Genomic DNA, 144,179 nt, shown 5'->3' on the forward strand with positions numbered 1-144,179 from the left:
TTCTACCTCTTCCCTCCTTCTACACCCAATGCACTCTTCTTTCTCATTCCTTGATTTTTTATCCTATTCCCTCATATTCACTTAATATCCACTCCCTCTGTCTAAGTATATTCCTTGTAGTTAAAATATTATTGTTGCAATTTTGAAGAATTACAAGTATTATCTTCCTATGTAGGTATGTAAAGAGTTTTGCTTTATTGAATTCCATATGTTTTCTTTTTCATTTTTATCTCTTTAGGCTTCTTTTGGATCTTGATAGAGGAGATCAATTTTTTTTTAAGTTCAATTCTGGTTATAAAAGCTTCTATTTCATTGGAAGACCATTTTCCCTTTGATGTATTATACTTAATTTTGCCAGGAAAGTTATTCTTAGATGTAGTCCTAGTTCCTTTGTCTCTGTGCCCTAATGTTATAATTGCTAAGTCCTGTGTAATCCTGATTGTGGCTCCCTGACATTTGAATTATTTCTTTCTGACCACCTATAGTATTTCTTTCTTTTTATCTGATAGGTCTGTGATTTGACTATGATATTCCTTGGAGTTTTTTTGGGGGGATGACTTTCTTGAAATGATCAATGGATTATTACAATGACTATTTTGTCCTCTGGTTCTGTAACATCAGGACAGTTTTCTTGATAATTTCTTTAAAGATGATGTTCAGTTCTTCTTTTTCATTTCGGCTTTAAGGTACTCCGATGATTCTGACATTGTCTCTCTTGCATCTGTTTTCCAGGTCAGTTGTTTGTCCAAAAGGCATTTTACAGTTTCTCCTAATTTTTTCTTCTTTTAAATTTGTTTTATTGATTCTTGGTATCTCATAAATGCCATTTGCTTCCACTTTCCTAATTTTAACTTTCAAAGAACTGTTTTTCCCAGTTTGTTTTTGTACTTACTTTTCTATTTGACCAATTATATATCTTAGGGTTGTTTTCTTCAGTAGATTTTTATATCTCCTTTTCTATTTGACCAATTCTACTTTTTAAGTAGTTTCCTTTTCCCAAACTTTTATTTTTCCCTTATAATTCTTTTGCATTACTCTCATTTTCCTCCAATTTTCTTCTACTTTTATTATATGATTTTTAAGATTGTTTTTTTTTTAAGTTTTCATGAATTCTTTTTGTGCTTGAGAGCACTTCCCAATTTTCTTTGAGTTTTTCATATAAGTAGTTTGACATTGTTTCATTGTTTTCCTCTTTTGCGTTTATATCTTGATCATCTTCCCTGCTACCATAACTTTCTGTGGTGAGACTCGTCTGTTGTTTTATCATCTTTTTTGACCTTTTCTCTTTTCTTTCTTTCTTTCTTTCTTTCTTTCTTTCTTTCTTTCTTTCTTTCTTTCTTTCTTTCTTTCTTTCTTTCTTTCTTTCTTTCTTTCTTTCTTTCTTTTTTTTTTGGTGAGGCAATTGAGATTAAGTGATTTGCCTAGAGTCACACAGGTGGTAAGTAGTAAATGTTTGAGGCCAGTTTTGAACTCAGATCTTCCTGACTTCAGGGCTGGTGCTCTATCCATTGCACCATTTAGCTGCCTCTCTTTCTTTTAAATTTGTGTTCTGCTCATGGGGTAGAAGGAACATTGTCTCAGACCTCTTGTGCTAGGCTTTGCAGGTCCTGAATATTTACTGGGTGGCACGCTGAAATTGCCCTTACGTCTATGGGGGGTCTCTGGTGTTTGTTGCTGAACAGAGAAGATGAGCTAGAAGGTGACTGAGGCTTCTGGAGACTCTTAAGTGTCTAGAAGTTTACCTGATGCTGAGCTTTGGTCTTAGTGATAGTGGCTGCAATGTGCCAAGGTCAATGTGACACATAGAGTGTGTGTGTGTGTGTGTGTGGGCTGGTGTTGTCATTTGTCCACTGCACTGAAGCTCAGGATTTACTACTGGCTTGCTGAGGTGCAGCTTGCTAGCTTGTTGGGATGTTTCCTTTCCTAGACTGATCCTTATTTATCCAAGTGAAACAGACCTTTCTTGCTGATCTTCCAAGTTTCTTGGGCACAAATAATATTTTTACCCCATAATTTTCCTTGTTCTGCTGTTCCAGGATTTCTTTTTAGGGTGCTATTTTATGATCATTTGGCGTGTTTGAATATAGGAGAAATTTTTGACATTTTGGCTCCCAGAATTTACCAAATAAATTTTTAAAAAAATCTAAAGTATCCCAAGTCCCAGAGCAGTTTCATTATTTTTGGGGCAAGTAGCTATTGTCTAAAGATGTACGTTTCTAGACATTAACATTTGTGAAATGTCCCGAATAATCAATATAAATTAGGGTGCAGATCATCACTAAGCTAACTCTATATTGGGAATCTCTCTCTCTGTCTCTCTCTGTCTCTCTCTGTTTCTCTCTCTGTTTCTCTCTGTCTCTCTGTCTCTCTGTCTCTCTCTCTCTCTCTCTCTCTCTCTCTCTTTCTCTCTCTCTCTCTCTCTCTCTCTCTCTCACACACACACACACACACACACACACACACACACACACAAACATTATCTGTCTCTCTCCATATATATATATATATATATATATATATATATATATTTATTTATATCTCGATATATCTATAGTTATATATAGATAGTTGTAGATATGGGTATATAGAGAGGGGGAAGGGAAGGAGAGAGAAAAAGATAGAAAAAAAGAACTAGGCCATTTGATATTGAGACCAAATTCCTTTTGGCTCTTTCAAGCTTTTTATTCCAGCTCTCACAAGCAATAGCAGTTTAAATCCTCTGAAAGAGGCTGACTGCTCACTTTAAGGCTTTCTAATTAGGTATCTCTATGTTCCTCCTGGAGTTAAAACTTCTGAAGGATGAGATTTTTAGTTCACTTTTTGTTACCATAAAACTTTACTTAGTTTGGATATTGAAATTAAATGAGATACTTATATTTCATTTAATAGTTAGCAAAAGTAGATTTACTTACTAATTAATTAATGACTAATTAATATACTTACTAATTAATTTGCAGATATAGAAAGGAAGATCAACAAGACCACAGTAATGCTTACCTTCAGTAGATACAGTTTCCCTCTACTTGTTATAAAAGTATTTCTTATTAGTAAGGCAGGTAATGATTGATTCAAGGAGTGCTTAGAAACTCCATTAAATATGCAGTGCATTGATTTCTATGTGGGTGAATCTTTGTGTGTGTGTGTGTGTGTGTGTGTGTGTGTGTGTGTGTTCTTAGATGTCTAGGAAGTCATATCAATCAGGGCAGGTCACCCAAGAGATTCATCAAGGGATTCACAACTTTAATTTTAGCCATTTGGGCAGACCATATTTCGGGACTCCTTTGTTGATTTTCAGAGGCAGAAGAAGGGATCTAATCTAAATAATATGACAGAGGGAACTGTGATAACCATCCTTTCACATTATTCTGAATGATTTTTATGGTATTACTTTTGTTACTTTTCATTTCTTTTTTTCCCTACTATCCTTAGTCTTAGAATTATTATTTTGTCAGAGAAGCATGGTTGGATAGAAATATCATTGCATGGTAGAAATTATTCTGTATTGCAAATCATGCTATTTAATCCTACTGCAAGCTCTCCCAATGATCATGATTTTTCCAGTGGTTATGCTATTCTCACAACTACACACATGCTCCTTCTACTCTTTGGGATGCTATATACCCTCAAAGAACTCACACATCATTCCTGTTGGGGAGTGATGATGTCCATGGTGACATAACATTTTCTAAGAGAAGACAGTCTACCAATGTACCAGCTTATTATAATATAATTGAAAGACTGAGGCTAAGTAAATGAAAGGATTAGTATCTGAACTTAAAAACTATCTAGAGGGGTGGAGGAGTAGACTATTATTTTCTTTTATACAGCATTAAATAATTTAAAATCATACTTTGTCAACCACTTTTTCCTGTTTATAAATATTCAGGAACTAAATGGCAACCCTTGGGTAGACTAGGAAAATCTTCCTGTTGCATTTAATTTACTCTCTAAATGTCTGAACACAGTAGTTTTTTTTTTTTTGTTCTTTTGTATGGCTTGTTCAACTTATTATTATTGTTATTTTTTGATATTGAGATAAGTATTTCCATTTTGAGTTGTATTAATTTGAAAAATTTAATACTTTTGTAGACAAAGATTGATTTCATTTAAATTCTCAGTTTTGCTGACATGTTATTTTATACAATAATTTTTGATATTTCTATTGATGATTTCTCCATTTGCTCAGAATTTGTCTTGCTCGTTAATTGGCTGATTTGATTTTGTTCTCTTTGTTGTTCACATTAGATAAATTTTGTTGAATGCTTTATTAAAAATCGATCTTTTCCTTTTATTGATTATTTCTATATTATTTATTATTTTTTCAATTAAAGTTATTTTCTTCACTTGTATATCTTAAAACATTTGTCCTAGAAGGGAAGTAAGATTATTCCCCATTGAGGATGGCAAGGAATGGAATAAGCATAAATATGTAGGGCCTGCCATGTGCCAAGAGCTTTAAAAAATATTAACTATTTCCTCCCAGGTACCCTGAAAGGTAAGTGCTGCTATTACTCTATTTTATACTTAAGAGAATTGAGGCAGCTATTAAATGACTTGCCCAACAAATTAATGTCTTAGGCTGGATTGAAATCAGAGCTTCCAGACTCAGGCACAGTTTTCTATCCACTTATACTGATGCTTTTTGCCTAATGCCATTGATATTTTTTGAATCTTCTTTCTCATCATTCAATAAACATCCGTTTCATCTGACTGTATCTAAATTTATCATTAAATCAAAATCCTGAAGGCTATTAGCTACCAGCTCACAAAACATTTTACTTTCTAAGTGGTATTAATGCATGTCTTATCCTTATAAAATTCTAATCTTTCCAACTTTTTAATATATTCAACTGTCATGACTCCTCTACTATACTTCAACTACACAGGTCACATACATACATTGGAGGCCAGATGCCTCAGCAGAATTCCCATTGCTCCCTTTCCTGATTAATTTGGATAGCTGGAATCCTAAAAGACGCATTAATGAATGATAGTCTCAAAATGGCAAATGGGGAATAAGAATAATAAGAATATTGTTACTCTCCCTCCAGAACTAAGGTATTTTGTTTATATGAGAGAGAACTTTGAAAAGAAATAGAAAACATGGAATAAAAATGATATAAAATATTAACTCAAACAAAAAGCTGCTTCTTTGAAACAAAAGACTTATAAAATTGACAAAACTTTAGCTAACTTAATTAAAAAAATGAAATTCAAATTAGCAAATAAAAAGAATAAGATGACTTCAAGACAAATGAAAAGAACAAAAAATAAATATTAGAATTTTCCATGGCAATTATAGTCCCTTAAAGAGAGGGCCAATGGAGACTGCAAGATGTTTTGACATACCTGGATTATGCTCCAAGCATGCTTATGCACACAATCTTGATATTACTATCCATTCACAAGAGTTCCATTTTATATTAAATATTCTGAAATATCTTTATCTGATCATTCTATATTTCCCTAGGACTTACTATTTTTTTTATAACTTTTTATTGACAGAACATATTCCTGGGTAATTTTTTACAACATTATCACTTGCACTCACATCTGTTCTGACTTTTCCCTTCTCCCCCTCACCTCCTGCCCTAGATGGCAAGCAGTCTTATACATGTTAAATATGTTATAGTATATCCTAGATACAATATATGTGTGCAGAACTGAACAGTTCTCTTGTTGCACAGGGAGAATTGGATTCAGAAGGTAAAAATAACCTGAGAAGAAAAACAAAAATACAAACAGTTTACACTCATTTCCCAGTGTTCTTTTTCTGGGTGTAGGTGATTCTGTTCATCATTGATCAATTGGAACTGAATTAAATCTTCTCTTTGTCGAAGATATCTGCTTCCATCAGAATACATCCTCCTACAGTATTGTTGTTGAAGTATATAATGATCTCCTGGTTCTGCTCATTTCACTTAGTATCAGTTCATGTAAGTCTCTCCACGCCTCTCTTATTCATCCTGCTGGTCATTTCTTGCAGAACAATAATATTCCATAACATTCATATACCACAATTTACCCAACCATTCTCCAATTGATGAGCATCGATTCATTTTCCAGTTTCTAGCCACTACAAAAAGAGCTGCCACAAATATTTTAGCACATACAGGTCCCTTTCCCTCCTTTAGTATTTCTTTGGGATATAACCCCAGTAGTAGCACTGCTGGATCAAAGGGTATGCACAGCTTGATAAATTTTGGGGCATAATTCCAGATTTCTCTCCAGAATGTTTGGATTCATTCACAACTCCACCAGGAATACATCAATGTCCCAGTTTTGCCGCATCCCCTCCAACATTCACCATTGTTTTTTCCTGTCATGTTAGCCAATCTGACAGGTGTGTAGTAGTATCTCATTTCTCTGATTAATAATGATTTGGAGCATCTTTTCATATGGCTAGAAATAATTTCAATTTCATTATCTGAAAATTGTCTGTTCATATCCTTTGACCATTTATCAATTGGAGAATGGCTTGATTTCTTATAAATTAGAGTCAATTCTCTATATATTTTGGAAATGAGGCTTTTATTCAGACTTTTAACTGTAAAAATGTTTTCCCATGTGTTGCTTCTCTTCTAATTTGTTTGCTTTAGTTTTGTTTGTACAAAAGCTTTTTAATTTGATATAATCAAAATAATCTATTTTGTGATCAATAATGATCTCTAGGTCTTTTTTGGTCACAAATTCCTTCTTTATCCACAAATCTGAGAGGAAAACTATCCAATGTTCCTCTAATTTATTTATGGTCTTGTTCTTTCTACCTAAATCATGGACCCATTTCAATGTTACCTTAGTATATGGTGTTAAGTGTGGGTATAAGTCTAATTTCTGTCATACTAATTTCCAGTTTTCCCAGCAATTTTTGTCAAATAATGAATTCTTATCCCAAAAGTTAGGATCTCTGGGTTTTTCAAACACTAGATTGCTATAGTTATTGACTATTTTGTCTTGTAAACCTAACCTATTCCATTGATCAACTAATCTATTTCTTAGCCAATGCCAAATGGTTTTGGTAACTGCTGCTTTATAATATAGTTTTAGATCAGGTACAGCTAGGCCACCTTCATTTGATTTTTTTTTTTTTTCATTATTTCCATTGAAATTCTAGACCTTTTCTTCTTCCAGATGAATTTTATTGTTATTTCTTCTAGGTCATTAAAATAGTTTCTTGAGAGTCTGATTGGTATGGCACTAAATAAATAAATTTAGGGAGTGTTGTCATCTTAATTATATTCGCCCGGCCTATCCAATTTCCTCTTCATTAATGGTAAGTTCTCCCTTTTCATTTTTAAAATTAATTTGATTTTTTTCTTTCTTTTTTAAAATCAGATTTACTAAGGGTTTGTCTATTTTGTTGTTTTTTTCATAAAACCAATTCTTCATTTTATTAATTAATTCAATAGTTTTTTTTTTACTTTCAATTTTATTAATCTCTTCTTTTATTTTTAGAATTTCAAGTTTATTGTTTGAGTAGGGGTTTTTAATTTGTTCTTTTTGCAGCATTTTTAGTTGCAAGCCCAATTCATTAATCTTCTCTTTCTCTATTTTATGCAAGTAGGCCTCTAGAGATATGAAATTTCCCCTTATTACTGCTTTGGCTGCATCTCACACATTTTGGCATGACATCTCATTCTTGTCATTTTCTTGGGTGAAGTTATTAATTATGTCTATGATTTGCTGTTTTACCCAATCATTCTTTCGTGTGAGATTATTTAGTTTCCAATTATTTTTTGGTCTATTTTCCCCTGGCTTTTATTGAATTTAATTTTCATTGCATGGTGGTCTGAAAAGGATGCATTTACTATTTCTGCCTTACTGCATTTGATTTTGAAGTTTTTATGTCCTAATATATGGTCAAGTTTTGTATAGGCTTCCTGAACTGCTGAGAAGAAAATGTATTCATTTTTGTCTCCATTTAGTTTTCTCCAAAGATCTAACATATCTAATTTTTCTAGTATTCTATTTACCTCTTCTTTCTTATTTATTTTGTGGTTTGATTTATCTAATTCTGAGAGTGCAAGGCTGAGATCTCCCACTATTATAGTTTTGCTGTCTATTTCTTCTTTCAGTTCTCTTAATTTCTCTTTTAAGAATTTAAATGCTACACCATTTGGTGTATATATGTTTAATATTGATACTGCTTCATTATCTATGCTACCCTTTAGCAAGATGTAGTGCCCTTCCTTATCTCTTTTAATTAGATAAATTTTTGCTTTTGCTTGATCTGAGATCAGGATGGCTATACCTGTTTTTTTTACTTAACCTGAAGCGTAGTAGATTCTGCTCCAACCTTTTACCTTCACTTCCCTGCTTTAGGGTGCTGGCAGAAAAATGCTGGCAGAACATATACTTTATTTTCATTAAAACTGAGTTCCAGAGTGAAATATTTAGAAACTATGACTTTCTCACATTTCTTACTTGATCAGCTCCACTGGCACTGGCATTTCAGGTCCATAGAGTAATGACTATTATTATTCCTAGTATTCTAGGGATCATCCTGTGGGTATCTATCCTCTCAAACACTAGCTTATGAACCATCTCCTCACCAAAGTTCCCTTAACAGTGAGTAGACTGGATTAGATCTCAAGCAAAATGTTGTTATTCATTTAGTTCATATTCCATTCTTTGTGACCTCATTTGAGATTTTTTTAGATAAAGACACCAGAGTGATTTGCCATGTCCTTTTAAAGCTCATTTTATAGATGAGGAATGAAGGGGAAAATGTTAAGTGGTCTGCCTAGGATAGTTAGTATGTATCTAGGCTGAATATGAACTCATGAATAAATAAATATTTTTTTTCTGATTTCAAGACCAGCAACTCATAGCTGCCCCAAAACATTTACTCAAATTGAATAGTATAAACTAATTACGAATCATATCCCTTCTCACTAGGGATATACTTTTCCAGAAATACCCCCAAGAATTCAGAAGAGGGAAGAGTGGGCAGAATACTCTGGACACTGGTAGTTAGTGAGGGGACACACATGTTAGAGCAACCTACAACTCTGGAACTGCAATTAGAGCAACCTACAACTCTGGAACTGCAAGGCCTCAATAGTTAAAGGTCAAGGTTTCAGAGGTCTTCCTTAAGTTTGCTGCAAGTTGCTCCATTATCCAGATGGTCTGGCTTTTAACAAAGAATTCTGTTTCTGATAGACTGATGGTTTATCTTGGCTTGTTCATCTTGTGATATGATATTTTAGTTGGATGGGCCAATTTCCTACTGGACTAGTCATTAAGGGACCATACTGGCTCCTTATCAGGTCTTGCTGCTTCCAGGATGGGTAAGAAGTCTCTTAGACACTGGCTATTGCAAGGGCCCTGGTAGGCCATTAGGCCATTAGGGAGGTCTCTGGACAGCTGCTGACAGACCAGGTCCATCAGATGTCTAACATATTAGAGGTCTCTTTTAAGAGTAAGGCATGTCTAATGAACAGGTTGATTCACTTGTTTCCCTCTCCTCCCTATCGAAAGAAGGCTTCAGTATTTTTTTCCACATTCCTCTAGGATAAGTTCTCTTTATCTGATGTGTTACTATGCTCTATTCAGTTGGAATGCTTTAAGCGCTCTTTTCAGCTAGAGTAATGACACAGTTTGAGATCAGCAGAAACTTCTTCCTTTTGACTTCCTAAAAGAGTTAGTTCTGAAGTTATTTTGTCATTTCCTGGCAGAGGATGGGAGAAGATTTTATTTCTTTGAGCAACTTTCCTTATTAACCTCCTTCTTCCCTCTGTAAACCTAAGGATGATCAATCATTAATTTTTTTTTGATCCCCCTAGTTGCTAACTGGCTAGCTTCCCAAACTGGCTACCTTTCTTTGTATCCCTCTTGCTAAGCACTAGCAGATATTTAAAAATGATGGCTGTGTATGAATTTATGTATGTATGTATGGTATGTGAATATATATGTATTCATGGATAAGTAGATGAACCCATGCAAGTGTGTATGGAAATATGCTATATTCTATCTTTTATTAATTTTTAACTTCCCATACTCTATTGAGTATGTGTGGGAAACAAATGGGAGAGGAAAATTGTGAATACACCCTATGACTGGTGGTAAGTTGTTTGTTGATTTCTTCAGATGTAATTATTTAGACCTCTCACTCTTTTGAAGATGGAGAATGTTGATTTGTATCTAAAGACTTTCCTCTAGACCTTTCATTGTCTTTGGTTTTTATCCATTTCAGACCTTTAACTTTTGTTGAAATCTAAATGGGGCAACTACTCCCCTACCCATTTTGCAAAATTAAATGAGATTTGTTGATATTCCTACAGAGGATTGAATTTTCCTTTCTTTGAGCAAAATACAAAATTATAGGGCATAATGGGTCTATAATCTAAGAAGATGATGACAATCTTTGGACTGCATAGGAAATAGAATATGAAAATGATACATATTGATTTCTTGGAATTTTCTTCTTCTCTGTATATCTGTCATCTAGTAACTAAACTGGGCACATATTTTTCCTGCATATTCTCAATTTCAAAACAAAATCTTCTCTATTTTCTCAATCCAGCTATGTAAACATAAGTATGGATATTTATTCTTTTGAAAATTTCTTCAACTAGTCTACCCATAATTAATTTATTTCTACCTGACTATGAGCCAAATAATTTGAGATATAGAGAGTAATATTGGATAATTTTGGTTAGAAAGGGAAATGAGAATAGAGTTGGTGTTGATGCTTTTCACATAGGTGTGATATTCACTCAATTTGATCAGAATTAGATTTGTGTGTAGGGAGTTGCTATTTTATTTTTCGTATACAATTTCAATGTTCAGGACAGAACCTTTGTGACTTTTAATTCACTGAATATCCAACAGCAGATAGAGGAGGAGGAGGGTCCTATTATCCTGAGGTTCTTGATTCTATCTAATGAATGCATCTATTGCTTCATTTCCAGTTCTCAGGCTACTCTTCTTATTATGCTCTAAATTTGTTTACACTCGTGGTGATTGCTGCCATCTGATTGTCCTAGGATTTCCTACTGATAGCATTTCATATTGCAACATTTATAAAGGGAACAGGAAAGTGAACACAATGTACTCAGTCTGTCGACAATCTGAACTATAATCTTGCGGCTGTCTTTGGAGGCTATAGTAAAATAATAAGATGCACTTTCTAAGTTTGGCAAAGGCTAATGTTTGGATAGTAAAATGCAATCAAATTTAGCTTAGAGCCACCTATCAGATGTTTTAACTTATGTAAAGTGTCTGTACTATAAAGTGGATAAGGGGTTTTATATGGTAAAAAGTTGAAAAAAAAACAAAATAAAGCAAACAAAAAGATTTCAACTTCAATAGATATTTCTCTGTTTAGATGTGATTTATCAGATCCCATCTTTCACTACTATTAACATCATGTATATATTCATATACAATTGTTAAACATATGCATGTGTATGTGTATAACAAATGTGTGTATACATATGCATACACATACACACATTATATGTAACATAAAATCCATTTACTTTTGGTGTTGTGTTAGGATCATTAATGTGTATAATATATCAAGTAAAAGTGTATTCATTATCTACTTCAGTACAATTCACAAAGATCTCTTGATTTGGTTCTTGAAAGAAATAATGGTACACTTCAAATAAAGAAGGGCATTTATTAAGTAATAAAGAAAAACATTTCCTCCACAAACTTTATATTTACTTTAGTTAGTCTGTATTGCTAGGACAAGAATAGTGACTTAATTTATTTGTGATCCACTCTTACTTTCCATTTCCTAGTCTCAAATCAATCTGTCATTGCTAAAAAAAAATAATGAGACATCTGAAATCGATCAACCACAACACTCAGTGAGTGTTAGGAGCACTCCATGAACACATGTTATTACCTGGACACTTCATTTAACTTCATTTTCAATGCCACTTCAAATATGCCTTGTTCACAATGTCAAAGCATATTTATTCAGATTGTGATAAGATATGAATATTCACCAAAGCATCAAAAGTCCTGCAAAGTCTTGATTCAATTAAGAATGTTAGACATCAGGCTTCTGAAAAGAAAAATTGGTTGTCCTGTCTGTGCCACTTCCTTCTGAACTGTTTATGAAGTAAGAATTTCCAAGAAACATCACCTCTTATGATCCTTGAACTGTTTCCGCATCTGGTTCCCATAGATAAACGTTCCATAAAAATTCAGGGATAGTGACTGCATCCCTTTTGCCCACAGTGACCAATCTATCTCCACAGGAACTAGTTTAAAAAGAGCAAATCCTAAACCCAAGATACCCAGGTCAGAAAAAAGTTGACAGTATGTTTTCAATCATTTCCAAATGTATCCCTTTTGGTTAAAATAAGGGAGCAGTAGTTTAGGCATTCAAAGGAGATTCATATCTTCAAGGATATGAGTGTCAGAGATGTGGTTGTGCTTGAAGATGAGGCACATTTCTTTAAGAAAGCAGTTGAACATTAACTCTTTGGCGAGTGAATTTACTTATACTATTTTTGTATCTATTCTGGTAATGGCGAAAGAAAAGATAGTAGCCTAAGCCACTAGACACACTATTTAAACTGCTGGAGGTGTGTCTTCTTTGTTTTAAGAAAATCCTGAAATTTCAGTGGTAGAATGGACCTCTGGAAATCCTTTCCTCTCTTCCAATATCAGCTCATTTTACAGGATATTACTCACTGGAAGTAAGAATTTATTACTGCTTTCAGCATATTTGAGATCAAGTATGCTTTGAACTTTTGATCAACTTGTTTTCCTACTATGTGCTAGAGTCCATAATCGACGTTTTATAAAAGCTGTTTTTTATAGAGTCCAGAGAAAAAGTTGGTGTCCCAAACACAGCTCATATTTTAATCTCCTGGTAGAAGCAATTATTTTACCCTTATTTCCATATTTCCCTTGATTGATTCATCAGAGCTCCCAGAACTCAGGCCATCCCATTCAACAGACATCGCCTTCAAAGAATAAAGATTTAGTTGCTATACAAGTGAAAGTTTTTGGTTATAAATATTTTTCTTAAAATAAATAAAATACACTTGAAATTTTTGTCTCTCCTAAGCACTATCTTAAATAAGAAAGTAACCAAAGAAACAAAGAAAAAATAAATGAAATTTTAGGCTTTCATAAGAGTTTCATATATGTGAAAACTTATGGAAGTCAGAAACAATGTCTGCAGGATTATGCAAGCTTCTAAAGATATTTTCAAGCATTTCATTCACTTGAAGGTAGTTTAAAGACTTCACTGCTTTGTGGTCTTGAAGTATCTGGCAGAAATAGCCCCACAGCTCCTTTTTAAATGCTGCTACTTAGAACCCATCCTAAAGTATCTGTGAGAATATGAACTATCCCTGGGAGTCCACGAACATCTAATTTTTTTATATGGTTAGATTAAAAAGAATAACTAGATTCAGTTCTTATGTCATCTCATTTCCTTATTTTCCACATTTCCTAAACTTTAGCAATCAAAATATCCTGCTTCTGGATCTGTTTATGTTTTGTTTCCATCTTCTTCAATGACTGGGTAGGCATTTTCCCCTTTAAGAGACTTTCACAACATTTTTTCCATGCCCGGGAATTGTTGAATTCTTACTGTGGCAGGCTGCCCACTCTGTGCCATGGCTACTGCTTTACATAGAAAAGGTCTGAGTAGTCTGTCTCACAGAGGTCTGTCATATTATTTTTCCCCTTTTCTTTATTCTAGTAACCTTTTAGCATGCATGGGGGGGAAAGTCAAAGCATAACTTTTCCCCATCTAATTTGCTAATTAACTACTGCTTTTTGGGTATCATAGACAGGTCAAGGTCAAGGAGAAAGTCTGGGGCCAATGTACTAATTGTTATTTTTAGAAGAAGTTGATTTTTTTGGTCAACTAACATGTTGTTCTCCCTCCAAAACATTCTATTTGAGCCAATATTATTAGGATAGTTCCTATCTAGTTGGACTATTACTGAAATATTTGAGCTAACTGTTGAAATAATCATCATTTCTGACTCATTTCAGTAGAGTCAAATCTTCAAAATTGCCAATTCTATCAATTTGATTAAACATAACATCACCTGATTCAATAGTGTAATTTTCAGTGAATTATTTTGTTTTCATATGCATATAGTTTTATTTAATTTTATTCTCTGGCTTACTATGCTACAACCAGGATATTATGTTTTCCCCTCAGACTTCTAATTTTGGGAAACCTCTTCTATAATGTCATTTGATCAAACTCAGCTAGCTATGTTTTCTACCACTGTTTAAATTCCTATGACTAGCACCCCAATTCCATTTAATAATTTATATAAAGTAATTTTTATATAGAGATATTTACTTTGAAGTTATAGCAATAACAAAAGCACAACTATTTTCCCCAATGTGTCAGGTTCACACTCTCCCCTGTCTCACAGTTATCTCTGGGAATGATTTTCATTTTCTAAAGTTTACTTGTTGACCTTGGAAGATAACACCCAAGGTCTGTCTTTTTAGCATTGTTTCTTACTGCTTTCCATAAAAGAAAGAGTTGGATTAAGAAAGAACAGCAAAAGAAAATATGCTGGTGCTGTTACATTTAATTTGCGAGTTCCTAGGGGGACCCTTCTGCAATGTCATCACCAATTTGGCAAAGTTTTCAAAAGGGCTCTGATGTCCAAAACGGACAAGTAAAAATTATAATGTACAAATAAGATGAGATAATCTAATAAACCAATTTGCAGAGTTTAACTAGGCTTTGCACATAAAATTTTCTATTATTGAGTAATTCGTACAAAAAGTATTTAAAATGATCAGAATATTTATAGATTTTTTTAGCTAATAAGTGTAATATTTCACAAAAATGATTTCATAAGATGCTTGTGCTAGAAGAGATCTTATAGGTAATGTAGGCTGCTCTCCCCTCCGCCCTGTTAGTTTTATTTATAAGGGGCTATTTACTTACCCTATACTTAATTATATTTAATTTATTTTGTATTTATTCCATTCATATTTATGTGAAGTACTACAACTTTTGAATTTGAACATTTTGATTTCTGTAAAAGGCAGTAAAAGAGCATTTGTAGAAGGAAGGAACACGGATGAAATCAGATTGAAAAGAAATATAGCTTCTCAGAAAAAAAATAATTGATGAGATACAAGATTGTTTTTAGGACTTGGAAAGAATGTACTGAGAGAATCTGTTTGAAGGATAGAGCATAGATTCATCTGAATATGGATGACACCAGAGGTGCCAGATTTGAAGAAGATATGCATATGAACTCTTCTACAAGTACTCCACAAAGATCCAGAAAACAAAACAGAACAAGGTTTCATTGAGGAATTTAAGGGGAAATCACAGGAAATAATTTTTCCAGTCCAGTTTGGAATACAGAGACTGAGAAGGGTCTGTAAAAACTGGAAAGTAGGTTCATACAATAGATTATTGTGCTGAACTTTCCAATATGGGGACCAATTTAGGGCCTGGGACTAGAGATGGCAGCTCAGAAAACAAGGTGGTCATGATGATTAAGGCTGAGGCAAAGAGAAAGGGGCAGCAGCAAGTTCGTTCTGACCAGAAGAGTAGAGAAGTGTTTTAATTTCAGCTTCAAGTTCAGTTTAATGCCTGCATCAGAGTCACCAAGATAGGAAACTCAGATTAAAGGTCTGATACTATATATGATATATTCAATCAGCTCCTGGTGTTTAAGTTCTAGAAAAGGCCACCAGAACTCTTAGCAAAGTCAAACAAACAATTGGGTTTCATAAACACAAACAAGGGTCAGAAACTTCGCCCTAGTTCTGAGTGCTTTGGGGCCTAAAGACAGTTTGCATGTCCCAAACTTGAACCAGCTCTGAGATCTCTGAAGTATATAGCACTTAACAGCCCAGAGAAAGCAGGAACAAGACCCAAGAAATTGGGAAATAAGATAAATCAAAGCCTAAATATTTTCTCCAAAAATATGCACAGCCTGTTCCTACTGTAAAATCCAGATCCATGAAACAATGAAAGTTTGGAAGAAGAGTAGAAAAACAAAAACAATTTGACTATTATGAACTTTTTTTTTTTAGTGAGAATGATGGTTAAGGCTCAAATCCCAAATAGAAACTAAGAAGAATAGAATGATTCCAAAACACGTTCAAAGAAATCATTAAACAAAAACACAATTTGACTACAAGGTCAAGTATAGTTTTTAGAATAAAAGAATTGAAAAAAAAAGTCAAAATAATTTTATAAATGAAATGAGAATTTCTGGATCATCTGACAAACAAAAAGAACTGTCTTTCTCTGATCCTTATGACCTCTCATAACTCTTAAGGATTATGTTCAACAAATTATTATGTGCAAGAAAAAAAAATAATTGCAGCTATCTCCATTGTTTACTAGAACATAAAGAAACAAAACAAGAGAAAAACCTAATGAACTTAGAAGAATTTCTAAGCCCAAAATAATCGCAGTACTCCTTCTTTCACCCCTCACCATGCTGTGGAAAGCAGACCTGCATAAACTGACTTTTGGGTTTGTGGCAGAATTTTACTTCTCCATCTCATAAAATATTGCAGGAGGAAATTTTCTCATACTATGGCAAATCTGCTTATCTATCTATCTGTCTGTCTCTCTTTCTCCCTGTCTCTGTCTCTCTCCCCTCAGTCCTTCTTCCTCTCCACTCCCTTTAGAGAGACTATCTACGGTAGATTAAACTATTTCTATTCTTATAATTACTTCTGCTGCTCAAACCCTAAATTCTTTTATACTTTTTACTTTTTTCTTGAACAATTCAGGAATATCCTACTGTGGTTCCATGCTTGCTCCTCAGTCTTGACAAATGTTATTTTATTTTTCCTTGCTTGGAAATATTTATTATCATATTATGTTCAAAATAGTTTTTGACATTCTAAAGTCCTTCTATATTTTTTAAATTTCTTGCCTGTGGGTCTATCTTCTTATGCTTAGGTTTTTATTTTTTATATTTTATTATAGATTTTTATTTACAACATATATGCATGGGGAATTTTTCAGCATTGACAATTGCAAAACCTTTTGTTCCAACTTTTCCCCTCTTTCCTCTCACCCCTTCCTCCAGATGGCAGGTTAACCAATACATGTTAAATATGTTAAAGTATAAGTTAAATACAATATATATACCTATCCAAACACTTATTTTGCTGCACAAAAATAATTGGACTTTGAAATAGGGTACAATGCCTGTGAAGGAAATTAAAAAAGCAGGTGGACAAAATAGAGGGATTGGGGATTCTATGTAGTGGTTCATAGTCATCTCCCAGAGTTCTTTCGCTGGGTGTAGCTGGTTCAGTTCATTACTGCTGTATTGGAACTGATTTGGTTCATTTCATTGTTGGAGAGGGCCTTGTCAGAAAGAATTGATCATCATATAGTATTGTTGTTAAAGTATATAATGATCTCCTGGTCCTGCACATTTCACTCAGCATCAGTTCATGTAAATCTCTCCAGGTCTTTTTGAAATCATCCTGTTGATCATTTCTTACAGAACAGTAATATTCCACAATATTCATATACCACAATTTATTCAGACATTTTCCAATTGATGGGCATTTACTCAGTTTCCAGCTTCTGGCCACTACAAAGAGGGCTGCCAAAAAAATTCTTACACATATAGGTCCCTTTCCCTTCTTTAGTATTTAGTAGTTACACTGCTGGGTCAAAGAGTATGCACAGTTTCATAACTTTTTGAGCATAATTCCAAATTGCTCTCCAGAATGGCTGGATGAACTCACAATTCCACCAACAAAGTATCAGTGTCCCTGTTTTCCCACATCCCCTCCAACATTGTACATTATCTTTCCCTGTCATTTTAGCCAATCTGACAAGTGTGTAGTGGTATCTCAGAGTTGTCTTAATTTGAATTTCTCTGATTAATAATGACTTGTATCATCTTTTCATATGCTTTTAAATCATTTCAATTTCTTCATTTGAGAATTGTGTGTTCGAGGGGGGCGGAGCCAAGATGGCAGAGAAGATGCACACGATTTTGTGAGCTCCCTTCTTCCCTCATTACCAATTAGTTAAATCAGCCTCAAAAATAACGCTGGACTGATAGAAACCACAAGGTCTGGAAGCACGACTTACCAGCTGAAGAGAATCTGGCGTTTCAACAGAAAAGGTTGGTTCCCAAGGGAGAAAGAAGAAAGGCCAGCACAGATAGGGTGAGGTGCTAGCACACTGCACTGATTGGGCTGGGGAGAACTCTGGGATCAGAGAAGCCACTGAGATAGAAGAATCGGGCACAGGCTGTTAGCTCTTCTCTACTTATAAAACAGCAGATCACAAGAGAAATCAAGCCACTTTAAAATATAAAGCCAGATACTAGAACCACCACAATCTGGAAGTGACCTAACAGATATCAGCATGGCAGTGCACCGGCTTCTGATGCCTGGGGCTTCACCTGGGGGTAGTTAAGAGCTTGAAAAGCGGGGACACAGCCCAAGGCAACATCTAATTCGCATAGCTCCTGGCTTGGCTGGGGGCTGTGGAACTCAGCCACAGAAGTCCCAGAGAAGTGGAACCTTTGAAATAGGGACCGTGGTTTCTGGGCAGACACTTCCAGTTTGAGCACAGAGGCTTTTCACATCAGCTGCTGATATCCACGCCCCACAGGATGCATTGGCTAGGCTTTGTGTTGCCTTTACTCTTCAGTCTTAAACCTCAGGGAAGTCTCTAGGACACATAGCGCCCTCAAAGCACAGCTGTACTAATCACTCCTGAGGCACTTCCAGGGAGGGGGAGGGGAACTCTCTCACAGAGCTCTCTCTTAGCTCAGGCACAGGAGACTCTGCATCCATTTGGTCTGGGAGGAAGCTGGTAAAGAAATAAATAAACTTCTTACCCCAGGGACAGACCCCAAAAGATTTTTTAACCATGAGTAAAAAGCCAAAAAGAACTATTGATTCCTTTTACACAGAGAAAGAGCGGGTATCCAACCCCGAGGAAGTTAATATCAGAGACTCAGCAGATAACAACCTAAAGGGGAACAATACCTGCTTCCCATCACATAACTCTCTCCTAGAAGAGACTATTAAAAAATTAAGAGAGTTTGAAGAAAAATGGGGAAAGGAAAGAGAAGTTATGATAGAGAATAACAACGTTCTGAAATTTGAGTTGGAAAAAATAAAGAATTCACAGGAGATGCAGGGAAACAAAATTAGTGAATTAGAAAAAGTTAAAAAATCACAAGAAAGTAGGATTTCTGAATTGGAAAAAATAAAAAAAATCACAAGAAAATAGGATTTCTGAATTGGAAAAAGAAAATAATTCTGTAAAAAAAATTAGGGAAAAGGAAAAAAATTCAATAGAGCAAAATAATTCATTTAAAAATTCACTTGGGCATATACAAAAAGAACTAAAAAATGTGAATGAAGAAAATAATTCATTAAAAATAAGGATGGAACAAATAGAAATGAATGATTCATTGAGAACCCAAAAATCAGTCAAACAAAACAAAACAAAACAAAAAAAAAGCTGGAGAATAACATCAAATACTTACTGGGAAAATCTATAGATCTAAAAAATAGATCTAGGAGAGATAATCTGCGAATCATTGGACTTCCTGAAAACTATGACCAAAAAAGGAGCCTAGATTCTATTTTACAGGAAATTATCAAAGAGAATCGTCCAGAGATAACAGAAACAGAAGGGAAAGTAGATGTCGAAAGAATTCATCGAACGCCTTCTGAAATAGACCCTAAAAAAAGAATACCATGGAACATTGTGGCTAAGCTGCAGAATTACCACACAAAGGAGAAAATCCTGCAAGCAGCTAGAAAAAAAAAAAAAAAAAAAACAATTTAAATACCAAGGTGCCATAATAAGGGTCACACAAGCTCTGGCTGCCTCCACATTAAAAGATCGAAGGGCCTGGAACCTGATATTCCAAAAGGCAAAAGATCAAGGATTGCAACCAAGAATAAACTACCCAGCTAAGTTTAGCATTTTCTTCCATGGAAGAAGATGTTCATTCAATGAAACAGAGGAATTCCATTTGTTTCTAAGAAAAAAAACCAGACGTAAACAAAAAAATTGATCTACATCCACAAGACTGAAGAGAAACAGAAAAAGGTAAACAGAACTCTTGAGAACTGTATCTTGTTGTGGATATATAGAAAGTCTACATGGATAATTTGATTTTACTGATATAAAAAGGGGGGGTGTAGTAAAGGGAAGGGGGTAGTATCAAAAAAAGGGGAAGGAGTGATAAAAAGAGGGAAACTGCATCCCAGGAAGAGGCATAGAAAATATACGATATCTGAGGGAATTTAGAGAGGGGGAGAAACATTGTGTGAATCTTACTCTCATCAGAAGAGGCTCAAAGAATAAATAATTGGCATACTTGTTTTTCAGAGAATTCTCTCTCACCTCATTAAAAAGGGGGAGAGGAAAAGGGAAAAGGAAAAGGGGAATAAGGGAAGGGACATGGAAGGAGGGGGGAGGAATACTGAAAAAGGGAGGGCTGCGCATCACAAGTGGGGTCTATAAATTAAATATTGGGGAAGGGATTCAGGGGGGTCAAGGGAAAAAGCATAATCTGGGGATAATATGATGGCAGGAAATACAGAATTAGTAATTTTAACTGTAAATGTGAATGGGATGAAGTCTCCCATGAAACGGAGACGGATAGCAGACTGGATCAAAAGTCAGAACCCTACAATATGTTGCTTACAGGAAACACACTTAAAGCAGGGAGATACATACAGAGTAAAGGTAAAAGGTTGGAGCAGAATCTATTATACTTCAGGTAAAGCCAAAAAAGCAGGGGCTGCCATCCTTATCTCAAATCAAGCAAAAGCAGAAGTTGATCTAATTAAAAGAGATAAGGAAGGAAACTATATCCTGCTAAAAGGTAGCTTAAACAATGAAGCCATACCAATATTTAACATATATGCACCAAGTGGTATAGCATCTGACTTTCTAAAGGAAAAGTTAAGAGAGCTGCAAGAAGAAATAGATAATAAAACTATAATAGTGGGAGATCTCAACCTTGCACTCTCAGATGTAGACAAATCAAACCACAAAACAAATAAGAAAGAAATTTAAAAAGTAAATAGAACATTAGAAAAACTAGGTATGATAGACCTTTGGAGAAAACTGAATGGCGATAGAAAGGAATATACTTTCTTCTCAGCAGTTCATGGATCCTATACAAAAATAGACCATATATTAGGACATAAAGATCTCAAAATTAAATGTAGGAAGGCAGAAATAATAAATGCCTTCTTCTCAGACCACAATGCAATAAAAGCTACATTCAGTAAAAAGTTAGGGGTAAATAGGCCAAAAAGTAATTGGAAATTGAATAATCTCATCTTAAATAATGACTCGGTGAAACAGCAAATTAAAGAAACAATTTCACACAAGATGATGACAATGATGAGACATCATACGAAAATCTGTGGGATGCAGCTAAAGCAGTAATAAGGGGAAATTTTATATCTTTAGAGGCTTATTTGAAGAAAATAGAGAAAGAGAAGATTAATGAATTGGGCCTGCAACTTAAAAAGCTAGAAAAAATCAAATTAAAAACCCCCAACCAAAAATCAAACTTGAAATACAAAAATTAAAAGGAGAAATCAATAATATTGAAAGTAAACAAACTATTGAATTAATAAATAAAACCAAGAGTTAGTTTTATGAAAAAGCCAATAAAATAGATAAACCTTTGGTAAATTTGATCAGCAAAAGGAAAGAGGAAAATCAAATTGCTAGTCTTACAAATGAAAAGGGGGATCTTTCCACCAATGAAGAGGAAATTAGAGAAATAATGAGTTACTTTGCCCAACTTTATGCCAATAAATTTGATAACTTAAGTGAAATGGATGACTTCCTCCAAAAATATAGGCTTCCTAGATTTACAGAGGAGGAGATAAATTGCATAAATAGTCCCATTTCAGAAAAAGAAATAGAACAAGCTATTAATCAACTCCCCAGGAAAAAATCCCCAGGAGCAGATGGATTTACATGTGAATTCTACCAAACATTTAAAGAACAATTAGCCCCAATGTTATATAAACTATTTGAAAAAATAGGGGATGAAGGAGTCCTACCAAACTCTTTTTATGACACAGACATGGTACTGACACCTAAACCAGGTAGATTGAAAATTGAGAAAGAAAATTATAGACCAATTTCCTTAATGAATATTGATGCTAAAATCTTAAATAAGATAATAGCAAAAAGACTTCAGAAAATCATCCCCAGAATAATACACTATGATCAAGTAGGATTTATACCAGGAATGCAGGGCTGGTTTAATATTAGGAAAACTATTAGTATGATTGACCATATTAATAATCAAATTAATAAAAACCATATGATCATCTCAATAGATGCAGAAAAAGCATTTGATAAAATCCAACATCCATTCCTACTAAAAACTATGGAGAGTATAGGAATAAATGGATTATTCCTTAGAATAATCAGGAGCATATATTTAAAACCGTCAGTAAGCATAATATGCAATAGAAATAAACTGGAAAATGAATGGATGTCCATCAATTGGAGAACGGTTAGGTAAATTATGGTATATGAAGGTTATGGAATATCATTGTTCTGTAAGAAATGACCAGCAGGAGGAATACAGAGAGGCTTGGAGAGACTTACATCAACTGATGTTGTGTGAAATGAATAGAACCAGAAGATCGCTGTACACTTCAATGTTGTATAAAGATGTATTCTGATGGAAGTGGATATCTTCAACATAAAGAAGATCCAACTCACTTCCAGCTGATCAATGATGGACAGAAACAACTACACCCAGAGAAGGAACACTGGGAAGTGAACATAAATTGTTAGCACTACTGTCTATCTACCCAGGTTACTTATACCTTCAGAATCTAATACTTAATGTGCAACAAGAAAATGGTATTCACACACATATATTGTATCTAGGTTATATTGTAAACATGTAAAATATATGGGATTGCCTGTCATCAAGGGGAGGGAGTAGAGGGAGGGAAGGGATAATTTGGAAAAATGAACACAAGGGATGATGTTATAAAGAAAATTACTCATGCATGTATAATGTCAAAAATTTATAAACAAAATTTAAAAAAAGAGAATTATATGTTCATATCCTTTGCTCATTTATAAATTGGAGAATGGCTTGATTTCTTATAAATTGGAGTCAATTCTCTATATATTTTGGAAATTTTTTTCCAGTTTATTGTTTCCCTTCTCATCTTATCTGCATTAGTTTTGTTTGTACAAAAACTTTTCAGTTTGATATAATCAAAGTTTTCTATTTTGTGATCAATAATAATGGACATAATTTATTTGAGGAATTTTATTTTAACAAATTCTGTCCAAAATTCTACGTTAGCAAAAATCTGTTTTTTGTTTTTTATTAATTTTTATAATTATAACATTTTCTTTGACAGTACATATGCATAGATATATATTTTTTTACAACATTATCCCTGGTACTCCCTTCTGTCCGGAGTTTTTCCCCTCCTTCCCTCCACCCCCTCCCCTAGATGGCAGGCATTCCCATACATATTAAATATCTTATAGTATATCCTAGGTACAATATATATATGTGCAGAACCGAATTTTGTTGTTGTTGTTGTTGCAAAGGAAGGATTGTATTCGCAAGGTAAAAATAATCTGGGAAGAGACACAAAACAAAACAAAACAAAAAACAAAAACAATGCTCACAGTTTACACTCATTTCCCAGCGTTCCTTTTCTGGATGTAGCTGATTCTGTCCATCACTGATCAATTGGAATTGGATTAGCTCTTCTCTATGTTGAAGATATCCACTTTCCTCATAATACATCCTTATACAGTATCATTGTTGAAGTGTATAATAATCCCCTAGTTCTGCTCGTTTCACTCAGCAGCAAAAATCTGTTAAATAATTATTTTGGCATCCAGTCTTTTAATATGTCTCCTGGTTTTGTGTTATATGCAGAATTGATATATATTTCATTTATGATTTGAGGATTATCATTGAATTTTTATTATTCGGTGAAGAATTTTTATACTTCAGTACTTTAATAGAGAATTTTCACTGGAGCTATTTTCTTACTAATTTAGGGAGATATTGCACACATCCACATCATCCTATTTTATTGATTGATTAAAATGCATATATTATTTGCAAAGCAATGTCACAACTTACTTTAATACATTTTGCAGATATGTATTTATCTGTCTGTGTGTCTATTTATATATATGTGTGTGTGTGTGTGTGTGTGTGTGTATTGCTTTGCAACTGGAATCGAAAATCATTTGAAAGACTGTGTTGTGTTGATAAACTTAAAGTATTTAGAGAATATGAGGAAAGCCCTTGTCTATGTGGTGGACTTTTGTGAAAAACTTAAGGGAAATGCTAAAAGAATCTTAAGTATTTATATTCTATACCACTGAGGGTAGGACTATACTTATTGATGAAATAGATCCTTTAGAATAGTGGAATACCACTAAGAATATTTTCCGTCTTATTTTTGTTTATGTACATGTTCTTTATCCTTTGTGAGTTCTGAAGCATTTGGCTTGAGACAAGTTGACACTTCAAATCAGATACTAAAATACTTTACAGGAAAGATGAACATCAGAGTCCCACTCCTAGAAGCAATTATATATTTTGCTGCAGTTAGAAACACTGATAGGAGATTCTGGAAGTAACTGGAGCAATGCATGTCCCAACACCTGAGAAGGATTAAAGAGTCCAAGACTAACAGATAGGATGAACTAATTGGCTTTCTTATCCCTCTTGATCTATGTAGTTACTCTTTTAGCTGCTATTTCATAGTTGCAATGAGCAGCTTAATGCTTTTAATTTGATAACCAAAAGAGATATTTTACTGGAAAACAGTATGCTAATTGGTCAATGTGAATAGCATTCCACCCTTGTCAGTCATTTTCCCATAAATTACGAAATGTACTTTCTGGAACAAAACTGTCTTATCTGAGTTTTAAGTGACATGACCCTGTTCTTCTTCTACACAGGTGCTGATTGCACCCTGTAGAAAAGCTGATCACTATGAATCTGGACCTGCAGAATCTGGAAGACAATAAAATCAGAGCTGTGATTAATTGGGACATTATCCTAGATTGCCAAAATTTAGAAAGCATTAATACTATTATTTCAGAGTGCTCTCTCTTTTCCTATTCCCACCTTTCAATCCCAAAAATTATTTCAGGGGATTTCCTCCCTAACCAAGATTTGAGACTGAATAGATGAGACAATTTGTAAAACCTTAGAAAATTTTTTAAAAAAAGTAAATATAGGTTTAGTGAGATTGTTATGTCAAATTAGCTATAATTGTTAATCAAGTATAGGTTAACTGTATGATAGATTAGAGAAACATTGAAGCTATAGTATATATACCTTGCCTGGAACTGCATATTAAGTTCTCCACGATAACCTTTTGGACACAAAGGCAAAAAAAAAAAAAAAAAAAAAAAAAAAAAAGAATTAGATGATAATTTAGTTAGGTAGATTTAGAAGTAATTAAACTATTTTAAAATTATTTTTCACAGTTACATATAAAAATAACATTTTTCCTTTTTGGTTATACATGTATATTAATTTTAAAAACATAATTCCTTATAAAGCACATTGGAACAGAAAAGTCAGAGAAAAAAGGAAAAACTATGAAAAAAAGAAAAAGAAAAAAAAAGTGAATATATCATATGTTGATTTACATATATACTCTCCACAATTCTCTCTAGGGATGTCAATGGCTTTTTCTATCCAAAGTTTATTGGGATCTCCTTGGATCACTGAACTGCTGAGAAGAACCAAGTCTGTCATAATTCATCATTAAACAATCTTGCTGTCACTGTGTACAATATATTCCTGGTTCTGCTTGTTTTGCTCAACATTGGTTTATATAAATTTTCCATACCTTTAAAAAATTAAGTTTGTTCATAATTTTTATAGAAAAATAATATTCCATTACTTTCATATACCATAACTTACTCAGCCATTACTCAATTAATTAACTAATTTTTTTGCCACCACAAAAAGAACTGCTACAAACATTTTTGTACATGTGGGTCCTTTTCCCTCCTTTGTGATTTCCTTGGAATACAGATTCAGTTAGGCATGACTGGAACAAAAGGTTTGCACAGTTGTATAACCCTTTGGGCATAGTTCCAGATTGCTCTCCAGAATGGTTGGATCATTTCACAACTCCACCAACAATACATTAATGTCCCAGTTTTCCCACATTCACTCCAACATTTATTATTATCTTTTCCTGTCATTTTAGCAAATCTGAGAGGTGTGAGGTGTTAGCTAAAAGTTGTTTTAATTTGAATTTCTCTAATAGATATTGATTTAGAGCATTTTTTCATAGAACTCTAATTTGTTCACCTGAAAATTGTCTTTGCATATCCTTTGACCATTTACAAATTGGGAAATGTCTTGTATACTTTTAAATATGTCTCAGTTCTTTATATATGTTGGAAATCAGGACTTTATCAGAAATACTGAGTGTGAAAAATTATCCCAGCTTTGGGCTTTCTTTCTAAACTTGGCTGTTTTGGTTTTGTTTGTACAAAACCTTTTAAATTTAACATAATCAAAGATGTCCATTTTACATTTCATAATGTTCTCTAGTTTTTCTTTTGGCCATAAATTTTTCCCTTCTCCAAAGATCTATAGGTAAACTATCTCTTGTTCTCCTAAATTGCTTATAGTATTATCCTTATGCCCACATGTGCCTATTTTGACCTTATTTTGTTATATTACTTTTCAGTTTTCCCAGCAATTGTTGTGAAATAGACAGTTCTTATCCCAGAAACTGGAGTCTGAGGATTTATTAAATACCAGATTACTATAGTCATTGATTATTGTGTCATGTATATCTAACTTATTCCACTGATTCACCACTGCATTTCTAAGCAATATGTTTCTATATATTTTTGAAGACCACCACTTTATAATTGAGTTTTAGGTCTGCTATTGCTAGGCCAAGGCCAACTTTTCTAATGTTGTTATCTATTTCAAGTAGGTTTTTGGATGATTCTCTAAGTATGCTATCATATCATCTGTATAGAGTGATAATTTTATCTCCTACTCCCTATTCTAATTATTTTAATTTGTTTTTCTTTTTTGTTGCTAAAGCCAACATTTCTAGCATAATATTGATCAGCATTGTTGTTTTGCTCCATATCTTATTGGGAATGTGTCCAGTTTTTCCCCATTATAAATAATGCTTACTGATGGCTTTATATAGATGCTGCTTATCATTTTAAGCAAAACTCCATTTATTCCTATCCTTTCTAGTGTAGTGTTCTGGTTTGTTTTCTGCAGATCTCTGTACTAGCCCTATTTCAGCAAAGTAATTACCACGAGAATAGCCAGAGATAAAGTCCAAAAATCTTTATTGTCTCTTTCACAGTCTTGTTTCCATGCCTAGGGCCTGGGCTATCTTTCTGGATGTTCTCTGGAATGTGTCTTGGTTTCTGTGGGAGAGGCAGGAGGACCACCTCAACAATCTCTGTCTTGAAGTCTCTTTGAGATTGAGAGCTTGTGCTCCAGTCTCCAGTACTCTGTCTTCTGGAGTCTGTTCCAGGCCCCCATGGTGGTGGGAGATGGAATGAATGTCTGAGTCTGAGGCCTTGTGCTCCAGCACAAATATGGGAGATAGAATAAATGTCTCTGGCTGAGTTAGTCTCAGCTTATATACTCTTTCATAATTACATCATTGTAGGTGTGAATCTTGTAGAATAAGTGTCAGTCCTTTAGAACTATATTAGTACTAAGTACATGTACTGAACTAGAGAACTATTGATTACCATGCTAAAGTAGATTACCATTGTCTTATCAATTCCACTGAGTTAACACCTTGTTGTAAGAATCCTTACCTAAGTATATTTCTCCAGAGTTCTGGCCCATTACACTCTAGTTTTTTTAATAGGAATGGGTGATGTATTTCATCATATGATTTCTCTTAATTTTGTTACTGATATGGTCGATTATGGCAATAGTCTTCCTGATATTGAACCAGTTCTGCATTCCTGGTACAAATCCCACTATGTCATAATGTCTAATCAAATTAACCAAAGTTTTATGTATTTTGTTGTTTTTTCCCCCAAAGCTATCTCGTACCTTTATTAATTATTTCAATAGTTTTATTACTTTCAATTTTATTAATTTCTCCTTTGATACCTAATCTTGTATTTAATTGGGTTTTTTTAATATGTCCTTTTTCCAGCTTTTTTAATTGTATGTCCAATTCATTGATCTCCCCCTTGTCTATTTTATTCATGTAACAATTTAGGAATATAAAATTTTGCCTAAGAACTGCTTTGGCTGCATCCCAAAGGTTTTTTTTTTAATTAATTTTATAATTATAACATTTTTTGACAGTACATATACATAGGTAATTTTTTTACAACATTATCCCTTGTACTCCCTTCTGTTCCAAATTTTTCCTCTCCTTCCCTCCACCCCCTCCCCTAAATGGCAGGCATTCCCATACATATTAAATATGTTATAGTATATCCTAGGTACAATATATATGTGCAGAACAGAATTTTGTTATTGTTATTGTTGCAAAGGAATAATTGGATTTGGAAGGCAAAAATAATCTGAGAAGAGAAACAAAAAATGCTAACAGTTTACACTCAATTTCCAGTGTTCCTTTTATGGGTGTAGCTGATTCTGTCCATCATTGATCAATTGGAATTGGATTAGTACTTTTCTATGTTGAAGATATCCACTTCCATCAGAATACATCCTCATACAGTATCATTGAAGTATATAATGATCTCTTAGTTCTGCTCGTTTCACTCAGCATCAGTTGATGTCTCTCCAAGACTCTCTGTATTCATTCTGTTGGTCATTTCTTACAGAACAATAATATTCCATAACATTCATATACCATAATTTACCCAACCATTCTCCAATTGAAGGGCATCTGTTCATTTTCCAGTTTCTAGCCATCACAAAAAGGGCTGCCACAAACGTTTTGGCACATACAGGTCCCTTTCCCTTCTTTAGTATCTCCTTGGGATATAAGCCCAGTGGTAGCACTGCTGGATCAAAGGGTATACACAGTGTGATAATTTTTTGGGCATAATTCCAGATTGCTCTCCAGAATGGTTGGATTCTTTCACAACTCCACCAACAATGCATCAGTGTCCCAGTTTTCCCACATCCCCTCCAACATTCATCATTATTTGTTCCTGTCATCTTAGCTAATATGACAGATGTGTAGTGGTGTCTCAGAGTTGTCTTAATTTTCATTTTTCTGATCAATAATGCTTTAGAACACTCTTTCACATGAGTGGAAATAGTTTCAATTTCATCATCTGAAAATTGTCTGTTCATATCCTTTGACCATTTATCAATTGGAGAAGGGCTTTATTTCTTATAAATTAGAGTCAATTCTCTGTATATTTTGGAGATAAGCCCTTTATCAGAATCTTTAATTGTAAAAATGTTTTCCCAATTTGTTACTTCTAATCTTGTTTGCATTAGATTTGTTTGTACAAAAGCTTTTTAATTTGATGTAATCAAAATTTTCTATTTTGTGATCAATAATGATTTCTAGTTCTCCTTTGGTCACAAATTCCTTCCTCCTCCACAAGTCTGAGAGGTAAACTATTTTATGTTCCTCTAATTTATTTATGATCACGTTCTTTATGCCTAAATCATGGACCCATTTTGATCTTATCCTAGTACGTGATGTTAAATGTGGGTCCATGCCTAGTTTCTGCCATACTAATTTTCAGTTTTTCCAGAAGTTTTTGTCAAATAATGAATTCTTATCCCAAAAGTTGGGATCTTTGTGTTTGTCAAACACTAGATTGCTATTTTTATTCACTATCTTGCCCTGTGAACCTAACCTATTGCACTGATCAACTAGTCTATTTCTTAGCCAATACTAAATGGCTTAGTGATTACTGCTTTATAATATAGTTCTAGATCAGGTACAGCTAGGCCTCCTACATTTGATTTTTTTTCATTACTTCCCTTGAAATCCTCAAACTTTTGTTCTTCCATATGAATTTTGTTGTTATTTTTTCTAGGTCATTAAAATAGTTTATTGGGAGTCTGATTGGTATAGCACTAAATAAATAGATTAGCTTAGGGAGTATTGTCATCTTAATTATATTCGCTCTGTCTATCCAAGAACACTTAATGTCTTTCCAATTATTTAAATCTGACTTTATTTTTGTGGCAAGTGTTTTGTAATTTTGCTCATATAATTCCTGACTTTCCTTTGGTAGATATATCCCCAAATATTTTATACTATTGACAGTTATTTTGAATGGAATTTCTCTTTTTATGTCTTGCTGTTGGATTGTGTTGGTAATGTGTAAAAATGCTGAGGATTTATGTGGATTTATTTTGTATCCTGCAACTTTGCTAACATTCTGAATTATTTCTAATAGCTTTTTAGCAGAGCCTTTGGGGTTCTCTAAGTATACCATCATGTCATCTGCAAAGAGTGATAGTTTGATTTCCTCATTACCTACTCTAATCCCTTGAATCTCTTTCTCGGCTCTTATTGCCAAGGCTAGCGTTTCTAGTACTATATTGAATAGTAATGGTGATAGTGGGCAACCTTGTTTCACTCCTGATCTTACTGAGAAAGGTTCCAGTTTATTGCCATTACGTATGTTGTTTACTGATGGTTTTAAATATGTGCTCCTTATTATTTTAAGGAATAATCCATTTATTCCTCTACTCTCAAGTGTTTTTAGTAGGAATGGATGTTGGATTTTATCAAATGCTTTGTCTGCATCTATTAAGATGATCATATGGTTTTTTATTAATTTGATTATTAATATGGTCAATTATACTAATAGTTTTCCTAATATTAAACCAGCCCTGCATTCCTGGTATAAATCCCACTTGGTCATAGTGTATTATTCTGGGGATGATTTTCTGTGGTCTTTTTGCTAATATTTTAATTAAGATTTTAGCATCAATGTTCATTAGGGAGATTGGTCTATAATTTTCCTTCTCTGTTTTCGGCCTATCTGTTTTAAGAATCAGTACCATGTCTGTGTCATAAAATAATTTGGTAGGACTCCTTAAATCCCTATTTTTTCAAATAGTTCATGCAGCTTTGGAATTAGTTGTTCTTTAAATGTTTGGTAGAATTCACATGTAAATCCGTCTGGTCCTGGGGATTAGGGAGTTGGTTAATAGCTTGTTCTATTTCTTTTACTGAAATGGAACTATTTACTTCTACCTCTGTTAATCTGGGCAAGCTATATTTTTGAAGGTATTCTTCCATTTCATTTAAGTTATCAAATTTATTGGCATAAAGTTGAGCAAATTATCTCCTAACTACAGTTCTAATTTGCTCCTTATTAGTGGTGAGTTCTCCCTTTTCATTTTTAAGACTAACAATTTCCTTTTCCTATTTCCTTTTTTTAATCAGCTTTACTAAGGCTTTATCTATTTTGATGGTTTTTTCATAAAACCAAGTCTTAGTTTTATTAATTAATTCAATAGTTGTTTTTTACTTTAAATTTTATTAATCTCACCTTTTATTTTTTGAATTTCAAGTTTCGTGTTTGTCTGGGGGGTTTTAATTTGTTCCTTTTCTAGCCTTTTTAGTAGTAAGCCCAATTCTTTGACCTTCTCTTTCTCTATTTTTTGCAAGTAGGGCTCTAGAGATATAAAACTTCCCCTTATTACTGCTTTGGCTGTATCCCACACATTTTGGTATGTTGTCTCATTATTGTCATTTTCTTGGGTGAAGTTATTAATTATGTTTATGATTTGCTGTTTTGCCCAATCATTCTTTAGATAAGATTACTTAGTTTCCAATTATTTTTTGGTCTATTTTCCCCTGGCTTTTTATGAAATGTAATCTTCATTACATCGTGGTCTGAAAAGGATGCATTTACTATTTCTGCCTTACTGCATTTGATTTTGAGGTTTTTATGTCCTATAATATGTTCAGTTTTTGTATAGTTCCATGAACTGCTGAGAAGAAAGTGTACTCATTTCTGACTCCATTTAGCTTTTGCCAATGATCTATCATATCAAACTTATCTAGTATTCTTTTTACCTCTTTAACTTCTTTCTTATTTATTTTGTGGTTTCATTTATCTAATTCTGAGAGTGCAAGGTTGAGATATCCCACTATTATAGTTTTGCTGTCTATTTCTTCTTGCAGCTCTTTTAATTTCTCTTTTAAGAATTTTGATGTTGCACCACTTGGTGCGTATATGTTTAATAACTGCTTCATTATTGATGCTACCCTTTAGCAGAATATAATGCCCTTCCTTATCTCTTTTAATTAGATCAATTTTTATTTTTGCTTGATCTGAGATCAGCATAGCTATCCCTGCTTTTTTGGCTTTACCTGAATCATAGAAGATTCTACTCCAGTCTTTTACTTTTAGTTTGAATGTATCACCCTGTTTAAGGTGTGTTTCCTGTAAACAATATGTAGTAGGATTCTGACTTTTAATCCAGTCTGCTAACTGCTTCCTCTTTATGAGGGAGTTTACCCCATTCACATTTATGCTTAGAATGACTAATTCTATATTGATTGCCATCCTGTTAACCCCTGCTTATGCTTTTCTCCTTTCCTTCCCTATTACCCCCCTACCCAGTATTAAACTTGTGAATACCCCTTGCTTTTCACAGCCCTCCCTTTTTAGCATCCCTCTCCTACCTTAAAGTTCCTCCCCTTATTTTACCCCTTTTCCTCACAATTTCTGTATTCCCTTCCCCTTAGCTTACTCCTTTGATCTCACTTTTCAATGAAGTGGAAGAAGTTTCACCATAAATCGAATATGTCTATTGATACACACTATGTTCATCCCCCTCCTTTCTTTCTCTCAGATATAATAGGTTACCTTTGCCTCTTCATGAGATGTAGTACCATCACTTTACCCTTTTTTATGATATAATTTCCTTTCCACCTCTAGTTTCTAGGACAAAGTATACATGTGTTCTTTACATATCTTTGTGGCAGACATATAGTTCTTAAGATTTCTTTTTGCCTTTTTAGAAATCTCTTGAGTTCTGTATTTGAAGATCAAACATTTTGTATAGATCTGGTTTTTTTTATCAAGAATAGATGGACTTCATTTATTTCGCTAAATGTCCATCTTCTTCCCTGGAAAATGATGCTCATTTTTGCTGGGTAAGTTATTCTTGGCTGCAAGTTCCTTAGCTTTTCAGAATATCATGTTCCAGGCCCTTCATTCTTTTAATGTGGATGCTGCTAGATGCTGGGTTATCCTTATTGTGTCTCCTCCATATCTGAATTTCTTTTTTTCTAGCAGCTTCCAGTAGTTTTTCCTTTGTTTGATGGTTCTTGAACATGTCCAATATATTTCTTGGCGTTTTGATTTTAGGGTCCCTTTCAGTAGGTGATTGATGAATTTTTTCAATACCTATTTTACCCTCTGTTTCAGAAATGTCTGGGCATTTCTCTTTGATAATTTTCTGGAAATAGTGTCCAGGCTCTTTTTTTCTTCACATTTTTCAGGGAATCTGATTATTCTGAAATTGTTTCTCCTGGATCTGTTTTCCAGGTCTGTTGTCTTTCCAATAAGGTACTTAACATTCTTTTCAATTTTTTTCATTTTTCTGGTTTTGCTTGACTACTTGGTTTCTCCTTGTGTCATTCATTTCTACTTGTTCAATTCTAATTTTCAATGATGTAGTTTCTTCACTCACTTTCTTTATATCTTTTTGTAATTGTCCAATTGAGTTTTTATCTTCTATGGAATTTTTTACCTTTTCATCAATTTTATTTTTTAGAGAGCTGTTTTCTTTTTCCAACTCACTAATTTTATTTCTCAATAATTTGATTTCTTTATCCACTCTGTCTTTAAATGTGTGGGATGACTTCTCCAGACTTTCTTGCCAAGCTTCCCTTTCCTTTTCCAATTTCTCTTCTAGCTCTCTTGTGAGAGCCTTTTTGATTTCCTCTATGAGAGTCTTATGAATAGAGGAGCAGCTCATATCCCCCTTAGGGGATTCCTCTGGAGACAATCTGCTTTTAGTCTCCTCAGTGTTTGAAGTCTGCTCTCTCTTATACAGAAACTGTCAATTGTTAGAGCCCTTTCAAAATTTTTGTTCATTTTGTCAGAGCGGGAATCAAAGAAAACAAATTGACAAGAGAAACAATTGGTCTGTTTTTTTGTGGGGATAGGGCTGGATGGTATAACTGGACTTTCTCTACAGACTGTGGGAGACAGTAACGAGGCACTAACAGGACAGTGATGGTTGCCCTGTGTCTGTGCTCTGAGGTTCTAAAAACATGCTGAGTCACTCTGGGTGGGGGTGAGGGTGGCAGGGTCCTGAGAAACACTAGCTTTTGGTGTTTACACCCTCTCCGCTGCTCCTGGCTTGCTGCCAAGATGGAACATCCACACTAGGGAAAAGTCTTTTTGCAGAAACAGAAGATATCACACCCCTCCCCCCTCTGGTCTGAGCTATGTGAGCTGCTTGTCTTGCTCTCGATGCCTGCCCTCAGTCTATGCCCAGTCTGTTCATCCCCTCCCCCGAGCAAACACAGATATTCTCTGGTGAATTTCAAGGATGTCTTCTGTTGGTGATTTTTTGTGGGTTACTTTTCTGGTCAAGCATTAATTCTGAGGCTTGTCATGAAGTAAGTCCTGAGAGAAAATGCGGAGCTCAAGCAGCTGTCTGCCTCCACGGTGTCATCTTGGCCGGACCCAAAGGTTTTGATTTGTTTCATTATTGTCAGTTTCTTGGTTGAAATTATGGATTGTTTCTGTGATTTGTTGTTTGACGCATTCACTCTTCAGAATTAGATTATTTAATTTCCAGATGCTTTTAAATCCATCTTGCCCTATCTCTTTTATTGCATCATGATCTGAAAAGGGAGGATTTACTATATCTGCATTTGATTGTGAGGTTTTTGTGCTCTAATACATGATCACTTTTTGTGTAGGTGCTATGTACTGCTGAAAAAGGTCTATTCCTTTCTGTTCCTATTCAGTTTTCTCCAGAGGTCTATCATATCTATGTTTTTAAAAATTCTATTAATAATCTCCCCAGTTTTTTTTTTTTTGTTTTTGTTTTTGTTTTGTTTTGTTTTGTTTATCTTATGGTTAGATTTTTTAAATTATGAGAGAATTCTCCACTAGTGTAGTTTTACTATTTATTTCTTCCTGTAGCTTGATTAACTTCTCTAAGAAATTGAATGCTCTATGACATGGTGCATATATATTTGGCATCGATACTACTTCACTGTTTATTTAGTTCATTGTTCATTGTGCCTTTAAAAATATGTAGTATCGTTCCTTATCTTTTAAAATTAGATCTATTTTCACTTTTCCTTTATCTGAGATCAGAACTGCCATCCCTTCTTTCTTTGCTTTGGCTGAAGCATAATAAATTGTACTCCAATTTTCTACTCTTACTCTATATGTATCTCTCTTTTTCAAGCGTTTATTTTATGAACAACATATTGTAGGATTCTTCTTTTTATGTTATTCACTTCCATTTTATGGGAGAGTTCATCCCATTCACATTATTAATTTTAATTACCAGCTTTTTATTTCCCTGTATGCTATTTTCTCCCCATTATATACTTTTGTTTTCTCTTTCCACCCTGTTCCTCCTTAATAATGTTTTGATTTTACTCCATCCTTCTTTTAATCTATTCTCTTTTTGATCATATTTCTTCTCTTCTCTTACCCCTTTCTCCTAATGATTTTGCCCTATCTTCTACTTATACCCTCCCTTTTCTTTCCCCTTTCTCCTCTTACATCCTTATAGGGTAAGATAAATTTTATACTCATCTGTGTGAATATGTTATTCCTTCTTTGAGCCCCAAATGATGAGATTAAGCTTCAGGCAATTCTTATCCTCCTTCCCTCTTTTCCTTTATGTTAACAGGTCTTTTGTGTCTCTTCATGTGACATAATTTATCCTACTTTACCTCCCCTTTCCTCTTCTTCTACAACAATCTTTTTTTCCATCTCTAAATGTCTTTTTTTTTTTTTTTTTTTTTTTTTTTTTTTGGATAACATATCATCAGAGTCAATTCATGCCCACACCCTCAGTCCCTATATGATCGTCTAATTGTCAAAATAAAATATACAGTTTTCAAGAGTTTCAATATCATTTTCCCATCTGGAGATGTGTAGACTTTAATCTATATATATATATATATATATTTTTTTTTTCCATTTACTTTTCTATGTTTCTCATGACTAGAGTGTTTGAAGATCAAATTGTCTGTCCAGATCTATTTTCTGGGTTGGCTGTCTTTCCAGTGAAATAATTATACATTTTCTTCCATGCTTTCATTATTTTTAATTTGTTTGACCGATTCTTGATGTCTCATAGAGTTATTAGCTTCCATTTGTCCAATTCTGATTTTTAATGTGTGATTTTCTTCAGTTAGCTTCTGTATGTCTTTTTTTTCCATTTGATTAATTCTACTTTTCGAGGCCTTGTTTTCTTCAGTAATTTTTTTGGCCATTTGACCAATTACATTTTTTAAAGAATTCTTTTCTCCAATAAATTTTTGTTCTTCCTTTTTCAACTTGTAGAATTTCTTGCATATCTGTCATTTTATCCCCATGATTTTTCCTAACTCTCTTATTTGCTTTTAAAATTTTTATGGATGCTTCCAAGAAGCTCTTTGGTCTTGAGACCAATTCATATCACAATTTAGATTTCCCATGTCAGTATTGGTGTTTTCTGTTTTTTGGTTATATACATACATACATATATATATATATATACATATCCTCTGGTAATTTTGAATGTTTTTATAGAAGAGAAATTTATGTTAAGTATCGAACATAAAAATCTCTATTTTTTGGTTATGCTTACATATTAATGGGGACCAAATATTCCCCCTCCACATCTCAATCTTACCAAAGATATATTAATCATATTCTTTGGTATTGACCAGTACAAGGTCGGACTTGTAGATGAAAAGTCTTAAAAATCTGTAAGTTATCGAGATAATTTTAAATATTTGGAAATTATGTAAAAAGTGAAAATACTTAGATGACTGATACTAGTTTTCAATTGTCATCCTTATATTTGATATTAATATTTGGGTTAATCAACAGTACTTGACCTGTGATTTTATTATTCCTGGTGGTCTATTCTATTTATAAAATTTGACACATGCTCTATAACTTAAAGCTATAGATTTGCCTGGGACTTGGAAAAGTTATTGTATTTGTATAGAGTCACACAGCTGGCATTGGCCCAAGGTAATAATTGAATTAAGGCCCTTTTAATTCCCAAACTTCTTCATTTCTCTAGTCACTAAACCACACTTTTCAGAATTAAGTATCTGTGGTCAATGAATACACACACACACACACACACACACACACACACACACACACACAAATACACAATAACTGATTTGTCAGAGGTTTACAATCTATTTGATAAATAGGGAGAATTTTGTAGAAAAGGAGAATGTAATTCTAACAAAATAACTAGTATGGGTACATTGTAATTATTTATTAATATTGTTTGAACCTAGTTTTATGTGCCTGGAAAATTGTCTAACTTAAATCTTACCATACATCTAATCTCCATTTTATAGATGGGAAAACTGAAGCAGTCAGAGTTTAGGTGAATTGCTTAAGAGTGACAGAGTTAGTGTCTGAAGCAGGATGTGTGCTGAGGCCTTCTTAACTTTAGTTTCATTTTAAGAGAGATTCATGGGTTTTATACGTGATTTTGCTAAAAAAAAAAAAAAAGTAAGTTGATATGTACTGCTTCCCTAATTTTTAGGTACCTTGGAATTATCTCTGTGTAAATATTTTCCAGATAATCCACTTTAGTGTCTCTCCTGACTGCCTAGTCAACTTTGAATGTTCCAATGGCCTCTCAAATTCAGTGTCCAAAATAAAACTCTTCTGGATTTACCTATTTTTATTGGTGGAATTAATATTTCTCAATTCACTTATAGATTCACAATCTCATTGTCATCTTCAAATCTTCACTCTATTTCATCTCATATATTCAGTGAGTTGTCAAGTCTTGTCAATTCTATCTTCAGAACACCTCATATCCTATCCCTTTTGTTTTTTCACAAGCACATCACCTTGATTCGGGTCCTCATTACCTCTGTCTTGGACTACTGAGATGACCTTGTAATTGTTCTCTCTGCTTTTAGTCTCTTATCATTCTATTCCTTATTTCACACAGTTATGCAAGTGATTTTCCTAAAACATGTATAACTAAGTTAATTCCTTGCTCAATTAATTCCAATGCCTCCCTATTGCCTTATGGAACATCAAAAAAAATTATTTTTGTTACTTTTAAATAGTTCAGTTCCTTATGTTTAGTTTGGTTTTAGTTTAAATCCTTTGAAATCTGTCTCTAATTTACTTTCCAAGTTTTGTTAAATAGTATATCCTCTCCCATATATTCCTGTCTAACTGTACTAGGTGTTTCTCACATACAACATTCCACCTCCAGTCAATGTTGATATCCTAAAGTTATTCTTTAGAACTAGATATATTATACATCTTTTTGTTGATTCTAGTCACTTCCTTAGTCACTTTCAGTCATCATTCTGATGTCTGTAGAGTCCTACCCCTTTTATAGGCTGCAATTCCTTATTGTCTTAGAATGACTAGACCACAGAAATCACTTAGAATCTTCTTCCCAAAATAGCAAGTCCTGTATATGTTTAATCTTTGTAATGAATTTAGCATGAATTCCTATGAGTCAAAGTGGAATGAACTTATACACAATGTGTTGTTATGGGCCAGAACTTGAAACAAGGTGCTAATGCTTATGTACATAGTTCACACCTTTAAAGGGGTTCACATATTAGGGTTCACACCATTAAGAGAGCATATGTAAAAAGAAGCCCACAAGCCCACTCTCAAAGAGGTGGATTCGGATTCATTCCAACTTCCACCTTTGTGCTGGCTGGGGATTTTGGGAGATTCAGAGCCAGATTTTAGTCAAGGAGATTCACAAATCAAGGAGATTTACAAGTCAGGCAGAAAGACAGAAGACAGAAAAGTGGTGGTGGGAGAACACTGATACCAAGATCTGGAAGGCCTCCAGAAAACTAGCCGAGCCCCAAGTGAAGGAGATAAGATTTGAAAAGAGACAGTAAAGGATCTGGACTTTAACTCCTGACTGCAGTTGAGGTGATTATTGAACTAAATTGAAACTAAGGCTACTCCCAGAACCTTCCCAAGAAACCTGCTCCTAGAGAAGATTACAATTTAGAGAAGAACATTACAATGTGTGATAAGATAAAACTCAGCATTTGGAGGGTGTGTAATGACAGGTTGTTTCTGTTCCAGTTCTTATTTTCAGATGATGGTTCTGTGAATATTAGCTTCTTCTGAACCAAATCTATATGTTTCAATTCTTTTCACTTTCTATTGAAGATGTCCTTTTATTGATTTATCATGACTTCTGTTTCCCTAACACCTGATATTTCCAAAGTAGGGCAATTATATTCACTATTCCACTTCTGCAAGCTCTTGAGTTCTTGTTTGAGAGAACAGTCTTGGGTCACATATATGAAAATACTAGAGATATTGTACTAGAAACTATTAAGTTAATATATGATAAGTATTCCAAATAAAAATAAAAATAAAATGACAGAACCAATTGCTTAGGAATCAGCAAAAAAGCCTTGCCAATGAATAATTATTTTACATCCTCTAGTGATGTCTTCCATCTCCTTGGTAAGAAATTATAGCCGTGGGCACCAAACCAAGTCAAGAAATCAACAAGTATTAATGTGCCAGGCCTATGTAAGTCAATTTGGATACACAACCTTCCTGGGTAGTTAATGTCCTCAAGTTTGGGACTTTTTTTTCTTTTTCTTTGAATTCATCATCCTTTTCTATGAGCTTGGATTCTTTTGTCAGAGACCTCTCCTTGACTTATTGGCAGTATTTCAGGCTCCTTGCAAATTTTATTTCTCTGTACTATTTGCTACATAACTACCAACATCTCAGATTTGGAATGAAAAGATCAGTTTCAATTGAAAATGGGAGGGAGGCAGCCAGCAAAATCAAAGATAAACTTTTGTGACTTTGAATGGATTCTGAAATGAAATTTGCTCAGAAATAAGTTAATATCAAGCAACAGAGTATTTGACCTTACTCAGTCTAAAATTTACTACAGTCCTTTATGGTATTCTTTAGGGCTTCTACCACTTCAGAACTCTCAAATAAGATCAAGGGCTTTTGCATCACCAATGCATGGTGTTAGTCATACCTACATCTCTCATCTACAAGGAAAAAAAAAAGATGCTATGATTTTTGAGTTGTAATAAGGAAAAAAGGTGGGAGTTAAATAATAAGTATTTTGTTCTGAGGAACAGTGATTTAGAATGTAAATTTTTTTTTATTCAAGCTTTTTATTTGCAAGACTATGCATGAGTATTTTTCCAACATTGACCCTTGCAAAATCTTTGGTTCCACATTTTCTCCTCCTTCCCTTCACCACCTCCCTAGCTGTCAGGTAGTCCAATACATGTTAAATATATGTTGGAATACATTTTAGAGGAGGGGGTGGAGCCAAGATGGTGGAGATGACACATGTTTCTCTCTGACCTTCTCTATAACACTCACAATGATTATGAAATCCAGGCTCTGAATTAGCTCTGGCCTAGCAGAACTCACAAATATTGGGAGTGCAACAAATGATTAATAGAAGATACTTTTGAAGATTGCCTGAAAAGGTCTATTTCAATTGAAAATGGGAAGGAGGCAGCCAGCACAGCCAGCTGAATACAAACGCCAGTGCAGACAGTACAGAGTTCTGAGGCAGTGAAGTCTCAGTGTAGTAGTACAGACTCAGCATGGCAGAGAATATGGGAAGAAAACAGACCAAAAAAGGGCTGTTTCAATCACAAATGGGAGGGTGTCAGCCTAACACAAACACCTGACCAAAAACGCAGACAGCCCAGAGTCCCAGGGTGTTGCAGATTCCACCTGTGTTGCTGACTCTGTGTGGCAGAGAATCTATGGGAAGGAATCTACAGGAATCCACAGCAGTGTTGGCCACTCTGCCCTGGCTATAAGCTAGTAGATCAGCAGAGAAGTTATAAAACATCCTACACAAACACAAAAGATCAATAGTGAAGTCCAAAATGCCAGAAACTCATGGGACCTGGCCACATCCATCTAACACCAGGAGTGAATTAGCACTGACCCAGCGCAGCTATGGCCACTTGGAAAATCTCCCACACCCTAAAGGAAGACCTTAACTTTAAAAAATGAGTAAAAAAGTAAAGAGGACTCTAACTATTGACAACTTTTCTGTTGAAAGAGAACAGATTTCAAACCCTGAGGAGACTACAGGCAGATTGTCTCGAAATGAAGCCCCAAAAGGTGATATAATCTTGTCCCCATCACACAAGGCTCTCCTAGAACAAATTAAAAAGGATCTTAAAGAGAGCTAGAAGAAAAATGGGGAAAGAAAATTTAAAAAAAAATGAAAGAGGGTCTGGAAAAGGCAATACAGAAACTATTGGAAGAAAATTCACTATAAAATAGACAGTGACATGGGAAAAACATATAAGTCATTCAAAGAAAAATTTGATAAAATGAAAAAAATAAAGTAACTCCTAAAAATCAGAATTTGTGAAACAACAACAACAACAACAAACAAAAAAAACCTCCTTAAAAAACAGAATGTGTGAAAAAGAAAAAAATTCCATAGAACAAAATAACTCATTTGAAAATTCAATTGGACAAATACAAAAAGAAGTAAAAAAAAGTAAAGGAAGAAAATAACTCACTAAAATTCAGAAACAAACAAATGGAAATGAATGACTCAATGAAATAAGAAGAATTAGTCAAGCGAAACCAAAAAAATGAAAAAAATAGAAAAAAGTGTAAAATACTTAATTGGGAAAACTGACCTGGAAAATAGATCTAAGAGAGACAATCTAAAGATTATTGGACTTCCTGAAAAACATGATGAAAAAAAAAGAGCCTAGATACTACCTTTCAGGAAATCATCAAAGAGAATTGCTGAAATATCATAAAAACAGAAGGTAAAATTACCATTGAAGGAATTCACTGAACTCTTCCTGAAAGACCCCAAAATTAAAACTCCAAGGAATATTGTGGCTAAAATTGGAAACTATCAGATCAAGGAAAAATATTATAAGCATCCAGAAAAAACAAAAAACAAACAAACAAACAAACAAAACAATTCAAGGAGCCACAATAAGGATTACTCAGTACCTGGCAGCTTTTACTTTAAAAGATCAAAGGGCTTGGAATCTGATATTTTGAAAGACAAAGCAACTTGGAATGCAGGCAAGAATAAATTACACTGCTAAACTAATTTTTTTTTCAAGGAAGAAGATGGACATTCAATGAAGCTGGTGAATTCCATTTATTTTTGATGAGTTAAACAAAATATTTGACCTCCAAATAGAGAATTCTAGATAAGCATAAAAAGGTAAAAAGAAAAAAAAAACACTTCAAACTGTATTTCTATTATGGGTATGCAAATAAAGTACTTGTATAATCTAATTTTACTGTTATAATATAAAAAAGAAATTAGAATTGGAAAGGGGATCATAACAGAAAAATAAGGGGAAAGTGGAGGAAAAATGAGGAAAATTACATCTCAGGAAGAGACAAAGAAAACCCATTATAATTGAGGGAAAGAAGAAAGAATGATGAATATTGTGTGAATCTTACACTCATCACATTTGGCCCAAAGGAAAAAAATATTAGATATATTTGGTTCCACCAAGAAACATCTCTTACCTTACAGAAAAGTGGGAATGGAAAGGGAATAAGGGAAGAGGTAGGCATAGAAGGGAAAAGAGAAATAGTAGGGGAAAGGTATAAGAAAGGGGGAGGTTCTCTAAAGGCAAGTAGTGTTCATAAGTAAAATACTAGGGAGGAGGGAAAGAGGAAAAGGAAAGAGAAAAGTATAATTTGGGGTTAATAAGATGGCAGGAAAATTCAGAATTAATAGTTTTAACTGTAAATATGAATGGGGTGAAGTCTCACATAAAATGTAAGTGAATAGCAGACTGGATTAAATGTCAGAATCCTACAATATGTCATTTACAAGACACATTTAAAGCAGAGCAATACATACAGAGTAAAGATAAAAGGCTGGAACAGAATCTATTATGCTTCAGGTGAAGTAAAAAAAAAAAAGTTAGTTATCCTGATCTCAGATTAAGCAAAAGCAAAAATTGATCTAATTAAAAGAAATAAGGAAGGAAACTATACCTTGCTAAAGGGTACCATAGATAATGAAGCAATATCAATATTAAACATATATACACCAAGTGGTGTGGCATCTAAATTCTTAAAGGAGAAAATAAGAGAGTTGCAAGAAAAAATAGACAGCAAAACTATAGTAGTGAAAGATCTCAACCTTGCTCTCTCAGAACTAGATAAATCAAAAATAAATAAGAAAGAAGTGTAAGAGATAAATAGAATACTAGAAAAACTAGATATGACAGATCTTTGGAGAAATTGAATGGAGACAGAAAGCAGTACATTTTCTTCTCAGCAGACTAGAGTAGAAGGGAAGCAAAACTCTGGGAAAATAATTTTATATCAAAGGATCTGATAAAGGCCTTATTTCTAAAATATATAGAGAACTGACTCAAATTTATAATAGTTCAAGCCATTCTCCAATTGATAAATGGTCAAAGGATATGAACAGACAATTTTCAGATTAAGTAATTGAAACTATTTATAGCCATACGAAAAGGTGCTCCATATCATTATTGATCAGAGAAATGTGAATTAGGACAACTCTGAGATACCACAACACACTTGTCAGATTGGCTAAGATGACAGGAAAAGATAAACATGAACGTTGGAGGGGATGTGGGAAAACTGGGACACTGATACATTGTTGGTAGAACTGTGAATGGATCCAACCATTTAGCAGAGCACTTTGGAACTATGCTCAAAAAGTTATTAAACTGTGCATACCCTTTGATCCAGCAGTGTTGCTACTGAGATTATATCCCAGAGAGATTTTAAAGGAGGAAAAGGGACCCACATGTGCTAAAATGTTTGTGGCAGTTCTCTTTGTAGTGGCAAGAAAGTGAAAACTGAATGGATGCCCATAAATTGGAGAATTGCTGAATAAATTATGGTATATGAATGCTATGGAATACTATTGCTCTGTAAGAAATAACCAGCAGGCTGCTTTTAGAGAAGCTTGGAGAGATCTACATGAACTGATGTTAAGTGATATGAACAGAACCAGGAAATTATTATACATGCCAACAACAAGAGTATACAATGATCAATTCTGATGGAAGTGGCTCTCTTTAATATTGAGATGTTTCAAACCAGTTCCACTTGTGCACTGATAAAGAGAGCCATCTACACCCAGAGATATAACCTTGGGAATAGAGTGTGGGACACAACTTTCATTCTCACTCTCTCTGTTGTTATTTGCTTGTATTGTGTTTTCTGTCTCACTTTTTCTTTTTTTCTTTCTTGATCTGATTTTTCTTGTTCAACAAGATAATTGTGTAAATATGTATACATATATTGAATCAAACATATATATATATATATATATATATATATATATATTTCAAAATATTTGACATGCATTCGATTACCTGCCAGCTAGGGGAAAGGGTGGGGGGAAGGAGGGGAAAATTTGCAACAAAAGGTTATGCAAGGTTCAATGTTGGAAAAATTACCCATGCATATATTTTTTAAAATAAAAGCTTCAATTAAAAAAATAAAGGAATATCTGGGAGAGTCCAAACATTATTTTAAAAATTAAAGAGGTACAGGAAAAATTGGGGAATGAAGAGAGAGTAATACAAAAAAAAGAAGGAAAAAAAGAGTTATCATTGTTGTTATCCATCTTTTGTTTTTGAAGTGGACCATAATATTAAGGAAGTGATGCCATGACATGAAAATGAATTGGATTTAAGTGAGGATGAGTATTGCAAAGTCACTAACTTTATTTTCTCCTTTATCATCTAGTTTCAGTGGTAAGATAAAGATCAGAAAGAGTGGAAATGGTCTTGAATGCAGCCAGAAACTTTGACCTTTTGAAGCTGAAGTCTTTAAAAATAATGATTGATGCAATGCCCAATCAGTAATTAAGGCTAGGTAAGAAATGAAGAAAGAAAGAAAGAAACAAACAAACAAAACCATCAGTCTGGGAGGGTAAGACCCTCAGGGTTTTTGCCCAGTAGAAACAATTGCTATTTGCATACATTGAGCCACTTAATGAAAAAAGAGTCAATAGCATGGTAAAAGAGGCATAAAAAGTAATGAAAAAAATAACACTAAAAAAAAAAATGGCCAAATGGTAAAAGAGATATAAAAGTTTACTAAAGAAAACAATTTCTTAAGATTTAGAAATAAGCATGTAGAAACATCCTCGTACACCAAGAACAGTAAAACAAAATCAATAACATGAAAACATGGTAGAAAATGTGAAATACCTCATTTGACAAATAACTGATCTGGAAAATAGAGAAGGAATACATTTTTGGGGTGCAGTTTCAAATACAGCTTGAGAAAGGTTGAACACATTTATAACTCTTCTGAAATGATATGTGTGCCTGCCCCCCTGAAATCTCTCAAATTATTATAATTTCCTATTTTCTTAAGTTTGTTTAATTGATGATATTGAGGTAAACTTCTGAATTTATTTTAATTTACATTTCTGTTTATTTTTTCATTTGGTTTATTGATGACATTGCTTATCTTTGAAAAGACATGGTCTTTGAGCATTTATCTATTGAAAACTTACTATTGTTTTTATTTTCTTGGCTTAATTTCTCACACAATAGTTGAATACCACACCTCTAACTCTCTCTCTCTCTCTCTCTCTCTCTCTCTCTCTCTCTCTCTCTCTCTCTCTCTCTCTCTCTCTCTCTCTCTATATATATATATATATATATATATATATAAAGATTTCTCTTAGTCCATTTAACTATTTATTCTCTAATTCTAACTCTATTGATACAGGCTGGTTAGATGTTTCACATAAATTTTTTGTAGTCAAAATTATTCATTTTATCCCTTATTATCTCTAATTCATATTTAGCCATAAATATCTCTTGTCTAATATTTGTTCATACATTTCCTTTCCATCATAATTTTTGTGATAATATATTTTATATCTTGATCATATCTTAATGTATAATTTATACTGGTATTTGTTGTGAGACAATGAGCTAAAACTAGTTTCTGCCAAAATATTTTTCATTTATTTTCAGCAAATTGTTGTCATAAAATGAGTCATTAACACGGTAATTATTATCTTTGGGTTTTGTACTTGAATTCTTCCATTAAAAAAAAAAAAACTTTTCTTAATTGTAGTCCTTCCTTCCTTCCTTCTTTCCTTCCTTCCTTCCTTTTTTCCTTCCTTCCTTCCTTCCTTCCTTCCTTCCTTCCTTCCTTCCTTCCTTCCTTCCTTCCTTCCTTCCTTCCTTCCTTCCTTCCTTCCTTCCTTGCTTCCTTCCTGTTTTTCTATCTATTTTTTTGAGTTTCTTGACATTTTTTTCCTTTAGTTGAAATGAATTATTTTTTTGGTCTCTAAAGTAGAAAAACAACCACAAGAAAATCATTTCTCTAGTTATTTGTAATTTATTTCTGTAAAAATGTTTCATAGTTGTTTTCACATATTTCCTCTGACTTAAATGGTTTCAGTATTTTTGTATATACTTCTCATCTTATTAGGAAGATATCTAGCATTTCTTTTTTATATGTAATACTGGCTTTTTATTTTAAACAGATATTTTATATCATGTGTATATTTGCATATATATCATCTTGGCTTCATGTCTTCTCTATCTATTATGCTTTTTTCTATTACCCTACTACTGTCATGGGGGAAAAAATTGAATGAAGGCCATTTTGTAATTTTCTTTTTTTGTGTGACTTTCCATGTTTAAATAATCAACCAGTGACTATCATAAAGATAGTAAGTCTCTAAGTTAAATTAAAAACAAAGGGATTGAAAAACCCCCACTATAGACATAAAATATATATTTTTTTCTGGATAGAATAAACTGGGTAAAAAGAAAAGTTTGTGTTAATCTGGTTTTCATATGATGAAAGATTCTATATATTGTTGCAAGTTGCTAACTATGTTTTCTCATCTTAAGAGTGAATTGCTGATATCATTTCTATTTATTTCAAAACTTGATAGGAATATTACTGTTAAAAGAACTATACTATCATTCTGCTAGGGCAGGAGATCAGTTAGATGGCATGACTGGGTGGCTTCTTTTACTTTTTTGATAAATGTGGCTCCATTTTGACATTATGTTCCATTTCTTGGAACATGAGGAGAAATCTAACCATTTCTTTCCAATTTTAATGAATAGACGTTTGTGCTAGTTACCTTTGAAATCTAATTATAGCATCAATCCCTACTCTAAAACATTCATTTGCCTCCAATATTTCTCTGGACATTCTTATCCTTTGCCTCCTGTCTATATCATGGATCCTTTCACATACTTTGATCTTTTTTTTTCCCTTGGCTTATTCTTATCAACAAGTATTTTAATAACTAGAGTGGTGAAAGTGGTATCATTGTCATACACAGGTAGAAATAGAATATTAGAATGAAGTGAGAAAAATAGACACTTAATAAATATTTCCCAAACTCATAATACTTTCTAACATTTAGAAATTATGAATTTAGGAGTGATATTCAATCTTTCTTTGTACTTCACTTGCTGACAAACATGATTTTCCTGTTTGAAGTGGGGGGATAGCCCATAGGGCATATTGGCCATTAAAGCTCAGCCCTAACAAAATATTTTGATGAGCTTAGTGTAAATGAATAAGACAACATATTGATTAAATTTCCACACAATACTCAAGAAAGTTTTTAAAAAGTAGAATTGTGAAAAAAAGCAATTACCAAAATAAGATTTTGATATTCATGAGTTTGAGTAATTTTTCTGGATCCAGAGAGTTTAAGGCAGTTATATCATTTACTTCAAGTTTATTGACTCCTTATCCAAACATATGCATAAAAGGAGAAATTGTTTTAATAAATACTATTTGGAATTAACTATTGGTCAGTATTCCTAAATAAATTTAATTTGATCCAAAATGAATTACAATTTTTTTTCTAAAAATAGATTAAAAATATTTAGCATAGGTTCAAAAGGGGGATTCTCGGAAGATTGTAGAATAAGTCAGAAAATTTTAAGCTCTCTAGATTTCTTCCACAAACAGAACAAATTTGATATTATAAACAAATAAGTACCTAGGGCAGAATAAGAATTTCCTGGGACAACCAAAGAAGACTGGATAAAAGATCCCCAGTTTAAGAGTTTAATCAATGTGAATTGTAAATATTTCCAGATTAGTTCCACAAATTAGGGAACCCTGGGACCAACTGGGTACAAAAGGAGCCTCAGCCAAAACCACAACAACTTTCAACTCCCTTGCAGTAAGGAGATCCAAGAGTCTGAGCATATACCAGGCCCAACTGTGCTGCTGAGACACTGCTCTGGGTGAGAAGGAATCAGCAAAGGTGGTGAGTGCAGAAGTAGTAAGCAGGGAAGCTGCTAGCTGCAGGAACTTGCAAGAGGGTGGAGTATTTTGGTTTGGGGTTCCAAGTCAGAGGGGAAAGTTGAAGTGAAACTAGAGGCACCATTTACACAAAAAATTTACATTTAAAAAATGAATTGACAAAGAAGAAAGAACCCAATCATAGAAACTTAATATAGGGATAGGGAAGACACTTTTAGAGGACGCTGCAGTTAAAAAAAAAGCCTCTTCCACCCAAAAGAGTACATGTTAACTGCCAAGAATTTAGAGAGGAACTTAAAAAAGACTTCAAAATCAAATGAGAGAGACAGGAACAATTAAAACTGTAACTGTTAAATATATCTAAACTCCAAATACCTTAGAATCAAATTTTGTAAGGAAAAAATTAACTTCACTAAAAAAATATGGACAGTAATATAATAGTGACAGATTTCAATTATTCTTTCTTAAATTTTGGACTACTCTAACAAAAAGAAAAGGACAAAACATAAAAGTGGATAATTTGCTGGAGGAATTAGAGATAAAAATTAGGCCTTCTAACTATTACTATTAAGTAATACATGTATTTCTCAAAAAGCACATTGATGGCAGCCCTCTTTGTAGTGTCCAGAAACTGGAAACTAAGTGGATGCCCATCAATTGGAGAACAACTGAATAAATTGTTGGTATATGAATATTATGGAATATTATTCTGTAAGAAATGACCAACAGGATGATTTCAGAAAGGCCTGGAGAGACTTACATGAACTGACGCTGAGTGATGAAATGAGCAGTACCAGGAGATCGTTGTATATTTCAACAATAATACTATATGATAATCAATTCTGATGGATGTGGCCATTTTCAACAATGAGATGAACCAAATCACTAAATCAATTCCCATAGAGCAGTAATGAACTGAACAAGCTACACCTAGCGAAAGAACTCTGGGAGATGACTATGAACCACTACACAGAATCCCCAACCACTCTATTTTTGTCCGCTTGCATTTTGGATTTCCTTTACAGGCTAATTGTACACTATTTCAAAGTCCGATTCTTTTTGTACAGCAAAACAACTGTTAGGACATGTACACTTATATTGTATTTAATTTATACTTTAACATATTTAACATGTATTGATCCACCTTGGGGGGGGGAGAAAAATTAGAACAAAAGGTTTGACAATTGTCAATGCTGTAGAATTACCCATGCATATATCTGGTAAATAAAAATTATTTTTAAAAAAGCACATTGAAATCTCACAAAAACTGGTCATGTATTATAATGCAGAGGTAGTGTAAGAAAAAATAAAAAGATAACAATAATAAAAACATCCTTTGTATAAGCTAATGCAATGAAAATATTAACACAGGAGTAAAAACTAAAAAATGAAATCTTAAATAATGAATGGATCAAAGAACAAATCATAAAAACAGTAATAAGGAAGAAAATTTTCCCACAAATTGAGAAAATATGCTACCAGATTCCTTTTATGAGACAAATGTAGTCAATATTTTAAAATGTATTTTATATGAATATATTTGAACTAGAGAAAGATAAATCATAGAACTATAGATGAAAGTAATCAATACATATTCAACAAAAAAAAATTAAGGTAAATTTCTTTCAGATGATTGCAGATAACATTTTCTGTCCGTTGAGATTCCTTTGGATCACTAAATTACTGAGAAGGACTAAGGCTTTCATAGCTGATCATCTCATATTCTTGCTGTTATTGTGTACAATGTATTCCTGGTTCTGCTTATTTCATTCAGCTTAAGTTCATGTAAATCTTTCCAGGCCTTTCTATAATGCACTTGTTCATTATTTTTTATAGAAAAATTATATGCCATTTCCTTCATGTATCACAACTTGTTCACCCAATCCCTAATTGATGGGCATCCACTCCTTTTCCAATTCTTTGCTACCACAAAAAGAGCTGCTACAAAAATTCCTGTATATATGGGTCTTTTTTCCTTTCTTTATGATTTTTCTTGGGATACAGACCCAGTGATGGCACTGCTGGGTCAAAGGTTATGCACATTTTTATCCTCCTTAGGGCATAGTATCATATTGGTTTTCAGAATGGTTGAATCATTTCACAATTCCACCAACAATTCATTACTGTCCCAATTTTTCCACATCCCCTCCAACATTTATCATTATCCCTTCCTGTCATCTTAGCCAATTTGAGAGGTATAAAGTGTCCATCAGAGGTTTTTTTTTTTTTTTTTTTTTTTGCATTTCTATAGTCAATAGTGATTTGGAGCACTTTTTTCATGTAACTATAAATGGCTTTAATTTCATGATCTGAAAATTGTCTCTTCATATCCTTTATCCATTTATCAATTAGGGAATGATGTGCATTCTTGTAAATTTGACACAATTCTTTATATCTTTTAAAAATGAGACCTTTATAAGAAATACTAGCTGTAGTATTTTTTTCCCAGCTTTTGACTTCCCTTTTAATCTCATTTGGATTGGTTTTGTTTGTGCAAATCCTTTTTAATTTAATATAATCAAAGTTGTCCATTTTACTTTTCATAATGTGTGCTAGTTTTTATTTTGTCATAAATTTCCTCCTTTTTCAAAGATCTGATAAGTAAATTATTCCTTGTTTTCATCATTTGTTTATGGAGTCATCCTTTATGTCCAAATCATGTATCCATGTTGACCTTATTTTGGTATGGAATGTGAGATGTAGGTCTATGGCGAGTTTCTGACATTATTTTCCAGTTTTCCAATGAGGCTTTGTCAAATAGTGTGTTCTTATTATAGAAGATGGAGTTTGGGGGTTTATCAAATACAATATTGCTATAGGCCTTGCATGTTGTGTCATGTATAGTCCAGGGGTTCTCAAACTATGGCCCGCTGGCCAGATGCGGCCTGCTGAGGATGTTTATGCAGCCCACTGGGTTATGACAAATGGGCTGAGGAGCGGAGACAGAGTTTTTACTATAGTCCAACCCTTCAACAGTCTGAGGGACGGTGAACTGGCCTCCTATTAAAAAAAATTGAGGACCAATCTATTCCATGATGTACCACTCTATTTCTTAGCCAGTACCAAAAGGTGTTGATGACTGCTGCTTTATAATAGGGTTTTAGGATTGGTACTGCTAAGCACCTTCCTTCGATATTCTTGACCTTTTTTTTTCTTCCAGATGAATTTTATTATCATTTTTTCAAGTTCTATAAAATAGTGTTTTGGCAGTTTTATTGGTATGACACTGAACAAGTAGACCAATTTAGGCAGAATTGTCATTTTTATTACATAAGCTCTGCCTAGCCATTTTCCAGTTGTTAATATCTGATTTCATTTGTGTGAGAAATATTTTGTAATTGTATTTATATAGTTCTTGGATTTGTCTTTGCAGGTAGAACCTCAAGTACTTTATTTTGGTTATAATAAGTTTAAATAGAATTTCTCTTTCAATCTCTTGATGATGGACTTTGTCAATATGCTATAGAAATTTTGATGATTTGTGTGGTTTAATTTATATCCTGCAACTTTGCTAAAGGTATGAATTGTAGTTTTTGGATGATTTTCCAGATCATCTAATCATCTAATCATATTATCTTTAAAGAGTAGTAGTTTTGTTTCCTCATTTCTACTACAATGCTGAATAATAGAGTTGATAATTGGCATCCTTGTTCCACTCTTAATATTACTGGGAATAAGTCCAGCTTTTCTCCATTACAAATAATGCTTGTTGTAGGTTTCAAATACACCTTTATTATTGTTTTAAGGAAAGCTCCTTTTAACCCTATGTTCTCTAGTGTTTTTAATAGGAATGGGTGCTGTGTTTTGTCAAACATTTTTTTCTGCAATCTCTATTGATATTATCATACAAATTCTGTTGGCTTTTTAAAATTTATATGTTCGATTATGGTAGTAGTTTTCCTGATATTGAACCAGACCAGCATTTCTGGTATAAATTCCACCTAATCATAATGTATTATCCTGTTAAGAAGTTGCTATAATCTCTTTGATGAAATTTTATTTAAAATTTTTGCATCAATTTTCATTAGGGAGATTGGTATGTACTTTTCCCCCTCTTTTTTGGTCTTTCCTGGTTTAGGTATCTCTGCCATATTTGTGTCATAGAAGGAATTTGTCAGTACTCCTTTACCTATTTTTCCAAATAATTTACATAGTATTGGGTAGAATTCACTTGTAAATCCATCTGGTTCTGGAGATTTTCTTTCTTAGGGAGTTCAAAACTAATGATATCAAGCTTCAGACAGTGCTTATCCTTCTTCCTTCTTTCCCTTCAATTATAATAGGTCTTTTGTACCTCTCCATGTGATATATTTGTTCCATTATACCTCCCTTTTCTAGTATAGATGTTTTTTTTCCACACCTTAATAGCTTTTTCTTTGATTTTATCACATGAGAGTCAATTCACAACCACACCCTCCATCCATGTGATGCCCCTTCTTTGTCTGCCCCAATGACAAATATAGTTCTTAAGAGTTACATATATCATTTTCCCATCTAGGGATGTAAATTGTTTGAACTTCCCTCTTCTCTTCCCCTTGGTACCAATTAATCCAATTTATGTTAGACATGTTAAAATTAGGTTAAATCCAACATGTGTATATACATTTATACAATCATCTTGCTACACAAGAAAAATCAGATCAAAAAGGAGAAAAAAATGAGAAAGGAAACAAAATGTAATCTAAAAAAGAATGAAAATGCTATGTTGTGATCCAAAATCAATTCCCACAGTCCTCTTTCTGGGTGTAGATGACTTTTTTCCTCACAAGATCATTGGAACTGGCCTGAATCATCTCAATGTTGAAAAGAACCATGTTCATCAGAATTGATCATCATATAATCTTGAGGTTCCCATGGATGATGATGTCCTGGTTGTGCTCATTTCATTCAGCATTGATTCATATAAGTCTCTCCAGACCTCTTTGAAATCATCCTGCTGATTATTTCTTATAGAAAAATAGTATTCCACTTACATCAATTGATACTGAGTGAAATGAGCAGAACCAGAAGATACACTTCAACAACAATACTGTATGAGGATATATTCTGATGGAAGTGGAAATCTTCAACATAAAGAAGATCCAACTCATTTCCAGTTGATCAATGATGGACAGAGGTAGCTATACCCAGAGAAGGAACACTGGGAAGTGAATGTAAATTGTTAGCACTACTGTCTGTCTGCCCAGGTTACTTGTACCTTTGGAATCTAATGCTTATTGTGCAACAATAAAATGGTATTTACACACATGTATTGTATCTAGGTTATATTATAACACATGTAAAATGTATGGGATTACCTGTCATCGGGGGGAGGGAGTAGAGGGAGGGGGGAGATAATTTGGAAAAACGAATACAAGGGATAATATTATTAAAAAAAAAAGATATAAGCTCTTTCAGGAAAAAAAAAGAAAAATAGTATTCCATAAAATTCTTATACCATAACTTATTTAGCCATTTTCTAACTGAACAATTCTTTAACTCAATTTCCAGTTTCTTGCCAATACAAAAATGGCTGCCACAAACAATTTTGCACATATTGGTCCCTCTCCCTCCTTTATGATCTTTTGGGGATACAAACACAGTAGAAACACTGCTGGATCAAAGGGTATACATTTTTTGATAGCTCTTTGCTCATGGTTCCTAATTACTCTTTAGAATGGTTGCATCCATTTACAACTCTACTAACAATGTATTAGTGTTTAAATTTTCCCACATCCCCTCTCACATTTGTCATTATCTTTTCCTGTCATTTTAGCTATCTGAGAGGTGTGCAGTAGTACCTCAGAGTTGTCTTAATTTGCATTTCTCTGATCAGTAGTGAGTTAGGGCAATTTCTTCATCTGAAAATTGTCTGTTCATATGCTTTGACCATTTATCAATTGGAGTATGGCTTATATTCTTATACATTTGAGTCAATTCTCTATATATTTTAGAAATGAGCCCTTTATCAGAATGTTTGAATATAAAAATTTCCACTAGTTTATTGCTTCCCTTCTAATCATGTCTGCATTGGTTTTGTTTGTATAAAAACTTTTTAATTAAATATAATCAAAATTATCTATTTTGTTCACTGATGATCTTAGGTTCTTCTTGGGCCACAAATTCCTTCCTTTTCCTCAGATCTGAGAAGTAAACTATCCTTTGTTATCCTTTGTCACTTTTTATGTCTAAATCATGAACCCATTTCTATCTTATCTTGGTATACAGTGTTAAATGTAGGTCAATGTCTAGTTTCTACCATTCTAATTTCCAGTTTTCCCAGCATTTTTTGGGGGGTCAAATAATGCGTTTTTATCCTGAAAGCTGTGGTTTTTGGGTTTATCAAACACTAGATTACTCTAGTCATTGACTATTTTGTCCTGTGAACCTAACCTATTCCACTGATCAACTACTGTATTTCCTAACAAAATAATCAAAACAAAATTTTGATGACTATTCCTCTATAATACAGTTTTAGGTCTGGTACATCTAGACCATCTTCATTTGAATTTTTTCATTAATTCTTTTGAAATTTTTGACCTTTTGTTCTTCCAGATGAACTTTGCAATTATTTTTTCCCCTAGATCTGTAAAATAATTTCTGGGGAGTTTGGTTGATATGGCACTGAATAAGAAGATTAATTAAGGTAGTATTGTTATTTTTCCAGTTGATTAGAACTGGCTTTATTTGCATGGAAAATGTTTTGTAATTGTGTTAGTAGAGTTCCTGACTTTCCCAAATATTTTATATTACCTACAGTTGTTTTAAATCGAATTTATCTTTGTATTTTTTGTTGCTGGACTTTGTTGGTAATATATAAAAATGCTGATGTTTTCTGTGGATTTATTTTATATCCTGCAATTCTGAAAAAACATATGAATTGTTTCTAGTAGTTTTTGTAATTGATTATCTAACCTTACTGGTTTTGGCATCAACACCATATCTGTGTCACCAAAAGGATTTAGTAGGACTTCTTTTTTTAATAGCATTTTATTTTTCCAAATACATGTGAAAATAATCTTCAACATTCATCTTCACAAAACCTTGTGGTCCAAATATTTTTCCCTTTCTCTCTCTCCCTCCCTCTTTTCCAAAGCAGCAAGCAATATGATATACATTAAACATGAGCATTTCTTCTAAATATATTTCCATATTCAGCATCCTGTGCAAGAAAAATGAGATCAAAAGTGAAAAAAACTATAAAAAAGAAAAAACTAAGCAAACAAACAACCAAAAAAGAAGGTGCAAATACTGTGATTTGATCCATATTCAGTCCTGATAGTTTTTTCTACATGCAGGTGGCACTTTCCATAACAAGTCTTTTGAAATTGGTAGGACTTCTTCTTTCCCTATTTTGTTAAATAGCTTGCATAATATTGGAATTAATCATTCTTTAAATGTTTGGTAGAATTTACATGTAAATTAATCTGGCCCTGGATATTTTTGCTCAGGGAGTTTGTTCTATTTCTTTTTTCTAAAATAGAACTACTTAAGTAATTCACTTCCTTTTCTGTTAATCTGGGCAATTTATATTTTTAAGCATTCATCCATTTCACTTAGATTATCAGATCTGTTGGCATATAGTTAGGCAAAATAACTTCTAATTATTGGACTCATTTCCTCTTAATTGGTAGAAAATTCACCCTTTTCATTGGTAGAAAGTTCACTCTTTTCATTTTTGAGACTAAAAGTTTATTTTTCCCTTTGTATTTTTTTGTTCTTTCTTCCTTTTTCCCCTCCAACTTCCTTATAGGATGAGACAAGTTTCTCTGTGAAGCCAAATATGTCTGATAATCTCTCTTTGAGCCAAATATGATGAGTGTTCAGTGTTCACAGTGGTCATCCTCTCCCTTCTTTTCCTAAATTGTAACAGGTCTTTTTTTGCCTCTTTACAAGATGTACCCCATTTTAAGTCCATCTTCCTTTTTTTCAAGGAAAATCACTTTTTTTCCTCTAGTTTCTTTTTATATCATCACAATATATCACTGCAGCCTGTAAGTATACCCATAACAGAGATATAGATCTGAAGAGTTAAATATATCATCTTCCCATATAGGGATATAAGCTTTTTAACTTTTAAAAGAAAGTTATTTATTTACTTATTTGCTTTTTACCATTTTATGCTTCTCTTAAGTTCTGCATTTGAAAATCACGTTTTCTATTCAGCTCTGGTCTTATCATCAGAAATAAATTCACCTATTTCATTGAATGTCCATCTTTTTATCCTGAAAGATAATACTCAATTTTTCTGGAAAGTTGATTTTAGGTTGATGTAGAGAGCCAGAACTTTGAAAGGTAGACTCGAAAGAAGTATATTTGAAACAAGGTGCTAACTCAAAGAAATTGATGAGACAATGATTATCTAGTTTACATATACTTAATACTTAGCATGGTGATGTAATAGTTTTCTACTTCACACATATTTAGTATGTTGTAATGAGGAAATTATAATAAAGTATATAAGAACAGGGCACAGGAAGTCAGACAGAAGTCAGACTAGCAGACTGCTGAGGGAGAGTGGGTCACTGATAGACTCAGACTATATAAGAGATGATAAAGACTTTGGACTCTATTCTTTTTAAAAATTTTTTTTCTAGTTTTTATTTACCAGACATATGCATGGGTAATTTTATAGCATTGACAATTGCCAAATTTTTGTTCTAATTTTTCCCCTCCTTCCCCTCTCCCCCCTGCAGATGGCAGATTGACCAATACATGTTAAATATGTTAAAGTATAAATTCAATACAATATATGTATATATGTCCAAACAGTTGTTTTGCTGTATAAAAAGAATCAGACTTTGAAACAGTGTACAATTAGCCCGTGAAGGAAATCAAAAATGCAAGCAGACAAAAATAGAGGGATTGGAAATTCTATGTAGTGGTTCATAGTCATCTCTTAGAGTTCTTTTGCTCAGTGTAGCTTGTTCAGTTCATTACTGCTCTATTGGAATTGATTTAGTGATTTGATTCATTTCATTGTTGAAGACGGCCACATCCATCAGAATTGATCATCATATAATATTGTTTTGAAGTATACAACAATCTCCTAGTCCTACTCATTTCACTCAGTATCAGTTCATGTAAGCCTCTCCAAGCCTTTCTCAAATCATACTGTTTATTTTTTTAACTCATTTTTTAAATTTTTATTTTATTTTATAATTATAACATTTTTTTGACAGTACATATGCATGGGTAATTTTTTACAACATTATCCCTTGCACTTACTTCTATTCAGATTTTTTTCCTTCCTCCCCCAACCCCCTCCCCCAGATGGCAAGCAGTCTTATATATGTTAAATATATTACAGTATATTCTAGATACAATATATGTGTGTAGAACCGAATTTTTTGTTGCACAGGAAGAATTGGATTCAGAAGGTAAAAATAACAGTTTACATTCATTTCCCAGTGTTCCTTTTCTGGATGTAGCTGGTTCTGTCCATCATTAATCAATTGGAAGGAATTGCATTAGCTCTTCTCTATGTTGAAGAAATCCACTTCCATCAGCATACATCCTCGTACAGTATCATTGTTGAAGTGTATAATGATCTTCTGGTTCTGCTCGTTTCACTCAGCATCAGTTGATGTAAGTCTCTCCAAGCCTCTCTGTATTTCTCCTGTTGGTCATTTCTTATAGAACAATAATATTCCATAACATTCATATACCATAGTTTACCCAACCATTCTCCAATTGATGGACATCCATTCATCTTCCAGCTTCTAGCCACTATGAAAAGGGCTGCCACAAACATTTTGGCACATACAGGTTCCTTTCCCTTCTTTAGTAGTTCCTTGGGGTATAAGCCCAGTAGTAGTATGGCTGGGTCAAAGGGCATGCACATTTTTATAACTTTTTGGGCATAATTCCAGATTGCTCTCCAGAATGGTTGGATTCTTTCACAACTCCACCAACAATGCATCAGTGTCCCAGTTTTCCCACAGCCCCTCCAACATTCATCGTTATTTGTTCCTGTCATCTTAGCCAATCTGACATGTATGTAATGATACCTCAGAGTTGTCTTAATTTGCATTTCTCTGATCAATAGTGATTTGGAACACTCTTTCATATGAGTGGAAATAGTTTTAATTTCATCATCTGAAAATTGTCTGTTCATATCCTTTGACCATTTATCAATTGGAGAATGGCTTGATTTCTTATAAATTAAAATCAATTCTCTGTATATTTTGGAGATGAGGCCTTTATCAGAACCTTTAACTGTAAAAATTTTTTCCCAATTTGTTACTTCCCTTCTAATCTTGTTTGCATTAGTTTTGTTTGTGCAGAAACTTTTTAATTTGGTGTAATCAAAATGTTCTATTTTGTGATCAATAATGGTCTCTAGCTCTCCCTTGGACACAAACTCCTTCCTCCTCCACAAGTCTGAGAGGGAAACCATCCCATGTTCCTCATTTTATTTATGATTTCGTTCTTTATGCCTAAATCTTGAACCCATTTTGATCTAATCTTAGTATGTGGTGTTAAATGTGGGTCCATGCCTAGTTTCTGCCATACTAATTTCCAGTTTTCCCAGCAGTTTTTGTCAAATAATGAATTCTTATCCCAAAATTTGGGATCTTTGGGTTTGTCAAAGATTAGATTGCTATTTTTATTCACTATCTTGCCCTGTGAACCTAACCTATGCCACTGATCAACTAGTCTATTTCTTAGCCAATACCAAATGGTTTTGGTGACTGTTGCTTTATAATATAGCTTTAAATCAGGTACACTTAGACCACCTTCCTCTGACTTTTTTTTCATTAGTTCCCTTGCAATTCTCGACCATTTATTCTTCCATATGAATTTTGTTGTTATTTTTTCTAGGTCATTAAAATAGTTTCTTGGGAGTCTGATTGGTATAGCACTAAATAAATAGATTAGTTTGGGGAGTATTGTCATCTTTATTATATTCACTCGGCCTATCCAAGAACACTGAATGTCTTTCCAATTATTTAAATCTGACTTTATTTTTGTGGCAAGTGTTTTGTAATTTTGCTCATATAATTCCTGACTCTCCTTTGGTAGATATATTCCCAAATATTTGATACTATCGACTGTTATTTTGAATGGAATTTCTCTTTGTATCTCTTGCTGTTGGATTGTGTTGGTAATGTATAAAAATCCTGAGGATTTATGTGGATTTATTTTGTATCCTGCAACTTTGCTAAAATTCTGAATTATTTCTAATAGCTTTTTAGCAGAGTCTTTGGGGTTCTCTAAGTATACCATCATGTCATCTGCGAAAAGTGACAATTTGATTTCTTCATTTCCTACTCTAATTCCTTGGATCTCTTTCTCAGCTCTTATTGCCAAGGCTAGAGTTTCTAGTACTATATTGATTAGTAATGGTGATAGTGGGCAAACTTGTTTCACTCCTGATCTTACAGGGAAAGGTTCTAGTTTATCACCATTACATATGATGTTTACTGAAGGTTTTAAATATATGCTCCTTATTATTTTAAGGAATAGTCCATTTATTCCTATACTCTCAAGCGTTTTTAGTAGGAACAGATGTTGGATTTTATCAAATGCCTTTTCTGCATCTATTGAGATGATCATATGGTTTTTATTAATTTGATTATTAATATGGTCAATTATACTAATAGTTTTCCTAATATTAAACCAGCCCTGCATTCCTGGTATAAATCCCACTTGGTCATAGTGTATTATCCTGGGGATGATTTTCTGAAGTCTATTTGCTAATATCTTATTTAAGATTTTAGCATCAATATTCATTAAGGAAATTGGTCTATAGTTTTCTTTCTCAGTTTTCGATCTACCTGGTTTAGGTATCAGTACCATGTCTGTGTCATAAAAGGAATTTGGTAGGACTCCTTCAATCCCTATTTTTTCAAATAGTTTACATAGCATTGGAGTTAGTTGTTCTTTAAATGTTTGGTAGAATTCACCTGTAAATCCATCTGGTCCTGGGGACTTTTTCTTAGGAAGTTGGTTAATAGCTTGTTCTATTTCTTTTTCTGAGATGGGACTATTTAGACTACTTACTTCTTCCTCTGTTAATCTGGGCAAGCTATATTTTTGAAGGTATTCTTCCATTTCATTTAAGTTATCGAATTTATCGGCATAAAGTTGAGCAAAGTAGCTCCTAACTATTGTTCTAATTTCCTCTTCATTAGTGGTGAGTTCACCCTTTTCATTTTCAAGACTATCAATTTGCTTTTTCTTTTTCCTTTTTTTAATCAGGTTTACTAAGGGTTTGTCTATTTTGTTGTTTTTTTCATAAAACCAACTCTTAGTTTTATTAATTAATTCAATAGTTTTTTTTACTTTCAATTTTATTAATCTCACCTTTTATTTTTTGAATTTCAAGTTTTGTGTTTGTCTGGGGGTTTTTAATTTGTTCCTTTTCTAGCAATTTTAGTTGTAAACCCAATTCGTTGGCCCTCTCTTTCTCTATTTTATGCAAGTAGGCCTGTAGAGATATAAAACTTCCCCTTATTACTGCTTTGGCTGTATCCCACACATTTTGGTATGATGTCTCATTATTGTCATTTTCTTAGGTGAAGTTATTAATTATGTTTATGATTTGCTGTTTTACCCAATCATTCTTTAGTATAAGATTATTTAGTTTCCAATTATTTTTTGGTCTATTTTCCCCTGGCTTTTTATTAAATGTTATTTTGATTGCATTATGGTCTGAAAAGGATGCATTTACTATTTCTGCCTTACTGCATTTGATTTTGAGGTTTTTATGCCCTAATATATGATCAATTTTTGTATAGGTTCCATGAACTGCTGAGAAGAAAGTATATTCCTTTCTGTCTCCATTTAGCTTTCGCCAAAGATCTATCATATCAAACTTTTCTAGTATACTATTTACCTCTTTGACTTCTTTCTTATTTATTTTGGGGTTTGATTTATCTAATTCTGAGAGTGCAAGGTTGAGATCTCCCGTTATTATAGTTTTGCTATCTATTTTCTCTTGCAGCTCTCTTAATTTCTCTTTTAAGAATTTAGATGCTGCACCACTTGGTGCATACATGTTTAATATTGATACTGCTTCACTATTGATGCTTCCCTTTAGCAGGATATAATGCCCTTCCTTATTTCTTTTAATTAGATCAATTTTTGTTTTTGCTTGATCTGAGATGAGGATGGCTACTCCTGCTTTTTTGGTTTTGCCTGAAGCATAATAGATTCTGCTCCACCCTTTTACTTTTAGTTTGAATGTCTCACCCTGTTTCAGGTGTGTTTCCTATAAACAACATATAGTAGGATTCTGACTTTTAATCCAGTCTGCTAACTGCTTCCTCTTTATGAGGCAGTTTGCCCCATTCACATTTATGGTTAGAAGGACTAATTCTATATTGCTTGCCATCCTATTAACCCCTGCTTATGCTTTTCCCCTTTCCTTCCCTTTTACCCTCCTATCCAGTATTAAATTGGTGAACACCACTTGCTTTTCACAGCCCTCCCTTTTTAGGATCCCTCCCCCACCTTAAAGATCCTCCCCTTATTTTACCCCTTTTCCTCGAAATTACTGTATTCCCTTCCCCTTAGCTTACTCCTTCCCTTTCACTTTTCAATGAAGTGGAAGAAGTTTCACCATAAATCGAATATGTCTATTGATACACACTATGTTTATTTCTTACAGAACAAAATTATTCCATAATATTCATATACCACAATTTATTCAGCCATTCTCCAATTGATGAGCATCCACTTAGTTTCCAGTTTCTGGCCACTACAAAGAGGGCTGCCACAAACATTCTTGCACATACAGGTCTCTTTCCCTTCTTTAAGATCTCTTTGGGATATAAACCCAGTAGTGACACTGCTGGATCAAAAGATATGCACAGTTTCATAACTTTTTGAGCATAATTCCAAATTTCTCTCCAGAATGGCTGGATGTATTCATAATTCCACCAATAATGTATCAATGTCCCTGTTTTTCCACATCCCCTCCAACATTGCACATTATCTTTCCCTGTCATTCTAGCCAATATGACAGGTGTGTAGTAGTATCTCAGAGTTGTCTTAATTTGCATTTCTCTGATTAATAATGACTTGGGAGAACCTTTTCATATGGCTAGAAATAGTTTCAATTTCTTCATCTGAGAATTTTCTGTTCATATCCTTTGACCATTTATCAGTTGGAGAATGGCTTGATTTCTTACAAATTAGAGTCAATTCTCTATATATTTTGGAAAGGAGGCCTTTATTAGAACCTTTGACTATAAAAATGTTTTCTCAGTTTATTTTTTCCCTTCTAATGTTATGTGCATTAGTTTTGTTTGTACAAAAACTTTTCAATTTGATATATTCAAAATTTTCTATTTTGTGATGAATAATGATCTCTAGTTCTTCTTTGGACATAAATTCATTCCTATTCCACAGGTCTGAGAGGTAAACTATCCCATGTTCTCTAATTTATTTATAATCTCATTCTTCATGCCTAAGTCATGAATCCATTTTGATCTGATTTTGGTGGTGTTGTGGGTCAATTCCTAGTTTCTGTTTGGACTCTTATTCTTGTCAATTCTCCTGGTGTCTATCCTGCTGAGACCAAGGACCTTCTGGAGAACCTCCAGAAAGCTAGCTTGAACATTACAGGCTACAATCCAAGTTTCTCTGGTTTTCAGAATATCCAATTCCATGCCCTTTGATCCTTTAAAAGTTGCTAGTTCCTGGCTAATCCTGACTGTGGCTTTTTGATATTTGAATTGTTTCCTTCTGGCTGCTTGCAATATTTTCTTCTTGATTTGATAATTCTGAAATTTAACTATGATGTTCCTTGGAGTTTTCATTTTGTGTTTTTTTTTTCCCCAGGAGGTGATTGGTGAATTCTTTCAATGGTTATTTTACTCTTAGATTCAAGGACATTAGAGCAGTTTTCCTTGATGATTTTTTTTAAATGACATCTATCCCCTGTGCAAAAATGTTTGTGACAGCCCTTTTTGTAGTGGCCAGAAATTGGAAACTGAATGGATGACCATCAATTGGAGAATGGCCGAATAAATTATGATATATGAATGTTTTGAAATATTACTGTTCTGTAAGAAATGGCCAATAGGATGCTTTCAGAGAGGCCTGGAAAGACTTACATGAACTAATGCTAAGTGAAATGAGCTGAACCAAGAGATCATTATACACAGCAATAACATAAATATATCATAATCAATTCTGATGGATGTGGCTGTCTTCAACTATGAGATTATTCAAATCAGTTTCAATTATTCATTGATAAAACATCATCTACACCCAGAGAGAGGACTGTGGGAATGGAATGTGGACCACAACATAGCATTTTCATTTTTTTCTGTTGATGTTGGTTTGCATTTTGTTTACTTTCTCGTTTTTTTTTCCTTTTTGATCTGATTTTTCTTGTGCAACAAAATAATTGTATAACTATGTATACATGTGTTGGATTTGACATATTTTAACATATTTAACATGTATTGGACTACCTGTCATCTAGGGGAAAGGGAGAGGGGAAATAGGGGAAAATTTGGAACGGAAGCTTTTATAAGTGTGAATGTTGAAAAATTACCCATTCATATGTTCTGTAAATAAAAAGCTTTAATTTTTTTTTAAAAAAAGAAAAATATTACAATTCCAAAAATTAAAAAAAATGAGGTCTAGGTTTTTTTTATCATGGTTTTCAGGACTTTCAACAATCTTAGATTGTCTCTCCTAGATGTTTTCCAGGTCAGTTGTTTTTTCAATGAGGTATTTTACATTTTCTTCTATTTTTTTCATTTCTTTTTTGTTTTCTTTGACTCATTCTTGTTCATTGAGTCATTCTTTCCATCTATCCAATTCTAAGTTTTAATGAATTATTTTCTTCAATTAGTTTTTAAATTTCCTTTTGCATTGGTCAATTCAACTTTTAATTGAGGTGATTTCTTCATTGCATTTTTTTCCATATCTCAAATTCTGTTTTCAACAAATTAGTTTACTTTTAAAATCTATTTTGTAAGGAATTATAAGCTTTTTTTTCATTTTGTCAAATTTTTTTGTAAGATGTTATTTGCCTTTTCTATTTCATTTAAATCTATATTTTAAGGAGTTTTCTTCAAATAATTTCCATTGTTTTTTTCCAAACTCTTGCAAATTTTCATTTCCTTTCCCTCTTTTTTTGTTCTAACTATTTTAAAAGATCCTTTTTGAATTCTTTCAAGAGAGCCTTGTGAAATAGGGACTAACTCATCTCATCCTCTGAGGCTTCATCTGGAGATGATTTATCTTTAGGATTCACAGCATTTGAGGTCTATTCTTCTCTTTCCCCCCAAAAAAGCTCTCTATTGTTAGCATTCTTTTTTTTTTTTTTTTTTTTTTTTTAAGTTTGAGGTCTGCTCTTAAGGCAAGACAGCTACTTTAGGTTGCCCTGGGCCTGATGCTGCTGACTTCTGATGCTGGGTGTGTGTGATCAGGTCCCCCATTTTTCTGGGGTTCAGGGGCTCACTAGTTGTCTTTTGTATTTATTTTTGATGTCTCACAGCTAATCTGCTGATCACCTGGCTAGTAACCAGGATAATGTAGCTTAAGTGCCACCCAACAGATTTCCCCAGTGAGGAAAGCCTCAAAGCCCTGGCTCTCTGCCCTGGGCTCCTTTCAGCTGCTCTGCCTTGGGAAGCCTTTCTCTCTGCCCAATTGAAATAGACTTTTTGTGAAGTTCTTCCAAAGTATCTTCTTCTGGAAACTTGTTAAACTCCAAATACTTGAGGGTTCTGTCACTCCAAAACTAGTTCAGTGGCTTAATCTGGTATTGATCTGAGGGTCACTAGAAGGAGCTCAGATAAAGACGTGTCTACTCTCCACCATCTTGGCTCCATACCCTCATAGATAAATATAATCTGAAAGATATTTTCTTTCTTGTTCTTTTAACTTGTGTTTAATTTGATTTATATCTAGAAGTTATCTTGGTATGTCATATAAGATGTTGGTCTTCAGTTGTGTGCCTAATCTGTTCCACTGCTCTACAATTTTCTGTCTCTTAAAAAAAAAAAAAACTCATACAAATGGGTCACCTAGATATTAAGCTATTATAGTGGATAGAGCTGCAACCCTGGAGTCAAGAGGAATGGAGTTCAAATCTTGCTGGCTGTCTAATTTTAGACAAGTCACTTAACCCCGATTGCCTTGCAAAAAACAAGAAAAATACCAAATGAGAGACATTATGTTTGATACCTTGGGACATGACACTTAATATCAAGTGGTGGGACATACTTTAAATGAGTTTCAATACCCTTTCCTTAAGGTCTGATACATGCTGGTATTCTTCACCAATTCTTCCTTTTGTTATCTTCCTTTCTTTCCTTCAGCTAAAATGAATGAAATGCCATTTCATTATTGTTCAAGTTAAAGAGGATGGGTTAGAAAGTATGTTTGAATTGTAATCACTTTAACTTTATGTATCGCTAATTTAGGTCTTGGGCATAGAAATAACGCAATGTATTATTCATCTTCCCCATCCTTCTCACAATTCTTCAGTATTTCTTGAGAGGTAGAATGAAATGAGTTGATGCATTTGAGACATGTACAAAAGTGAAATTGATGGACATTCACAACATCTTGGATATGGAGGATAATGTGTTAGTAAGAAATTGAGGATAACTCTCAGGTGATAAGATTGAGAATTTGATTAGTGTTACCCTGAATAATAAAAGGAAAGTTAAAAGAGGAAAGGATTTAGGAGGGAAAATAATTTTATTTTGGATAAATTTAGTTTAATATGTTTACTGGACATACAGTTTGAGATATCCAAAAGACAGTTTGAAATGAGAGAGTAGAGGTTTGAAAAGAGTTCTGACATCACAGGTATATGAATTATGTAGATATGGCTATTAAATCATCTTTATCTAATAAGATTATCAAGTTAAATTGTAATGTCCAGGCTAGCTCACTAGAGTCAGGATCAGTCAAAGTTCTTGGTCTTTAGGAGGTGAAGTGAAGGAGGCACACAAGCTGCCATGTGGCTCATCAAAGATGGATCCTGAACTCTGGAGATTGTAGCCTGAAGTCTCTTCTCTGCTGAGCATGCTTCAGCAGAGAAATTCTGATTCTCTCCCTCAGCCCTCCAATCCTTCCCTACACTTACCTCACCACAATACATTCAATAGTGAGGAGAGCCATCATATCACCATATCATCTAAGAATATTTTTATAAAACCATTATCTCCCATTGAGTAGGTACTTAGCCTTAAGAACTCTGCTGTTTTGGATTCAAGTCCACCTTTTCAGAGTTACAGTCCTCTACATCAAATAGTGTAGAGGAAGAAGAGGCCTAGAAAAGAAATCTCATGGACATTTATGATTAGAGAGCATGGCCTAGAGCTAGAGGGGGAATGTCCAGCCTATAGACCATATAAAGTACAAAAATCATTTGCCTGATGAGGCAAACTGCAGACAATAATGAATTGAAAACTAAGTACAACAATCTTTCATTGCTTGAGTTTTTAAACTGACATGGCTCAAAAATGATATTATAAGTATCCTAATGGCCATTGACTGAAAAAAAAAAAGGTTACTCATCCCTGATCTAGAAGAAGATTTGTCAACAAAGACTGAGGGGTAGTAGACAGATTCATAGAAGGAGATCCAGAAGAGAGAACCAGAAATTTACAAAGAAGAAAGTATCAAAGAGGAAAGAGTGATCAACAACGTTAAGGGCTGCAGAAAGATCAAGAAAAATAAAGATTGAGAAAATTCCATTAAATTTGGTAACTAAGAAAACACTGACTGATAACTTTGTAGAGAAAAGTTTTGGTGAAGTAATGAAGTTGGAAACTGGATTGTAAGGGGAAGAACTAAAAGAGTAGAGTTACTTATTTTAGGTTACCTTTTCTTAGGTATTTAAGTACAAAGGAGAGAAAAGATATAAGATGGTAGTTATTGGAATTAGAAGCATAAAGTAAGGGCTTTTTTCAGAATGAAGGAGACATGGGAATGTTTTAGGCAGTAGATAATAAGACAGCAGACAAAGACTGAAAATAACTGATAGAGTTAGAATGAGGGGAGCAATTTCTTGAAATGAAATTGTTTGAATAGGTAGAGGAGTTAGCTTTCGTAAGGAGTAAAGTTACTTCATTATTTGTGATACAACTTTTTAATGATTGAAATTAAAGTAAAATGAGTACAAAATCCAGAGAACATTTAATTAAGTAGTAAAGAAAGACATTACCACTAGAAGGGATCTTTAGATCCTCAAAACATACTAAATGAGGGAAGACATATTTTAAAATATTATTTTTCCCAAATACCTATATGAATTATTCTCAACATCCGTTTTTATAAAACTTTGTGTTCCAGATTTTTCTCCTTCCCTCCCTTACCACCCCCTTCCCAAGGCAGCAAGCAATTTGATATAGGTTAAATATGTGCAATTCTTTTAAAGATATTTCCCTAATTGTCATGTTGTGCAAGAAAAAAAAAAAAAACAACACAAGAAAGAAAAAAAAATAACACAAGCAAAAACAAACAGCACCAACAAAAGGAGAAAAGGAGAAAATGCTATGATTTGATCCACATTTAGTCTCTATAGTTCTCTGCTTGGATGTGAATGGCATATTCCTTAAATCACCACATTGTTGAAAAGAGCCAAGTCCATCACAGTTGATCACATAATCTTCTTGTTACTGTATAAACATTCTCTTGGTTCTGCTCACTTTACTCAGAATCAGTTCATGTAAGTCTTTCTAGGATTTTTTTGAAATCATCCTACTAATAATTTCTTACAGAACAATAATATTCCAGGACATTCACATGCCATAACTCATTCATTCACTTCCTAACTGATGGGCATCTAATCAATTTCTTAATTTCCCAGTTCCTTGTTACTCCAAAAAAGGTTGCTACAAACGTTAGACAAATCATTTTTAGACAAAAGGAGAAGTATCAAAAAGCTAGAAGGCAGCATTATACATGAAAATGTGATTGGTTATAAAACTTAGCATTATAGATGAGGAAAGCAATATGATTGCCTACAAAGTCTGAAGTATCAGATGCATAAGGCATCTTGCCACTTATTGGTGGTGTCAACCTGCATAGCTAGTTTGCATTATAATGATAAAAACATACTTTCTTGAAAGACAATCAGCATTACAGGGATAACAAACAAGAAAATAATTTCTACATTTAAATGAAAAACAAATGAAATATTACTTTTAGGAAGTTATACAAAATGTTGATAGTGATATAAAATAAAATCAATTTCAGAATGGAATCACTTTGACTTTCTCAATTTTCAGGGTAAAGAAGATAGTGGCACAAAACAGGAATGATAGGTGATGAGAAAGAGGAGGAGATAAGATAAAAGTCATGGTGAATGGGTTCAATTTTTTTCTGTAAAACTTGCCTTGCATGAGGCAAGAATCTCTGAGCGAGGCAAAGGGGAACAATGGGGAGTTTGTGTAAGATTGAAAATATTTGAAGGAGATACTATGAAAAGTAAGATAGTGATTTGATAAGGGAGTTCTAGCAGAGGTTTGCCTAGTAGAAATGAGGGCTGAGTTGAGCTTTTATAACAGCAATTTCTGATGGGTCTATTCAGAATAATTGCATGATTTTCTCCAACTTTGTTGAGTAGCACATCTAGGAATGAAAGCAGTAAATGGTGGGAGTGCTCCAAAGTTAATGATTGGAAGGACATAATAGGTATTCAAGAGAGATGAACAACTTAGAGTTGAACTGGTTTACCAAGTGGGGAGAAGGGGAGAACAGGGTAGTTAGTACATGGGAAATTGCTAGGAAAAGAATTTAAGACTCATTGGATAGGAAGACATTTGTAGAAAAGAGTAGAATAAAGGAGAGATGAAATAATGATTTGATTATAATTAGATTAGGTGATTTTGGATTTTTAAACACAGAAATGTCAAATTCGTGGGTGTTGACAAGATCAAAGATATGATCTGTAATGGACCTGGAACTGATCCCCCTGTGCGGAAGGGAGCCGCCCTAATGTCAGTCATCTCCAGGATGTGGTTCCGGGTTGACTAATAGAGCTACGTGTCAGTAGATGCATGGAACTATGAGTTGCCTGGCTATATAAGGAGAAAAACGGCTAGGCATTGCTAAAGGAGCTGGCCCCGCCCACGAAGGGAGGAATCGGGGAGGGTCCAAGAAGATTCTGTATAAAAGTAGGGAACAGCAACGGCTCGGGGAGACATTTTGGGGAGCAGACAATAAAGAACAGCTCTGCTACTTGTTGGCTCTCTGTTTGCTTATTCCCTGCTCCTGTCTCCGGAGCGGGCCAGAGACGTCCAAAGGCTGGTGGAAGCTAGAAGTGCGTGGTAAGAAACTTTCAGTTTCCAGTGAGACTGCAACAAGTGGTGTGGAAAAACCCCCAACAATGATCATCTTTGTATGTTTGAGATGAAATGAAGCAATAGTTCGGGGGAAATAAGTAAATTGAGGAGCTGAGTGGTTAAATAATTGGAGGAAGAGTCACTATGTATGTTGAAGTCATATAAGGGCAGGAGTTACAGGAGATGTTGAAATATGTATCAAACACATTGAGAAAAGGAGAGTTACTGGAAGTTTATAAGTAACAGCTATTAATATTTTAATACTTTAATTGTAAATAGAATGAACCTCTTAGGGAGGGATGATATGGAATGATTGAGGTTGGGGGAGAATATTGAAATGGAAATGGGGAGCAAAGAATATTCTGACTCCCTCATCTTGGTCAATGAACTAACTAGAATGAATCAAGATGTAACCAGTACTGGAACGGGTGACAAGGGGGATGTGATAAAGGGGACTGAGGTATCTTGGGGGCACCAGATTTCAGTAATATATAGCAAATGTAAGGAGTTGGGGAAGAAAATATTAAGATTGAAGGGAAGTTTGTTGCCTATAAAACAGGCATTCCAGAGGGCACAGAGGAAGGATTGAGTGGTGTTTGGATGAAAATTTGGGGTGGGAGGGTTTAGTGTGATGGGGAAAAAGGAACTGATGATAGAGGATAGAGAACTGAATTTGGACGATGATGTTTTTGAATCCTTTAAGATTTTGAACATTTGAATATGTGAAAACATTCTCATTGACTGTTTTAGTTAGTTATCCTTTCCAGATTTGATTTACCTGAAATTTGATGAGAACATCATCTACTTTTTCATCCACTTTACTGATAAAATTATCAAATAGCACAGCACCAAACACAGATCTCTCAGGTATTGCAAAGGATACTTCCTGTCACATTGAAATTAAAACATTAACAATTAGTCATTCAGCCTAGCCATTCAAATACTTTTAAATCCATCTAACTTTATTTATCTGCATCTTCTCCACAATGATGGCATGAAATTATTGATAAAATGCTTTGCAAAAGTTCAAGTTTAGTAATCTTGTTACAAAGGAAATAAAGTTAACTTGTGAAGCTATTCTGGCTCTGTGTTAATTATTTCTTTTAAGATGTTCTAATAATTTATTTAATGACCTCTTCTGTGATTTTCACTGAAATTGAAGCTAAGTTCACTAGCCTAAAGTTTACATATCTTTTCCCCCGGCCCCCCCATTTAAAAAAAAATGAGTCATTGTTTGCACTTATCTAATTGTCACTTCGCTGTTTTCTATGATCTTTCAAATGTTAGGAACAGTGGTTCATCAGCTAAAGCCACTTGTTTTTCTGGTATTAGAGAATGTACTTCATCTCAAACTTGTAAATTGAATTCATTAAATACTTTGATGATAGCTAGCGGTATATTTTTAATTTTGTATTTCCAGTACCTAACATTGTGCTTGGCATAAAATAAGTGCTTACTAAATGATTTATTGATTAATTTATTAATCAAATACAGTTAATTATTCTTAATATTTATGCTAAGAAATCATCAGAATTATTGCTTGACATTATTTTTAAAAACTTATCCTAAAATCACCCCAGGTTTTTGCTCATATTTTTGATTTTAGTTCAAAGAATTTTTGTTTCATTTTTATTCCTTTTAAAATAAAACTTTTAGTTGCCCTTTCCTTTATAAAACCATTCTTTACTGAGAACACAGAAACTGGAAAAATGTGCCAGTTAAGTCAAACCACCACCAACAACTTGATTATCATTTTCTCTCAGAGACTGATAGAGTCAATTTAGGATCCTGAATCTAAAAAGTTTGGAAATAATAATGCTTCCAACTCAATGTCTACAGCTATCAGAAAATAAGTCAAATGATTGGTAAGTTCCCTGAGGAAAAAAACAAAGAAACAAAAAAACCAAACCAAACCAAAACAAAACAACAAAAACAAAAACAAAAACAAAAAACCAACATGGTTCTCTTCAGATAGCTCCCATAATCCCCTTCATTTATTTTTTTTTGGGGGGGGTGTCCTGAGAATTTCCTTTTTAAGCATTTTCCATATCACCTGGGCTGACTTCCAAGTAAACTTTTTCTCCTTGGGATGCTGATTAACTTATCTCTTAAACCTTTGGATTATGCTTTTACAAACTCTAATGTGCCTGTCAGACTATGACCAGATTTCTTCTTCTTTAGAATAAATTCTAATAGATAGTGGTCACATCTAGGATTTTTATTTCTACTCCAGCAACCATTTTATCCCATCTAAGCAAGAATCAGATCAAGAATAGAATTTCTTTTTTTGGCACGTTTTTAGGTGAAAATTTTTTAAAGGGTGAAATTATCACTAAGGCAAGTCAAAAATTATTAACTGCTCTGGTTTTGGCATAGAAGTCCTGTAGATATTTGTGTAATTGAAGTCCCTCATCAATACTATGTCATGCTTGTCTGCCAGGCTTACAATCTGTTTCCAGTGTTTCTATCTATTCCTTTTTTTACATCCAGGTGGTCTACAGTATCAACAATGACAAAAAATAATTTCTATTTTTTCCTTCCATTAACCTTCATCCAGATACTCTCTTCTATGATTTTCTCTTTCTGATTTCTGAATACACTGACACTTTTACCTAGCCAGTTTCTTTTGAATAATGTATAGCCATCTAGAGCAATATTCCAGACATGGATTTTATCCCACAAAGTGTCAGTGATATGTTTAAAATCATTTTTCTGCTTTTCATTAGTATTTGTTTTTTGTTTTTTTGTTTTTTTTTGAACTGCTTGTTGTCATGTATGTATACAGGGAATTCACTTGTGACTTTTTTTAGATTTTGTTTCATACTAATTTCTTTGTCTCTAAAATCCTTTTCTTTTTTCTCTGTGACAATTTAGCTTGGTGGATATATGTAGATAGTATATGTTCTCCCCTATCCATTTTGTTTAAAACCCTTTTGATTAAATTTGCATGACACCAAGCAAATATATTCTTATCAGTCTTTGTCATGTGTACTTCATTCCTTGCCAGGAATCTGTCATCTCTACTTTTTAAGTTGTGATCCAGAAGACCAAATTCCATATTTAAAAACTTTCTTTGCCAGCTGTTCACTTCCCAAATCAATTTATCTTTTTTGTATTCTTTGCCTTCAATGGATAATAGTGAAGAAAATACAATTTGTGCCCTATCTTTCCCAAGACTTCATAATCTTTGGCAATACTCTTTATGTTTCTCTAAATGGATAATTTGTGCCAACACGAGTCTATGTCTTGGGATATTTTCTGTTGTATTTTGGATACATGCCCTGGAGAGACAATGGGTTTCTCTATTTTTATCATGTCAATAAATAGTTTCTTTAATATCCACAATCAGAGAATTATCTTCCTAATAGATCACTAACTTTATTTTTCTTTATGATAGAAATAATTATTTCTTTCTGAAATCATCAAGCTACTTCTTTAAGAAGGGCTTTTTTGGGCTCTAAATCACTACTGATCAGAGAAATGCAAATTAAGATAACTCTGAGGTACCACTACACAGCTCCCAGATTGACTAAGATGACAGGAAAAGATAATGATGAATGTTGGAGGGAATGTGGGAAATTGCTATCGAAGTTGTGAACTGATCCAACCTGGAGATCAATATGGAACTATGTCCAAAGAGTTATCAAACTATACATACCCTTTGATCCAGGAGTGTTTCTAATGAGTTTGTATCCAAAAGAGATCACAAAAATAGAAAAGGACCCACATGCAAAAATTTTTATAATGGCAAGAACCTGGAAACTGAGTGGATGCCCATCAATTGGAGAATGGCTCAGTAATTTATAATATATGAATATTATGAAATATTATTGTTCTATAAGAAATTATCAGCAGGATGATTTTAGAAAGGTCTGGAGTGACTTACATAAACTGATGTTAAGTGAAGTGGGTAGAACCAAGAGAATATTGTAAACATTCTAGACACATTACAAAGATAATAGACCAGACTCCCTGGCATCTATCTGCATATTTCAAGGTTAACAAATTTCTTTGACATAAGAATAGAGCAATAGTTAACAAGAAAACTTAATTTCTAAACTTAACTAAAAAAATAAAATGTTACTTTTAGGTAGTTACACAAAATGTTGGTAGGGATGTAGAGAAGATTATAAGATGATCAACTATGATGGACATGGCTCTTTGAACAGCAAGGTGAGTCAGACCAATTCCAATAGTCTTGGGATGAAGAAAGCCATGTGCACCCAGGAAGAGAGACTGAGTGTATTCACTTTTTTGTTGTTATTTGATTGCATTTTGCTTTCATTCTCTTTTTTCCAGTTTGATCTGATTTTTCTTGTGCAGCATAATAATTAAGGAAATAATTATTTGCATATATTTAACATATCTTGAATTACTTGCAGTCTAGGGAAAAGGAAAGAGGAATTACTGCCATGGGAGGAAGGGAAAGAGAAAAAACGAATTGGAACACAAGGGTTTGCAAGGGTGAATGCTGAAAACTATCTTTGAATATGTTTTGAAAATAAAAAAAAGAAATACTAATTTGAATTTGAAGGTCATAATGATTATTTTTTTTCTTTTTTGTAACATTTATTCTTTATTATCTTGAGAAGACTTACATCTTCCTTTATTGACTTCAGATATGCTTTTCCACATTGAACACTTGTTTATGATTCCTTTTGAAATGCCATTGTCCCCAACAACCTTGGGTATCTATATACCCAAAAGCATTCCAGTACAAAGGCTAATCCCTAAATATTAGTGATAGCTGTGACATCAATTTTATCTCTTCTCTTTGGGGTATTCCACTCTATATTGTCTACATTTTGTGCCTTTACATGAATGAATCTGAGGGACTTAGTCTCACATTTTTCTTTCATAATATATCAATTATTGATTCTCCCTTCTGCTCTTCTTTTATTACTTTTTAAGAAAACATTTTATGGCTATTCTCTTTTCTACATCACCATAATTTCTCCCAGTATTTATCCTCTCAAAATCCCAGAAATCAATCCTTATAAAATGTTTTCAAAGACAAAAAGAAGAGAAAAAAGATAAAAAAATTTCTAACTGATCATTCATTGAAAAAGGTATGAAAAATATGTGTAACATACTGTACTCGCCACTTCCTTGAAGAGATGGGAAGGGAGTATCTTATTATAGCACTTCCAAGCTATACGCTATATGCTATAGTAAGCAGGCAGAATTGTTCTTTATAATTTTGTAATTATTATTTGGTAATATTTTATTATTTGGTGGATTTTTTTTCTATTAACATTGCTATAGTCATAAAATAACAATACTACTGTCATTTTGTTTATTGTGTTTTTTTGCTCTACTTCCTTAGCTCTGAATCATTTCATATAGATATTCCACATACTTTTTTATATTTACATGTTCATCTTTTCTTGACGAATAGAAATGTTTCATTATATTTGCATAAACAATTTGTTTTACCATGCCCCAAATGAGCATTTACTCTATAAAGAATTATTACAAATATTTTGATATATATGTAGAATTTCTTATTAATCATCTTATTGGGATATTAGCATAGGAATGATTGAGTTGAAGGTATAGATATTTTAATCAATTTGTTTGCATTATTCCAAATTGCTATTCAGAATGGTTCTCTTTATTCATTACTCTACAGTATTATGCATATTTCCTCACAACCTTCCAATGTTGACTCTTCTCACCTTTTTTCATCTTTCATAATTTGCATAGTGAGTTGATATTACAAAGTTTTTTGATTTGCATTTTTCTTATTAATGATTTAAAATATTCTTTCATATAATTCTTAATAGTACTTTTGAGGAAGTTTTATTCATGTAGTTGAACTGCTTATTTGTTTGGAATGGCTTTTAATATTATTTACAATATTAATTATGTAATTAATAATATTACACATATTATTCCAAAAGTCTTAGTGAAGTTTTAGATCAATCTAAAATTTTTTTAAAAAACATTTTTTTATGATTTTATTTAGTATTTTATTTTCCCCTGGTTCATATAAAATAATTTTTAACATTGATTTAAAAACCTTTCAGTTCCAGATTCATTCTTTTCTTTCTCCCCAACTCCCCTTCATTGAGACTGCAAGGAATTTGTTCATGCGTAATCATACAAAACATTTCCATAATTGTCATGGTATGAAAGGAGAAAAAAAAAGTAGACAAAAAAAACCCCTCAAGAAAGATAAAGAAAGCAAAAAAAAAAATGCTTCAGTCTACATTCAGATGGCATTAGTTCTCTGGCTGTGGATAGTATTTTTCATCTTAAATTCTTCAGAGTTGTCTTGAATCATTGTATTGCTGAAAATAGTTAAATCATTCACAGCTGATCATCTTACAATATTGCTGTTATTTTGCACATAGCACATTTTAATTTGCATCAGCTTATGTAAGTCTTTCCAGGTTTTTTCTGAGAGCATTCTGGCCATCATTTCTTATAGCACATGATATTTTATCATAATGACCTAGAAAAAATAACAACAAAATTCATCTGGAAGAACAAAAGGTCATGACTTTCAAGGGAACTAATGAAAAAGCAAATCAAATGAAGGTGGCCTAGCTGTACCAGATCTAAAACTATATTATAAAGCAGCGGTCACCAAAACTTGCTAAGAAATAAAATAGTTGATCAGTGGAATAGTTAGGTTCACAGGACAAAATAGTTAATAACTTTAATAATCTGGTGTTTGACTAACCAAAAAAAAAATCCCAGCTTTTGGGATAAGAATTCACTGTTTTACAAAAACTTCTGGGAAAATTGGAAATTAGTATGGCAGAAACGAGTCATTGACCCACACTTAACACCATACACCAAAATAAGGTCAAAATGGGTTCATGATCTAGGCATAAAGGTTCATGATCATAGGTTCATAATTCTAGGTGTCATTGCAAATAAATCAGAAGAATATAGGATAATTTACCTCTCAGACCTGTGGAAAATGAAGGAATTTGTGACTAAAGAAGAACTAGAGATCATTATTGATCACAAAATTTAAAAAAAAAATTGATTCTATCAAATTAAAAACCTTTTTTTAACAAACAAAACTAATGCAGATAAGATTAGAAGGGAAGCAATAAACTGGGAAAACACTTTCTATAGTCAAAGATTCTGATAAAAGCCTCATTTCCAAAATAGATAGGGATTGACTCTAATTTATAAGAAATCAAATCATTCTCCAATTAATAAATTATGAACAGACAATTTTCAGATGAAGAAATAGAAACTATTTCTAGCCATATGAAAAGATGCTCCAAATCATTATTAATCAGAGAAATGCTAATTAAGACAACTCTGAGATACCACTACACACCTGTCATATTGGATAGGATGACAGGAAAAGATAATGCTGAATTTTGGAGGCCATGTGGGAAAACTGGGACACTGATACATTATTGGTGGAATTGTGAACAGATCCAACCATTCTGGAGAGCAATTTGGAACTATGCTGAAAAAGTTATCAAACTGTACATACCCTTTGATCCAGCAATGTTACTATTTGGTTTATATCCCAAAGAGATCTTAAAGAAGGGAAAGGGAGCTGTATGTTCAAAAATATTTGTGGCAGCCCTTTTTGTAGTGGCTAGAAACTGGATATTGAATGGATGCCCATCAACTGGAGAATGGCTGAATAAGTTATGGTATATGAATCTATGGAATGACCAGCAGGATGATTTCAGGAAAGCCTGGAGAGACTTACATGAACTAATGTTGAGTGAAATGAGCAGACACAGGGGATCATTATATACTTCAACAACAATATTATATTATGATCAATTCTGATGAATATGGTCTTCTTCAACAATGAGATGAATCAAATCAGTTCCATTTGTTCAATAATGAAGAGAACCAGCTACATCCAGCAAAAGAACTATGGGAAATGATTGTGAACCACAACATTGCATTTCCAATCCCTCTGTTTTTATCCACTTGCATTTTTTATTTTCTTCGCAGGTTATTTTTTACCTTATTTCTAAGTCTGATTTTTCTTGTTCAATAAAGAAACTGTATGGATATGTATACATGTATTGTATTTAACATATACTTTAACATATTAACATGTATTAGCCTACCTGCCATCTAGGGGAGCAGGTGGGAGGAAGGAGGGAAAAAGTTTAACAGAATGTTTTGCAAAGGTCAATGCTGAAAAATTACCCATGCATATATCTTGTAAATAAAAAGCTATAATTAAAAATATTTCATCATAATCAAATCCCACAATTTCTTCAGCCATTCCCCAATTGATTGGCATCCCTTCAGTTTCCAGTTCTTTGCCTCCAGAAACAAGTTGCTATAAATATTTTTGTACATACATGTCCTTTTACTTTTTGTTTTTTCTCTCTTTTGGGATGTTGCTTTTGTCCTGCATTCTCAAAGAGGACCAAAATAACTGTTAAGAGTCAAGTCAGTGTGTCCTTTTGTGACTGATCAGATCTATCAAAACATATGTACTATTACAGATAGGGCACAAATACTCCAAGGGAACATTTGGGGTGGATTCTCTAAATGGGTGCATCTTCTGTTTCTTTTGAACTACTTAAATTCTGCTTTCATCATAGAGCATAGCACCTTCTTTGAGGAGAGCATACCATGCTGGGTGATCTTCTGCTAGTGTCTTGCATGTCAGGCAATGAATTATATGTTGTAAGATTATCGTTGTGAATGCCTTAATTATTCTCAGAAATACAGTGCTCTAAGACATGCCTTAGTCTTTCCCATTTATAATCTCTTATTTCTTAATTTTTGACTTGTTCTTTGATTATGGTTTCCCTGGAAACTAGACTTTACCACTATCTCAGCTTTCTCCCATGCTGGACAATTCATATTTAACTGGATTCAGTATTTGTCCCATATGACTTTTCAGATGACAGAACTAGTTGCAGTTGGATGCTGGGCCTTTTCCTTTAGATGAATCTCATGGCTTCAAGCATATTTTGATTTTTTACCATAATTCCCTCTGCTCCTTACTTTTCTAAATACTGTACCTTATAGGCTGCTGCCATCCCTGACAGAGTAAGCATCTATTTATTGGTTTTCTCCAGCACTGGTGAGAGGAGACACAAAATTGACTTTTCATCTTATATATCATGGTTTGCCTTTTGCCAGAATTTGGAGTGAATTTGGGCAACTGGTCCTCAATGAACAGATAAAGGTTCTGCAACTAGCTGTCTCTGTTATAAGTTTGTTGGTCTTTTATCTCTTTAAGGTTCTTGGTATTCTAGACTGTGGAGCCAACTGAAATTGCTTTCTCTTCCACATAATTTTTATTTTTCAGAGGTTTAAGAGTTCATGGAAAAAAAAAGTCTAGGCCTCCATCTTCTTGCTCATGTGACCCAGCTGTTTTGCTATTCTTTTTATTTAAATTATTTATTTATTTTTTTCACAATTAAAAATGAGTTCTTAAATTTTTTTCTTATTTAGCCATTCCACCTATAAATAATACAAGCAATATGATGCCCATTATATATTTAAAGTCATGGAAAACATATTTCCATTTTACCTATGTTGCAAAAAAGCCAAACCCAAGCAAGAAAAAAGTGGGAAAAATATTCTTCAACATGTATACAAAATTCATCTTTTCTCTCTTTGAAAGTGGTTAGCATATTTCATCAAGAATCATTTGAAATTGTCTCAGATTATTATTATTTATTAGTAGCTAATGAGCTAACTCTTTCATAGTTAATCATTTTTTACAATACTGTTGTACATTATATTCTCTTGATTCTTCTCACTTCACTTTGTTTCACTTTGTTCACTTCAAGTTTTTCTGAAACCATTCCCCTTGTCATTTTATTGTTTACCATTCTTCTTAATGATAATTGCTTAAGTGTTCTCAAAGCATGCTTCATGCTTAATCTCATTTAATCATCAACAAAATTTTCTGTTGTTATTACTTTAAGCACTACCATTTTTATTTTGCAACTGAAAATACAGACTCAGATAGATTACATGACTTGCTCAAAATCATGTATCTAGCATTCTGTCAACGGCACAATCTATACCTAGGCAGCTTCATACTCCAAGGGCACTGCTTTTTTATGTTCAGTTGACTTCTTATGATGTATGTATGTCAGGTAATATGATATTAGGACTGATGGATTTATATGTGGTTTTACCTTTCCTTCTTTCTTTTTATTTTATAGGATATAGGTATATTCATCATCCAAATGAAATAACAGAAACAGAAGAGTTGAGTGATGTAAGAAAACAGATAAAAAACAGAAACATGGTCTTGAAAGACATGCTATCTTAAGTGCGTCATATCATTCTAAATATTCAAATATTCAATATTAAATATCATTCATATGTTCAGCACAGTTCCACTGCTATGGGGAGACAAAATTAGCAGAACACAAGGCATGTGACTATTATAAATGAAAATGATTCTTGAGATGAATATATTCTGTTTTTTCTAAGGAACTTGAATTAAGCACAATACTAATAATAACAATAGTTATTTCCATGACACTTTATAATTTATACAGCATTTAGATATAATAATTTTATTTAAATCTCATAACAACCTGTGAAGTGCTATTATCTCTGTTTTATAGATGAATAAAATGAGATTGAGAAGTTAAATGAGGTGACCTATTTAATATATCATCTAATTTTCATGATGTCATTGATTTTTATAAAGACAGGAGAATATAATCTTCATGAGCTGGAGGTTGTGTTGCAAAGAGAGTATGTTTCATTTTTTAGCAGTTAGGTGTTATTGAGTCAGGAAGACGTGAATTCAAATCCAACCTTAGATCCTTACTAACAACCTCTGCTTGACCCAATTCCTCACTTTAAAAAATAGCTATAATAATATTATTTGCTTTTCAGAATTTTTTGAGTCAGTTGACTAATAACTGTAACATATTTAAGCATATGATAAGCACTAGACAAATGTGGTTATTATTTTTCATTTTACCTTTGTATGTATCCCTAATGCAAGTGCTTAGCAAATGACAGATACTTGAAAACTTCTTGTTGAATTGAACTGAATATGAATAAATCAAATAGTTGATATTATGGTTTCATATTTAATTATCAGAGACTTAAAGCTAAATAAAATAATGATTTGTCCAAGGTCACGATAATTCATTGTAAAGCGAAGACAAATTTTAACCAAGAATATATAATCTTTTCACCATCCAACTAATAATTAATATTGATATAGGATTTTATGGCTTACCAAATGCTTTTGTGAAATAAATAGTGCCAGTATTACGATATTCATTTTGTATAGTGGGCAAAAAATGCACTCAGAAAGGTGAGGTGGCTTGACCAAAGTCTCATTGGAAGCAAACATAAGTGTCAAGGTGTTCTGACTGTAAACCCTACATTCTTTCTATTCTATTCTTCTGTCTTTACTCTGGGACTAAATTAAATCCCTGAACATACACTAAAACTCCTGGGATTTAGTCAGTATTTCTTATATTTGGGTTGATACTGATTAAAAGCATAAAGCATAATGTAATAATGCACCTAATAAGAGATCATGGAAATACTGAGTAGCAAACAGAAATGAAAACTGAATTAGTATTTTTATCATAAGAATATGACCTAATCTGTAGCTACATATGGTTCATATTGAATCCAAACTGATGGAAATTTGACAAATTTCCTTCACTCTGCTTCCATTGTTGAAGTTCATGTTGGCGAGACAGATATTACTCATTTTGTGTGTGTGCTTCTTTGATGCCATTCCCACTCTTTCTCTTATTTTTTGCCAAGTGAATAACAGAACATTGTAGGTATACAAGCCATTCTTCAGATACATCTGAGGAAATGTTTGGTCTATGGCTGCTCTGTTGAAATGTAGTTAGGTTTGGAGACAAGAGATAGACTTGGAGAAAGAATCATGGTCCATTCAGTTTGATGCAAACAAGCCCTACCTTTCTCAGCAATCAACCTTATAGAACAAACTTAGGCCTGTTGGCAATTTTCTTTTGTCAAATAATAGTGTTTTCAAGGTCATTTAAAAAGTTGTCTTGAAGAATTTCCCACTGGGTTGGTGGTCTGGAGATCCTGCTTTCTGAGAGACAGCTTTCTTTGATGAAGGCCGGTTATAGCAGCCCTGTGCTTTTAAGTCTCCAAAATGGTTATAAAATGTATCTATAAGATATATTTAATACCTATGATATCTTTCATAAATTAGCTGAAGTATGGATCCAGTACTTTCTGAATGACATTCAAAGGAATTAACATCACACTGAATTGGCTCTTAGATTATAATGATCCCTTCAAAGAGGTTATCCCAATTTATATGGTATCAGGTACAATATGCTGGACCAAAACACTCCATGTAGTTTTGGCCTTTTAGATTTTTTATTTTATTTTTTTATATTATCCAGATCTTCCTGCCCACCCCCATCCCCATCTATTAATGCATAATATTCAGTTCCTTTTTTCTTTCCTCCTTCCCTCCTTCCTCCTCCTGCTCCTCCTCCTCATTTTCTTCCTGTTCTTCTTGTTCTTCATTGTTGTCATTGACATCTTCATCTTCTTTTTTGTTCTTCTTCTCCTCTTCCTTCTCCTCCTTGTTCTTTAATATTAATGACTCTTTCTCAGATTGCCTCCAATTTACTTTGTATATTGAATATACCCAAATTATTTATATTCTATGGCTTCCATTTAAGGTGAATTCTTTTGAGGATAGGAGCTGATTTTGTCCCCTCCTCCTTCAAAGGATAAATAGGAGGAAAATAAAAAAAAAAGATCAATGAATTACTAAAAATAATCAGAAGAAACAAGGAATTTCAGAAAGGGACATATAAATAAGATAATATTGGGACTACCATATTAATTGTGAAACATAGGGCAGAGGAATACAATTTCTTCTGAAACATGCTTCTTAAAAACAGTAACATTGCATGTGTGTGTGTGTGTGTGTGTGTGTGTGTGTGTGTGTGTGAGGGAGTATATGTAAGTGTATTGTGTAAACACATTGCCATTCTAGCTTGGGGCAATTTTCCTGAATGATACTACCATGATGCTTGCTGCAATTGTAGAAGGAAATGTTTCTCTTGATTAGCTGAAGGAATGCTGATCTTGTAAAATAGTATATATGAAAAAAAAAAAAGCACACATAAAAAGAGAGGCAGAAAATATAAATAAACCTGAACTGTCAAGTTGTACATTGGTGATATCGTAGGAGTCAAAGTCAGAAGGCTCTCACCATGTCATACGATTGCCCAAATCTGTAACTCTAGAGACTGCTAGGAGCAGTATGTTCTGTGAAGAACTCATTTAATTTGGTTATTCTTAGAATTTTAAGTTCTATCCGCATGACTTTTCCAATTTCTGCTTTAAATTTAGTGGTTTACTATTCATGATGGCCTTAAATTTGGATTGAGTATCAATATGGTAGTATTAAGCTGTGTTATTCTTCCCTTGAAATGATAATAATAATAATAACAATGATCAGGGAAATCCTTATATTCTCAATCCCTCCTATATACTTTATATCCTTACAAATATTAAAGTGTGATAGCTGCAATTCTAGTGTGATAATATTCTTTAAGATAGTAGACTACAAGACTCATCTATGATGTTGTCTTGCATCCTGTCTGCTCTTCCCCTGCTAGAATATTGACAATTCATGTGTAGCCTTTTTGCCACTTCATAAAGGTAGAAACCATTGTGTCTCTTGAAGAGGAGGATTTTAGATCAGATAAGTTTATTTATAACTCGAGAGAGCCACTTATATTTTTATTTCACATGATTCATCCATATTTTTTCTACAAGTGTTTTTTATTTCTTAGTTGGGTTTAGTGGGGATTCTCTCTATATCATTTTCTTCTAATTTTTGTTAATACTATATATGAATTTTTTTGTGCTTTAGAGTTTAACAGGTTTTTAAATATATCTTTTTTATTTAATTGAAGTGATTGCTTCAATTGTTTTCTATATTGATTCTCCAAGATTTTCAAAGTAGAATTATAGGTACAAATAATCAGAGTTGAAAAAAGACTTCAGACAATACCTTTTTGTTTAATATTAGAATTTGACAGATATTGTATATAAATAGGAATAAATTTTTCTTTATCTCTACATGTTAAGCTATATGGCAAATAAAAATTATTGGCTTAATAATTGTCAAAAAGCTCTGGGTTCCAGGATTACCCATTTTTAAGACATCTTTTATTTTTTTCCATGTAAATGAGTGAAGAGGGGAAAAAGTTATAGAGGCAAACTATGGCCAAGATCAGTTTCACTGAATCAACCATTTACTCATCCACATTTCAGATCTTTTCATATAAAAATGAGATCACTCTTTTGAATGTTTTTTTGGCATCAAGAATTATTTTATTTGCTATCATTGCAATAATGCCTATATTTTAGATGATCATTTATGTAATTCCTCCTCTGACAATGAGACCACTCTTTTTGATTTAATTCAAATTGCAATTCTTTTAATCCTCATATTTATTTCAGGTTCTTCTATTCTGCTTTCTTTTCTTTCCTTTCCTTTTTATCCTTTTTAAAAATAATATTTTATTTTTCCCCAGTTACATATCAAGAAAATTTTTAGCTTTCACTTTTACAAGGCTTTGGGTTCCAAACTTTTCTTGCTTTATCTTTCCCCTCTCCTTTTCCAAAAATGGTAGTTTATATATGTGTTATCATGTAAAACATTTTTCCATATTAGTAAAAGTTGTGAATGAATAAAAACATTAAAAACATACAAGAAAGAATAAAGTAAGCGAAAATTATTATTTTTTTTTGTACTGAGAGCCAAGAAGTTTTTAAACTGGCTATGAATAGTACTTTCCTTTGTGAATCCTTTGTATTTGATTGAGATCATTATGTTGCTGACAAGAGTTGAAATAATCATAGCTGATTGTCACACATTGTTGATACCATGCACAGTATTTACTTTGTTCTGTTCATTTCATTTTAAATTAGTTCATACATGTCTTTACACTTTTTTCCTGAAATTTACCTGTTCATCATTTCTTATTGCACAATAATATTTTATTACATTCATATATTACAGCTTGTTGAGACATTCCTAAATTGAGAGTTATCCCCTCAATTATCAATATTTTACCACTATAAAAAGGGCTACTATAAATATTGTTGCACATATAGGCACTTCCTCTTTATTATGATGTCTTTGAGATCCAGGCCTATTAGTGCCATTGCTGAGTCTAGAGTGGTTGGATCAGTTCACAGCCCTACTAATAGTTCATTAGTATCTCAATTTTCCCACATACTCCTCAACATTTATCATTTTCCTTTTTTTGGTCACATTTACCAATCTGATAGATATAAGGTGATATTTTAGAATTGTTTTAATTCATGTTTTTTTCTAATTAAAAGTGATTTAGATGATGAATGTTGGAGGGGCTGTGGGAAAACTGGGACACTGATGCATTGTTGGTGGAGTTGTGAAAGAATCCAACCATTGTGGAGAATAATCTGGAATTATAACCAAAAAGTTATCAAAATGTGCATACCCTTTGACCCAGCAGTGCTACTACTGGGCTTATATCCCAAGGAAATCCTAAAGAAGGGAAAGGGACCTATATGTGCCAAAATGTTTGTGGCAGCCCTTTTTGTAGTGGCTAGAAACTGGAAAATGAATGGATGTCCATCAATTGGAGAATGGTTGGGTAAATTATGGTATATGAAGTCTATGGAATATTATTGTTCTGTAAGAAATGACCAACAGGAGGAATACAGAGAGGCTTGGAGAGACTTACATCAACTGATGCTGAGTGAAACAAGCAGAACTAGGAGATCATTATACACTTCAACAATGATACTGTATGAGGATGTATTCTGATGGAAGTGGATATCTTCAACACAGAGAAGAGCTAATCCAATTCCAATTTATCAATGATGGACAGAATCAGCTACACCCAGAAAAGGAACACTGGGAAATGAGTGTAAACTGTGAGCATGTTTTTCTTCCCAGATTATTTTTACCTTCTGAATACAATTTTTCCTTTGCAACAACAACAACAACAAAATTCGGTTCTGCACATATATATTGTACCAAGCATATAGTATATAAGATATTTAATATGTATGGGAATGCCTGCCATCTAGGGGAGAGGGTGGAGGGAAGGAGTGGAAAAATTCAGAACAGAAGGGAGTACAAGGGATAATGTTATAAAAAAAATACCTATGCATATGTACTGTCAAAAATGTTATAATTATAAAATTAATAAAAAATAAAAAATAAATAAAAATACTGTTTTTAGAGGGGGAAAAAGTGATTTAGAGTAACTTCTTCATATTCCTATGGATAATTTTGATTTCTACGTCTAAAAATCTCCTGTTCATATTCTTTGACTACTTATCAATTGGGGAAAATCTAATTCAGTCCTCCATATATTTAAGAAATGAGGCCTTTATTATAAACACTAGCTGTGAAGATTGTTTCCCAGCTTTCTAATTTCCTTCTAATCTTGATTGCATTATATATTGGATTTAACATATATTTCTATCAAGTTGAACATATATTGAATTACTTGCCATTTAGGAAAGTAGGTGGAAAAAGGGAAGGAGAAATCAGAATACAAGGTTTTGCAAGGGTTAATACTGAACAATTGTCCAAGTATATGTTTTGAAAATAAAAGGCTTTAATAAAATTATCTTGATTGCATTGATTTTCTTTGTACAGAAGCCTTTTAATTTAAAATAATCAAAATATTTACATTCATAATACTATCTTTTGCTTGGTCATGAACTTTTTCCCTTCCCATAAATCTTGACAGGTAAATGATTCTTTGATATTCTAATTTGCTTATGGTCTCTAATATTCTTTTTACTTTCCTAGTTTCTCTTTTGTTGTTAGATCTACCAAGTTGAAGTTTTCAGTAGTGGTTTTGTTGGGTATTTCTTCCTGTCACTCACTTAGCTTCTTCTTTAAGAATCTGTTTAAAATACCATTTAGTGCATATTGATGCTTAGTATTGATATTGCTCCATTGTCTTCTGAAATACCTTTAAGCAAAATTGTATTTTCTTTCCTTATTCTTTTTTTTTTTTTTTTTTTTTTTTTTTTTTGGAGGCAGGGGTTAAGTGACTTGCCCAAGTTCACATAGCTAGGAAGTGTTAAGTTTCTGAGACCAGATTTGAACTCCAGTCCCCCTGAATTCAAGACTGATACTCTATCCACTGAGCCACCTATCTGCCCCTCCTCATTCCTTTTAATTAGCTCCAGTTTTGCTTTCATTTTGCTGTTAGACAGTCAGTTAGAATTGCTACCCTGTTGTTTTTTTTTTTTTTTTTTAACTTTAACTGAAGTAAAATTTGTTCTGATCTAGCCCCTTACCTTATTCTCTGCTTCAAGTGTTTTGTTTGTTTGTTTGTTTTTTTAATTAAAAAAAATGTTCCTTTACCATTTTTATGTGTTTATTTTTCACTTTGATCTTGATGTTGGAGGTGAACTTTTTGGTTTTGTTCTTTCCTTCTCCTTGTGAAAGCTTGAAATCATTTTATTCTGTTGATGTATTATGATTATTTTTGCCTGCTTAGTGATTTTCGTTTGTAATTTTATCTTCTTTGCCTTCTAAAATATCATGTGTCATGATCTCTGATCCTTTAATGTTGTAGCACCAAGTCCTGCGTAATCCTGTCTGTGACTTGCTGATATTTGAATTTTTTTATTTCTAGCCAATTATATATTTCCTTGACCTGATATTTGCTTAAAATATTACTTGGAGTTTTTATTTTAAGATCTTTTCCTGAGGTGATCAGTTGATTATTTCAATGGTAATTTTGCCTTCTGTTCCAAAACATCAGGACAGTTTTCCTTCACATTTTTTTGAAAAATGCTGTCCAGGTCCTCCTTTTGATGATGACTTTCAGATAATCCAATGACTCTGAATCTGCATTGCAGAAGTCTTCAATCAATACCAAGGTAAATTTGCATCCACAAATCAAGGTAATGCTAGAGCTAAAATACAATAAAAGTTGAAAAATAAAGAGGGTGATAAAAATGTGGGTGGATTAGTTGAGGAAAACTTCTTAGAGGAGTCTTTTGAAGTAAGTCTTGAGAAAGGATATTTCTTCAAAACTTTCTTGTTCATTTGATATACTGTAGTAAATAGAGCATCAAATTAGGAGAACACTTGAATTTGGATCTGGGTGTTTCCCTATGTAATTTTAGGCAAGCAATTTAACTTCTTTGCACCTCAATATCCTTATCTGTAAAATGAGAGAATTGAATGAGACAGTTTTAAAAGTTAGAGCTCTAAAATCTAAGCATTCTGGTGAACTTTGTTACTGTAATAACCTCTTTCCTAAACCTCATTTGTGTTGACTGATTAGGTACACTAATCTTGAGTATTCTAGAAGTTTCTAGGGGTACTGTCTTGAGGGGTTGTGGCTTTTAATGCAATCCTTTATAAGTCTCCATCTGGTGAGGTCCCCAAAATTGATCAAACAGTTCATATAAATTAATTCTGATATTTGTTGAGAACATATAGCAAGGACAAAAGTTTCTAAAACTTTTCCAAAGTGCAGTTCACTCTTGTGTGTATAAAATCACTGGGGTGTGTAAGCTTAAATATGAAGTACAAAAATTAAACAAATAGAAAAAAAATGGCTATAGAAAATCTTGAGTTCAAAGAGTATTTTCCCCTGTACAATGTCTTCCTTTTCTCTACTAAGTTTACTTCTGGGGCAGATCTTTTCAGGATTTAGAATCTTGGCTGATGGGCACTAAGCTAGTTCAAGAACCTGTATGCCAGAATGATTCCTCACCAGGACTGGGTCTTGATGCTGCAATAAGGATCTTTCTGATAACTCTGATAGATCTCTTACTCTTAGTCCTTTTACCAGCATTTTCTTCTCCTCATTCTTCTCTTTTTTTTTCTTCCTTCTAGTTTTCTATTTTTCCCCTTATGCTTCTTTTTGCATCTTCCTTCAGTTTGGAAGGACCAAATCAGAGATTTTGATGACTGCCAGGGACTAGGGTGAAACATGAATTATTTGACATGGAATCCAAACTGAACTCTCTTTCTCAGCCAGGTCTACCTTCTCTTTCAGTATTGTTCTTTCTTTTTGAATCTCTAAGGAATCATTGTTTGTATGATGAGCTGTGAAAACAGGGATGTCAGTAATCCAGCTAAACCCCCTTTCCCTACCCTCAGTCCCACTGAAGTAAAATCCAGTATAATTTCTCTTACAGTAGGAAGGGCAGACCTGGCTCTCTTTTGGATTCATTAACCATCTTGAACTATTTTCCAAATGTTTTGGGTTCGGAAAAACCTGAACCATGCTGTACCAGCCATTTTTCCCCTTCATTTTTAAACCTGTGTATATTTTAAGGGAAATACAATCCATATGTTTCTGATTCCTTTATACTTAACTCATCAAATTGGGGGTTTGTAAGAGCTATTTGATGTCTTGGATGCCTTTTGAACCATTTCCTTGGGACTTTCAAAGCTTTTTATTATCTAGAAATAGGAAGCTGCATTTTATGAAATGTAAATGAATTCAAACCCCCAAAGGTCTGATTTGGGTCAGAATTCTGAGCTTTGGGGATTAGAAACATGCACCATTCCATCCCCTTTGAGTTTTCCAATTCAATGAAAATCTCCACATTTTCCAATGCATGAAATTGGATAAATTGGAATTCCATTTATAATGAAACTTTAAGCCAGAGAGAACAACCATTGTGTGTGCAGGGGTGGGAGGGATTGAGGAGTTTAGGAAGGGGGGAACAGGAATGGAGAATGATGGCAAGGGCACCATCATTGCTTAAAAGGATATTTTCATCTGGTGATTAAATGAGATAGATGTGGCCTAAATCACTTTTAAGTAATACTCTAATACAAACTTCTCATCATAACTCATACAGATCATTAACACTTGTAATATTTCTGACTTACTTCCTCTAGTACAATCTAAAAAAAAAAGTTACTGGAAGTAAATACATTAATTTTTCTTTCAGAATATACCATAGAATAGACAAATAAGAGCTAAACAATTTTTATTTCCCAGATAGTCATTACAGGTAGTAAAAAAGAACTCTAATTGTAATCAAGTAATCTAATTTACCTGCTAGCTTTTTTGGCCCTTACTATGTGTGAACTTTGATTTTATAGGCCTAAAATTAGAAGATTGAATCAGATGTAATTGAACAGCTTTTCAATCTTGTTTCTTGATTTGGCACTGGGTTTTGGTGAATATGAAAATTTTTGGAGTTGTTTTTTAAGACCTAGGTATGGACTATGAAAATTAAATTCTTTAAATGTGAAACTATCATTGACATATGTTATTTGCAAGGAAAGAATGACCTATAATGACAGTGTTAATTTGAGAAGTGACTAATATCTACTTATTGTAGCCTTAATAGTTAATAGTAGAAAATACAAGGGCACTTTCCAAATCAAAAGGTAGAGAAGTTTCTTCTTCCTTTTTGTTCCTCCATTAGCCGCATTAGTTTCTTTTTCCTATCAGACTTTTTTTGTTGATTAGTCATATTTAATTTTCCATGATCTCATTTGGGGTTTTCTTGGCAAAGATAGTGGCATGCTCTGCCATTTCCTTCTCTTTCCTTATTTTATAGGTGGAAAAACCAAAGCAGATAAGGTTAGATGACATGTTCAGGGTCACAAAGTTGCTAAGTTTCTGAGACCAGATTTGACCTCAGGTCCTCCTGACTGGAAGGCTGATAATCTACTCACTGTGCTATCTATTTACCCCTTAAGTTAATAAAACTGCCTAAATAAATATTATCTTCATACTTTAGTGCAAAAAATAAACTTCAAGCTTGATTCTATTAAATTCTGCATAGGAAAAAATATGCATGGCTATAACTGCTTCCTGAAATATTTGAGGAAAAAGCCAAGACTGGAAGTAGTTACTTAAAGATAAAAGCTTGCTTAGGCATTAAATCAATAAATTCATACACAAATATTTACACTGACTCCTCTATATACATCAAAGAATTAGTTAAGAAATTTTTAGCCTAAGGGGGATTCTCTGAAATTCATGTAGCATTAAATTAATAAAGTTTTTGAGCTCAGAACAAAGTTTAAACAAACATCAATTACCTCTAATAAATAAAAAAATCAGTGGCAAAACTAAGCATAGACATATCTTCCCATCATCTTTGAAATGCAGTGATTTGAATATGTCATTAAATCTAGGCAGTAAGAACATTTTTGAAGTTTTATGATTACATATAGACATGCATTCTTTCTAAATATAATCAAAATTGTAACCATTTGTTTACATATAATATGTACATATATGTGTATATATTTATGTGTGCATATATTTATATATACCTATATATTTTACATTTGAATATAGATGTATCATAGTATATTACACAGAGGTCTACACATGGATTGATTCCAATTGATTCCAACAATTACTAGGTCTAAGATCATAAACAAATAATTTAACCTCAGTTTCTTGATCTGTAAAGTGTGGAAAGCAGGGGCAATAAAGCCTGTAGTAGCTAATTACATTATTGTGAATCATATGAGAATGATATTGGGAAAGTACATTGCAAACTTTCTAGTAATATATACATTTCTGATAGCTTTTAAAATTAATTTTTATTAATTCAATAGTTTACTTATTTGCTCATTCAGTCTTCCATTTATCTACTTATGTATTTGTTTATCTATCTGGTCCCCAAAAAAAGCAATATAATATTCAAATTTGTAGTAGTGTAGAAGAAGAATGAAGTGAGGGAAAATGAGAATGAGGAGCAGTAAGAAACAAAATTAGGGTTTACTCATGAAAGAAATATCTTTATATTGCAAGACAAAGAGCTTTAAACAAGGTCTCCTGTTTTTTTTTTTTCTAACATAGATAATAGATTTAATAAATCAATTGGAAAGTCATCATACTTGAGGTTCATCTTAAAAAAATATAAACCTAAGAATAATTCTGGAATCTTAAAGGAAAAAAAAAATGGGGCACATTTGAATCACAAGGAATGGGCTATAAAAATGTAAATGGAAAGGAGCTAGGTTTTCATTTTGGAATACCATTTAGTTTTCTTTTTCTTTTTTTCTTTTTCTTTTTTTTTTTAGAGTTTTGTCAAGATAATTTGCTGGCTATATAGCATATTTTTTTTCTGTTTTTTTTTTTATTCATTTTTCCAAATTATCCCCTCTCTCCCTCCACTCCCTCCCCCCGATGACAGGTAATCCCATACATTTTACATGTGTTACAATATATAACCTAGATACAATATATGTGTGTAAATACCATTTTCTTGTTGCAAATTAAGTGTTAGCTTCCAAAGGTATAAGTAACCTGGGTAGATAGACAGTAGTGCTAACAATTTACATTCACTTCCCAGTGTTCCTTCTCTGGGTGTAGTTATTTCTGTCCATCATTGATCAACTGAAAGTGAGTTGGATCTTCTTTATGTTGAAGATATCCACTTCCATCAGAATACCTCTTCATACAGAATTGAAGTGTACAGCGATATTCTGGTTCTATTCATTTCACTCAGCATCAGTTGATGTAAGTCTCTCCAAGCCTCTCTGTATTCCTCCTGCTGGTCATTTCTTACAGAGCAATAATATTCCATAACCTTCATATACCATAATTTACCCAACTATTCTCCAATTGATGGGCATCCATTCAACTTCCAGTTTCTAGCTACAAAAAAAGAGCTGCCACAAACATTTTGGCACATACAGGTCCCTTTACGCTCTTTAGTATTTCTTTGGGATATATTTCCAATAACAGCAATGCTGGGTCAAAGGGTATCCACAGTTTGATAACTTTTTGGGCATAGTTCCAAATTGCTCTCCAGAATGGCTGGATTCTTTCACAACTCCACGAACAATGTATCAGTGTCCCAGTTTTCCCACATCCCCTCCAACATTCATCATTATTTGTTCCTGTCATTTTAGCTAATCTGACAGGTGTGTAGTGGTATCTCAGAGTTGTCTTAATTTGCATTTCTCTGATAAGTAGTGATTTGGAACACTCTTTCATATGAGTGGAAATAGTTTCAATTTCATCATCTGAGAATTGTCTGTTCATATCCTTTGACCATTTATCAATTGGAGAATGGTTTGATTTCTTATAAATTAGGATCAGTTCTCTATATATTTTGGAAATGAGACCTTTGTCAGAACCTTTACTTTTAAAAATATTTTCCCAATTTGTTACTTCCCTTCTAATCTTGTTTGCATTAGTATTGTTTGTACAGAAACTTTTTAGTTTGATGTAATCAAAATCTTCTATTTTGTGATCAATAATGATCTCTAGTTCTTCTCTGGTCATAAATTCCTTCCTCCTCCACAGGTCTGAGAGGTAGACTATTTTCTGTTTCTCTAATCTATTTATTATCTCACTCTTTATGCCTAAATCATGGACCCATTTTGATCTTATCTTGGTATATAGTGTTAAGTGTGGATCCATATCTAATTTCTGCCATACTAATTTCCAGTTTTCCCAACAGTTTTTTCCAAATAATGAATTTTTGTCCCTAATGTTAGTATCTTTGGATTTGTCAAAGATTAGATTGCTATAGATGTACCCTTTTTTGTCCTTTGTATCTAATCTGTTCCACTGATCTACCAGTCTATTTCTTAGCCAGTACCAAATGGTTTTGGTGACTGCTGCTATATAATATAGTTTTAGATCAGGTACACTTAGACCACCTTCCTCTGACTTTTTTTTTTTTCATTAGTTCCCTTGCAATTCTCGACCTTTTATTCTTTCATATGAGTTTTGTTGTTATTTTTTCTAAGTCATTAAAATAGTTTCTTGGGAGTCTGATTGGTATAGCATTAAATAAATAGATTAGTTTGGGGAGTATTGTCATCTTTATTATATTCGCTTGGTCTATCCAAGGGCACTGAATGTCTTTCCAATTATTTAAATCTGACTTTATTTTTGTGGCAAGTGTTTTGTAATTTTTCTCATATAATTCCTGACTATTCTTTGGTAGATGGATTCCCAAATACTTTATACTCTCAACATTTGTTTGGAATGGAATTTCTCTTTGTATCTCTTGCTGTTGCATTTTGTTGGTGATATATAAAAATGCTGAGGATTTATGTGGATTTATTTTGTATCCTGCCACTTTGCTAAAATTCTGAATTATTTCTAATAGCTTTTTAGCAGAGTCTTTGGGGTTCTCTAAGTATACCATCATGTCATCTGCAAAGAGTGATAGTTTGATTTCCTCGTTTCCTACTCTAATTCCTTGAATCTCTTTCTCTGCTCTTATTGCCAAGGCTAGAGTTTCTAGTACTATATTGAATAGCAATGGTGATAGTGGGCAACCTTATTTCACTCCTGATCTTACTGGGAAATGTTCCAGTTTATTTCTATTGCATATTATGCTTACTGACGGTCTTAAATATATGCTCCTGATTATTCTAAGGAATAGTCCATTTATTCCTATACTCTCAAGAGTTTTTAGTAGGAATAGATGTTGGATTTTGTCAAATGCTTTTTCTGCATCTATTGAGATGATCATATGGTTCTTATTAATTTGATTATTAATATGGTCACTTATACTAATAGTTTTTCTAATATTAAACCAGCCCTGCATTACTCCAATGAATCCTACTTGATCATAGTGTATTATCCTGGGGATGATTTTCTGAAGTCTTTTTGCTAATATCTTATTTAAGATTTTAGCATCAATATTCATTAAGGAAATTGGTCTATAATTTTCTTTCTCAGTTTTCAATCGACCTGGTTTAGGTATCAGTACCATGTCTGTGTCATAAAAGGAGTTTGGTAGGACTCCTTCATCCCCTATTTTTTCAAATAGTTTATATAGCATTGGGACTAATTGTTCTTTAAATGTTTGGTAGAATTCACATGTAAATCCATCTGCTCCTGGGGATTTTTTTCTGGGGAGTTGATTAATAGCTTGTTCTATTTCTTTTTCTGAAATGGGACTATTTAAGCAATTTATTTCCTCCTCTGTTAATCTAGGAAGCCTATATTTTTGGAGGAAGTCATCCATTTCACTTAAGTTATCAAATTTATTGGCATAAAGTTGGGCAAAGTAACTCCTTATTATTTCTCTAATTTCCTCTTCATTGGTGGAAAGATACCCCTTTTCATTTGTAAGACTAACAATTTGATTTTCCTATTTCTTTTTTCTGATCAGATTTACCAAAGGTTTATCTATTTTATTGGCTTTTTCATAAAACCAACTCTTGGTTTTATTTATTAATTCAATAGTTTTTTTTTTACTTTCAATATTATTGATTTCTCCTTTTAATTTTTGTATTTCAAGTTTAATTTTTGGTTGGGGGTTTATAATTTGGTCTTTTTCTAGCCTTTAAAGTTGCAAGCCCAATTCGTTAATCTTCTCTTTCTCTATTTTCTTCAAATAAGCCTCTAAAGATCTAAAATTTCCCCTTATTACCGCTTTAGCTGCATCTCACAGATTTTGGTATGATGTCTCATCATTGTCATTATCTTTGGTGAAATTATTAATTGTTTCTATAGTTTGCGCTTTCACCCAGTCATTCTTTAAGATGAGATTATTCAGTTTCCAATTACTTTTTGGTCTATTTACCCCTAACTTTTTACTGAATGTAGCTTTTATTGCATTGTGATCTGAGAAGAAGGCATTTATTATTTCTGCCTTCCTACATTTAATTTTGAGATCTTTATGTCCTAATATTTGGTCAATTTTTGTATAGGATCCATGAACTGCCGAGAAGAAAATATATTCCTTTCTATTGCCATTCAGTTTTCTCCAAAGGTCTATCATACCTAGTTTTTCTAATGTTCTATTTACCTTTTAAATTGCTTTCTTATTTGTTTTGTGGTTTGATTTGTCTAAATCTGAGAGTGCAAGGTTGAGATCTCCCACTATTAGTTTTACTGTCTATTTCTTCTTGCAATTCTCTTAACTTTTCCTTTAGAAAGTTAGATGCTATACAACTTGGTGCATATATGTTTAGTATTGATATTGCTTCATTATTTATGCTACCTTTCAGCAGGATATAGTTTCCTTCCTTATCTCTTTTAACTAGATCAACTTCTGCTTTTGCTTGATCTGAGATAAGGATAGCTACCCCTGCTTTTTTGGCTTTACCTGAAGCATAATAGATTCTGTTCCAACCTTTTACCTTTACTCTATATGTATCTCCCTGCTTTAAGTGTGTTTCCTGTAAACAACATATTGTAGGGTTCTGACTTTTGATCCAGTCTGCTATCCGTCTCCGTTTCATGGGAGACTTCATCCCATTCACATTTACAGTTAAAATTACTAATTCTGTATTTCCTGCCATCATATTATCCCCAGATTATGCTTTTTCCCTTGACCCCCCTGAACCCCTTCCCCGATATTTAATTTATAGACCCCCCTTGTGATGCGCAGCCCTCCCTTTTTTTTTTTAGTATCCCTACCCCTCCCTCCATGTCCCTTCCCTTATTCTCCTTTTCCTTTTCCCTTTTCCTCTCCCCACTTTTAATGAGGTGATAGAGAATTCTCTGAAAAACAAATATGTCAATTATTTACTCTTTGAGCCTCTTCTGATGAGAGCAAGATTTACACAATGATTCTCCCCCTCTCTAAATTCCCTCAGATATGGTGTATTTTCTATGCCTCTTCCTGGGATGTAGTTTCCCTCTTTTTATCACTCCTTCCCCTTTTTCTGATACTACCCCCTTCCCTTTCCTACATCCCCTTTTTTATATCAGTAAAATCAAATTATCCATGCGTACTTTCTATATACCCACAACAGAGATACAGTTCTCAAGGGTTCTGTGTACCTTTTTCTGTTTCTCTTCAGTCTTGTGGATGTAGATCAAATTTTTTGTTTAAGTCTGGTTTTTTTCTTAGAAACATATGGACTTCCTCTATTTCATTGAATGACCATCTTCTTCCATGGAAAAAGATGCTAAACTTAGCTGGATAGTTCATTCTTGGTTGCAATTCTTGATCTTTTGCCTTTTGGAATATCAGGTTCCAGGCCCTTCTATCTTTTAATGTGGAGGCAGCCAGATCTTTTGTGACCCTTATTGTGGTACCTTGGTATTTAAATTGTTGGTTTTTTTTTTTTTTTTTTTCTAGCTGCTTGCAGGATTTTCTCCTTTGTGTGGTAATTCTGCAGCTTAGCCACAATGTTCCATGGTGTTCTTTTTTTAGGGTCTATTTCAGAAGGAGTTCGATGAATTCTTTCGACATCTACTTTCCCTTCTGTTTCTATTATCTCTGGACAGTTCTCTTTGATAATTTCCTGTAAAATAGAATCTAGGCTCTTGTTTTGGTCATAGTTTTCGGGAAGTCCAATGATCCTCAGATTATCTCTCCTAGATCTATTTTCCAGGTCTATAGATTTTCCCAGTAAGTATTTGACATTATTCTCCAGCTTTTCATTTTTTTTTTTTTTTTTTTTTTTTTGTTTTGTTTGATTGATTCTTGGGTTCTCAATGAATCATTCATTTGTATTTGTTCCATCCTGAATTTTAAGGAGTTATTTTCTTCATTCACAGTTTTTAGTTCTTTTTGTAAATGCCGAATTTCATTTTTAAATGAATTATTTTGCTCTATTTAATTTTTCTCCATTTCCCTATTTTTTTTGAGAATTATTTTCTTTTTCCAATTCAGAAATCCTATTTTCTTGAGACTTTTTTATCTTCTCCAATTCAGAAATCCTATTTTCCTGTGATTTTTTAACGTTTTCTAATTCACAAATTTTGTTTCCTTGCATCTCCTGTGAATTCTTTATTTTTTCCAAGTCCAATTTCAGAACCTTGTTATTCTCTACCATAGCTTCTCTTTCCTTTCCCCATTTTTCTTCAAACTCTCTTAACTTTTTAATAGTCTCTTCTAGGAGAGAGTTATGTGATGGGGGCAGGAATCGTTCCCCATTGGGTTGTTATCTGCTGACTCTCTGCAGTTAACTTCCTCAGAGTTGGATACCCGCTCTTTCTCTGTGTAGAATGGGTCAATGGTTGCTCATACTTGAAAAATCTTTTGGGGTCTGTCCCTGGGGTAGGAAATTATTTATTTATTTCTTTACCAGCTTCCTGCCAGACTGGATGGATGCAGAGGCTCCTGTGCCTGACTTAAGAGAGAGCTCTGGGAGAGAGTTCCCCACCCCCTCCCTGAAGTGCCTCACAGGTGATTAGTAGGATTGTGCTGTGAGTGAGCTGTGTCCTAGCGGCTTCCCTGAGGTTTAAGACCAAACAGTAAAGGCGACACAAAGCCCAGCCTATGAGTCCCGGTGGGGCGTGGATGTCAGCAGCAGGTGACGTGAAAAGCCCCTGCGCTCAAACTGGAAGTGTCTGCCAGAAACTGCAGTCCCTATTTCAAAGGTTCTGCTTCTCTGGGACTTCCCGGGGCTGAGTTCCACAGCCTCCAGCAGAGCAAGGCACTATGAGTTACCTTGGGCTGTGTCAGCCTGCTTTTCAATATCTTAATTACTCCCAAGTGAAAGCCCCGACAGCCTAAGTTGGCCACACCCACAGTGCCGAGATCTGCTGAGTCACCCCCAGGGTTGAGGAAGGTTCAGTTTCTGGCTTTAAATTTTTAAAGTGGCTTGATTTCTCTTCTGAACTGCTGTTTTATAAACAGAGAAGAGCTAACAGCCTGTGCCAGATTCCTCTATGTCAGTGGCTTCTCTGATCCCAGAGCCCTCCCCAGTGCGATCGGCGCAGTGTGCCAGCACCCAACTGTCTGCGCTGGCCTCTCTTCTTCCTCCCCTGGGAACTGACCTTTCCTGTTGAAACTCCAGATTCTCTTCAGCTGGTAAGTCGTGCTTCCAGTCCTTGTGGTTTCTATCAGTCCAGTGCTATTTTTGAGGCTGAAATTATCTGATTGGTAGTGAGGAAAGAAAGGAGCTTACAGAATCACGTGTATCTTCTCCACCATCTTGGCTCCTCCCTCCCCCACCCCCTCGTTTCATTTTTTCCTTTATTTAACTTGTAGCATTTTTTTCTTGTAAGAACTGGAAAATTGTAGACTCATATTTAACATTTCCTGAGTTTTGGATTATGGCTGATATCCTCGGCTACAATTAAGTAATCAAAAATGGCCCAGTAATTTACCTATAGCCTTATGAGTATTCAACTAATAAGAAATGAAGCTTGTTATTCTATAAAATTATAAATATGAGAATTTCAAGACCTAAGGTGGGGAGTTGTCCCTTTTTTCCTGATGTTTGAAATTATTTGACTTATGGGGAACAGTGATACACACACACACACACACATATATATATATAAAATTTCATGAAGGATAAAACATTATATCCCCTTGTTGCTCCAAACCATAAGCATTATTTGATTTTTAAAAATATTAGGCTTTTAAAATAACTTTTCTTTCTTGATTATATTCTCCTTGGGATAATTTAAATTCTTCCATTTGAAGCATATACATGTAAGATGAATGTACTTATTATATAGGAAATAATAAATATGAAGAATTGAGAAATACATGGAAGAGCTTCTATGAAATAGTATAGAAAAGAATCAAAAGACCAATATACACAATGACTACAGTAATGTGAAAGGATGTAGCAGGTCAAATTCAATGATTGTTCGAGATTATGGATGTTAAAATATATTTCCTTTTAGTTAAGAACTGGTAAGCTATATAAATCTAGATTTATGGTGATGTCAGTAATAATGACAATATTGAATATTTGCTCAAGGGTTTTTATCTCCTTGGTTGTATTATTATTGTTGTTGTTATCAGAATTTATGTGAGCTCTATATTTGGCTATGTAAAAAAGTCATGCTGATATCTTTGCATTCTTTTTTATTTTATATTTTTATTAAAACTTTTAAATTTTTTTGCTGAAACAATTGGGGTTAAGTGACTTGACCAGTATTAAGTGCCTGAGGTTGGATTTGAACTCAGGTGGTCCTGACTTCAGGGTAGTACTCTATCTATGAGCTTCTCAATTTTCAAAACATATGCATAAATAATATTTCAATATTAACCCTTGCAAAATCTTAAGTTCCCCTAGGTGTCAAGTACCTCAATATATGTTAAACATTGTAAAATATATTAAATCCAATATATGCATAAACATTTATAAATTTATCTTGCTGCACAAAAAAAATCAAATTAAACAGGAAAAAAATGAGACAGAAAATAAAATGTAAGCAAAGAACAAGAAAAAAATGAAAATATTGTGTTGTGGTCTGTCCTCAATTATCATATTCCTTTCTCTGACTGTAGATGGCTTTCTTCAGCACAAGATCTTTGGAACTTGTCTCAATCATCTCGTTGGAAAGAGATGGAAAGAGTCAGGTCCATCAGAATTGATCATCATATACTCTTGGTCTTGGTGTATAGTGATCTCATGGTTCTGCTCATTTTGCTTAGCATCAGTTCATGTAAGTCTCTCCAGACCTCTCTAAAATCATCCTGCTAATCATTTCTTATAGAACAATAATAATCCATATTATTCATATGCTATAACTGATTCATCATTCTTCAACTGATGGATATTCAGTCTGTTTCCAGTTTCTTGCCACTCCAAAAAAGGGCTGCCACAAATATTTTGCACATATAGTTCACTTTCCCTCCTTTAAAATTTGTTTGGGATATAAGCCTAGTAGAAACACTGCTGTATCAAAGGGTATGCATATCTTGATAGCTTTTTTGAGCATAGTCCAGAATGGTTGGAGCCATTCACAGTCCACCAACAATGTATCAGTGTCCCAGTTTTCCCACATCCCCTCTAACATTTGCCATATCTTTTCTTGTAATCTTAGTCAGTTTGAGAGGAGTATTGTAGTACCTCAGAGTTGTCTTAATTTGCATTTCTCTGATCAACAGTGATTTAGAACATCTTTTCATATGACTAGAAATGGTTTTAATTAATTCAACTGAACATTATCTGTTCATATCCTTTGACCATTTATCAATGGGAAAATGACTTGAATATTTATTCAGTGATAAGGGAAATTCCATGGAAAACTTTAAGAATTTTTAATACTAAGATGGTGGCGTGGAGGCAGACAGCTGCTTGACCAACTCGTTTTCTCTCAGGACTTACTTCATGACAAGCCTCAGAGTTAATCCTTGACCGGAAAAGAAACCCACCAATAATCACCAACAGAAGACATCCTTGAAATTCACCAGAGAAGGCCTGTGTTGCTCGGGGGAGGGGACGAACAGACTGGGCACAGACTGAAGGCAGGCAGCCAGAGCTAGACAGGCAGCTCATACTAGAGACCGGAGTGGGGAGGGGTACGTTCTCTTCCATTTCTGCAAAAAGACTTTTACCCCAGAGTGGATACTCCATCTTGGCAGCAAGCCAAGAGTAGCAGAGAAGGTGTAATTACCGGAGGTGAAGAGTAAAACTCAGAAAGCTAGCATCTCTCGGGACCCGGCCACTCCCACCCCCACCCAGAGTGGCTCAGCACGTTCTTAGAGCCTCAGAGCACAGATCCAGCACAGCCATCACTGTCCTATTAGTGCCTTGCTGCTGTCTCCCTCAGTCTGTAAAAGATGCTCCCTAATACCATCCAGCCCCATCCTCCACAGAAACAGACCAATTTTTTCTCTTGTCAATTTGTTTTCTTTGATTCTGCTCTGACAAAATGAACAAAAAATTGAGAAGGGCTCTAACAATTGACAACTTCTGTATGGAGAGAGAGCAGACTTCAAATGCTGAGGACACTAAAAGCAGATTGTCTCCACAGGAATCCCCAAAGGGGGATATGAGCTGCTCCTCAATACAAAAGAATCTCAGAGAGGAAATCAAAAAGGCTCTCACAAGAGAGCTAGAAGAGAAATGGGAAAAGGAAAGGGAAGCTTGGCAAGAGAGTCTGGAGAAGTCATCCCAGGCATTTAAAGACATAGTGGATAAAGAAAACAAATCATTGAGAAATAAAAATTAGTGAGTTGGAAAAAGAAAACAGCTCTCTAAAAAATAAAATGGATGAAATGGAAAAAAATTCCATAGAAGAAAAAAACTCACTTAAAAACTCAATTGGACAATTACAAAAAAAGATATAAAAAAGTGAGTGAAGAAAATACATTATTGAAAATTAGACTTGAACAAGTAGAAATGAATGACTGAAGAAGAAACCAAGAAGTAGTCAAGCAAAACCAGAAAATGAAACAATTGAAAAGAATGTCAAGTACCTTATTGGAAAGACCAGGAAAACAGATCCAGGAGAGACAAATTGAGAATAATCGGACTCCCTGAAAAATGTGAGGAAAAAAAAAAGCCTAGACACTATTTTCCAGGAAATTATCAAAGAGAACTGCCCAGATGTTTTGGAAACAGAGGGTAAAATAGACAATGAAAAAAATTCATCGATCACCTACTGAAAGGGACCCTAAAATCAAAACGCCAAGAAATATATTGGCCAAGTTCAAGAACCATCTGATGAAGGAAAAAATACTGGAAGTTGCTAGAAAATCAATTCAGATATGGAGGAACCACAATAAGGACAACCTAGGATCAAGCAGCGTCCACATTAAAAGAACAAAGGGCCTGGAACACGATGTTCTGAAAGGCTAAGGAACTTGGTATGTAGCCAAGAATAACTTACCCAGCAAAAATGAGCATCCTTTTTCAGGGAAGAAAATGGACATTTAACGAAATGAATGAATTCCATCTATTCTTGATGAAAAAACCAGACCTACACAAAATGTTTGATCTTCAAATACAGAACTCAAGAGATTTCTAAAAAGGTAAAAAGAAATCTTGAGAACTATATTTCTGCCATAAAGATATGTATAGAACACATGTATAATTTGTCCTAGAAACTAGATGTGGAAAGGAAATTAGATCATAAAAAAGGGTAAAGTGGTGGTACTACATCTCATGAAGAGGCAAAGGTAACCTATTATATCTGAGAGAAAGAAAGGAGGGGGATGAACATAGTGTGTATCAATAGACATATTCAATTTATGGTGAAACTTCTTTCACTTCATTGAAAAGTGAGAGGGAAGGAGTAAGCTAAGGGGAAGGCAAAAACAGAAATTGTGAGAAAAAGGGGTAAAATAGGAAGAGGAACTTTAAGGTGGGGAAGGGATACTAAAAAGGGAGGGCTGTGAAAACAAAGTGTTATTCACAAGTTTAATACTGGGTAGGGGTGCAAGAGGGAAGGAAAGCAGAAAAGGATAAGCAGGGGTTAACAGGATGGCAAGCAATATAGAATTAGTCATTCTAACCATAAATGTGAATGGGGTAAACCAGCTCATAAAGAGGAAGCAGTTAGCAGACTGGATTAAAAGTCAGAATCCTACTATGTTGTTTACAGGAAACACACCTGAAACAGGATGAGACATTCAAACTAAAAGTAAATGACTGGAGCAGAATATACTATGCTTCAGGTGAAGCCAAAAAAGCAGGGGTAGCCATCCTCATATCATCAAGCAAAAGCAAAAATTTATCTAACTAAAAGAGATAAGGAAGGGTATTAGATCCTGCTAAAGGGTAGCATAGATAATGAAGCAGTATCAATATTAAACATACGCACCAAGTGGTGCAGCATCTAAATTTTTAAAAGAGAAATTAAGATAGCTGCAAGAAGAAATAGACAGCAAAACTATAATAGTGGGAGATCTCAACCTTGCACTCTCAGAAGTAGATAAATCAAACCACAAAATAAATAAGAAGTCAAAGAGGTAAATAGAATACTAGAAAAGTTTGATATGATAGATCTTTGGCGAAAGCTAAATGGAGACAGAAAGGAGCATACTTTCTTCTCTGTAGTTCATGGAACCTATACAAAAATTGATCATATACTAGGGCATAAAAACCTCAAAATCAAATGCAGTAAGGCATAAACAGTAAATGCATCCTTTTCAGACCATAATGCAATCAAAATAACATTTAATAAAAAGCCAGGGGAAAATAGACCAAAAAATAATTGGAAACTAAATAATCTTATGCTAAAGAATGATTGGGTAAAAGAGCAAATCATAGACATAATTAACTTCACCCAAGAAAATGACAATAATGAGACATCATACCAAAATGTGTGGGATAAAGCCAAAGCAGTAATAAAGGGAAGTTTTATATCTCTACAGGCCTACTTGCATAAAATAGAGAAAGAGAGGACCAACGAATTGGGCTTACAATAAAATTGCTAGAAAAGGAACAAATTAAAAACCCCCAGACAAACACAAAACTTGAAATTCAAAAAAATAAAAGGTGAGATTAATAAAATTGAAAGTAAAAAGACTATTGAATTAATTAATAAAACTAAGAGTTAATTCTATGAAAAAAACCAACAAAATAGACAAATCCTTAGTAAACCTGATTAAAAAAAGGAAAGAGAAAAAGCAAATTGTTAATCTTGAAAATGAAAAGGGACAACTCAGCACTAATGAAGAGGAAATTAGAACAATAGTTAGGAGCTACTTTGCTCAACTTTATGCCAATCAATTCGATAACTTAAATGAAATGGAAGAATACCTTCAAAAATATAGCTTGCCCAGATTAATAGAGGAAGAAGTAAGTAGTCTAAATAATCCCATCTCAGAAAAAGAAATAGACCAAGCTATTAACCAACTTCCTAAGAAAAAATCCCCAGGACCAGATGGATTTACATGTAAATTCCACCAAACATTTAAAGAACAACTAACTTATATAACAACTTATATATGCTATATAAACTATTTGAAAAAATAGGGATTGAAGGAGTCCTACCAAATTCTTTTTATGACACAGACATAGTACTGATACCTAAACCAGGTAGATCGAAAACTGAGAAATAAAACTATAGACCAATTTCCTTAATGAATATTGATGCTAAAATCTTAAATAAGATATTAGCAAATAGACTTCAGAAAATCACCCCCAGGATACTACACTATGACCAAGTGGGATTTATATCAGGAATGCAGAGCTGGTTTAATATTAGGAAAACTATTAGTATAATTGACCATATTAATAATCAAATTAATAAAAACCATATGATCATCTCAATAGATGCAGAAAAAGCATTTGATAAAATCCAACATCCATTCCTACTAAAAATGCTTGAGAGTATAGGAATAAATGGCTTATTCCTTTTTTTTTTTTTTTTAAAGTTTTTATTTTATTTTATAATTATAACATTTTTTGACAGTACATATGCATGGGTAATTTTTTACAACATTATCCCTTGCACTTACTTCTATTCAGATTTTTTCCCTTCCTCCGCCTACCCCTTCCCCCAGATGGCAAGCAGTCTTATATATGTTAAATATATTACAGTATAGTCTAGATACAATATATGTGTGTAGAACCGAATTTTTTGTTGCACAGGAAGAATTGGATTCAGAAGGTAAAAATAACAGTTTACATTCATTTCCCAGTGTTCCTTTTCTGGATGTAGCTGGTTCTGTCCATCATTAATCAATTAGAATTGGATTAGTTCTTCTCTATGTTGAAGAAATCCACTTCCATCAGCATACATCCTCGTACAGTATCATTGTTGAAGTGTATAATGATCTTCTGGTTCTGCTCGTTTCACTCAGCATCAGTTGATGTAAGTCTCTCCAAGCCTCTCTGTATTTCTCCTGTTGGTCATTTCTTATAGAACAATAATATTCCATAACATTCATATACCATAGTTTACCCAACCATTCTCCAAGTGATGGACATCCATTCATCTTCCAGCTTCTAGCCACTATGAAAAGGGCTGCCACAAACATTTTGGCACATACAGGACCCTTTCCCTTCTCTAGTAGTTCCTTGGGGTATAAGCCCAGTAGTAGTATGGCTGGGTCAAAGGGTATGTACATTTTGATAACTTTTTGGGCATAATTCCAGATTGCTCTCCAGAATGGTTGGATTCTTTCACAACTCCACCAACAATGCATCAGTGTCCCAGTTTTCCCACAGCCCCTCCAACATTCATCGTTATTTGTTCCTGTCATCTTAGCCAATCTGACAGGTGTGTAATGATACCTCAGAGTTGTCTTAATTTGCATTTCTCTGATCAATAGTGATTTGGAACACTCTTTCATATGAGTGGAAATAGTTTTAATTTCATCATCTGAAAATAGTCTGTTCATATCCTTTGACCATTTATCAATTGGAGAATGGCTTGATTTCTTATAAATTAAAGTCAATTCTATGTATATTTTGGAGATGAGGCCTTTATCAGAACCTTTATTTGTAAAAATGCTTTCCCAATTTGTTACTTCCCTTCTAATCTTGTTTGCATTAGTTTTGTTTGTGCAGAAACTTTTTAATTTGGTGTAATCAAAATGTTCTATTTTGTGATCAATAATGGTCTCTAGTTCTCCCTTGGACACAAACTCCTTCCTCCTCCACAAGTCTGAGAAGTAAACCATCCCATGTTCCTCCAATTTATTTATGATTTTGTTCTTTATGCCTAAATCTTGGACCCATTTTGATCTAATCTTAGTATGTGGTGTTAAATGTAGGTCCATGCCTAGTTTATGCCATACTAATTTCCAGTTTTCCCAGCAGTTTTTGTCAAATAATGAATTCTTATCCCAAAATTTGGGATCTTTGGGTTTGTCAAAGATTAGATTGCTATTTTTATTCACTATCTTGCCCTGTGAACCTAACCTATGCCACTGATCAAGTAGTCTATTTCTTAGCCAATACCAAATGGTTTTGGTGACTGTTGCTTTATAATATAGCTTTAAATCAGGTACACTTAGACCACCTTCCTTTGACTTTTTTTTCATTAGTTCCCTTGCAATTCTCGACCTTTTATTCTTCCATATGAATTTTGTTGTTATTTTTTCTAGGTCATTAAAATAGTTTCTTGGGAGTCTGATTGGTATAGCACTAAATAAATAGATTAGTTTGGGGAGTATTGTCATCTTTATTATATTTTCTCGGCCTATCCAAGAACATTGAATGTCTTTCCAATTATTTAAATCTGACTTTATTTTTGTGGCAAGTGTTTTGTAATTTTGCTCATATAATTCCTGACTCTCCTTTGGTAGATATATTCCCAAATATTTGATACTATCGACTGTTATTTTGAATGGAATTTCTCTTTGTATCTCTTGCTGTTGGATTGTGTTGGTAATGTATAAAAATCCTGAGGATTTATGTGGATTTATTTTGTATCCTGCCACTTTGCTAAAATTCTGAATTATTTCTAATAGCTTTTTAGCAGAGTCTTTGGGGTTCTCTAAATATACCATCATGTCATCTGCGAAAAGTGACAATTTGATTTCTTCATTTCCTACTCTAATTCCTTGGATCTCTTTCTCGGCTCTTATTGACAAGGCTAGAGTTTCTAGTACTATATTGAATAGTAATGGTGACAGTGGGCAACCTTGTTTCACTCCTGATCTTACAGGGAAAGGTTCTAGTTTATCACCATTACATATGATGTTTACTGAAGGTTTTAAATATATGCCGGTTATTATTTTAAGGAATAGTCCATTTATTCCTATACTCTCAAGCGTTTTTAGTAGGAACAGATGTTGGATTTTATCAAATGCCTTTTCTGCATCTATTGAGATGATCATATGGTTTTTATTAATTTGATTATTAATATGGTCAATTATACTAATAGTTTTCCTAATATTAAACCAGCCCTGCATTCCTGGTATAAATCCCACTTGGTCATAGTGTATTATCCTGGGGATGATTTTCTGAAGTCTATTTGCTAATATCTTATTTAAGATTTTAGCATCAATATTCATTAAGGAAATTGGTCTATAGTTTTCTTTCTCAGTTTTCGATCTACCTGGTTTAGGTATCAGTACCATGTCTGTGTCATAGAAGGAATTTGGTAGGACTCCTTCAATCCCTATTTTTTCAAATAGTTTACATAGTATTGGAGTTAGTTGTTCTTTAAATGTTTGGTAGAATTCACCTATAAATCCATCTGGTCCTGGGGACTTTTTCTTAGGAAGTTGGTTAATAGCTTGTTCTATTTCTTTTTCTGAGATGGGACTATTTAGACTACTTACTTCTTCCTCTGTTAATCTGGGCAAGCTATATTTTTGAAGGTATTCTTCCATTTCATTTAAGTTATCGAATTTATCGGCATAAAGTTGAGCAAAGTAGCTCCTAACTATTGTTCTAATTTCCTCTTCATTAGTGGTGAGTTCACCCTTTTCATTTTCAAGACTATCAATTTGCTTTTTCTCTTTCCTTTTTTTAATCAGGTTTACTAAGGGTTTGCTATTTTGTTGGTTTTTTCATAAAACCAACTCTTAGTTTTATTAATTAATTCAATAGTTTTTTTACTTTCAATTTTATTAATCTCACCTTTTATTTTTTGAATTTCAAGTTTTGTGTTTGTCTGGGGGTTTTTAATTTGTTCCTTTTCTAGCAATTTTAGTTGTAAACCCAATTCGTTGGCCCTCTCTTTCTCTATTTTATGCAGGTAGGCCTGTAGAGATATAAAACTTCCCCTAATTACTGCTTTGGCTGTATCCCACACATTTTGGTATGATGTCTCATTATTGTCATTTTCTTGGGTGAAGTTATTAATTATGTCTATGATTTGCTGTTTTACCCAATCATTCTTTAGTATAAGATTATTTAGTTTCCAATTATTTTTTGGTCTATTTTCCCCTGGCTTTTTATTAAATGTTATTTTGATTGCATTATGGTCTGAAAAGGATGCATTTACTATTTCTGCCTTACTGCATTTGATTTTGAGGTTTTTATGCCCTAATATATGATCAATTTTTGTATAGGTTCCATGAACTGCTGAGAAGAAAGTATATTCCTTTCTGTCTCCATTTAGCTTTCGCCAAAGATCTATCATATCAAACTTTTCTAGTATTCTATTTACCTCTTTGACTTCTTTCTTATTTATTTTTTGGTTTGATTTATCTAATTCTGAGAGTGCAAGGTTGAGATCTCCCACTATTATAGTTTTGCTATCTATTTCCTCTTGCAGCTCTCTTAATTTCTCTTTTAAGAATTTAGATGCTGCACCACTTGGTGCATACATGTTTAATATTGATACTGCTTCACTATTGATGCTTCCCTTTAGCAGGATATAATGCCCTTCCTTATCTCTTTTAATTAGATCAATTTTTGTTTTTGCTTGATCTGAGATGAGGATGGCTACTCCTGCTTTTTTGGTTTTGCCTGAAGCATAATAGATTCTGCTCCACCCTTTTACTTTTAGTTTGAATGTCTCATCCTGTTTCAGGTGTGTTTCCTGTAAACAACATATAGTAGGATTCTGACTTTTAATCCAGTCTGCTAACTGCTTCCTCTTTATGAGGCAGTTTGCCCCATTCACATTTATGGTTAGAAGGACTAATTCTATATTGCTTGCCATCCTATTAACCCCTGCTTATGCTTTTCCCCTTTCCTTCCCTTTTACCCTCCTATCCATTATTAAACTGGTAAACACCACTTGCTTTTCACAGCCCTCCCTTTTTAGGATCCCTCCCCCACCTTAAAGATCCTCCCCTTATTTTACCCCTTTTCCTCGAAATTACTGTATTCCCTTCCCCTTAGCTTACTCCTTCCCTTTCACTTTTCAATGAAGTGGAAGAAGTTTCACCATAAATCGAATATGTCTATTGATACACACTATGTTCATCTCCCTCCTTTCTTTCTCTCAGATATAATAGGTTACCTTTGCCTCTTCATGAGATGTAGTACCACCACTTTATACTTTTTTATGATATAATCTCCTTTCTACCTCTAGTTTCTAAGACAAATTGTACATATGTTCTTTACATATTTTTTTGACAGAAGTATAGTTCTCAAGATTTCTTTTTACCTTTTTTAGAAGTCTCTTGAGTTCTGTATTTGAACATCAAACCTCTTATGTAGGTCTGGTTTTTTCATCAAAAATAGATGGAATTCATTTATTTCGTTAAATGTCCATCTTCTTCCCTGGAAAACGATGCTCATTCTTGCTGGGTAAGTTATTCTTGGCTGCATACCAAGTTCCTTAGCCTTTCGGAATATCATGTTCCAGGCCCTGCGTTCTTTTAATGTGGATGCTGCTAGATCCTGTGTTATCCTTATTGTGGATCCTCCATATCTGAATTGTTTTTTTCTAGCAGCTTCCAATATCTTTTCCTTTGTCTGATGGTTCTTGAACTTGGCCACTATATTTCTTGGCGTTTTGATTTTAGGGTCCCTTTCAGTAGGTGATCGATGAATTTTCTCAATGTCTATTTTACCCTCTGTTTCCAAAATGTCTGGGCAGTTCTCTTTGATAATTTCCTCGAAAATGGTGTCCAAGCTCTTTTTTTCCTCCCATTTTTCAGGGAGTCCGATTATTCTCAAATTGTCTCTCCTGGATCTGTTTTCCAGGTCTGTTGTCCTTCTGGTAAGGTACTTGACAGTCTTTTCAATTGTTTCATTTCTCTGGTTTTGCTTGACTCCCTCTTGGTTTCTCCTTGAGTCATTCATTTCTACTTGTTCCAGTCTAATTTTCAATGATGTATTTTCTTCACTCACTTTTTTTATATCTCTTTGTAATTGTCCAATTGAGTTTTTATCTTCTATGGAATTTTTTTCCATTTTATCCATTTTATTTTTTAGAGAGCTGATTTCTTTTTCCAGCTCTCTAATCCTGTTTTCCTTGGAGTTGTTTACCTTTTCCAGCTCACTAATCCTGTTTTCCTTGGAGTTGTTTCCCTTTTCCAGCTCACTAATCTTGTTTCTCAATGATTTGATTTCTTTATCCACTCTGTCTTTGAATGCATGGGATGACTTCTCCAGGCTCTCTTGCCAAGCTTCCCTTTCCTTTTCCCATTTCTCTTCCAGCTCTCTTGTGAGAGCCTTTTTGATTTCCTCTATGAGGTTCTTTTGTATTGAGGAGCAGCTTATATCCCTCCCAGGGGATACATCTGGGGACAGTCTGTTCCTAGTCTCCTCAGCATTTGAAGTCTGCTCCCTCTCCACACAGAAGCTGTCAATGGTTAGAGCCCTTTTGAATTTTTTGTTCATTTTGTCAGAGCAGGAATCAAAGAAAACAAATTGACAAGAGAAACAATTGGTCTGTTTTGTGGGGGATGGGGCTGGATTGTATTAATGGGCTTCCTCTACAGACTGGGGGTAGGGCAGCAGAGAGCCACTAACAGAACAGCAATGACTGTATTGAGTCTGTGCTCTGAGGCTCTGAGAACGCACCGAGTCAGTCCAGGTGGGGGTTGGGGGTGGCAGGGCTCTGAGAGACACTGGCTTTCTGGGATTTTAATCTTCACCTCCGGTGTTTACACCCTCTCCACTGCTCCTGGCTTGCTGCCAAGACGGAGCATCCACACTGGGGCAAAAGTCCTTTCACAGAAACGGCAGAGATCATACCCCTCCCCCTCTGGTCTGAGCTGTGTGAGCTGCCTGTCTTGCTCTGGCGACATGTCTGCCCTCAGTCTGTGCCCAGTCTGATTGACCCTCCCCCGAGCAAACACAGACCTTTTCTGGCGACTTTCAAGGATGTCTTCTCTTGGTGATTATTTGTGGATTTCTTTCTGGGTCAAGCATTAAGTCAGAGGCTTGTCATGAAGTAAGTTCTGAGAGAAAACGAGGAGCTCAAGCAGCTGTCTGCCTCCACGCCGCCATCTTGGCCGGAAGTCCCCTTATTCCTTAAAATAATAACAAGCATATATTTAAAACTTCAGTAAACATCATATGTAATGGCGATAAACTAGAACCTTTCCCTGTAAGATCAGGAGTGAAACAAGATTGCTCACTATCACCATTACTATTCAATGTACTATTAGAAACTCTAGTCTCGGCAATAAGAGCCGAGGAAGAGATTCAAGGAATTAGATTAGGAAATGAGGAAATCAAATTATCCCTCTTTTCAGATGACATGATGGTATACTTACAGAACCCCAAAGACTCTGCTAAAAAGCTATTAGAAATAATTCAGAATTTTAGCAAAGTTGCAAGATAAAAAATAAATCCACCTAAATCCTCAGCATTTTTATACATTACCAACACAATCCAACAGCAAGAGATACAAAGAGAAATTCCATTCAAAATAATGGTCAATAGTATTAAATATTTGGGAATATATCTACCAAAGGAAAGTCAGGAATTATATGAGCAAAATTACAAAACACTTGCCACAAAAATAAAGTCAGATTTAAATAATTGGAAAGACATTGATTGCTCTTAGATAGGCCGAGCAAATATAATTAAGGTGACAATACTCCCTAAACTAATCTATTTATTTAGTGCTATACCAATCAGACTCTCAAGAAACTGTTTTAATGGAATCTATCATATGGAACAACAAAAGGTGGAGAATTTCAAGGGAAGTAATGAAAAAAAAAATTAAATGAAGGTGGTCTAGCTGTACCTGATCTAGAACTATATTATAAAGCAACAGTCACCAAAACCATTTGGTATTGTCTAAGAAATAGACTAGTTGATCAGTGGCATAGGTTAGGTTCAAAGCCAAGATAGTGAATAAAAATAGCAATCTCGTGTTTGACAAACCCAAAGATCCCAAATTTTGGGATAAGAATTGGAGTAAGTACATAAAGGATCTGGTTGAATAATACATTCAGCTGTGGTCAATCAATCAAGCACTTGAGTTTGATCTTGTTGTCACAAAAATTGTTTATAGGCTGTCCTGATTAATGGATTCCAGTCCTGTCAAATTATTTACACTAAGCATTTGCATATAGGTCACTCAGGACAGGTTCAAAGGACCATATATTTCATCCTTACAAAATGGAAAAGTCTTTATCTTCTGAAAGTTCCTATTAGAAGAATCTGTATAGAATCACACAAGACATGGCTATAGCTACATTTAATGACTACAGGTCTTAGAACACCATATATTGAACAGCAAATAAATTGAGGTTGCTGCTTAAGAGATATCAAGTTAAGCATAATCCTAAAAAAAATTGCCAGACATGCAGGATTTTGATTAAAAAAACCTTAAGTTTTTTATATTAATAAGTTTATTTACTTTAATACATATTGCTTTATGAATCATGTTGGGAGAGAGAAATCTGAGCAGAAGGGAAAATCATGAGAGAGACAAAAAAACAGAAAAAAGAAGTGAACATATCATGTGTTGATTTCCTTCAGTCTCTTTAGTTCTTTTCTGGATGCAGATAACATTTTCTATCCAATGTCTTTTGGTATTGCTCTGTATCACTGAACCACTGAGAAGAATCAAATCTTTCATAATTGATCATCTCACATGCTTGCTGTTATTGTGTACAATGCATTCCTGGTTCTGCTTGTTTCACTCAGTGTCAGTTCATTTAAATATTTTCCAAGTCTTTCTAAAATCAGCTGGTTGCTCATTTTTTATAGAACAATAATATTCCATTACCTTCATGTAGCACAACTTGTTCAGCCATTCCCCAAATGTTGGGCATCCACTACTTTTCAGTTCTTAGCATTTAGAAAAAGAGCTGCTACAAACATTTATACACATATAAGTCCTTTCCCTTCCCTTAGGATTTCCTTGGGATACAGAATCAATTACAATATGGCCAGGTCAAAGAGTATTCACAATTTTATAATCCTTTGGGCATGGCTCTAGATTCCTCCCTAGAATGGTTGGATCATTCCACAACTCCTGCAGTAGTGATTTAGAGCATTTTTTTTTTTTTTTATAACTATGAATGCCTTTAATTTTGTCCTCTGAAAAGTGTTTTTTCATCTCCTTTGACCATTTAGCCATTGGGGAATGACTTTTATTCTTATAAATTTTAGAAATGAGAACTTTATCAGAAATATTGGCTGTAATGATTTTTCCCCAATTTTATACTTCCTTTTTAATTTTGTTCATGCAAATCTTTAATTTAATGCAATCAGTTGTTTAATTTAATGCAATCAGTTGTTTAATTTAATGCAATGAAAATGAAAGACAGATCTCTTCAAAAAATCTTTTTTTTGTCTTTCATAACGTTGTCTAGTTCTTCTTTGGTCAAAAATTCCTCCCTTCTCCAAAGATCTGATGGGTAAATTATCCCTTGTTCTCCTAATTTGTTTATGGTGTTATCATTTATGCCCAAAATGATGTACCTATTTTGATTTTAATTTGGTATGGAGTGTGAGATGTAGATCTATGCCAAAAGAACTGGATTTAACAAACATTTTAACATACAAGAGCCAAGAAAAATATGAGGTCAACATCAAAGAGTAAATACAAAGGATTCAAAAAAGACAAATTGTTTCTTTTCATATGTGCAAATGTAAACTGTAAGGCTGTCATTAATAATTGGATAGTTTGTAAAATAATAAGCAGTATCAATATAAAACCAACAAAAAGCATTATTTGTAATGGAGAAAAGTTGAACACATTCCCAGTAAGATCAAAGGTGAAAATAGGATGCCCATTATCACCACTATTATTCAACATTGTACTAGAAATATTAATGTTAGCAATAAGAAAAAAGAAATTAGAATAGCCAATGAGGAAATGAAACTATTACTCTTTGAAGATGATATGATGATATTCTTAGAGAATTCTAGAAAATCATCCAACAACTTAATGGAAAATATTTATAGCTTTAGTAAAAATGCAGGATATAGTATAAACTCTCACAAATCATCAGCATATGCTACTGACAAAGCCCATCATTTAGACATAGAAAGAGAAGTTTCATTTAAAATAATTGTAGACAAAATAAAACATTTGGGGATCTACCTGCAAAGACAAACCCAAGAAGTATATGAACATAATTACAAAATACTTCTCACACAAATAAAGCCAGATATAAACAATTGGAAAAATACCAATTTCTCATGAGTAGGCCAAGCCAATATGATAAAAATGACAATTCTGCTTAAATTGGTCTACTTATTCAGTGCCACACCAATCAATATGCCAATGCCAACAATATTTTATAGAAGTAGAAAAAAATAAAATTCATCGGGAAGAACAAAAGGTCAAAAATATCAAGGGAATTGATGAAAAAAATACAAAGAATGCTGGCTTAGCAGTACCAAACTTAAAGCTACATTATAAAGCAGCTGTCATCAAAACTAGTTGGTACTGGCTAAGAAAGAGTGATTGATGAGTGGAATAGATTAATTAGATATACATGACACAATAATCAAGATCTACATAATCTAGTATTTTTTAAACCTCACAACTCCAGTTTCTGGAATAAAAACCCACCATTTGACAAAAATTGCTGGAAAAACTGGAAAATAATGTGTCAGAAACTCAACATAGATCTACATCTCACATGCTAAATAAGGTTAAAATGGGTCCATGATTTGGCCAAAACGGATGATACCATAAATAAATTAGGAGAACAATGGATTATTTTTCAATAAGATCTTTGGAGAAGGGAAGAATTTGTGATGAAAAAAGAACTAGAGAACTTTATGAAAGACAAAATGGACAACATTGATTACATTAAATTAAAAAGGTTTTGCACAAACAAAACCAACAGAAGCAAAATAAAAGGAAAGAACAAAGCTGGGAAAAATATTTATATCCAGTATTTCTGATAAAGTTCTCATATCTAAAATACATAAAAAAAACTGTGTCAAAATTTTAAGAAGAACATTTTAATAAGTGGTCAAAGGGTATGAATAGACAATTTTCAGATGACAAAATTAAAGCCATCTATAGTTACTGAAAAAATGCTCTAAATCACTATTGATTAGAAAAATGCAGATTAAAATAATTCTAAGGTACCACTTTACACCTCTCAAATTGGCTAAGATGACAGGAAAAATAATGATAAATTTTGAGGGAGATGTGGGAAAACTGGGACACTAATGCATTGTTGATGGAGTTGTGAAATGATCTAACCATTCTGGAGAGCAATATGAAACTATACATAAATAATGTAAATAAATGCTAATATTTTTTTTCTACTTGCAATGTGTTTAAAATGAAGGAAAAAGGAAAACTTTTTTCAATTCTATAATTAATATTTGAGAATAGGATTTTATGCACATAATAAAAGATGAAACAATGAATCATGCTTTCTATACTTTTTGGTTTTTATTTTTTTAACCCTAACCCTAACCCTAAATGTATTACTTATTTTAAACTTAAAAAAATTGAGTCCCAAATTCTCTCCCTCCTTTCCAATCCGCCCCCAGCCATTAAGGAGACAAGCAAAGGATTATTGACTATAAATTGAAAACATGCACAACATATTTCCCTATTAGCCATATGGGGAAAATGCAAATATATATATATATATATATATATATATACTTCAACTTGCATTAAAAGTTCATTAGTTCTTCCTCTGAAGGTAATATCATTTTCTACATGAATCTTTCAGAATTGGCTTGGATCAATTTATTGCTAAGAATAGCTAAATCAGATATAATTGATTATTGTTATAGTACTATTGTTACTTCGTACAATGATCTCCTAATTCTGCTCACTTAATTTTGCATCAGTTGATACAGGTCTTTCCAAGGTTTTCTAAATCATTCCTTTCCTCCTTTCTTATAGGACAATAATATTCAACCCATTTATATACTACAAATTGGTTAGCTATTCTCCAGTAAATAAACATCCCTCCAATTTCCAATTCTTTGCTGCCACAAAGAGTTCTCCTAAAAATAGTTTTCTACATATGATTCCTCTTTGATATATAGATATATCTCTCTACATAAATATAGAGATATATCCATATAGATATAGATATATCTATCTATATTTGTATGTAGTAGTGTTGTTGCTAGTTGAAGGGTCATAATTTGGTAGCTCTTTGGACATAGTTCCAAAGTGTTCTATGAATGAATGATTAGACCAGTTCAAAACTCAATCAATAATGTATCAGTATCCCTCTTCTTATATATACCCTTCAGTATTTGTAATGTTCCTTTTCTGACATGGTAGCCAACTTGGTAAGTGTGAGGCAGTGAATACCCCAGAATTATCTAATTTGCATTTCCCTAATCAATAGGAATTTAGAACATTTTTTCATGTGACCATAGATAGCTTTGATTTCTTCTGAAAACTACTTGTTCTTATCATTTGACCATTTGTCAACTGGGAAATGGCTCTTTTTGTTTTATGTTTGGCTCAGTTCCTATGTGTTTGAGAAATGAGACCTTTATCAGAAAGCTTGCTAATATCTCTCCCCTTGCCTGGTTTCCTGTACTCCTTTTAATTTTGGTTGCATTGATTTTGTTTATATAAAATCTTTCAAATTTTATGTGATTAAAATTATCCATCATTTTACTAGTGATTCTCTCTCTCTCTCTCATTTAGTCATAAACTTTTCTCTTATCCATGGATATAACAGGTAATATTTTCCATATCTTTCTGACTGCTTATGATATATCCCTTTTTATCATATACCCATTTTATCCTGTCTTAATATAGTGTAAAATGCTGGTCTGTGCCAAATTTGTGCCAAACTGCTTTCCAGTTTTCCCAGTAATTTTTTGTCAGTGAATTCTTGCCCCCAAAATCTTTGGGTCTTTGGGTTTATCAAACATTAGATTACTATGATCATTTACTTTTTTGGGTTATATTACTAATCTATTCTACTTATTTGCCACTGCATTTCATAGCTTGAATTGTATTGTTTTGATGATTACTGCTTTTTAACATAGTTTGAAATATCGTACTGCTAGAGCATATTCCTATGCATTTTCTTCAACTTCCTTGTTATTCTTGACCTTTTATTCTTTCAGATTAATTTATAAATTAATTTCAGATAATTTCAAAATTATATTTTGATTGGTATGGCACTAAATTAATTTAAGTATAGTAATTACTCAGCCCTACACATGAGCAATTACTATATCTCTAATTGTTTAGGTTTATCCTTAATTGTATCAAAAACATTATTGCATTTGTAATTATGTAGTTCCTGGGTTTGCTTTGGCAGGTAGATTGTTACAATGCTGTTATTTCAAATGGAATTTCTCTTTCTATCTCTTTCTGATAAGTTTTGTGGGTAAGTATATAGAAATGCTGCGAATATGTGAGTTTATTTTTCTATACTGCAATTTAGTAAAGTTGTGTTTCAACTAACTTTTTAGCTGATTCTCCAAATTTCTCTAAATGTATCATTTTATCATCTACAAGGAATGAAAGTTTTGTTTCCTCATTGCCTTTACTCCTTCAATTTTTTTATTCCTTCACTTTCTTTTTCTTTTCTTATAACTTTTTGATTTTTTTTTAAAAAAGCTTACCATAAATATAATCTTTATTTTTGAAATTGTTCTGGTTGCCTATTTACTTTTAAATCTCCTTTCTTTACTCTTGTGTGCACTTTTAAATATATTCTAAGTACTCTGATGCTTATTTCTTTTCTCCTTATATTTTTTACATCCCCAGCACTTTCAGCCCTTCTCTTCCCTTCCTCCACCATTTAAAACAGAAAATATGAACAACCAACACCCCCACAACAACAACATCCTTTTAACAAACATACTCAGTCAAACAAAGCAAATTCAAATAGTGGCTATAGTAGAAGATAGGCAAAATTGTCCATCATAACTATTCTAGAGAGATATTTTTTATTAGAATCCACACATTTTTCAAAGTTATTTTTTTTTCTTTGCAGCATCACTATTTTATAAATTGTTCTTTTAGTTTTCCTCACTATCTTTCCACACTGTTCTTGCTATCTCAGGATTTTCTGAAATTCTCTTTTATCATTTCTTTCAGTGCAATATTATTCTATTCTACTCATATATAACAGTTTGTTCAGCCATTCTCCAATTAATTGATACTGTCCTAATTTCTATTTCTTCAACATAAGAAGGTTTGATTTATTAGTGATTATTTACTCCTCAGGATTATCTTCTTTCTTAAATTCCCCCCAACTTTTTTCATGTTAAGTTAGAGATATTTCTACATCAAATTCTTTGAATGAAAATGTTGAACACTTCACACATTTACATGCCATCTTTGTGTAAGAGCAAAGTTTATCTTTAACATTCTAATTTAATATATATGCTGATGAAGTGAAAATGACAACTTTCAATTACATAGGATTTTTTAAGGTTTAGAAAATGAAGGGAAATAGCTCCATGAAGTAGGTAGTATACATGTTGTGATTTCTTTTTTACAGAAAAAAGCTGAGGTTCAGAAGCATTAAGTGACTTACTTATGGACATGCAGGTTCTCTTAAAATATAGAAAAGCTGGTATTTTTGGTAATCTTTCAAAATTCTTAGCAACTTTTCTCAAATGTTTTTTTAAGATTGAGGCTCACAATGTAATCTTTTGGTTTAAAAAACCCTCAAGTTCTTCTATTGCCATCTATTGTTATATATACCTTTTTTCATCTTAAACAGAAAACAATTAAGCAAACATAGGACTGGAGTGTGTCTTGCATTTGCCTACATGTAAGGCAATATTTAGTGTTGGGCAACTTAAGAAACAGGGATAGAACAATAAGAAAAGCCTCACTCAATTGATAATGCATATTTTCAAGGTAAGTATGGTTATTTCAAAAAAGCAGCTGGTGTCTAGACTTGCAAACATGGAGCTTTCATCTAAGATGATGTTCTGTTATAGTAATAGTAGCCACAACCCAGATTTTCCCACTACTGAGTGGAAAGTTGGCAAATATCCAGCTCATTTTGTGCTTTGAAGACAATTTATTCTGATCATTCCACTCAAATGAGAGAATGAACAGACCAATTTCATATTTTCAGATTGATCATCAACAATAAAAGCTGGAAAAATGTATTGAGACCTTCCACAAGTGTGGAAATATCTTGGAAAAGATATAATATAGTAGAGGTACTCTTGTTGATTAGATTGCCATAGTGGAACTTCTGTAGAATAGAATGACAAAAAGTCATCCTGGAGATAAAAAATAATAAATACAGTTTCCTTTATTAGGTGAAGATATTATAGTTTCAATTCAGTTTAAGAACATGAACAAAACACCTTTGTGAACAGGATTTGTAGGATTACAAACACAATCGTATTGAAATAATGTTATAAATTATTATTTTTAAATCAAGTTGGATCCTAAAGTCGTTTTTTTATTATAACTTTTTATTGACAGAACATATGCCTGGATAATTTTTTACAACATTATCCCTTGCACTTACTTCTGTTCCAACTTTTTTCTTCTCTCCCTCCACTCCCTCCCCTAGATGGCAAGAAGTCTTATACATGTAAATTATGCTATAGTATATGCTAGATACAATATATATGTGCAGAACCAAACACTTCTCTTATTGCACAGGGAGAATTGGATTTAGAAGGTAAAAATAACCTGGGAAGAAAAACAAAAGCGCAAACAGCTTACACTTATTTCCCAGTGTTACTTTTCTGGGTATGGTTGATTCTGTCCATCATTGATGAATTGGAACTGAATTAAATCTTCTCTTTGTCAAAGACATCCACTTTCATCAGAATATATCCTCATACAGTATTATTGTTGAAGTGTATAATATTCTCCTGGTTCTGAACATTTCACTCAGCATCAGTTGATGTCTCTCCAAGCCTCTCTGTATTCATCCTGCTAATCATTTCTTATACAACAATAATATTCCATAACATTCATATACCACAATTTACCCAGCCATTCTTCAATTGATGGGAATCCATTCATTTTCCAGTTTCTAACCACTACAAAAAGGGCTGCCACAAACATTTTGGCACATATAGGTCCCTTTCCCTTCTTTAGCATTTCTTTGTTTATAAGCCCTGTAGTAGCACTGCTGGATCAAAGAATATGCACAGTTTGATAACTTTTGGGGCATAATTCCAGATTGCTCTCAAGAATGTTTGGCTTCATTCACAACTCCACCAGCAATGCATCAATGTCCCAGTTTTCCCACATCCCCTCCAACATTCATCATTATTTTTTTTTTTCTTGTCATTTTAGCCAATCTGACAGGTGTGTAGTAGTATCTCAGAGTTGTCTTAATTTGCATTTCTCTGAACAATAGTGATTTGGAACACATTCATATGAGTCGAAATAGTTTCAATTTCATCATCTGAAAATTATTCATATCCTTTAATCATATATCAATTGGGGAATGGCATGATTTATTATAAATTAGAGTAAATTCTCTATATATTTTGGAAATGAGGCCTTTGTCAGAACCTATAACTGTAAAAATATTTTCCCAGTTTGTTGCTTCTATTCTAATTTTGTTTGCATTGGTTTTGTTTGTAGAAAGGCTTTTTAATTTTATGTAATCAAAATTTTCTATTTTGTGATCAATAACGGTCTCTAGTTCTTCTTTGGTCACAAATTCCTTCCTCCTCCACAAGTCTGAAAGGTCAACTATCCTATGTTCCTCTAATTTATTTATGATATTGTTCTTTTTAAAAAGTTAATTAATATTTAATTAATTTTCACAAAAAATTTATGCATAGCTAATTTTTCAGCATTGACAATTGCAAAACCTTTTCTTCCAACTTTCTCCTTCATTCTCTTCACCCCTTCCCCCAGATGGCAGGTTGATCAATACATGTTAAATATGTTAAAGTATAAGTTAGAAACAATATATGTATACATGTCCAGACAGTTATTTTGCTATACTAAAAGAATCAGACTTGATATTACCATTAGCCTGTGAAGGAAATCAAAAATGTAGGCAGACAAAAATATAGGGATTGGGAATTCTATATAGTGGTTCATAGTCAACTCCCAGAATTCTTTCACTGAATGTAACTGGATCAGTTCATTGCTGCTCTATTGGAGCTGATTTGGTTCATCTCATTGTTGGAGAGAGCCTCTCCATCAGAATTGAGCATCATATAATATTGTTGTTGAAGTATACAATGATCTCTTGGTCCTGCTCATTTCACTCAACATCAGTTTATGTAAGTCTCTCCAGGCCTTTCTGAAATCATCCTGTTGGTCATTTCTTACAGAACAATGATAATCCATAATATTCATATACCACAATTTATTCAGCCATTCTCCAGTTGATGGGCATCCACTCAGTTTCCAGTTTCTGGCCACCTCAAAGAGGGCTGCCACAAACATTCTTGCACATACAGGTCACTTTCCCTTCTTTAAAATCTCTTTGGGATATAAGCCCAGTAGTAGAACTGCTGGATCCAAGGGTATGCACAGTTTCATAACAGTTTGAGGATAGTTCCAAATTGCTCTCCAGAATGGCTGGATTTATTCACAGTTCCACCAACAATGTATCAGTGTCTCTGTTTTCCCACATCCCTTCCAAATTTTTCCCTGTCATTCTACCAAATCTGACAGGTGTTTAGTGGTATCTTAGAGTTGCCTTAATTTGCATTTATCTTGATTAATAATTACTTGGAACATCTTTTCATATGGCTAGAAATAGTTTCAATTTCTTCATCTGAGAATTGTCTGTTCTTATCCTTTGACCATTTATCATTTGTAGAATGGCTTGATTTTTTATAAATGAGAGTCAATTCTCTATATATTTTGAAGATGAGGACTCTATCAGAACCTTTGATTGTAAAAAATGTTCTCCCAGTTTATTACTTCCCTTCTAATCTTGTCTGCATTAGTTTTGTTTGTATAAAAATTTTCAATTTGATATCATCAGTTTTTTCTATTTTGTGATCAATAATGACCTCTAGTTCTTATTTGGTCATAAATTCATTCCTTTTCCACAGGTTTGAGAGGTAAACTATCCTATACTCTTTTAATTTATTTTTAATCTCATTCTTTTCACCTAGATCATGAACCCATTTTTACCTGATTTTAGTATATGGTGTTAAGTATGGGTCAATGCCTAGTTTCTGTCATATTAATTTCCAATTTTCCCAGCAATTTTTGTCAAACATTGAGTTCTTATCCCAAAAGCTGGATTCTTTGGCTTTATCAAACACGAGATTATTGAAGTTATTGGCTGTTTTTTCCTTTGAACCTAACCTATTCCACTGATCAACTAGTCTATTTCTTAGCCAATACCAAATGGTTTTGGTAACCACAGCTTTATAATATAATTTTAGATCTGGTACAGCTAGGCCACTTTCATTTTTTTCCCCATTAATTCCCTTGAAATTCTTGACCTTTTGTTTTTCCATATGAACTTTGTTGTTATTTTTTCTAGGTCATTAAAATACTTTTTTTGGAATCTGATTGGTATAGTGCTCAATAAATAGACTAGGAAGCTTTGTCATCTTTATTATATTTGCTCTCCCAATCCAAGAGCATTTAATATTTTTCCAATTGGTTAGATCTGGCTTTATTTGTGTGGAAAGTGTTTTGTAGTTTTGCTCATATAGTTTCTGATTTTCCCTTGGCAGATGAATTCCTAAATATTTTATACTATCGGAACTTATTTTAAATGGACTCTTTGTAGCTCTAACTGTTGGATTTTGTTAGTGATATATAAGAATGCTGATGACTTATGTGGGTTTATTTTGTATCCTGCAACTTTGCTAAAGGTGTGGATTATTTCTAATAGCTTTTTAGTAGAATCTCTGGGTTTCTCTAAGTATACTATTATATTATCATCAAAGAGTGATAGTTTCATTTCCTCATTACCTATTCCTTTAATTTCTTTCTCAACTCTTATTGCCAAAGCTAGCATTTCTAATACAATATTTAATAGTAATGGTAATAGTTGGCAATCTTGTTTCACTCCTGATCTTATTGGGAATTATTACATATGATGCTTATTGATGGTTTTAAATAGATGCTACTGATTATTTTAAGGAAAAGTCCACTTATTCCTATACTCTCAAGTGTTTTAATAGGAATGGATGTTGGATTTTATCAAGTGCTTTTTTCTGGATCTATTGAGATCCAATTATATGGTCAATTATACTAATAGTTTTCCTAATATTGAACCAGCCTTGCATTATTGTATAAATCCTACTTGATCATAATATGTTATCCTGGGGATAATTTTCTGTAGTCCTTTTGTTAATATCTTATTTAAGATTTTAACATTGGGGATATTGATCTATAGTTTTCTTTCTCAGTTTTCAACCTACCTGATATAGGTATTAGTTCCATGTTTGGATGATCTCATTCTTTATGCCTAAATCATGGACCCATTTTGATCTTATCTTGGTATGCAGTGTTAAGTGGGTGTCCATGCCTAATTTCTTCCATACTAATTTCCAGTTTTCCCAGCAGTTTTTGTCAAATAATGAATTCTTCTCTCAAAAGTTAGGATCTCTGGGTTTGTCATACACTAGATTGCTATAGTTATTTACTATTATGTCTTGTGAACCTAACCCATTCCATTGATCAACTAATCTATTTCTTAGCCAATACCAAGTTGTTTTGGTAACTGCTGCCTTATAATATAATTTTAGATCAGGTACAGCTAGGCCACCTTCATTTGATTTTTTTCTATTAATTTTCTTGAAATTCTTGACCTTTATTGTTATTTTTTCTAGGTCATTAAAATAGTTTTTTGGGAGCCTGATTGGTATGGCAATAAATAAATAGATTAGTTTAGGGAGTATTGTTGTCTTTATTATATTTGCTCAGCCTATCCAAGAGCACTTAATATTTTTCCAATTATTTAAATCTGACTTTATTTGTGTGGAAAGTGTTTTGTAATATTGCTCATATAATTTCTGACTTTCCTTTGGTAGACAGATTCCCAAATAATTTATGCTATCAACAATTATTTTGAATGGAATTTTTCTTTGTATCTCTTGCTGTTGGATTTTATTGGTGATGTATAAAAATGCTGAGGATTTATGTGGATTTATTTTGTATCCTGCAACTTTGCTAAAGTTCTGAATTATTTCTAATAGCTTTTTAGCAGAGTCTTTGGGGTTCTCTAAGTATACCATCATGTCATCTGCAAAGAGTGATAGTTTGATTTCCTCATTACCTACTCTAATTCCTTGGATCTCTTTCTTGGCTCTTATTGCCGGGGCTAGTGTTTCTGATACAATATTGAATAGTAATGGTGATAGTGGGCAAGCTTGTTTCACTCCTGATCTTACTGGGAGAGGTTCCAGTTTCTCCCCATTACATATGGTGTTTACTGACGGTTTTAAATATATGCTCCTGATTGATTATTTTAAGGAAAAGTCAATTATTCCTATCTTCTCTAGTGTTTTTATTAGGAATGGGTTTTGGATTTTATCAAATGCTTTTTCTGCATCTATTGAGATGATCAAATGGTATTTGTTAATTGGGTTACTGATATAGTCAATTATGCTAATAGTTTTCCTAATATTGAACCAGCCCTACATTCCTGGTATAAATCCTCCTTGGTCATAGTATATTATCCTGGGGATGATTTTTCTGTAATCTTTTTGCTAATATTTTATTTAAGATTTTAGCATCAATATTTATTCGGGTGATTGATCTATAATTTGCTTTCTCTGTTTTCAACCTACCTGGTTTAGGTATCAGTATTTTCAACCTACCTGGTTTAGGTATCAGTACCATGTCTATGTCATAAAAGGAATTTGGTAGGACTCCTTCAATCTCTATTTTTAAAAATAATTTATATAGCATTGGAGTTAGTTGCTTCTTAAATGTTTGGTAGAATTCACATGAAAATCCATCTGGTCCTGGGGATTTTTTCTTAGGGAATTGGTTAATAACTTGTTCTATTTCTTTTTCTGAAATGGGACTGTTTAAACTATTTACTTTTTCCGCTGTTAATCTGGACAAGCTATATTTTTGAAGGTATTCTTCCATTTCATTTAAGTTATTGAATTTATTGTCATAAAGTTGGGCAATTATTGTTCTAACTTTCTCTTCATTAGTGGTGAGTTTTCCCTTTTCATTTTTAAGACTAACAATTTGATTTTCCTTTTCTTTTTTAAAATCAGATTTCCTAAGGGTTTGTCTGTTTTTTTTTTTTTTTCATAGAACCAACTCTTAGTTTTATTAATTAATTCAATAGTTTTTTTTTAACTTTCAATTTTTTTGATCTTTCCTTTTATTTTTAGAATTTCAAGTTTAGTGTTTCACTGGGGGTATTTAATTTGTTCTTTTTCTAGCATTTTTAGTTGCAAGCCCTATTCACTAATCTTCCCTTTCTCTATTTTATGCAAGTAGGCCTCTAGAGATATGAAATTTCCTCTTATTACCGCTTTGGCTGCATCCCCCACATTTTCATATGAAGTCTCATTATTGTCATTTTCTTAGGTAAAGTTATTAATTATGTCTATAATTTGCTGTTTCACCCAATCATTCTTTAGTATGAGATTATTTAGTTTCCAAATATTTTTTGGTCTATTTCCCCTGGCTTTTTATTGAATGTAATTTTCATTGCATTGTGGTCTGAAAAGGATGCTTTTACTATTTATGCTTTATTGCATTTGAGTCTGAGGTTTTTACATCCCGATATATGGTCAATTTTTGTTTAGGTTCCATGAATTGCTGAGAAGAAAGTGTACTCCTTTCTGTCTCCAATGAGTTTTCTCCAAATATCTATCATTCCTAATTTTTCTAGTATTCTATTTACCTCTTTGTCTTCTTTCTTATTTATTTTGTGGTTTGATTTATCTAGGTGTGAGAATGCAAGGTTGAGATCTCCCACTATTATAGTTTTGCTGTCTATTTCTTTTTGCAGCTCTCTTAATTTCTCTTTTAAGAATTTAAATGTTACACCACTTATTGCATATATCTTTAATATTGATTTGCTTAATTATCTATGCTACCCTTTAGCAAAATATAGTGCCCTTCCTCATCTCTTTTAATTAGATCAATTTTTGCTTTTTCTTTATCTGAGATCAGGATGGCTATCCCTGCTTTTTTTTACTTCACCTGAAGCATAGTAGATTCTGCTCCAACTTTTTACCTTTACTCTGTAAGTATCACCCTACTTTTAGGTATGTTTCCTGCAAGTAACATATTGTAGGATTCTGGATTTTAATCCAGTCTGCTAACTGCTTCCTCTTTATGGCGGAGTTTACCCCATTCACATTTATAGTTAAAATTACCAATTCTCTATTACTTGCCATCTTGTTAACCCTGCTTTCCTTTCTCCTTATACATGTCCCCAGTGTTAAATTTATGAGCACCACTTGCTTTTCACAGCCCTCCCTTTTTAGTATCTCTCCCTCCACCTTAAAGTTCCTCTCCCTACCTTATCTCTTTCCCTCACAATTTCTGTATTTCCTTTTGCTTAGCTTACTCCTTCCCTTTTCACTTTTCCCCTCCCACTTTTCAATGAGGTGGGAGAAGTTTCAGTGTAAATTGAATATTTCTAACATTTTTCTCTTTAAGCCAATTCTGATGGCAGTACTATACACATTGTGTTCATCCTCCTCCATTCTTTTTCTCAGATATAATATGTTTCCTTTGCCTCTTCATGAGATGTAGTACCCCCACTTTACCCTTTTTTGGATACAATTTACTTTCCACCTCTAGTTGTTTCTAGAATAATGTATACATGTGTTCTTTATATATCTTTATAGCAGAAATATAGTTCCCAAGAAGAAATCCTTTTAGATTTCTCTTGACTTCTATATTTGTAGATCAAACTTTTTGTTTAAATTCACTTTTTTCATCAAGAAAAGATGATTCACTTATTTCGTTGAATGTCCATCTTCTTCCCTAGAAAAAGATGCTTATTTTTGCTGGGTAAGTTATTTTTGGCCTCATACCAGCTTCCTTAGCCTTTTGGAATACTATATTCCAGGCCCTTCAATTTTTTTAATGTGGATGCTGCTAGATCTTGGGTAATCCTTATTGTGGCTCCTCCATATTTGAATTGATTTATTCTAGCTGGCTCCTAAAGTCTTTTAGTTATGTGCTTATTTTCTGCAAATTAGCTAAAAGACTTTAGGATCCAATTTAAGGCCTTTGATTTAAAAAAATAATAATTTATAACATTATTTCCGAATAATTGTGTTTATAATCCTACAAATTTCATTTTATGCATTTAAAAAGTTCTCAGGTCTGTAAGCTTTACCAGTTTGCCAAAGGAATTCAAAACACACAGATACATACATAAACATAAACACACAGAGAGCATGAGATTGTTGATAAGCATTTATTAAGGAAGTACTATTTGCTAGGCTTTGTAATTAAAGATGGAGATACAAGAAAGGCAAAAGATTATTCCTACTATAAAAAAAGTCTCATGTGGGAATCTGCAGAGAAAGAACTGTGTACAAATAAGCTATATACTAGAAGAAGTGGAAATACTAAACATAGAAAATTAACAGAAACCAGAAAGAATTCCTTCAGAAGATGGTAAATTAGCTGGACCTTAAAGGAATCCAGGGAAGCCAGGTGATAGCAATAAGGGAGAACATTCTGGGCATGGGATATTGCTAGTGAAAATGCACAAAATTGGGAGATGGAGTATCTTCTTCAACAGCAAGGAGGACATTATTATTGGATTCAAGACTATGTGGTGGGTAACAAAGTATAAGAGAAAGGCTTTAAATGTCAAATTCCTGATTTTATATTTGATTCTGGAGGTGATAGGAATGAATTTATTGTGTGACATGGTCAAAATGCTACTTTTGAAAGATTGCTAATAGCTGAATGTAGCATGGACTGGAATGGGAAGATCTATGGAAGGGAGATCAACTATTAGTTAATTTTAGTAGTCCAGTCATGTATGATTGCACCAGAGCAAGTAAGTGCAAGAAGTATAAGAAGAGAGAGAAGAGGGTATATTCAAAAATGTTATGAAAGTAAAACCCACAGGTCTTGGAAACAGATTGAGTAAAATCACAACATGTTTAAGAATCCAGTAATAGAGAAATAAAGGACTCTAGACTGAGGAAAGTTAAGCTAGCAGGCAGAATGAAAACCTTGGATATTGTGGAGAAGTAGACTGAGAGAATGAAAAAAAATTGACAATGATAAAGTTCTACAAAAATAATATGGGTTACTTTGGAAAGTCATAAGTTCTTTCTTTCTGGAAACATTTAAACAAAAGCTTTCTAAACATTTTCCAGGAATGAATGCTGAGGGTATTCATGCTTTTACTGAATATCCTCTGAGACTATTCTGATTCTATAAAAATTTCCATATAAAATAAAAGATTCAATTTAGTCATATCAATTTCATCACAAAATAAAGTTTGCTTCCCTTCTTTGAGAGGGAGAAGGAAACTCAAAATGGTTAAATTTTTTCTTTCAGTTGCCACCTGTTGTCTTGACCAGGAATATTCAAAGCGAAATCTTTGGAAATCTAACAAAATTTCAAGTTATGACTATATTAAATGTAGATGGTTCTTAATCATATATTAATGAGTTAATGTCTACAATTTAAAAACATTGTATTTATATAAAATGTTATAAATTTACTTGTATACTTGATATCTTGATGTGGATACTTCTTGATTTCCCCTGTTTTTCTATTTAATCTATATCCCTTTGCAGTAAAGATGGGATAGTATAATAATAGATTTTATGCAAACAGCTTTTCCCTCCATAGACTTAGAAATACTTTCACATATTTTATCTGCATAGAAATATTTTGATGTAGTCAGAACAAGCTTGTACTCAGAAAAGGAAACTGAGGTTCAGGGAATTTAAGTGACTTAGAGCAATGTACATACATACCCAGAACTGACTGTGTAGAGACTGTATAGAAAGCATCAACAATTAGTTATCACTTGATCTTCATTTGATGAACATTGTTCTAAAGAAAAGAGTTCTTCCTGGAATACTTTGAAATAACAGGTATGGAACTTGTTAAAATATGTTTGACACCTGAAACTCTGAACACAGAAATTAAAATATTTTTATTTTCCACTGGGGATGTACATTTTGCAACTGCATATTCTTAGTGAAACTGCTATGGATTGATCAGTTGCAGATAAAATTCTAAAGGCAACAAAAAGTGTATTCTTGTGTTGTTACTTTTCTGAAAATGTGTATCTCATAGAGCTTTTTAAACTTTTTTTTTCACTTTTCCTCCTATAAATTTGTAATTACCCTGGGTATATATAGGTACATAAATCAATCATATACTGACAATAAATCATAATTTTATGACCCTCACTTAGAGTTATAAGATGCTACAGAGGGTCAGGACCCATAATTTAAGTCAAGTACTAGAGAACTATGTAATTCAAAATCACTATACTTCTCTTTCCTGATATTAAGGCAATAAGCTAATCTTTTAACATATTTAATTACTAAATTATTATGCTATGATGTACTAGTTATTCTTACTATTTTTTAAGTCAAAATGGTTCAAAGCATTTTCTGTCCTAAAATTCTCAGAGATGAATAAAGCTAATTAGTTGACATAAATATTGACTAATGTATCTGAAAATTACAAGCCAAGTTAAGGATGCAACAAATGTGTGTTTCAATATTCTATAGACTGAACTATCAGCTTGATTGTCTCAGTGATAATTCTGAGGGAGGATTGATTGCATGTTATATGAATTAAATGTATCTTATAAAATATATCTTTACTATATCTGGATTTTACATATTTTCTTTTCTTTAAAAGCAGCAACAAATCTTGGCTATAAGAAGTTATTATTTATATGCTTCATTACTTTATTTCCTTTTCTTTACTTTAGTAATAATAGAAAAGAGACAGAACATGTAAAGTATTTTGCAAATTTTAAAGCACTATAAAAATGGCAGGTATCCTTTTTTAAAATAATACTAGCTATAATGTGTAAAGTCTTTTATAATCTTCAAAGCAAAAAGTGACCTATTATTGATGGAAGAATCCTTCCTTTTCTGTCCTACAGAAATCCCTGATTTTTTTTTCTCCTAGTGAATGCATTTGCTTTAAATACACATTGATTTATGAATCATGTTGGAAGAGAAAAATCAGAGCAAAAGGAAAAACAATGGAAAAGATAAAAAACAGAAAGAAATGAAGTGAACATAGCATGTATTGATTTACATTCAGTTTCATTTCTTATTTTTCTGGATGCCGATGGGATTTTCTGTCCAAAGTCTATTGGAATTGCTTTGGACCACTGAATTACTGAGAACTAAGACTTTCATAAAAGAACATCACACATTGTTGCTGTTATTGTGTAGATGTATTCCTGGTATTCTTAGTATTCATGTTTTGCTCAGCATCAGTTCGTGTAAATCTTCCCAGGCCTTTCTAAAAGCATCTGTTTCTTCATTTTCTATAGACCAATAATATTCTACTACCTTCATGTACCACAACTTGATCAGCCATTCCCTAATTGATGAGAATTTACTCATTTTCTAATTCTTTGTTACCACAAAAAGAGCTTCTACAAAATTTTTTTACATGTGTGGGTCCTTTTCCCTTTGTAATTTCCCTGGGATAAACACACCGTAATGGCAATTCTGGCTCAAATTAAGAGTATGCACACTTTTATAACACTTTGGGCATGGTTCCAAATTGCTTTCCAGAATGGTTGGATCATTTCACAACTTCACCAATAATGCATTAGTATTCATTTTCCCACATCCCCTCCAAAATTCATTATTATCTTCTCCTATCAGCTAATTTGAGAAGTATAAAGTGGTATTTCAGAGTTGTTTTAATTTGCATTTCTCTAACCAATAATAATGCAGAGCATTTTTTCATATATCTATATATGGCTTTAATTTCATCATCTGAAAATCTGTTCAGATCCTTTGACCATTTAGTACTTAGGGAATAACTTATATTCTAATAAATTTGACACAGTTCTTGATGTGTTTTAAAAATGAGATCTTTATCAGAAATACTGACTGTAAAGATTTTTCCCCCAGCTTTGCACTTCCCTTTTAACCTTGCTTCAATTGGTTTTGTTTGTGCAAACTTTTTAATTTAATGTAATCAAAGTTGTACATTTTGTCTTTTATAATGTTCTCTACTTCTCTTTGATCATAAATTCCTCCCTTCTCCAAAGATCTGATAGAAAAATTATCCATTGATCTCCTAATTTATTTATGGCATTATCCTTTATGCACAAATCATGTACCCATTTTGACCCTGTTTTAGTATGGGGTGTGAGATTTGGACTAAGCTGAGTTACTGACATTATTTCCCAGTTTTCCTATCATTTTTTTTTGTCAAGTTCTTATTCTAGAAGCTGGAGTTTGGGAGTTTTATTAAAACTAGATTGCTATAGGCCTTATTGATTGTATTGCGTGTATCTAAACTATTCCACTGATCCACTACTCTATATCTTAGACAGTACCAAGTAGTTTTGATGACAGCTGGTTTAAAATGTAGCTTTAATTTAAATAGTGTTAAGCCAACATCCTTTATATTTTTTACATTAAATTCCTTGATATTCTTGACTTTTTGTTTTTCAAGATGAATTTTGTTATTATGTTATTTTAAATGGAATTTCTCTCTCTCTGCTGATGGGCTTTGTCAGTAATATATAAAAATGCTGATGGATTCTATAGATTTATTTTATACCCTGAAACTTTGCTAAAACTGTGAAGTATTTACAATAGAAATTTGGATTATTTTCTAGGATTTTATAAGTATATCATCATATCATCTGCAAAGAGTGATAGTTATATTTCCTAATTGCCTATTCTAATTTCTTTTTCTTATTGCTAAAGCCAACATTTCTAGTACAATGTTGAATAATAATGGTGCTAATGGGCATCCTAGTTTCACCTTTGATCTTATTGGAAATGCATCCAGCTTATATCTATTACAAATAATGCTTGCTGTTGGTTTTAGATAGATACTGCTTATATTTTTAAGGAAAGCTCCCTTTATGCCTATGATTTCTAGTGTTTTAAATAGGAATGGGTGATGTATTTTGTAAAATGCCTTTTATGAAGCTGTTGAGATTATCTTATGATTTATGTTTGTTTTGTCATTGATATGGTTGATTATGGTAATAGTTTTTCTGATATTGAACTAGCCCTGCATTTCTGGTATGATTCCCACTTGGTCATAATGTATTATTCTGCTAAGAAGTTGCTATAATGTCTTTGTTAACATTTGATTTAAAATATTGATTAGGGAGATTGGTTTGTAATTTTCTTTCTTTTGGCTCATCCTAGTTTAGTTATCAGTGCCATATATGTCACATAAGCAATTTGGAAGTACTATTTTTTCTATCTTTCAATATATTTTATATAGTATTAGAAATAATTGTTCTTTAAATGTTTGGCAGAATTCACTTGTGAATTTATCTGTCCCTGAATATTTTATTATTAGGGAATCATTAATTACTTGTTCCATTTCTTTTTTTCTAAAATCGGACTTTTTAAAGAATAATTTATTTCCTCATGTTAACCTGGACAATTTACATTTTTTGTAAATATTCATCCATTTTGGTTAGATTATTAGACTTGCTGTAATAGAGTTTGGCAAAATAGTCTCTAATTGCTGCTTTCATTGCTTTTTCATTGGTGTTAAGTTCATGACTTTCATTTTTGATGCTGTGAATTGTCTTTTTTTTTTTCTTTTTTCTGATCAAATTAATCAAAGATTTATCTATTTTATTAGTTTTTTCATAAGATCAACTCAACAATAATAAATTTTATTTATTAGTTCAATAGTTTTCTCAGTTTATATTTTATTAAGATCTTTGAGTTTCAGAATTTTTAATTTGTTATTAAATTGGGGGTTTTCAATTTGTTCGTTTTGTAGCTTTTTTAGTTGCATTCCTAATTCATTGATCTCCTCTTTCTCTATTTTATTTATGTAGCTATTTAGAGATATAAAATTTCCCCAAACAACTGCTTTGGCTGCATCCCATAGATTTTGGTATGTTCTTTCAATATTGTCATTTGCTTGGATGAAATTATGGATTGTTTCTATGATTTATTGTTTGACCCAATCATTTTTAGAATTACATTATTTAATTTTCAATTAATTTTTTGTCTAGTTTTCCCTGGCCTTTAATTGAACATAATTTTTATTCCATCAAAGTGTGAAAAGGAGGCATTCTCTATTTTGCCTTTTTATGTTTAATTGTTAGGTTTTTATGCCCTAACATATGGTCAATTTTTGTGTAGGCATTATATACTTCTGAGAAAAAGTGCATTCCTTTATGTCCCCATTCAGTTTTCTCAAGATGTCTGTCATATCTAAGTTTTCTAGGATCCTATTAACCTCCCTATTTTCTTTCTTGCTGTTTTTTTTTTTTTTTTTTTTTTTTAGATTTGTCTGATTCTGAGAGGGGAACGTTGAGGTCCTCCACTAGAATAGTTTTGCTGTCTATTTCTTCCTGTAAGTAATTGACTTAAAATATTCTCTAGGAATTATACTTTCCCTCTTTATCTCTTTTACTAAGATCTATTTTTACTTTTGCTTTATCTGACATCAGAATTGCTATCCCTACTTTTTTTTTAAATTTCAGCTGAAGCATAATAAATTCTGTTCTAGACTTTAACCTTTACTCTGTATAAGTCTCTCTGTGTCAAATGAGTTTGTAAACAATCCTGTTACATGACTCTAATCTTAGCTGGACTAATTATTCCATTATACCTCCCCTTTCCTCTTTTTTTTTCAGTACAAATCTTTTTCCACCCCTTAATGTCTTTTTTCTTTGATCTTCACATCAGTTCATTTACAACCTCACTTTCTGTCCATGTAATGCCCCCCTCTGTCTGCCTCAGTGACAGATATATTTTGCAAGAGTTCCAGGAATTGTTTTCCTATCTAGGGTTATAAACAGTTTAACTTTTAAATGTATATTTTTCCCGTTTAGCTTTCTGTTGTTCTCTTGAGTCCTGTTTTTATGGATTAAATTTTCTGTTGAGATCTGGTTATTTTCATTGGAAATGATTAAAAGTCTCTTATTTCATTGAGGCTCCATCTCCTTCCCTGAAAGATGATGCTCAGTCTTACTGTATTTAATTCTTGGTTGTAACCCTAGATTCCTTACCTTACAGAATATGATATTCCAGACTCTTTGATTCTTTATTGTAGAAACGAACAGATTCTGGGCAATCCTAACTGTTGCTCCTTGATATTTTGAATTGTTTTTGTATTGCAGTTGCATTTTTTTTCCTTGAGATTGTAGTTATGAAGTTTCACAACAATGTTCCTTGGGGTTTTCCTTGTGGGATCTCTTTCCGAAGTTGATCAATGCATTCTTTGATTGAGTATTTCTCCCTTTGTTTCTAGAATATCAGGGAAGTCTTCCTTAATAATTTCTTGTAGAATGCTATCTAGGATCTTTTTTTGGTCATGACCTTCAGATAGCCAATAATTTTTAAATTACCTCTTCTAGATGTATTTTCCAACTTGGCCATTTTTCCAATGAGATATTTCATATTTTCTTCCATTTTTTCATTCTTTTTCATTTTTTAACCTATTATTGAGGTCATTGAGTCATTTTCTTCCATTTGCCTTGTTCTAGTTTTTAATGTATGGTATTCTTTAGTTAGATTTTGTATCTTTTCCCATTTGGTTAATTTTGTTGTTTAAAGAGTTGTTTTCTTCCATTTTCCTTCCTTTTTCAAGCTGTTGACTCTCATGTATACCTCTCATTTGCTTTCTCCTTTTTTTTTTTTTTTCTACTTTTCTTATTTGCCTTTTGAAGTCTTTTATGAGCCCTTCAGGAAGCCTCTGTGGCCTTAAAAATCAATTCATCTCACTCTTTGATATTTCTTCTTTGGGAATTTTTTCCTCTTAGTTTGTGTTTTGGCCCTTCCTGTCATTATGGTAGCTGTCTATGGTCAAGGTTCTTTTGTGTTTCTTGCTCATTTTCTTTCCTTTTCTTTTTGGTGTTTCTTCTTTTTTACTTTTATATTTGAGCTCTGGTCCTGGGCTAAAGGGAGTGCTGTCCTATTTCCTGTGGAACTCTGAGCCTTGACTTTGAACACAGGGGCTCCTTGTATTTGCAGGGGATAGCTTTGTCTACTATTTTCAGGAAACAGCCTGGTTTCCCAGAGTTTGCCTTCTCAGCTGGGACAGTGATTTGCTCCTCTACTGAACCAGGACTAAAAGTCTTAATTGCTGATTTACTGTGATTAAAACTCTCTCACCAGCTTTCTCATAGCCTATCTGAGCTAGGTTGAACATCCTTTTCATTTCAGTGAGACTGACCTTTCTTGAAGTTTTCCAGTATCTTGAGCTGGAGAGTGGTTTCGTTCCATTGGACTCTGTTCAAAGACTTGGTTTCATGTGATTTTTTTGTGGAGGCTTGTGTTTCATGTGGAAACTGGGAGAACTTGAACTTGCTGGCTTTACTCTATCATCTTGGCTTCACCTCTGCAGAAATCCCTAATTTCTACTCACAGAATCACAAAACATTAGTGTTGTTTTCTTATGGTATCATATATTCTATTAAAAAGTCAGCCACTTATTCTCAATGTACAACTATCAAATTGAGTGAAACATTAAGATGAAGAAGAATTCAAACTGTCCCTCTGATAACCAAAATCATTACAACTTCTTTCATAAAAATAGGGCACAATTATTAAAGCTCACCAAATAGAATTTTTGTTACACCAACAGAGGGTCTTACGTAAACATTATAATGTTCCTGGGACAATTTTTGCTTTTCTCTAATTAAAGCAATTCGGAAATACTATTGTGTTTTCCAGTGAGCTTAGAAAGCAAAAAAATATTTTGGAAATTGTAGAACAATAGTTTGACTAGAGAACCACCTCAAACATTCATCTCATTATTTGGTCTGTATATCATTCATTTTAGAAACAAAATATTTAATCTTTAACTAAGAACTTAGTTTTGCACTCTCACTGGGTAGCATGACAGAATGCTGGCCAGACACATTATGACATGAGATGTTCTCCATATAATTGTTGGCTTGTTTGGGCACATACTTTCATTTTCATCTTCCTTCTTGGCGCTCTACCATAAAGAGAATCAAACATCCAACTGACTCCTCAGTTTGGCTTCAAGGAGATGGTTACAGGGATCCACATATTTCACAGCAACAATCACAAGGCCAACAAAAATATCTCAATTGTGCAATATAACCATGGGTATGTAGCCTTGCCAAAATGAAATGCCATCTATGATGTTTCATTTTTTGCAGAATTTTAAAGACTACAAATGTATTTTATTACTTGCATAAATCTGTTTTTAAAGTCCCATCAAAGAACAAGTGCTGAATTACAGATCATATGTAAGCAGGTGGGATAGACAGCATGAAGTACTCTTGATATACAAGATTTGGAATCAAGGAGACCCACACTTCATTATTATTTCAAAAGTTTATTAGTCATATGATAATAAGCAAGTCATTTATTTACTTAAGTGAGGGTCATAAAGCTAGTTAAGTGTCTGATGCATGATCCAAATGAAAGTTTTCTTGACTCCAGATTCATCATTCTATGCTCTCTACCACTTGGCTACTTCTTTATATTTATGAACCTTAAAGAATCATGTACATTTCTTCTTTTCCTTTTTCCCCTTCTCCTCCTTCTTTTGTTTTAAAGCATTACTTATGTGAATCCTGGGAAAAAAGTAATCTGCTCTTATAGTAGGGGATATTAATATACATATTGATTCTTTTTAATAACCTAAATACTCAGTTTCTCCATCTATTCTCCTCCTATGAGCTATTTCTCTAATCCACCTCAACTACACACAAAGATAGTCATATCCTTGATCTTGCCATTTCCCCAAAACAAACCTTCACATACAATAAATCTGAAATTCCCTTCTTTGACCACATTATATTGGGTTTTCATCTCTTTGTCTACATTTTCTTACTTAAGCCTATTTTTATTTACACCATGAATTACAATTCCTTGATCCCTCAAATCTCTCTCAGATTATCTCCTCCACACTTTGTCCTTTTTCTTCATCTTAGCTCTGGTGAATCAATTCAACTCTACATTGCCCTCCTTTCTTAAATCCCCAGCTCCCTTATTTTATGGCCAATAAGGCCTAACCATGTCTTAGCTTTGGATCACTCTTACCATTTGTAGCCTTCATGTCTATACACCTGATTCTGAATGAAGGTGGAGAACATCATACAGATTGTTCTATGTGGGTCAACTTCAGATGGGTCTCACTGAGGCTAGGAAATCTTACTGTACTTCCTTATCAACTCATAATTCGATGCTCTACAGTGACTCTTCAAATTTTCTTCATCCTTCCTCAAATCTCCATTGGCTTTCCCTCCATTCATTTTTTTCAGTAGAGGAATCTTGCTTCATATTTTGCAAAAAAATGAGGCCATTCCTTAAGAAGTCTCTTTTTTTCTCTTCTTTCCCATCTCCTTTCACTTGAGTGCCTTTGGCCACTTCTTCCTTTATCACTCTTGTCTCACATGAAGTGGCCTTAATCCTTGTTAAGGGCTAATTTCTTTACTTGTTCAAGTGATAATATTTCATCCTGTCTAGATTGACCATTTTGTTATCTCTACTCTCTCATTTTTTATCTTTCTCTTCTCTCTCTCTCTCTCTCTCTCTCTCTCTCTCTCTCTCTCTCTCTCTCTCTCTCTCTCTCTGTCTCTGTCTCTTTATCTCTCTGTGGATGTGTCTGAATGTCTATCTCTTCTCTCTCCTGATATACTCTATTGCCTTGAATCAAGTCTTTCTCTTCTAAAACAAACAAAAATTGCTCTCACTTGATTTTGTTATCTTGGCTATTTTTCTTCTGTTTTTATTTTTTTTTATTTTTATTTTTTTGTTTTTGTTGTTGTTGTTGTTGTTGGTTTTTTTTTTCCAAAATTACCAAGAAGACCATTTACAATGGATATCTTCATTTTCTCTGCTCTCACTTTTTTCTTAACCCTTTGCAATCTAGTTATTGACCTTATCATTCTATCAAAAGTGCATATCCAAGGTTGCTAATAATCTCTTAGTTGGCAAATATCATGGCCTTTTGTCAATCCTCATTTTCCTAGAGCTCTCTTCAACTTTGATACTGTTGGGTCCTTTTTCAAACTCTCTTGTCTCTAGATTTTCAGGACATCACTTTTCTCTGACTTTCTTCTATGAATGCTACTCTGTGTCTCCTTTATTGGATCCTTCTACGAACTATCCTCTCTTTCTTTAATTGAACTATAGGGTCCTGTCCTAGGTCCTATTATTTCTTCTTTTTATGATACTTTACTTGATAATATCATTAGGTCCCATGAATGTATTTACCATAGTAATGCAATGATTCTTAAATCGACTTTTTTGCTGATCTCTAATTTTGCATTTCCAATTGCTTCTCATATATCTTGAATTGATTGTCCAGGAGACATTCCAAACTTAATATGTTAAAATTGAACTCATTATTTGTCCCCTGAAACTCTCCTCCATCTTTTCCTATTACTGTAGTGGGCAATACCATCTTCCTCTTTTAATTATTTCCTATTTAACCCAGCATATAGCTTGTTTTACATATATATTTTTTTGCATGCTGTCTTCATTCTTGAACTGTAAGCTTCTTGAAGACAGGGGTTATCTTTTGATTTTTTTTATATTATCAATGCTTCACAGTGTTTGACAACATAGTAAGCACTTAATGAATATTTACTGAATTGTTTCAAATTGAATCAAGCTCTCTACCTCAATGTAATAAAACACAAAATATTCAGAAAAGGTTATTTGAAGTTTAACAAAGCATTCAAACTTTTCATGATGCCTTAACTGAATCTCAATTTTAGATTTTCAATACTTTATTCCTGGCAAGTTAGGAAAAGTTGAGGTAGAGGAATGCTGCACAGTGTGTTGGCATTTTAAACACAAAGTTTAATGGGGTATCTTGTCTTACTTTATATTATTTTTTTTTCTTTGTCTGGGTATGCCTTTAAAAACAAAGAAGCCAACCAGCCAGTGAACAAATTGCAAAAGGAGCCTTATGGAGCTATTTTTTGTGTATGGTGAGACTGTCATATGTAGAAACCAAGGAGACTTTTTAAGCCTGCCTTTGGGGACAGAGAGACCTAATAGAGAGAGACTTATTGTCAATAACAATTCATAAGGTGTAAAAAAAGTGTTTGTGTAAAAACAGCTTACTTGTAGCTATTTGAGGGCTTAAGTTGTTTGTGCATTATATAGTTCCTTTTTTTTTTTTATCTTGCTTTTGTTTGGCACTTTCACTACTTTAATTATCCTCTCCACCAGCAAAAATGAGTGATTGGATTGTAAAAAAGAAGATCACATAAGTTAATTTTGCTACTTTTGTGATATTTTAGTGGGTATCGGGTTTGGAAAAGAGGTTGGGGGATTGTTTCGTTGTCCATGCATTTCTATCACTTATATTTTGTTCTCCATAATTCTTCAGTTCTCCAGAGTCACAAATGTTCAAATCTGGGCCATAAATAAAATTCTTTTTAGGGAAATGTACTTCCCCTTCTCAGCCCACCTGTTTATGTTGTCATGGAATTTCTCTTGCCTGAACTGAGCTTTACACAGTCATATCTCTCATAAAAGGTGGTGTTGGTTGGAAGTAGGGTTGGGGGGGAAGGAGTGCTATTTTTTTTGTAAAATAAGAAGGAGCATTTAATGGATCTGACTTACAGAAATGTGGCCAGATGAGTTTGGCCAGTTGGGGTCAGTTAAGCCTCCCCTGACACAGGCCATTAGTAATATTTTCCATGGGCTAATCACAACAATGAAAAATCTGCCACATCTGGTTATACCTCTAATACCTATGCAGCTTGTCATGATTTCTAAAATCTTGATATGAAACAGCACCATGGCACTGAGTGATAGACTGCTAGTGAGGAAAGAAGGGGCTCTTGTTCCAGCAGAGTTGGCTATTCCTGTTTTTCTTCTATTCTTTCCTCTGATTCATTTTGTTAGATTATTTCATCTTGATCCAAAGGACTTGTGTGTGTATATGTGTTGTTTTTCTATGCTCCTTCTTTCCTTGTCCTTAGAGCAATCAGTACCTAACCTCCAGAAAAAAAGCCATTTTATAATGTTTGTGGGCAGCACATTTTCCCACTTAAGAATTATGGTTGGCTAGATAAGCTCCTTTGAAGGTTGAGAAAACAGTCCCGGAAGATTGATGATTCCAAGAAACTTTCACTGACTTAAAGAGTTCATTCTCTCCTTACTTTTTCTTTATGACTTCAAAGATTTATAAAGGTTTATATTGAGTACAGCAAAAAACTGTCCCAAAGCCACATCTTTTGACGTTAATATTGAGGAGAGATATTATAACACCTATCAATGATGCAAACTGATGGACTACTTCAATCAAGTTTTTTTTTTTTTTTTTTTTTTTTATGGACAATGGAAATTGAGGCAATATGTCCTACTTAAGAACTGTTATGTGAATAGTGACATTGACAGTTAATATCACATTAACATGCCGCTGGTGAAGACTAAACTGATGGAAAGGTTCAAAGAACCAGATTCTTTTTATAATTTTATGACTAAATATCTATGTGGCTTTTGTGAAATAATTTTGAGCCTTGTTTCTTTCATCAGTTAAACAGAGATAATAATGTCTATCTATTGGAGGATCAAATGAAACAATGCAATTACTTGTTATGAATAGAAAGGCTTCAAAAGTGAAACATATATTCAAATACAAGGAATCTTTATCATCATTATTTTTGTACTTGTCATCATTAGACTGTTAGAAAGCAAGGATTTTTTTCTTTCTTCACTTTCCACGTACCTAGTATAATGTCTGACACAAATTAAGCTCTTAATAATATATATTTTTTAATTTCACCATCATCATCATCATCACCACCACCACCATCATCATTGCATTCATATTCATCATCAGAAAGCAGCATGGACTTTGACTCAGAAGACACAAATTTTAATTTGAATTCTATCAGCCATGGTAAATTGGGAACAATTTCCTCAAATACTAAAAGGATGATCATCTTTATGTTACTAACCTTGCAAAATTATGCGTGAAAATATTTTGGAATATTGGAAGCATTTTATAAATGTAAAGTTATGAGCAGCACTGTCTATGACAACTTATAGTGGCTAACTAGACAAAAACTAAGTTTCTCTTTTCTGTCTCAGCTAAAACCCACTTCCTGTTTCAAGGAAGGCAAGATGTTCTATTTCTTTTTACGCCAATTTTGAAAAAAAAAAACATTTTAATATAAAGTTTTGAGTTCCATATTCTATCCCCTTCTCTCTCCCTTTCTTGCTCTCTCCATGACATGGCAAGCAATCAAGTATAGAGTATATATGCACTTATCTAAAAGATTTATATATTATTCGTTTTGATTAAGAATACTTGAATTAAAAAAAAAGAAAGTAAAAATATAGTATGCTTCCATCTGTATTTTGTATTCCATCAATATCAATTCTTTCTCTGTAGGCAGAAAGTATGTTTCATTATTTTTTTCCAGTGAATATATTTTATTTTTTTCTCTTTTTTAATTTATTAATTTTATAATTATAATTTTTTGACAGTACATATGCATGGGCAATTTTTTTTACAACATTATCCCTTATATTCACTTTTCCAAATTTTCCCCTCCCTCCCTCTACTCCTGCCCCTAGATGACAGGCAATTCCATACATGTTAAATGTGTTACAGTATATCCTAGATACAATATATGTGTGTAAAACCAAATTTCTTGTTGCACGGTAAGAATTGGATTCTGAAGGTATAAGTAACCTGGGTAGAAAGACAATAGTGCAAAAGTATGTTTCATTATTAATCCTTTCAGATTGTTTTGGGTTATTTTATTGCTAAGAATAACAAAGTCATTTTTAGTCATTTGCTGAACAATAATATTGTTACTGTGTACACTATTCTCCTGGTTCTGTTCACTTCATTATGCATGAGTTCATGCAAATCTTACCAGGTTTTTCTGTAATTATTCTACTTTTCATTTCTTATAGCACAATGTATTCATCACAATTACATATCATAGCTCTCTCTTTCTTTCTCTCTTATCTGTTTTCTCTCTCTCTCTCTCTCTCTCTCTCTCTCTCTCTCTCTCTCTCTCTCTCTCTCTCTCTCTCTCTCTCTCTCTTTCTCTCTCTATCTGAATGTCTCTGTATATATAAATATATACATATTAATACATGTATAACTATAAATAGGTCTTTACCCATTTCTTATGTCTTTAGGATATAAAATTAGCAATGGTATTGCTAGATCAAAGGGTATACACAGTTTTGTAGCCCTTTGGGCATAGTTCTAAATTATTCTTCAAAAAGACTCAATTAATTGAAAACTCTACCAACAGTGTATTAGCTTTCCCACATCCTCTACTGCTTTCAACCATTTCTTTCTTTCTTGGGGTGGGGAGGGGGCTATATTAGCCATTGTTATAGATGTGAGGTGGTACCTCAAAGTTCTTATAATTTGCATTTATCCTATCAATAATGATTTAAAGAATATTTTAGATGATTATAAATAACTTATTTCTTTGTCTGAAAACTGCCTGTTCATAAATTTGACAATTTATTAATTGGGGAATGACTTATATTTTTATAAATTTGACTCAATTCTCTATATTTTTGAGAAATGATGCTTTTAATAGAGATACTTGTTTCAAATTCCTCATCCCACACTGCAAGTTTCTGCTTTTCTTATAATTTAGGCTGCATTGGTTCTGTTTGTGCAAAACCTTTTTGATTTTATATGATGAGAATTATCTATTTGATATTTTTCATAATGTTTACATCTTCTTTCATCCGAAAATTTTCCCTTATCCATAATTCTTACAGATAAATTACTCTATTGCCTCTTAATTTACTTTTGATATCATCCTTTATGAATAACCCTATTTTATTCTATTCTTTAATAACCTTTTCTAGTATATGGTATGAAATGTTGGTCTATACTGGTTTCCATCATATTGTCCAGTTTTCCCAGAAGTTTTTGTCAAACTATGAGTTTTTGTTCCAAAAGTCTGGAAGCTTTATCATGTAGTAGATAACTACGATTATTAATAAATTATACTATATAAATAAATAAATATATATATATATATATATATATATATATATATATATATATATATATATATATATATATATATAAAATGTTACATTCATTCACCCCTTATACCAGATTGTTTTGATAATAACCACTTTATGATACAGTTTGACATCAATTATAAGGCTAGATGATCTTTTGACATTAAGATTTTCTAAGTATACAATTACATATCTGCAAAGAATGGTGATTTTGTTCCTCATTGATTATTCTAATTCCTTTAATTTATTTTTCTTCTCTCATTGCTATATTTAACATTTATAGTATAATATCATATAACAGATGTCATAATGAATATTCTTGCTTCAACCCTGATTGTATTTGTCAGGCTTCTAGTTTATCTCCATCATATATCATTTTTGCTAATGGTTTTAGATAAATATTACATATATCATTTTAACAAAATCTTCTTTTATTCCTATGCTCTCAACTTTTTTGTTTTGGAATAGGAATGGGCACTGTATTTTGTCATAGGATTTTTCTGCAACTATTGAGTTTATTATATGATTTCGGTTTGTTAATCTCTTCTTTGATTTTCAGGATTTCCAATGTGATGTTTAATTGGAGATTTTTAATTTGTTCTTAGTTTTTTTTTTTTTTTTTAGTTGCTTTTCCATTTCATTGATTTGTTTTTCTCTGTTTTATTGACATGTTGTCTCATTGTTGCCATTTTCTTTAATGAAATGATCAATTATTTCTATTATTTGTTATTTGACTCAATTTGTAAAAGATTGGATTATTTAATGACCAGCAGGAGGAATACAGAGAGGCTTGGAGAGACTTAAATCAACTGTTGCTGAGTGAAATGAGCAGAACCAGAAGATCACTATACACTTCAACAACAATAATGTATGAGGATGTATTCTGATGGAAGTGGAAATCTTCAATATAAAGAAGATCCAACTCACTTCCAGTTGATCAATGATGGACAGAAATAACTATACCCAGAGAAGGAACACTGGGAAGCGAATGTAAATTGTTAGCACTACTGTCTATGTACCCAGGTTACTTATACCTTCGGAAGCTAATAATTAATGTGCAACAAGAAAATGGTATTTACACACATATATTGTATCTAGGTTATATTGTAACACATGTAAAATGTATGGGATTACCTGCCATCGGGGGGAGGGAGTGGAGGGAGGGACGGGATAATTTGGAAAAATGAATAAAAAAAATAAAAATTAAAAAAAAAGATTGGATTATTTAATTTACATTTTAATGTCTTTTCATCACCTTTTATTAAGTGTAATTTTCACTGCATTATGATCTGAAAAT

The sequence above is a fragment of the Sminthopsis crassicaudata genome, chromosome 4 (assembly GCF_048593235.1).
Source record: "Sminthopsis crassicaudata isolate SCR6 chromosome 4, ASM4859323v1, whole genome shotgun sequence".
Lineage (NCBI taxonomy): Eukaryota > Metazoa > Chordata > Mammalia > Dasyuromorphia > Dasyuridae > Sminthopsis > Sminthopsis crassicaudata.